This window comes from Schistocerca piceifrons, chromosome 2, assembly GCF_021461385.2.
Source record: "Schistocerca piceifrons isolate TAMUIC-IGC-003096 chromosome 2, iqSchPice1.1, whole genome shotgun sequence".
In the NCBI taxonomy this organism is placed as follows: domain Eukaryota; kingdom Metazoa; phylum Arthropoda; class Insecta; order Orthoptera; family Acrididae; genus Schistocerca; species Schistocerca piceifrons.
In genome coordinates, this window is record NC_060139.1 from 819,983,086 (window position 1) to 820,127,264 (window position 144,179).

At 43.5% G+C, this 144,179-nt stretch overlaps 1 protein-coding gene across 1 annotated transcript; it reads right to left on the minus strand.

Annotated features, from left to right (window-relative positions):
- Positions 1-27,819: 27,819 nt before the first annotated feature.
- LOC124775896 (lysine-rich arabinogalactan protein 19-like) lies at positions 27,820-118,217 on the minus strand. The gene is made up of 4 exons (XM_047250730.1): positions 118,113-118,217; positions 75,851-76,110; positions 60,657-60,882; positions 27,820-27,903 (listed from the first exon to the last, which is right to left on the minus strand). The coding sequence occupies exons 1-4, from the start codon at positions 118,215-118,217 to the stop codon at positions 27,820-27,822; spliced, it is 675 nt and encodes a 224-aa protein (XP_047106686.1).
- Positions 118,218-144,179: the final 25,962 nt, after the last annotated feature.

Consider the following 144,179-nt stretch of genomic DNA (forward strand, 5'->3'; position numbering starts at 1 on the left):
ACAAAAACGACAGCAAAATGAAATCTGAAACATAATGAGAGTATGTAATTAATGAATCTTCTTCTCTCCCCATCTTTCTCGTTTTCTCTCTCTCTCTCTGTTCCCCTTCCCCCCTCTTTCTCTCTTATCCTCCCCCCTCCTCTCTCTCTCTCTCTCTCTCTCTCTCTCTCACACACACACACACACACACACACACACACACACACACAAATGTCCACTTATTTAAAAAATCTCACAAGGAAACACTTGACAAAATACGCACACACACACAAAAAAAAGAAACATATCAAACCACACACATAACACAGATAAACGATGAAAGATACAGAGCGACCGTTGGTAAGACTACGCTCTGTAAACAAATATATGGTGATCACAAAATCAAAAGTGCAAGTGACGTGCTATAATAAATAAATAAAAAAAACGCCGGAAATCGGCCACTGGAGCATGGGAACCGAATGAACATATCTCCTGGACCACACTATTTACTAACATCATTGGAAATCGTAAGTAACACGAAACGATAGTTAAACGTCACTATATTTGTGCTAATCCGAAAACATGACAAAATGTGACACAGTAACATGCTGTAACTACTACATAATACATTTATTATATGTATAAAAAGAAGCATTTATTACAGGCCACTGTAGATGCTTCACAAATAAGAAGCGAAACGCGTATGGCAAAAAAGGAACTGCCTTTCACTTAGTTGCATAGATGGAATACGCCTCCATGAATAATTTATTAGTTACGAAATGCAGATTAAAATTAAAGGAACTGCAAAAAGGTAGAAAATAAAGATTATCGTTCCCGCATAAGCTGAAATAAGGAGAGGTGTTCAACAGTTTCAGAGGAAGCATTAGGTAGCAAACAAGTTCCAGTGGTTATAGGATGCGGTAGTTTTGTAGGGGTGAAGAGGCTCGCACAGGATAGAGTAGTGTAGAGAGCTATATCAATTCACTGAAAAGTCTGTCCTGGCCTATGCTGTTGTGCTTTGACGAGTTATTATGTAACGTGTTCAAATCCTCTGACGACGAGTTCCTAAGTAGTCTTGCAGTATCAGCCATTGTCTTTTCTCTGATAATATCAGTTGTTAATTATACACTGTACTGAAACTTATGAATACTAATATATAAATGAATATGGAAATGTTTTGTTACTATTTCAGCTCAGTTTACCAACATTTAGTTCACTACGTAAAGAGGTCGCAAATAAAATACAAAATATTCTCCTGATCCACACAACCAACTGGTACCGAACCTCTGCACTTGGTACACAGCACCTAGTCTTCTTTAAACAACTCCATATACATAACGCACTTTTTTGTCCCTTCTGTCGATCCATTACTTCCAGTAAATTCCAGTTTTCTACGCCGCTTTGTAATTGGTTTTCTATGGCCAGTGTTTGCTTGTTTATTTTATTTTGGAACACCGGACAGCTTTCTTCATCTCTCCTTCAGACTTAATCTTTTCTGGCTTTATCTCTTCTCTTCGATCGCGATCGTTTTACTTTCCAGTCATTGAAATCGCCTCAGCTGCGTCCCTCGCGATCATTTTCTTGGACATAGCCTTTCTCATAGTCATTTTAATGCACTCTTCATTTTCCTCTTACTTTTTTCTCATTTCTGCCATTTCGACCTGAAAATAAGTAATAAGAAGAAAATATAATTTGAAAATAGAAGTTACTTTTGATCGAAACTGAAAGACAATCTGGAGACCGGTACTATACGACAAATACGCAGTAGGATCTAGTTATATAGTGCGTTCTGTTGTAGAAATTGTGAAAGGTTTTTTAAATGTAGCTCCTCAGATAACACAGATAACCGAAATATAGCAATGAGATCAATCACTACCTTAAAAACGAGTATCACAGGCCTCAAAATATCTTCCTTGCGCTAAGAGCTACAGCAACACCATCAAGCAATCAGAGCAAACGAAGCTCTGAAGAAAGGAACAAGATATCCGACTTCAGCGCTTACTGTTCTTGCTGTACATTTCTGCTATTTCGATGCGAAAAGGGAAATCATTGTAGTGGCCGGTATTGTAAGCCGGCCGAAACTGCGCGTCTTTCCCCTGTACAATACAGCACTTAAATGTGTAAAACGCGAAATACTGCCGAATGCTGCGCAAAACACAACATCGTGTCTAAAAAACAAAAATTGTAGAAAATGTCAGGAACTGCTTATGGCGGTCTCTAGTGCGCATTCCTTCATGAGATTTTAATACCAGTCAGTCGACTTAACTACCGACCATAAACATCGTGTGTTCCTAAGTACACTACCCTGTCAGTAAAACACTCTCCCCTGCACAGTGTGATCTTAGACGTAAAAACGAAGTATCGTGTCTCGAAATTCATTCTCGCAGATGCATGATTCTCAGAGAAAGAAAGTGAACGCTAGTAATAAGCTTCAAACATTCATCGTGTTAGGTTTGTACCAGCTCCCTGAACACTAAACCTTTAGAAGTTGTACATTTCTGCCAGTAAAAACAGTGAACATGACAGTTCAAATTACTCAACCGAGAAGAAAGCTATGGGATCGATATCTGCCCTGCTTTCTACATTCTTCGCGTCCCGAGTCAACACAGCATTTGTCATCATTACTGCTGTGGAGTCAGGTGCATGATCGACCATTTGAAGTAATTATGTTGGTAGTGCATTTTCTTGGGCGTATTGATTTCTTTTTAACTCCTGGAAAACTCCTTTCACACCGTACTGGTCATTTTTGTTTGTAAGAGCACGCAGCTGCAGTTTCTCCCTGTCGGTCGCTGTGGTAACTTACGGCTGGAAAATTAACTTATTTGTAAACACAAGCATGACTGACATTCCCTAAGGTCTTTACACCATTCTCTCCTAAATAGTCTTGCGTGTAGTGTTATCAAGTGTACTACCAACACATACTTGAGAAAAGAAATCATCTCTGGATGATTCACGAGAATATGTAACGCATAATATAGCTTGGATGTGAAACCCTTTTGCACCCCTCGCAGCTCGCTTTAATTTCGCTTAAAAGAACCGAGCTTTACAACGCACAGGAACTCAAACAACCCGCTGTAGCCATTGGGCTAGAGAAGCAAAAATAATAATAATAATAATAATAATAATAAAAGGTAGTAGTACGGGAGTTTGCTTGTGAGGAATATTTCTGGAAAGAATTACAAGACATCGATATTACCAGAGCTTAACTGCGTTCTTTGCGACAAAAAGGCAGTGTTTTCTCTTTTCGTAACTGTTTTACCAACACACGTGCTAATAGTAATTTGTGTCCCACTCTCGTTTCCTTTCCTTTGCTGTAGTATTACTCATTCGTTTTGCGAGAACTCTGGCAGACATAGGCTAAACATCCTTCACGTACAGGGGTTGAACAAAAATACGGAACCACCGCGAGAAACGCATGCTTGAACATAAATGAAGGTGCAGCCAAGATTTTAGGATGCACTGTTACGTATGACCATGAACGGCGCGTCAGAGATCGGTCCAATCTGGGAATTACATTGGACCGCTCTCTGACGTACAAGGAGCACTTATACAAATGCGCAGCAAAAATCAAAACCAGAAATAATGTCCTACACAAACTCACTGGAAGTAGCTGGGGAGCAAGCGCCACAGTTCTCAGAACATCTGCTCTTGCACTAGTATATTCGGTGGCTGAATACTGCGCTCCGGTCTGGCTAAACAGCACTCATACAGCAACGGTGGACACCCAGCTAAACGACACCATGAGGCTCATCTCAGGCACTATTAAACCGACGCCCCACCAATGGCTCCCGGTACTGGCTCATCTAAGGCGAAGATCTGCACTGAAAAGGGAATGGCAGAAGTGCGCTAACAACCGTGACCTACCCTTACACGAAGACTGCAAGAATCCCAGCCACAGGCTCAAGTCCCGTAAGCCATCATGGAGATTAGAGCAACAGCTGATCGAGGACAATTATGATATCGACGAAGCCTGGCGTCGGGAATGGGATATGTCTAACCCTGATCACCTTAACTTAGTCTCGGACCCAACCGTACGGCCCGAGGGCTTCGATCTTCCCAGAAAATCTTGGACAACTTTAAATCGTATCCGAACAGGCTATGGTAGATGTAATTACTGGAAGCACAAATGGGGACAGAGTGACTCACCCAACTGCGACTGTGGGAATCCACAAACTCTACATCATATCGCAATGGACTGCCGTACGAGGAGATTCCCTGGCACAATGCAGGAGCTGCACCTCCTGGAGGGAGATGCTTCTGGCTGGCTGAGGGACTTGGACATACAACCATGAGTCTGGTCTACTCTTTTCCTTCTGAAAAACCTATTACTAGATACTATTACTATAATTTCTATGTATTTTTGTGTATTTTGTGTTTTACTTCCTTTTTGACATCTAATAATTGTTTGTTGCCTGTAACATTGACCATTCATTGTTTTTATGCGTTGTTTGTGTTACTACTTACTTACTGCTGTATTCTATTAGCCATACGAAATATATATGAACAGCGCCTACGCAATGTCCTCAATACGTTGCATGTGGCTGTCGTGGTTAGAACCGTGTTCTGTGTAGTTGCGATGCATTGTGTTGGAGTTCAGTGAATTCGAACGTGGGCAAATTGTTGGCGCTTGTACGCTGGGTGCTTCCATAATCCAGTGTAGCCTAAGTGTTTCGTGCTTCAAAAGGCTCCGTATCGAAGATTTACACCACACACAGAGAAAGCGGATAAAACATCATCCACGAAGTCACAACACGGACGAGAGTTTGGTCACCAGATGTCAACATTATTGAGCCTTTGTGGGTTTATTTTGGAAAGGAGGGTGCGTGATCGCTCTCCACCCCCATCATCGTTACCTGAACTTACCACTATTTTGCAAATTTGCAGAATCCCTTCAAAATCATACAGAACCTATATTTCTCCATAGCGAGACTACTGGAAGCTGTTTTGAATGACAACAGGTTTCCAACACTGTATTAGGGATCGTAATGGGGTGTGTTTAAGTGTTTCCAAATTTTTATCAACACACTGTAGCTCTCTTTGAGTAGTTTTTCAAACCTACAGCAAACGATGGTAACTATGTCTTTTACGAACGCAGAATCTTAGACATGTAGGGAAACGGCAGATACTGTTACCACGATACTTACTTCGTAAACAAACCGAAGTTTTGGTTGTAAATGTGGGTCTGACGCTGCAAACAGCGTTCTCAGACCACAGAGTTAAATCAACGTTCTTTCATATTTTGATGTGTTATAAATAGTCAAAAAATGTATGTCTGTTCATAAAATACTTGTGCATATCTACAAATTCCAGTCGATGAAAAGTAGGGACAGACATATTTGATCGAAAATATACTTACCGTACATAAATTTGTACAGTGTTCGTTCCCAGGCATGTATGATCCCTATCTTTTTTACCATACGTTATAAAAAAATGTTTAAAGCTAAGCTATTCTGTATAACAATAAATATATATGTCTATCTACATCTTCATAATTACGCAATTCACTCTTGTTTGGCAGAGGGTACATAGAACTATTTTCAAACTATTTCTGTACCATTCCACTCTCTAATAACACATTACTTTAAGTGTCTCATTTCCTAAACTAATTCTCTCAGCATCACCCGACTTAATTCGACTAATGGAATGTAGTCGAAAAAAATGGTTCAAATGGCTCTGAGCACTATGGGACTTAATATCTGAGGTCATCAATCCCCTAGAACTTAGAACGAATTAAACCAAACTAACCTAAGGACATCACACACATCCATGCCCGAGGCAGGATTCGAACCTGCGACCGTAGCAGTCGCGCGGTTCCGGACTGAAGCGTCAAGAACCGCTTGGCCACAACGGCCGGCAATGTAGTCGAATTAAGTCGGGTGATGCTGAGGGAATTAGATTAGGAAATGAGACACTTAAAGTAGTAAAGGAGTTTTGCTATTTGGGGAGCAAAATAACTGAGGATGGTCGAAGTAAAGAGGATATAAAATGTAGACTGGCAATGGCAAGGAAAGCGTTTCTGAAGAAGAGAAATTTGTTAACATCGAGTATAGATTTAAGTGTCAGGAAGTCGTTTCTGATAGTATTTGTATGGAGTGTAGCCATGTATGGAAGTGAAACGTGGACGATAAATAGTTTGGACAAGAAGAGAATAGAAGCTTTCGAAATGTGGTGCTGTAGAAGAATGCTGAAGATTAGATGGGTAGATCACATAACTAATGAGGAGGTATTGAACAGAATTGGGGAGAAGAGGAGTTTGTGGCACAACTTGACAAGAAGAAGGGACATGTTCTGAGGCATCAAGCGATCACAAATTTAGCAGTGGAGGGCAGCGTGGAGGGTAAAAATCGTAGAGGGAGACCAAGAGATGAATACACTAAGCAGATTCAGAAGGATGTAGGTTGCAGTAAGTACTGGGAGATGAAGAAGCTTGCACAGGATAGGGTAGCATGGAGAGCTGCATCAAACCAGTCGCAGGACTGAAGACCACAACAACAACAACAATAACACATGGGAAAAACAAGCAGCTAAACCTTTCTGTGCTAGCTCTCGTTTCTCCTATTTTATCACAGTGGTCGTTTCACTCTAATTAGGTAGGAATCAACAAAATAATATGTCTTTCGCTGGAGAAAGTTGGTGATTGTAATTTTTTGAAAAGATTTTGCTGTAAGGAAAAACGTGTTTGTTTCAATAATTTCCACAGCATCTCGCTTATCATATGCGTGACACTCTCTCTTCTCTTAGTCATAAAACAAAACGGGCAGCCCTTCTTTGAACTTTTTTGATGTCCTCCGACAATCCTGTGTGGTAAGGATTCCATAGCGCGCAGCGGTACTTCGAGACCGAAAAGCGTACCGGAGACACTTTTTGTTGTTGTGTATGAAAGATAGTGAATTTATTGACACTAATCCACCTACGTCCACCTCTCGTGTATCTACTGATGTGTAGCAAATGTGGGAGACAAGATTACTAAAGCCTAAGGCTATCGTCAGAGGGGGACAGGAAAAAAGTATGCCCCCCCCCCCTTATGGTCATGAGTAGGTAAATAATAAATCGGCCTAGCATTCTCGGTAGGGATGATTCCAGCGTTTGGTTGCAGTGATTTCGAGAGGTGAAAGAAAATCAAGTTACCTTCCGCTCATTCTTTCCCGATTTTGTTTCATATAAAACCCAGTTCTCCCTATTACGAATGATGTGTTTTAACCAGAGCGCTACCTGGGTCTGCTACGAAACGAGGAGACCCTTATTTGGTGGTACTCTCCAACGACTTACGTACTATGAGAAATTCATCTGAGGATGGATTGCGGGCGCACGTAAGTGAGCAATCCGCACAGACGTGTGTAACTTATTGGCTGCGTTAATACAGTATATGGTCTCACAAACGTTCAGTTCCATTACTAATTTTGTAAGTTAGTAAAGCTTGCTACTGTAACTAATGTTAAGGTGGGTATTAGTAAGAGAACACTCTGATAGCGTAAATTAGTGCATTCAGACTTGTGAGCATAATTTGAATGTTCCACTGTGCACAGACAGGAACGCTGCCGGACTAACTCAGCATTCACCTCAGAATAGTTTGTATCGTGCGCCGTCATAAACAGTGACATCAAGTTTAAATATCTTAAAAACACTCGCGCTCGTCTTGCAAAATAAGGTAAACGTTTTGTCTTATTTTTATTTTTTTTAATTCTTACTGCTGCCATATGCAGAACTTTGATTCATAGTTACTAATAAACTTGCTGTAGTCAGTCACACAGTACTTACTAAGATTATGCAGTTAGTTTCCGTTTCCTTTATTTCATCGATGATCTTATTCTTCTTACGTGAATACGCATAAGTAGTCCACATCTCTCGACAGCGCTGTAGCGTACATTGCGCATCTCGAGAACGAGAAACATCGACATCTTGATTACAGGAATCGTCTCCAACGCTCTTTCCGATAATCTTCACTAGGAATATGATATGTTCGGATCGTTATAACTACCCACGGCAGATGTGATCGATCACTTATAAATTGCCTGGTGGTTCTTAATTCAGTGTGATGTCGAAACGATTCGTCTCAGTGTCCAATAACTCAAGATCACTGTCAAAGTAAAAGACATTCGTATTCCTGTGCAATCTAGTAAGTGAAAATAAAGTTGCAGTCAACAAGTATATATAGCTTTTATCGCAATAATTAATTTTTTCAACCAGTTTCGACTGCTAGTTAGCTACTGTTGGATCCACGTTCATACTGGTTGAACCTGTAGCTTGTCAGACCGTATCTGCTAACTAACGTCGCCATACCTTCATACAGTATTACTCAAATACTACTTGAGAGTAAAGCAATACCAATTATCAGATACGAACTGACAAATTGCAGCTGAAACTAACGCAGAAGGCTGGGTCTGAAGATGGCTAATTAGCAATCGAAACCAGTCATTTAAAAAGTGTTTATCGTGATCAAGAGCGCCAACAAATTCCGTTTACAGCTGCAGAATGTGGTCACTGTCCTCGTGCTTTAGGGATTATATGTAGCGTCGACCATTATGAGAAACAAAGGTACCATAAACTATAAGTTTTGTATGAAGAACTACAATGCCTCTTTTCGATCTGTATATCGGCGTAAGCTACCTGACGTAAATCCTGAATTTTAATTCTTTTTCTTTTGTTTGTCGCAGCAGGTTGGCAACAGACATGTGCCTGCTATTTATTCATACACGTATTGAACACAAATTGAAAATAAAAATACTAAATAATGATAAAAAGTGCGAAATTTATCAGTTTAAAAGAATGCCGATTCGGCTATACAGGGTGAAAAGTATTTAAACCGATAAATTCTGGGAGGTTGTAGGGGACATCAAAACAAATATTTTTCCCTAATGTCATTTTTTCCCATGAGTATTTAAACCGGTAGAGGAAGATTTCTCTGGCGGCAAATTATTTAAACCAACAAACACTCTTCCATTTTTTTATGACCAAGAGACAACACATTAACACAAACCAGTTTCAATTACAGTAGATTTTCAGAAATGCATCCATTGACACATAAACAAAGGTTACTCCGCCGGATCATGTTCTTTCTGTCACGGGCAAAAACCCCAGGAGTATCCTGAATTATTCTTGCTGCTGGTACAATCCGGGCAACCAGGTCCTCTTCTGATGCAACAGGAGTTGCGTAAACAAGATTGCGCATCTCACCCCACACAAAAAAGTCCAGGGGGACATATCTGCGGATCGAGCAGGCCATGGTATAGGACGGTCTCTGCCAATCCATGTTCCTGGGAACCGTCGGTCCGGGAATCGACGCACACGACGACTGAAATGTGCCGGCGCCCCGTCATGTTGGAACCACATGCATTGTCTTGTAGGGAGCGGGACGTTTTCCAGCAATTCTTGCACCGCTCTGGCGAGAAAATTGTAATAGTGCCTGCCATTTAATGGCAGATACGAACCCATTACACAGTCCCCAACGACACCGACCCACACATTATCGAAGAACCGCACTTGATGAGCGCTAGTAACTGTGACATGTGGGTTATCCTCACTCCAAACATGCGAATTGTGCATGTTGAAGACTCCATCACGCCCGAACGTTACTTCATCGGTGAGTAACACAGAGGATGGAAATGTAGGATGCATTTCACACTGTTCCAGGTAACCACTGCGAAAACTGTGCTCTGGGTGGATAATCAACTGGTTCCAGGTTGTGGACACGCTGTAAGTGAAATGGACGTAACAATTGCTCTCGAAGGACTCTTCTTACATTCGTCTGATTCGTCCCTATGTTACCTGCAATTGCACGAGTGCTGATTGAAGGATCGCGATACACATACTGCAAGACAGTTTCCTCAAATTGCAGCGTTCTTACCGTGCGACGGCGTCCCTGTCCAGGTAATCTGCTAAATGACCCGGTCTCACGCAGACGTTGGTACACGGCAGTAAAGGTCGTATGATGCGGGATACGGCGATCAGGATATTGTTGATAAACCCGCTGTGCAACTCGTCCTTTGTGGTGCGCTACGTAGTACGCACCATCCATATCAGTGTACTCACTCCAGGTGTATCGCTCCATTAGTAAACAGAGACAATGTACTACTACATTGGTGTACAGCAGTTGCCTACAACGGAAGAGCGTAATACGGCCTCCACCGGTTTAAATAATCCATAGGAAAAAAAGGCATTAAGGAAAAATATTTGTTTTGATGTTCCCTACAACCTCCCAGAGTTTGTCGATTTAAATGCTTTTCACCCTGTAAACAGCTTCGTTGTGATGGAGCTGACGTTGTAGTGCTGCTCAGGCTGTTGATGCTGGAGCTGCAGTGTTTCTACTAAGCTTTGATGAACAGCTCCAGATTGGATAGACTAGGATTTTGGGGAAGAAAGTGCAGGTGTGACATGGGTGGAGAGTAGATGGTTTATGTTGGAGAATATAAATTTCAAAGGAGTGTTGCAGGGTTGGGATAATGCAATACGACCTCATTGTTCCTGTGGTGTGGAATGCAACAGATGGCACCTTGGAATCCCAGCGACGAACACCAAAAAGCGACCGAGGTGAAAGACACAAAAAGCAGCTTAAAAAGTTAATGGCGTGTTTTTACTTATCGAGCCAAATTGTTGATTCCATTTTTCTGCACGATATTTCGATGACAGACCCAGTCGCCTTCTTCAGGTGCCGCAAGCATGTATTATATCTCTCTCCCGTCTACAAAGATAAAAATTCTTCTTTGTTATGTTCAAGGGAATATAGGTCACCCAAAGGTTTACTGCATTACCCGTCTGAATAGCAGTATACGCAAAAGCGCCTGCTTCTGGGAGGGGCATGCATGCCTGGTGGATTAATGGTGAGGGCCCTTACGTTGGCGAGCTTGGATGTGGTTTTTAGGCGGTTTCCCACATCCTACTAGTTGAACACCGGTCTGGTACCACCGTCTCACCTCAGATACAGGCTACGCAAGCACTTAGGACACCTTCTCATACTTGAATATCCAATTTACTCGACGCAGGCAGAGGAGGTACACTGTTTCCGTCCTGGAGGGGTCAATAAATGACCGATGAGCTTTCATGCTTAGTTTTCTTAAACCCATAATCAGCAACAGCGTGCCGCATTTCAGGTGAATTTGACATTCCTTATGTGGGGGCAAACTACATTGCATTAGAACAATCGTAGAGAGGTGTAAGGAACATCAGTGCCACATCCGACTACGATAATAAAGCGAATCAGTTGTCAACGAGCACTGTTTCGAGCGCTGTCATGATATGTAATACGAAGAGATCAACATCGTGGTGCAAGTTCCTGGGACAGCGCAATTACGGAGACTACCAAATGAAACTTCGAGAAACCTAATCTAGGTAGTTTCAAGTTTTTAACCCAGCTAAGCAACAGGCAGTTTATCAAGATCTTGCCGGGTATCTCATCGACAACCGCTGGTAAAAGCAGAGAGAACGTGAATTTCTCGATTTAAAAGTGTGGTGTCCGAAAAACAAAAGAGCATCAAAGGATGTGGCAGGCATCCCGAGTGGAACTATGGTATAAATAGCGGCGCGAGAACAACAATGTTTCACAGTAATTTTGAAGTCCGGATATGGAATATGTGTATCAAGAAACAGTTTGCAGCACCTAGAGCAAGCAGTTGAGACCATCTTAAAATATTGTGCAGAAAAATGTAATCGTCAACTCGGCTGGACACCCGGTGCACACCATACGTCTTTCACACTCAGAAAACCTCAAATATCACAAGTGAACAAGAGACCAAGATAAACCAAGAATTAAATCACTGGTATGAAGCTGAGTATTAGAACCGTAAATCGGAAGATTTAACGTTCTCATCACGAAGCACGCAAAACGTGGTTTCCTGTTCCATTGGTGCATGCTCAGGAACATAGGGGTATATTACGCGTGATGTTTTTCTCAATGGTATTTGTGACCGCAGGGTTCTTCTCCGGCAGTTGACTATAAATGGCACAGAACCCACACAGTATAAAGAAACTGATGCGCACAAAACAAGCTGCATTAGCTCTGTTACCCAAATGTCTGTAGTGTACGCTGTAATGAATTGCCAAGGAATCAGCCAGTCACATAGTCACATAGTAAAATTCATTGGCCCATGTTTCCTGACATGAGAAAATCGAACAAAGTAATTGGTGAAGGGAGGGTCTCCTTATGTGCAGAGCGAACCAGAGCTTCAGCGACAAACTATCAGAGAGCGTACACAGATACCTTCTCGATATTTTGGTATAAGAGGCCCACATTTCCTGTAGGTCGTTAAGGGGTATTGCGTTTGGTTCCAATTAACTTTGTGGCTGTATTGCACTGAAAATAAAGCACAACAGTGCAGATGTCGACAGCACGCACTGTTTGCCTTGTTTGGGAAGAAATTAGTTCCACTCAGTCATGGTACTTGCTGTAGACAACAATAATGTTAACTTTACTCCTCGCTCTCAAGCTTGTTTTCACTGCTGCACTGTTCTACCTCAGTTTCTTTCCGACAGTGTTAGTTATATTTTAACAGCAATAACAGCAGTATGGTTCAAATAGCTCTAAGCATTATGGGACTTAACATCTGAGGCTATCAGTTCCCTAGACTTATATCTACGTAAACCTAACTAACCTTAGGACACATCCATGCCCGAGGAGGGATTCGAACCTGTCACCGTAGCACCAGCGTGGTTCAGGACTGAAGCGCCTAGAACCGCTCGACCACAGCGGCCGGGAACAGCAGTATGGATAAGATTGCTAATGACGAGTTGACCCGATATGCACTTTACGTATGGATTCACCAAACGCAGCTGAAGTGCGGCGCAATGGTGCCTTCTGCTGAGCTGTTCCCGCAGGGACTACAACCACGTCACTGTGCTTTTCTACATGTACACAGGTTTCTACAGGAAACCGGATGTGTTGTATTTTTGGTGATTACATATTACAGTTTTTCTCATTGCTGTAATGGTATTTGCACACAAGCCAAGGTAATCGGGGTAACAAGTTGAACAAATCATAAATGCATTATTACCCTGTAACGAACCAGCAGAGACCGTGGGTCCCTTAACCAAAATGCTCAGAAGGTATTCCCAAACAACCCCTGAAGGTTCATCGGTGGAGTTCCAGTTCACCGCGTATATACATATGTAACATCGAATACTTCCGAATGTATTTCCATACACACTGAAGCGCCAAGGGAACTGTTATAGGCACACGTATTCCAATACAGAGATATGTAAGCAGGCAGAATACGGTGTTGGGGTCGGCAACGCCTATAAAAGACAAAAGGTGTCTGCCGCAGTTGTTAGATCGGTTACTACTGCTAAAATGACAGATTGCTAGGACATGCAGTAAGACATCAGGAAACGGTAGAAGCTAAAAATTGTAGAGGAAGGCATAAACTGTAATACTTCAAACACAAAATTGAGGATGTAGTACGCAGGTGTTGGTCTAAGATGAACAAGTTGGCACAACAGTGGAATTCATGGCAGGCTGCAGCAAACCAATCAGAAGGCTGATGACTCAACTAATAACCGTAATCTTACCACATGCCAAAAGGATTTAACAGCAGATATGTGATTGGCTGATGTTTCATTGTAACAGATCACACAAAAAAGATGTGTTTTTGAAAAATCTTGAATGCCCCATTGCACATTTTCGTAATACATATGTTATTTGTAATACGAAGCACGCCAAATGTGAAAACCCCAATATATCGCTTCCCGTGTGTTTCCGATAGGTTCTTAACGTGTCAGTGTTTGAAATAGTATATGTTCATTGTACGTTTTAAGATAAAAACCACCAAATAAGGGCTTCAATTGCAAACGGTTTAATCCAATACGGTGTCTCTTAAATGTAGAAAGCGCCCTTCCGTCTCACTGGCGACGTTCCTTTCTACACAGCAAAAACCTGACGCTTCTGATGCTGCCTTTCACGCTAGGGAATTCTGCGACGTCACAAAAATCTTCCAGGTCCACGTGCACGTTTCGTGTGAGGACGGCTTAAAGCCCGCCGCCCGCGCCCATTCTTCGCGCGGCGCTCTGCTCGATCCGCCGGCACCGGAGCCGGTGCCTTCGACCTTTGCTTAATAGCCGCCTTCCGCTTCCGTCGCCGTCGCCGTCGCCGCCGCCGCCTGACTGCCCCGCTCTCGCACCTCACACGTTACGCCCTGCACTACCTACCAGCTCCAGACGATTGATTCTCTGCTCTCCGCATCTTGCTGTCGCAGATTCTGAGCCCGGACAATACTTTAATGCCCGGAATGTGAATTTCAGATGGGCAATGAGCTGACCGCATCTATAATATGCGTCGTGTTTCGCATAGAATCAGACTTTTCCAATTTTGTGAAGTACTGAAGACACCATACATGTCTTTGTGAGCAGCGCGATACAAATACTTCTGCCGCCACACTGATAAAATATTTTTGGCACGGCGAGCTATTGCTTCGTTTCTAACTGAAAAAAATCTGCCGTAGTCCTTCAGTGTTTAAGAAATGACCAAATTTTCCACCTAGGCTGTTAGTAACTCTATTTATATACTTTCGGAAGCGTCAGACTTTTGCTGCATGGAGAGGAATATGGCCAGTGAGACGCGACAATGCTTTCTGCGCCACCATACTGGATTACATCGTTTTCGACTGAAGTTGTTTCGAAGCACTGGCCCATTACGAATAGCTTGGAAATACATCGTCCTTGGTATGATTTGCTATGATAAAATGAGGGGAAATGACGTCTTGATGAGTAAAGCCTTTTCATATTTTGTGCTTTCGTGTTATATCGTGCATAGTTTGAAAATACGCCGCTTTAGGGCACAGTGGCATTTTTTGATACGTTTTATTGGAATAACGCATCAAGTAATGATCTATCTTGTGGGGCGGCGGGTGGAATAATTGTTAATGTTCCTATTATTTATTTAATGCTGTTGTTTGCCGTTCTCAACACTGGCTCTCTAACTACAATATTAGCAACCAGGAAGTGATAAGCAAAACATGAAGCCTGTAATTAGAATTCCTAGTGCCCACTTCATCTGAGAAATACATTTATAGCTACAGCTTATAGCTCTGAGGAATTAGGAGATTGTCTGGAATTCATAATCAAAAACCATTCTCTCTAAAATGTTCACTATATTCTGAAAGTCACAGACCAAAAAGAATCCACACAATCCAACCACCACAGCAGTTCACAGTTTAATGCGCTGATGCAATTATAACTGTTCAAATTAAATGTTTAAGTGAATGCTCGCCATAATTTAATGATAATGTTCATCAAACGCCATGCTAAATAATGCTAGAATGTCTGTCCTGCGGCGGCACGTGAAAATACGACATACGCAAACTGAAGATAGATCATTAAAGTCATCTCAGAATTAACAATTCACTCGAAAACGATTTCATGGTTATGCGTATCCCGAGTAACTTATTACGGCATCCGAGGCTGTTTATCGCAATGATACCGACGCTACGCGACTCCCGGCACAGGTGGTGCGCTAATCAGCGTCTGCAGAGAACTGGGGCCTTTTCTCTCACGCAGCCTTCTTACATTATAAAGCCGCGGTGCGGACGGCTATGGGAACGCCTGATCAAATCTGCTCCCCTGACTAGCCGCTGGGCTAGTAATGCACCACTTTAAGTTATCGAATAAATCATTGCTTCCTTTGCTGATGGCCGATGAGGCTTTCAATTTAATTGTGCAATCAGCACATAAGTAAGTAATAATAATAAAAGTCTGACGTGGCTAAGTAAAATATTTTGGGCGAGAGAATTAATTTAATTACACTACACGCAGTAGACGAGCTCTGAACTTGCTCTTTGGAGATACGCTATAGCTATAGTTTTATAGTTATTCTGTTGAAACTTCTCACATTTTTACGATTATAGCGGATCTCCCTTCTACTTAAATTTAAACATCCTAGCTTTATTTATTCGCCTACTTAATCTATCTTGCTTCCTTAATTTCTAAGACAAAAACAAGAAAATCATGAATTTCTACTAAAATTTTAATTTGTGAGATCCAGAATACTGTTTCTACTAAATTATTATGCAAAAGGAATCTAAATATAAATTTTTGAGTTTCTAGCTCTTTTCTATTGCGCCAATGGTTTTTACAGAAAAACATCCAAATTTCGCAAATTGTTAAAGTTATTGAACTGATATCCAACACATATTGATTTTGTATTACTCCTGACATGCTAGAAACGTTTCAGGTTATTTACTTAATTTTAAAGTATTGCGCAATATTTATGACGTCAGAGCTAGTTACAGCGGACTAGGCTGGCACACAATGTAAAGACTGATGTGAATTTTATAAGGCGTGAGTAGGCTGCTTCCCTACAATCTGCGGTTAATTTTTTTTTTAGTCGCTAGTCCTCTGACTAATTCGAAGCGCCTCCCTACAAATTCGTCTCTTGTGCCAACCTCTTCATCTCAGAGAAGCACTTATATCTTACATTCTCAATTATTTGTTGAATTTTCATCAATCTCTGGCTTCCCCTACAGTGTTTATCCACAGCTTCCTTTGGATGTCTGATGTTCTAGCACACGTCCTATCGTCCTGAACCTATTTCTTGTTAGCGTTTTCCATATGTTACTTTTTTTGCCGATTGTCTGGAGAACCTCTGCATTCCTTATCAGTCCACCTAATTTTCAGTACCCTTCTATATCGTATCATCTCAAACACTTCGATACTCTTCTTTTTCGGTTTTCCCACAGCCATTGTTTTAGTGCAGTGACCAACGTACATTCACAGAAATTTCTTCAAATCAAGGCCGATGTTTGATACTAGTAGACTTCTTTTGGCTAGAACTGCTCTCTTTACCTCCATTACTCAACAGTTTTTGTCGTCTTTTATGTGTTACTGTGCGTCCACTGTAGCGAAATTGCGAACATTGTATAGTTCGTGGTCACCAGTTTTGATTGATAATCTCATTTCTGCTACTCCTCATTACTTGCATCTTTCTTCGGTTTATTGTCAATCCATATTCTGTAGTCATTAGACTGTTCATTACCTTCAACAGGTCCTGCAATTCTTGTTCACCATCACTGCGGTTAGCAATGTCATAAGCGGCTGTAATAAAATGTGATAACCGTAGTGAGAAAACGAAATATGATCTGAAAACTTCGTGTCCTGCTTCCTGCAAATAACTTTTTTTGTCGCTTTAATTTTTGCCAAAAGATTTCGGGCTTTAGTTAAGTAGAAGAAAGTTCTGAAGTATTTGAAGCCATTTTGACTATTTTTCGACCGTGACTGTCTCAAGAAATATGTAAAGGTTTTTTAAAATTACCGCTACCAGTCACAAACTTTGTCAACTATTGTATTACTTATTTATTTAGCGACATGTTTCGAGGGTTATACCTCATCTTCAGGCTAAATGGCATTACAAAAAGCAACTTTACAGTAAGATCATACTGATGTTACATAGTCTTTTCGTAAATGCTGTGGTCATCCTGTGGAATCTTACTAAGTTTTCTCTTCTTCCACAGGATGACCACAGCATTTACGAAAAGACTATGTAACATCAGTATGATCTTCTTGTAAATTTGTTTTTTGTAATGCCATTTAGCCTGAAGATGAGGTATAACCCTCGAAACATGTCGCTAAATAAATAAGTAATACAATAGTTGACAAAGTTTGTGACTGGTAGAGGTGATTTAAAAAAAACCTTTCCGTAAGTTCTGAAGTAGTTGATGTTAGATACAAGCATAAGAAGTCTCTCCGTTCAGGAGCGAGTTACTTCGATCTTGTAGGCATTTCGAGGAACCTAGACCATGAATTGCACAGCTGATCTTTATATCACTCGCTGATTCCTTTACAGTACAGCACAGTGTATACTACAGACACAACAACAAGGAATCTAACGGAAAAGCAGTGGTCTCTGGTTGACAATTCTTCCCTTTTGACATGTATAGTTTAACTGTTCTACGGCTTTCGCACTTTTTGGACTTCTGGTCTCTTTTAGCCCTTGTCTGTATCCCTCTTTTAGCCCTTGTTTGTATCCTCCAACGCGCCGTCAACTTATACCGTCTCTTAGCTGGACGACCCCATTCCTTCCGGCTATTTGGAGTGATCAATTGTGACAATCACAATCATCCTCTCGAGGTGTTCATAATAAAGCAGGAGCTTTATTAGCATTGTCAGTAACATTATTCGCTCTACTTTCAGAAATTCTCGTAAGCTACCATTTAGTACATGATTCATCCAAGTTTTTTCTCCAGTAAGCCATTTCCAGTAAACTTCCGCATTGTCTCTTGTTGAAATTCCAAGTCTCTGATAATATCTTTATAACGAGGGGCGTTTAATAAGTAACTCTACACATTTTTTTCTGAAAGCAGGTTTTCTTCAGGACTCCAATAAACCATATTATTTCTGATTTCTTTGGCTTTGCGGCGGCCTTACACCATCTTAATGGGACGACCTGTACGCCCGCATGGTTCCATTCTACTAGTCGAAGTCGGGCCAACGTCTTTGCATGAATAACCTTCGCATCACGAATGTAGTGCTTCCCGCGGAGTGCATCCTGCATTGAGTCAAACACGTGGAAGTCGGAAGGTGCGAGACCGGGGCTGTAGATTGAATGAATACGAACAGTCCACTGAAGTTCTGAAGTTTGTTCGCATTTTTGTGGCGACAAACAAGCTGAAGTCGTTTCTTCAATTTGCTGAGAGTAGAGCAATCCACTTCAGGGTTGATCGTTGCACCGTGGAGTACAGCAAACAGAATAACTCCTTCAGAGTCCATGAAGACCGTCGCCATGACTTTATCGGCTGATGGTGCGGCTTTGAACATTTTCTTCGGAGGCGCCACTCCTTCGATTGACGTTTTATTTCGGGTTCGATGCGATGAACTTATGTTTCATAGCCTGTGATAATGTCCGACGAGAAATTGTCACGATCAGCTTCGTAACTCGCAAGCAATTTCGCACAGATGATCCTTCGTTGCTCTTTATGGTCTTCTGTTTGGAGCTGAGGATCGCTGCAGGCACACACTTTTGAGTACCCAACTGGTGGACGAGTGTGTCTAGTTGAGAGGCGAGGTGTTTGTGATCTTACGGTCACTTCGGATGAGAGTGTCCGCACGTTTCAACACTGCAGGAGTCATAGCTGTGTGAGGCCGGCTGACACGCGGGAGATCTGACAAGTTTGCGCTACTTTGTTTCGACATTGGCGACGCCTCGCCCAACGGCTCAACGTGCTTTTTTTAACTTCCAGGTATTCGTGGACATTCTGCAAATGCTTATAAATATCTGCGATATTCTGCTTACCGCCATAAGAAACTCAGGGACAGCACTCTGCTTGGAACGTACCTCCAGCAGGCAATTGTGGCCGAGCGGTTACGGGTGCTTCAGTCCGGAACCGCGCTGCTGCTACGGTCGCAGGTTCGAATCCTGCCTCGGGCATGGATGTGTGTGACGTCCTTAGGTTAGTTGGTTTGAGTAGTTTTAAGTCTAGAGGACTGATGACCTCAGATGTTAAGCCCCACAGTGCTCAGAGCCTTTTGAACCATTTGGAACGTACCTCCACTGCAGACGCCATTTTGAAAGCTACTTACGGCATCGCCACTAGTTGGAACTTCATAAAACTATATGGGCTGAAGCGGGAATATCCCTTGATGTGCCACAGCAAATTACACATTTTTCAGTCGTAACTGACCGAGAGAAAACATATGTTGCATTACTTACTGAACGCCCCCTGCTTCTCGTAGCATCTGTGTTACATGGTAAAGAATTCATTTAGCGTGTTGCATAATTCGTACGCTAAATGTTATTGTAAATTAAACTGTCTTTAGTTTTACCGATTTGTTTCCATATTCATGTCGATTACATCAACGTGTTCTACCCGCAGATCTGTTGTTACATGGTAGCATATTAGACTAAAGTTCTCATATTCTTCTCTCAGCTTTGAACTACGCTACGTACCTTGGGAGCAGGGGGAGGGAGGAGGGAGAGTGCTTGCAGGGGTAGTATCCCATGCCAAATCGGACGAGCATTTCTGGTTACATTACCCTGTCTCAGGTACGCAAACGAAGACGCCGCTGTAGCTAATAGCCTCCGTTACACGAGACGTCATCTGTCCCAGGGCACAGTGTCCGATTTCCAAGATCCGCTGGAGCACTTGCTCATTCTGGGATTTCGGCTAAATGCCGAATTGCGGCTGTAATAATTATCAGGTCGGTGATGAGTACCATTACGCGGCCATCATTAGCGTGGCTTGGCGGTCATTAGGAGGCCCTCGGCCGGGTCTTGGCGTCTGCAAGACGGCGGAGAGAGAGACGAGGTGAGGCGCGCCGACGAGTCGCAGCGCCTTCTGGCCGCCCACAGTCGCCCTTCGGGTCCTCTCCGGTGAGTGGGCCCTCGCAGAGCCGCCGCCGCCGCGCCCGCTGCCGAGGAACGGGCCGCGTCTTCAAGTGTCCTCCGGGACACACTTGTTTTGGCGCCTCTGGCAAGTCCAGCCCACTCAGCTCACAACGACCATGAAGACCTGTACATTACCGTAGAAGCGCAGCACTGCTGCACGAGACACCGTGGACTTTTTTTGCTGTTTTATGTATTTTGGATAGGGAAGAGGGACATAGGTACGCATCACATGCCGAAAGAGGTATCGACGCCGCACTGTATACACGTAAACAAATACCTGTTCATATCTCCTATGATTTTATATTTTTAGGGTTCTGTACCTCAGACGGTAAAAAGGAAACCCTTATACTTCTTGACCGTCTGCCTGTTCGACAGTTAAAACCCCTTTTTCTCATAAACGAGTTGATGTAGCAAATTGAAATTTATGTCACATACTAAGATCTATAGTCTCTTGCTAGCGTACAAAATTGAACCTTGTGGGTCATTGCAATCAAAAAGACACGGCCATTTATACTACTGGCCATTAAAATTGCTACACCAAGACGAAATGCACATGATAAACGGGTATTCATTGGTCAAATATATTATACTAGAACTGACATGTGATTACATTTTCACGCAATTTGGGTGCATAGATCCTGAGAAATCAGTACCCAGAACAACCACCTCTGGCCGTAATAACGGCCTTGATACACCTGGGCATTGAGTCAAACAGAGCTTGGATGGTACGTACAGGCACAGCTGCCCATGCAGCTTCAACACGATACCACACTTCATCAAGAGTAGTGACTGGCGTATTGTGACGAGCCAGTTGCTCGGCCACCATTGACTAGACGTTTTCAATTGGTGAGAGATCTGGAGAATGTGCTGGCTAGGGCAGCAGTCAAACATTTTCTGTATCCAGAAAGGCCCGTACAGGACCTGCATCATGCGGTCGTGAATTATCCTGCTGAAATGTAGGGTTTCGCAGGGATCGAAGGAAGGGTAGAGCCACGGGTCGTAACACATCTGAAATGTACCGTCCACTGTTCAAAGTGCCGTCAATGCGAACAAAAGGTGACCGAGACGCGTAACCAATGGCACCCCATACCATAACGCCGGGTGATACTCCAGCATGGCGATGACGCATACGCGCTTCCAATGTGCGTTCAGCGCGATGTCGCCAAACACGGATGCGACCATCACGATGATGTAAACAGAACCTAGATTCATCCGAAAAAATGACGTTTTGCCATTCGTGCACCCAGGTTCGTCGTTGCGTACACTATCGCAGGCGCTCCTGTCTGTGATGCAGCGTCAAGGGTAACCGCAGCCATGGTCGGCGAGCTGATAGTCCATGCTGCTGCAAACGTCGTCGAACTGTTCGTGCAGATGGTTGTTGTCTTGCGAACGTCCCCATCTGTTGACTCAGGGATCGAGACGTGGTTGCACGATCCCTTACAGCCCTGCGGATAAGATGCCTGTCATCTCGACTGCTAGTGATACGAGGCCGTTGGGATCCAGCATGGCGTTCCGTATTACCCTCCTGAACCCACAGATTCCATATTCTGCAAACAGTCATTGGATCTCGACCAACACGAGCAGCAATATCCCGATACGATAAACCGCAATCGCGATAGGCTACAATCCAACCTTTATCAAAGTCGGAAACGTGATAGTACGCATTTCTCATCCTTACACGAGGCATCACAACGCCGGTCAACTGCTGTTTGTGTATGAGAAATCGGTTGGAAACTTTCCTCATGTGAGCATGTTGTAGGTGTCACCACCGGCGCCAGCTTTGTGCGAATGCTCTGAAAACCTAATCATTTGCATATCACAGCATCTTCTTCCTGTCGGCTAAATTTCGCGTCTGTAGCGTGTCATCGTCGTGGTGTAGCAATTTTAATGGCCAGTAGTGTATGTAACATATTTTGATAATCATTTTGATACTCATCAAAACCCGTAGGGTACTTACTGCTGCTCTCGAATTACGAAATCCGGCAAGAAACAAGGTTTCACAGGACGACCAAAGAAAAAAAATCGCCAGTTATGAATTTTTGATCAAATCATGCGGCGACGATTATTTTTAAATTCGTTGTCAGACTGTCTTTCCGTTCGTGTGTTAAAACGGGTCAGGAACGGGTACACATATTAAGTTGAAATTTATGTCGTGTATAAGCTCTGTGGTCCCTTGGCGGTATAATAAACGTTAACTTCTAAGTCAATTCAGTCAAAAGATACGGCCATTTATGTCACATATTTTGATGCTCGAAAACTCACTTATCAAAACCTACAAGGTTTGTTGACCTAGAATTATTAAATTTGGCTTCACAGAACAACCAAAGAAAAAATCCAAAAATTGATAATATTTAATCATGTTACACGAAAAAAAGTTTGTCATTTGTTATCTGTCCGTAGTTAAGACCTCTCTTTCTCAGGAATGGGTAGACGTATTAAATTCAAATTTCTCACCTACTAAGGTCTGTGGCACCTTGGCAGTATAATAAGTGTAGCATCAAAAACAATGCAAACAAAAGAGACTGCCATTTACGGCACAAATTTCGATTCTTAAAATTCACTCATCAAAACCTACATGGTACTCCCCTATGGTCTAGAATCATGAAATTTGGCTGGAAGAAAGGTTTACAATAGAACCAAAGGAAAACACCGAAAATTGTAAATTTCTAATTAGATCAGACGAATTTTTTTTTAATTTATTGTCAGTCTGTCTGTCCGTTCGTCTGTTAAGATTGCTTTTTCTCAGGAATGGGTAGACGTGCTAAACTGAAATTTATCACATACTACGGTCCGTGGTCCCTTGGCACTGTAATAAACGTTAACTTCTAAGTCAATACAATCAGAAGATATGACTATTTATATTAGAAATTTTGACATTCGAAAACTCATTCGTTAAACCCTGTAGGGTACTTCTGGCTGATGTAGAATCATTAGATCTGGCAAGTACAAGTAAAGGGGAAATAAATCAGAAAATTTTTAAATTTTAATTATTGTTGTGGTCTTCAGTCCAAAGACTGGTTTGATTCTGCTCTCCATGCTTCTCCATCCTTTGGAAGCCTCTTCATCCCAGAGAAACTACTGAAGCCTCCATAGTTCTGAATCCGCTTTGTGTATTCATCTCTTGGCCCCCTTCTCCGGTTTTTACCCTCCACGCTTCCTTCCAGTACTAAATTGGTGATCCCTTGATGCTTCAGACCGCGTCCTACCAACCGATCCTTCTTCTAGACAAGTTGTGACAAATTCCTCTTCTCCCCAATTCTGTTCAGTACCTCCTCATTAGTTACGTGATCTGCCCATCTAATGTTAATCATTCTTTTATAAGACCACATTTCAAAAGCTTCTATTCCCTTCTCGTTTGAACTGTTTATCGTCCATGTTTCACATCCATACATGGCTACACATCATACAAATACTTTCAGAAAACACTTCCTGACGTTTAAATCTATACTCGTTGTTAACAAATTTCTCTTCTTCAGAAACGATTTCCTTACCACCGCCAGTCTATCCTCTCTGCTTCGATCATCCTCAGTTATTCTGCTGCCGGAATAGCAAAACTCATCTACTACTTTGTCTCATTTCCTAACCTAATTCCCTCAGCATCACCTGATTTAATTTGACTGCATTCCAGTATCCTCATTTTGCTTTTGTTGTTGTTCATCTTGTATCCTCCTTTCAAGACACTCTCCATTCCGTTCAACTGTTCTTCCATGTCCATTACTGTCTCTGACAGAATTACAATGTCATCGGCAAACTCAAGGTTTTTACTTCTTCTCCTTATGTTTTAATTCCGACTGCAAATTTTTCTTTGGTTTCCTGTACTGATTGTTCAATGTACAGACTGAATAACATCGGGGATAGCCTGGAACCCTGTCTCACTCCTTCCTGAGCCAGTGCTTCCCTTTCGTGCCCCTCAACTCTTATAACTGTCGGCTGTTTTTTGTACCAATTGTAAATAGCCTTTCACTCCCTGTATTTTACCCCTGACACCTTTGTTAGGTTAGGTTACGAATTATATCAGACGAAAAGAATAATTGTTTTGTCATTTGTTATCCATTGTCAAACTTGAAATTAAAATAACCTCGAAAGTCTGGAATCCCTGTGATCAATATCTTGCCAGTATCAATATAACTCAGAAAATAGTCGAGATTCTCGATTCTCCGAGTGGATTAACTGTCTATATTCATAATTAAGTTAGTACGGAACCCTCGATGGGCGAGTCCTACTCGCATCTGGCCAGTTTTTTGAACTGGGACATATCATGCCAGAATAAAATTAAAAGTAATTCTTATCTCTCGATTTTACACAAAGTTGTAAGCTAAATACCGGAACAGGAAGTCCCCTCCCAAATATTTTCAATTGGGGCTCTCTCTCGATCCACTTACCACGTCGCCTGGCGTTTGGCTGGTGAGTCGCAGACACAGTTACTCGAAACATCCTCTGTACTTAGAGGTTGAAAAGCATACCGAGAAAAGGGAAGAGACACTAAATGAAGATGAGATAGGATATACGATACTGTGGGGAGAATCTAAAAGAGCACTGAATAACCATTGTGGAAACAAATCACTAGTAGTAGATGACATTCCCTCACAGTTACTGAGATCTTTCGAAGAACATACCATGTCAAATCCATTCTGATAGGCAAGAAACAATCTCAGATTTCATGAACAGTATAATAACTCCAATACCAGAGAAGACAGCTTCAGTGTGAATATTACCGTTACGTTACGGAGAAATGTTGAAAATCGCAAGTAAATACTGACCCAATGACGTTCTCCGTACATGAACGTAAAAGGCACGAACCTACAGTATCGACAATATTGACTGAATTACGCTTTTTGAAATTCTGAAGGTAGACGGGATTGAGTACAGGAGGGAAAGGTCGTCTATAAGGGCAGTCAAATGAACACAAGAGAGCTGAAAAAGGTAAATAAACTGTTTATTATTTCAAAAATGATTGCCAGAAATGTTAATAGATTAAGCCTATAAGACTGTGAGACATGTCGGCCAGTGCCTTCATGAAAATGTGTTTGCGGTTGCCTACGGAACCATGATTGTACCCAGGCGTGCACCTCCTCGTACGAAGCAAACAGACAACGCTGAATTTTTTTCTTCGGGGCTCCAAATATATATACAACAGTGTGTAAGAGAAATATATACAACTGTGTTTAAGAGTGCATTTTGCCAACTGGCTGCCAAAAACAAAACGGAATGTCAGCTTCGAACTCATACTTGTAACGTGAGGAAATTCTAAGTACAAAGAAGCACTGTTGTTGTGCGCACAAACAGACTATACACAATAGCTATGCTGTCTGATGACAGCGACAGTCAAAGTTTCCATGAGATGGTCGTACAACAGAAATGAAACTGTTTTCATAATCTGTTATATGCCAACTACAAAGGCGAGAAAATTTTCGTGGCTGTTGAATCTGAAACATATGTCGCTTTTTTTAGATGAGGAATAAGCAGGTGTTCTTGAGCTATGGCAGGGCGTTCTGCGCTGTCACTTCTTCTTGTCAGGTTTTCCGTATGCCCCCTTCTTCGCGGATTCTTCGGAGAACCTCCTCATTTCTTATATCAGTCCATCCAATTTTCAACATTCTTCTGTAGCACCACATCTAAAACGTTTCGATTCTCTTCCGACCCGGTTTCCCGACTGTCCATAATTCACTACCACACGATGCTGTGCTCCAAACGTACATTCTCAGAAACTCCTTCTTTAGATTAAGACCTATGTTTGATGCCAGTAGATTTCTCCTGGCCAGAGGGGATTCTTTGCTTGTGCTAGTCTGCTTTTTTCGTCCTTCTTGCTTCGTCCGTCATGGGTCATTTCGCTTCCAAGATGGAGAATCCTTCACTTCGTCGCATTCGTGATCACTAATTTTGATTTTCTTTTAAGTTACGCGCTGTTCTCATTTCTGCTACTTCTCATTACTTTTATCTGTTTCTGATTTATTCTCAATCCATATTCTGTACTCTTTAGATGGTTCTTATACTGCACATTCAAAAGCAATGCAATTGATTAATTGTACGAGAATTACACTAGTTACTTTTCATCTCAGAACCGTAGTTGCAGTACACTGTGAGGATCAAAAAGAAAATGTATCTTTCGTAATTTATCCAAAGAAGAACTTTTTTGTTTATCTTAGGCAATAAGACCAATTACAAAACTAGCCCTTGCAGAAAAAGAAAAAAAACTGTAAGAACCATCTGAACATGGAATTATGATAAATCTGAAATCGGCATTCCGTTTAAGAAGGCGGTGATGCGTGCGGTTCTAGGCGCTGCAGTCCGGAACCGCGGGACTGCTACGGTCGCAGGTTCGAATCCTGCCTCGGGCATGGATGTGTGTGATGTCCTTAGGTTAGTTAGGTTTAAGTAATTCTCAGTTCTAGGGGACTGATGACCTAAGATGTTAAGTCCCATAGTGCTCAGAGCCATTTGAACCAAGGCGTTGATGACTCATACAGTTTTTTTTATTTTTGGCACAATCACATTTTATGAGCCATTCATAATCACAATTGGCATCTTTAGTTGCTACGGGTAGCATTTGTTAAATATGTGAACATTTGTGCGCCACATGCCACCCACAGCATCTGAAGACGGCCATTATGGACCGATACCGGTAATGATTTTATTTAAATAAACTTTTAGAACTATGCTTGTAGTCGTTTGCCGTTTTAAATGGTTCAAAATGGCTCTGAGCGCTATGGGACTTAACATCTGAGGTCATCAGTAACCTAGAACTTAGAACTACTTGAACCTAACTAACCTAAGGAAATCACACACATCCATGTCCGAGACAGGATTCGAACCCGCGACCGCAGCAGTCGCACGGTTGCGGTCTGAAGCGCCTAGAACCGATCGGCCACCGCTGCCGGCCTGTTTTAAATTATAAACTTTGCAAAAGAACCACAGCCAAGGTTTTCATAATGTCTACTTTCGAGAAGATCACGTTCGTCAAACGCGTGATCATTGGTTTACCACATGCTGCCAATAGCGTCTGAAGATGATCATTGTTGACCGAAACCGGTAATGATTGTTTTTAAATAAACTTTTTTAAATCATACTTGTGGCTGTTTGCTGTTCTAAATCACAAACTTTACAAAAACTACATCCACAGGTCTCATACATAATATCTCCTTACGAGAAGATAGCGTTGCTTAGTAGTTTGGCTGTCTCCCCCCCCCCTTCCCCTCTTTCCCCTTGCCAGCCCCCCACTCCCACCCCCCCCTCCTCCCCCACTTTTGCAATGATTCGAAGTGCGAATGTGGCTGATATATGAGACACCAATATGCAGATGTGGTGTTGTGACAGCCCTTGAAATCATTCAGCGGCGGCGCCTTGCCGCTGTTGCGCTACATCTCAGCCCGCCTCCCGCGCAGAAGCGGCCCCCGCGTGTCACACTTTGCGCGCTCGCGCCCAGCTCCATTGTGGCCAGCTAAAAGCTCCTGTTGCTCTCCACTCCACCGCGTGTAGCTTCCTTGTTTCGCTTCGCAGGATCCAGCCCGCAAAAATTTTTCGCGTAATGGCGTCTTCAAAAGTCATGCATCAGTTGTTCTGCTGCCGAATGAGCGAGGTTTTTCTTTCGTGGCGGCGGTCGTGTAAGGGTTGTCTGCCTCTCCGCGCTGGAAAAGAGTGCATAAGACACAGTGCTTGTTACAGAATGCAGCGAGGCGGCAGCGGGCGGTCGCGTCGCTGCGGAGTGTGATGTTCCGTTACCAGCTCCACTCGTTCCTACGTGCACAGAAACTCCCCGAAGTTACATATTTTATAAAACACTGTACTCTTCTCAGCTGCAGTGGTATTGGTTTGGATTACGTTAGATTGGATCACATTAGATTCGTAGTCAGATCTGTAGGGAGGAGAACCTCAAGGATATAGAGCATGTCACACATATAAGAATACATAATATGTACATATTTACAGACAATAAAGAGAAATGTTGATGTGACTTCCACAAATCCTGAATGAAACAGTCCTTTTGGTTGTGAAATAATTCAAGATATCTGAAATATATTTTCATTCAAAACGAAATAACAAACCTGTCACAAAAAACTTAGCCGGCCGAAATGGCCGTGCGGTTAAAGGCGCTGCAGTCTGGAACCGCAAGACCGCTACGGTCGCAGGTTCGAATCCTGCCTCGGGCATGGATGTTTGTGATGTCCTTAGGTTAGTTAGGTTTAACTAGTTCTAAGTTCTAGGGGACTAATGACCTCAGCAGTTGAGTCCCATAGTGCTCAGAGCCATTTTTGAACAAAAAACTTAAGTGAACAGTACAGTGAGGTGCGTGTCATAATTCTTAGTTTGTTATAGCTATGCGTCATCAAATAGCAAATTACGAGGGGCGTTCGAAATTAACGGAAGACATTTTTTTCTGAAAGCCGGTTGGTTTTGGTTCAAATGGTTCAAATGGCTCTGTGCACTATGGGACTTAACATCGAAGGTCATCAGTCCCCTAGAACTTAGAACCACTTACACCTAACTAACCTAAGGACATCACAAACGTGCATGCCCGAGGCAGGATTCGAACCTGCGACCGTAGCAGTCGCGCGGTTCCGGACTACAGCGCCTATAACCGCATGGCCACCGCGGCCGGCCTGGTTGGTTTTATTCAGGATTCCAGTATACCGTATTATTCCCCACTCTCGTCGCTACAAACTCCTATTTTTCAACATAACCTCCGTTCAATGCGGTGCCTTACGCCACCTTACTGGCAGGGCCCGTATTCCCGTTTGGTACCACTCTACTGGTCAATGTAGGAGTCAGCGTCTTGCTGCATCAATAACGTCCCCATCATCCACCTACTGCTTCTCGCGGATTGCATCCTTCATTGGGCCAAACGGATGGAAGTCGGAAGGTGTGAAATCCGGGCTGTAGGTTGAATGAGGAAGAATTGCCCAATGAAGTTTTTGTGATCTGCTTTCGGGTGCGTAGACTTGTATGAGGCCTAACGTTATATTGCAGAAGGGGAAGTTCGTTTGCATTTCTGTGGCGACGAACACGCTGAAGCCGTGTCTTCAGTTTCCTGATGGTAGCCCAATAAACTTCAGAGCTGATCGTTGCACTATGTGGGAGGATATCAAACAGAATAAGTGCAGCCTCGAACTTTTCCTTCGGAGAGAGGTAGTATGGCGCCACTGCATGGATTGCTATTTTGTTTCCAGTTCGAAGTGACGAACCCATGTTTCATCGCCTGTGACGATGTTCGACAAAAAATCGTCACGCTGAGCCTGCTAACGCTCAAGCAGTTTCGCGCAAATGATAATTCGGTGGCCTTCTGTTAGGCGGCGAGGCACACGCCTTTGAGTACCCCAAGTGTTGTCAGCACCACCATCGGGGACACTGAGTTGTGTAGAGAAGTTTCTGATTGTAACCTGTCGATCACCTCGAACGAGAGTGTCCGCACTTCCCAATGATGCAGGAGTCATAGTTGTGTGCGGCCGGCCAGCATGCGGGAGATCGGACAGGTTTGCGCGACCTTGTTGTGTTGATACACTCAGTGTGCTTTTGTTCACTGCCAGGTCTCCGTAGACATTTTGCAAGTGTCTATGGACATCTGCGATGCTCTGATTTTCCGCCGAAATAAACTCAATGACAGCCGGCCGGTGTGGCCGAGCGGTTGTAGACGCTTCAGTCTGGAACAGCGCGACCGCTACGGTCGCAGGTTTGAATCCAGCCTCGGGCATGCATGTATGTGATGTAGTTAGGTAGAAGTAGTTTAAGTTCTAGGGGACTGATGACCTCAGATGTTAAGTTCCATAGTGCTCAGAGCCAAACTCAATGACAGCTCTCTGTTTGGAACACACCACCTAGTCTGCGAATGTGTGGTTTCACACATAACTTCAAACGCCATATCCACGAGAACGTGCAGCAGTCGCTCCTGGATATCTGATGATGGATAAATTCCGAAACCTTTCGTATAAGCAATAAAGCCATTTTTTACCTGATGTTTGTCTTTTGCCACTGCGACCCAATCAGCATGAATGCAGAAGTACTGATTATTATAATAATAGTCGCCAGCCTGCTGCATCACTTTGTGTCAAATTTTGTATTGTTCATTAGTAGTTAAACTTTTTATAGCTACCAGAATGTCTTTCTAGTATGTTCTGGTGAATAATGGACACTTTTCTGGACTTTAAATATTTATAATAATTATTCTTAATTCATTAACTGATACCGAAAAATCGGTATGTTATTTATGAGTTATTTCATTAAGGAATAAATATGTTGAGAACCATTAGTTAGTGTCTCTCGTTGTTTGATCACTCCTCTGCAGAACGATCTTGAGTTCGTACTACACCAAATATGACTGGTGAACTATTTGGACTTTATTTTAAATTTGGTATCCCAATGTATAAACGCCCAGAAGTTAAATATTGAAAGAATATCATGGACTTTGACACAGCGGGACAAATTCACAAGTTTAGCAAGTTAGCGTGGTTTATTAACCATCCTAAGGATAAGAATTACTTTAAAAAAGTGGGCTTTAAGTCAGCTTTTCTTTCTTTTTCTCTCCTCCCATGTGCCGTGCTCATACTCTACTTGTTCTCAGACTTTTCTTGTAGAACAAGTAGTAACGCAAGATCTGGTAGAGACTCTCGCAAAATCATTCACTCCCGGTGACGATTGTACTAAATACAGTTCCTACTAATTATAGCCGATTTCTGACGTAATTTGTATAAGCGGAATGAATACTTACGACTCCTCAGCTAAAAGCAGTAAATTAGCATACACTTCATACCTGCATATTAGAACTTTGTCACAACTTTGATACCCTATTACAAGCACGTAAAATGGAGTTAATATGTACGTTACATAACGCGATCGTGACTGTGAATATTTTTTTATGACGTTTCAAGTTACTCTTATAATGTGGTCAATACATGAAAGCCGTACGTGTCCCCTGCGTCAAGTTACAGCATGTGAAGAGTGCTCTCTAATAATTCAAATGTCCATATTGCTTCATGTGACTGATATTACAGCTCGCAAGTTGGCTTAAATTATATGTTCGTAAGGCGCTTCCACCTGAAAACGCTATCGAATATTAAGCTACTTCCGTGTTCCACTTATTATTCCTGTGGAGATATTTTGGAAAGCGCAATATCTCCTCACCGCAACATATGAATTAGTAACAGCGTATGCAACACATACGTGTTCCTGTTCCATTTGCTCGTTACCTGCAGTACAGGCTGAGTCACATGTGAGGAGGTGTCACGCAAAGGCGAACATAGTCACAGTACGTAAAAAAAGGAGAGAGAGAGAGAGAGAGAGAGAGAGAGAGAGAGAGAGAGAGAGAGAGAGAGAGGGAGGGAGGGAGGGAGAGAGAGATGGAATGGAACGGTACGTTTAAGCGAAAATATATGCTTCAGTGCTAACGTGAACCTGTCCACAGATAAAGCTCGTGCTAAGAAGAAATAGTCCATTACGGCCAATAGCAGACGCCGATTCCAGTCACGTGATTTCCACTCCAGTCGCGGCCAGACGTTCCCGCGCAGAGCAGTTGTCAGCACCAGTTTTGTGCTTCTATGCTGCCTCGTCATAACATTGGGTAGTACTACTAATAATGGTTGCTGTTAAAGGGACACAGCTACATACGCCTGACCGCATTTTCGGTACAGGGACTTCTACGAAAAGGGCTGACAATTGTAACAAACTAAACCAAACTAAACTCCGTCCGAACGGGCCATGAAGGCCCAACGGCACCGACCGGCCGCCGTGTCATTCTCAACCCACGGGCATCACTGGATGCGGATATGGAGAGGCATGTGGTCAGCACACCGCTCTTCCGGCCGTTGTCAGTTTTCTTGACCGAAGCCGCTACTTCTCTATCAAGTAGCTCCCCAGTTTTCCTGACAAAGGCTGAGGTGCACCCTGCTTCCAAACAGCGCTGGACAGACAGGATGATCACCCATCCAAGTGCTAGCCCAGCCCGACAGCGCTGAACTTCGGTGATCTGACGGGAACCGGTGTTACCACTGTGGCAAGGCCGTTGACAATTGTAACCAAAGAGGAATATAATGAGGTCTACCAGTCAGTGGGTGAACTAAGAAACCTTGATGAATATTGGAGAGTGAAAGGGGTGAAATTCGTATCTAAAGGCCTACGAAATTTACATCACATAAGTGAAATGAAACGAATTTTCATATACAAGTGTGAAGCTATGAGAAACACTCATACTGTTGTGGAGGCAACAGCGTTATAGGGCTCCCAGCAAGATGTACAACAGCGGAAGTTTCCTTAGAAACGCGGTTGCATCATTACGAAACTCTTTTATTATCCACGAGGTGAAACATTCTCAGTCATCCAATCTCAGGCGAGAAGAAGAAAGATTTTGATGATTTGCTGTAAATGTTTTCGTTGAAGACTGGCAAAATCAAGAGGACGTAAGTTGCTACACATCCATCACTGATGATATACCTATGTTGTTCAACACAGAGGTAGATGATTGTTTAGAAAATGTTTCTGCTTTGTATGTTTAATAGTAACAGATACATAAGATAACCATTCTATTAATAGGTAATGGCACTGTTACATCATTGTATTCTGTTACGCTGATTTGAAGTGTTTTAAACAATGGTGAAGCAACGATGGAATCAGAATTTCCGGTAAAGCACTAAATATCAGCGTTACAGTTGCCAATTCGTATTTTTTTCCCTTGATACCACATACTAAAATGTCACAAATACGTTATATGATATAGCACAGCAAGCATTATACAGCAAGATGTAAGTTTTGAAAATGATTCAAGGCCAAACACGTCCAGACTGTTAATGCAAATGAGAACACGTCCAAACTTCAGTGTAATTCTTAATAAAATATTTTAGTTGTACGTTTGATTTACTGCACTGAACTGCCCTGTGTCACAAAAGTAAAGGTATTTGCATTGTAATGTGTTAGTGTATTTTCATTCACTGTACGTCTGAAGTAAGTTTTGTGTTGATTCTAAAAATGAAGGAGCCGGAGCGTAAGTTCGGTAAAGCCATCGTCAAGTTGTGGATTTGTGTGAAGACAGCAAATAAAGTCGTACTGAGAGAGTATAACTGCAAATACACACACACTCTACCAGCAGCTGAATAGTGCATGGCGAACTGAATGCATATTTGTATCAATATTATACTTAGAAGGATTTGATTAATGGTTCAATAAAGTTTGTTGTTTTTGCAGAAAATTAATTCACATTTGTATGATAGACTCTTTTCCTAACTTTTAAGGTGAGACTGTCAGAGATTCAAGCGGGTTAACTGAACTCAACAGGAGGTTGAGCAGAGATAGCAAGCACCGTACATACAAGATACATCCGATATCACAAGACCACATCTTCTGGGTAAAATGATATAAAATTTTACGCATATGGCTAAAAACTTTTTTCAAACGAACCACGCTATTTTACAAAGGTATACTCTACACACGCATGCATCTTATGCTAACGTAACGTAGCTCCGTGGTTAGACCACAAAGATACCGCGACACCGACCGACTGCCGTGTCATCCTCTGCCATACGGAGTCATATAGATGCGGTATTGGATGGCCATGGAGTCAGCAAACCACCCTTCTGGCCGGTGGTGGTGTTCCAGACCTTTTGAGCCACTGCTTCTCATCAAGCACCTCTTCAAATGTCATCACCGTTGCAGTCCAACTGATTATAAATGCGTGTGTTTCCCAGTCGGCGGTACTCCGTCCTGGTGAATAATAGAATTCTTGGCATATTCTAGTATCTGTGGAAAAGGCTAGATCAGCAAAATAATTACGAGCGAGCGCCGGGCGTATATCTATTTGTAAAAACAAAAATCAGCAACATACATCTGGTGTCAAGATCACTTTTAATTTCATGCTTAAGTTAAAATCCACTCCAGGTTTGTATTTGCATTCGTTGAGAAGATACAGGCCAGTTCAAAAAGATTTCGGGCTTGTAGCCGGTCGTCGTAAACTTCATTGCACGATATTTAGGCTGGACAACTGCCAGCCATCTTCAGGACTGACGTCAGTCCCCGTTCGGCTCACCTGAAGATGGCTGGCAGTTGTCCAGCCGAAATATCGTGCAACGAAGTTTGCGACGACCGGCTACAAGCCCGAAATCTATTTGAACAGTTGATTCGCCGGGAAAATTTCGAATTTTACAGATACAGGCCTGTGTAGTCAAATGACTGTATCAGTGGTTTTCCGATCGCTGTACCATGGAAGCAGGGTTCAAATCAGGAAGGCAGGTGTTTTATAGCCGGTTAAAACAAGGCCGGCGAACTATCGTAAGAATGAAGGAGATTTTATTCGCATTCACTGATAAGAGTGCAACTTGGGTGCTAAATCTATAGATACTTGGCAGGATGTCAATGAGAGATTGTCCCTGTCATCGTTTCCCTGCCAGCAGATACAGGACGATCTCGCCCCCTGACCTGGCCCCTGGACCTTGGAGACATTATCCACAGCAGGGAATTCTTTTGCTGAGTTGAATGACTTGATAGGTGATGGGAACAGGAGGAAACTACAGACCAGTCACAGAGGGAGATCAGTAATTAAATCGGTTATGTTCTTGATAAAAATACGGAAATGCGAGGCTTTTACAAGAATGGGATTTAGCCAGCCCACAGTTCTGGAGTAAATGGTACATGGATAATTTGTTCAGTCCCTAGAGAAAATAGTAATCCGAGATGAATCTTGGGAATTGAGAATCACGAACGAAAACAGTTAGCCATGCGACCAACTGTCTGCCACGTACTTAATTGTGAACTGGAGAGTAGTGATATAGATGTAGAAATCATTCCCAGTTGTAAAGAATCCTAGAACCGCCATCGAAAAATTTTGAACGAAAAATGATGCGAAACGACAGAGCTGCGAATAAAATAGATGTTTATGTACTAGGTGACCGGTTTTGGGTTAATACTCATTTTCGAACCAACCAAGGCTTGCAAGTTAAACGTACGTCCAAAATAACACTAAATAACGAACTTTAATGATATTCACTTGGGACCGGTTGTATATTTACCACCATTATATTCTGTTATTTTGGACGTACATTTAAGTTTGCAAGCCTTGTTGGTTGTAAAATGGATACTAATGAAATGGGTACTAACAAAATGGGTATTAACCTGAAACCGGTCATCTGCTAAATAAACACCTAGTTTATAGAATTGGAAGGATAATCAGCATTGGCCGTATTCTGTTGTTTTATTGTCAGCAAAATCGATTTTCGGTCACTTAGTGACCATCCTCAGTGCTGTAATATACAATTAAAATTGGTAGGCACTGGTATCAAGCTACAACCACAAGCTTAGAGCGATCACATTTTATGTATGAATTGGAGAGTAGTGGTATAGATGGTGATGACAATAAAACAACATAATACGGCCAATGCTGATTTTCCTTCCAATTCTATGCACTATTTGGTCGTGGTGCACACAACACGCCATGGAGTCGCCAATCAATAAAACACCTAGTTTGTTCACGTCTCTTGCTGTCTTTTTGCGTCATAATTGAGTAAGATTAGTTGTCTCAAACGTTCAGCATGCTGGAAGTCTATATCAAAAGAGGGAATCCACCGTTTACTTTTTGATAGCGAAGCCAGCGACTACATAGGCTCACGTTCCGTAAACCAAACTCTATGCCGATTGTAAATTACAGACGTAACTAATTAGAGCCCCATGATGACTATTACTTTATTCTTTGGCCACATTGTAGCGGAGTTTCCGTCCGTGTGGACAAATAACTGACACAATACAACGGTCACCTTCAGCAGGTTTTAGAAGAGATTCCGTTTCGTTAAAAGGGCGTACTGGTTCTCTTTGAGCAACGTCTTGCCACGCGGGGTAGCCGTGCGGCCTAGGGCGCCTTCCCGCGCTTCGTGCGGCTCACCCCGTCGGAGGTTCGAGTCCTCTCTTGGGCATGGGTGTGTTTGTGTTGTCCTTAAAGTAAGTTAGTTTAATTTAGGTTAGGTAGTGTGTAAGACTAGGGACTGATGACCTCAGAAGTTTGTTCCCATAGAACTTACCACAAAATCGCATCGAACAACGTCTTCATATCATTGTCACTACCTACATGTTCTTTAAAATCAGACCATAATAAAATAAAAGGGAGTGTTATAGAAAAAGCATCACTGTAATGCTGAACCACATTGATACATGATGTCCTTGCCAGTCGCATTTTCTATTCAAGTTATTACTTGCGTGGGATATGTGAGGACATGAATGAGAGCAGAGACAAATTTTCCTGTTTGACTAATGTTAGCTTGTTTTTCAGCTTGTGGCCATTGCTAGGTTTCCCCGTCGTTGTCTTCGTAGACTCGAACTCTGTTAAGCCCATCGCTTCGTGCTGAAACGCAAGATCCCGAGTCCCCCAAAGTTGGTTTACGCTGGTGAAACGGCGCAGCTCACTTGCTGATGAGCAGAAACGTGATAGCCGCAGCTACTGCACATTTAGCTGACCACAGATATTGCCAAGAGGTAAACACGATTGTTTATTTGTTCGGCAAAGTTCAACACAACTGCCCACTGGCTACCTGACATTTCTGCTTAACTCAGATATGCAAGCAATACCACCAACCACTGTGTGCTTACACCTGACCAGACTGCTAATGGCCTTCTCGAGTTACCGCTGTTAACATTGAGAAAGTGTAGTGTTACTTCCCGCCTTAACGACAAAGTGCTAGGAGCACTTAAGCGTTCATCCACAGGAAGAATGCGAAATGACAAACCAACAAAGTTCTCAGAACATTACTGGAACTACTTTCCGTTTTCAGTTCTCTTGTTTTCACTTCGATGTCTCCGTGCAACAGAAGCCGAAAAAGTTATTTCTCAAGGAAAAAATATAGCCATGACACTAGCATTTTGAGATATTAAAGTACGTAAAGGTGACAACACTTTCAGGTGTGACGAATATTACTGTGAAATTCTTTAAGGAACCGGTTAAGCGCGGTAGCCGTGTAGTCTGAGGCTTCTTCCCCCCCCCCCCCCCCTCTCCGCCCCCTCCCCGTCGGAGGTTCGAGTCCTCTCTCGGGATTGTGTGTGTGTGTGTGTGTTGTCCTTAACGTAAGTTAGATTAAGTAGTGCGTAAGCCTAGGGACCGATGACCTCAGCAGTTCGGTACCATAGTCCTCATCACAAATTTCCAGTTTTTTCCAACCGGTTACGAGCCAATAGGGAGCGCTGCATTGCTGACTGCAGGACGCACTGTCATCAACCCACCCTGTTTTATGTGCCATAGCAAAATATTACACATTCACAAAATTTCGAAAGTGACGGAGAAACCATTGTATTTTACATCGAACAGATGAACATCTATGTGTTTCTTCCAGTATTGTATTTTACATCGAACAGATGTGTTTCTTCCAGTATTGTTAAGAAGAGAAATATTTAGATTTAATAAATGACGCCCCATTCGCTCATACTGTTAGTAACCAAATCAGTGGGATTTAGTACTACCAATCGCAGTTACATTTCATCACTGTGGCTTTCAACATCACCTCGACCCTTACGTAGTATGGAGCAACTGAAAGTGTCACCCCAACTGCGTAAAGATACAGTAACAGCTGTTGTCCCACGATCCATCGGAAGACAGATGTAAGGAGATTAAGTTCGCCTAAGATAACACATCTCAATCTTTGAATGCGAGTATTGAGAAACCACGTCCAAAAAGCTAAAATTTTCAGGACATATAAAAACCATTCCAGGTCTTAAAATTATGCTGGAAGTCTGGTTTTCTTCTCATTGTTCTTGGAAATGAATGTAGCGAGAAGAATGCTAATGCGCTGTAGACAATCATGATATGTTTTCTTGAGGTTAAGTTAAAATTTATTTAGTGAACATGTGAGCTTTCTCAATATTTTGTGACAAATAAGCATAAATCAGTAGTCATACTTTATTGGTAATATAGACATAAATGAAACAGATTATGTCTATTTTCCATTTTCTTTGGAATTAATACTCCACACATGGTTCATTCTTTGGCCAGTTGTAAATGTCAGTGTACGAGTTCTGGATGATTTCTTCTTTTGCTGGAAAGGTGGAAATCGCCTTAGTTCATGCACTTTCTTGTCATTTATAAGCACTATCTTTTATTATCTTTGTTTACAGCAGTGCTGAAACACACAATATTTTCAGAAAGCCCATATCTTTTGTACATGTGGGGGTTTCTCATCGGTTTAGGTGATGCAATGGCTGTATAACAAACATTTCTGATATATAACTTCCAGAACATAGGGGTTTATCTGTATCTTGATTGGCCTATATGTATAAGGTACAAAATCATAGGAAACTCAATTTTGTCAAAAAATGGACACGTGAGGTTTCTAAATATTCCCGTTCGGTTTTTCTTGAAGTTTCGGTTCCTTTATTGGGTGTCCCTTTCTGGCTCAAAAGCTGAGGGGTGTAATAAAGTGAATCTTCCTTACAGTGACAAATTTTAAGACATCGAAATCAAATGTTAATTATCTTTACGTGAGCAGACTGATATTTATTCTACATTTTATGCTACTCGCTTCCTCGTTTGTACATGTCATGAGATACTCCACGTTTCTTCTTGTGTGCCATGTTCACCCGAGCCACATATTCGAAAGAGGTACGAAGTCAAGGAGCGTTTGAATGCTACGGTGTGTCAGTAGTCTCCGACATTTTCTATGGAATTGCGATGGGGTGATTTAACGGGCCAGTAGAGGTGCAGTACCGCGCCTGGGCATTCGTCAAACCAGAAAACTATGTATATAGCTCTGTGAATACGTCTGTTGCCATCCTGGAAGGCTGGGTGGACTGCTGTGGCCTGTTGTGGGGTTGTGAACCACTGAGGGCTACGGCGGGACGAAGCCTCTCCGTCGTTTCTAGGTCCCCGGTTCAATACACGATACACACACACAATCTTGGAAGGCAGGGGTGTCAGCACCATGCTCTTCATTAAAACAAGGAAGAGCAGCAACTGCTTCCTGAGAATGTTGCAATAAAAATCCTGTTTCGTGGTCACGACAACAAGAACGAGTGGGCGCAAGTCTGAAAACTAAAAACACCCCCAAAACATCATAGAACCAACTCCAGTCTATACTTACAGCCTCACTAGGTTAACAGTGCACTCGACGCATTGCGTCATTCGAAAAAGAAAAGTTGCGGTCTGTCTGGTCGTATAACGCGTCCTCGGTAAAGCAGACAGATGCGCGACGCGGGAGCGGCAGCTTCAAATGTCGCGCCCGCCCCTGGTGCCACCTGACGTCGCCGGTGCTGCCACGGGCAATAGCTCCGCTAGCTGCCCGGGTCGACTTATGCCCGCGCGCCACATTGGTCTATCTGATTGACTGTTGATGATGTCATCATTCCTATATATCATCATTCCTATATAGGCGAGAAAGCGTAGCAGCCCCGAAAGTCAATGAACTCTTGACGACGATGGCGGAGATGGTCATCGAAAGCTCGAGGACTTTATTGGAACTGATGCGGCTTGAAAACCGAGAACGTTTTATGGAACTATCCTTTCTCACTGCTCGTCAGGTCACTGATGACAAGATTGAAGTTACTCCATAATGTCTTAACATGTATATTACCATCTTGTCCCTTCTTCTTGTCAATGTTTTCCATATATTTCTTTCCTCGCGGATTCTGTAGAGAACGTCCTAATTCCTTACCTTATCAGTCAACCTTATTTTTGATATTCTTTTGTAACACCGCATCTCAAATGTTTCGATTCTCTTCTGTTCCGCTTTTGCTAGAGCCCAATGTTTCACTGCCATACAATGCTGTATTCCAAACGTACATTCTCAGAAATTTCTCCTTCAAATGAAGGCCTGTAATTGATAGGAGTTTTCTCTTGGCCAGGAATGCCCTTTTTTGTCAGTGCTAGTGTGCTTTTGATGTCCTCCTTGCTCCACCCATCATAGGTTTATTTTGCTGCCTAGATAGCAGAATTAACGTAATCTATTTCATGATCACCAGTCAATGGTGTTAAGTTTCTCGCTGCTCTCATTTCTGCTACTCCTTATTACTTTCGTCTTTCTTCGAATTACTCTCAATCCGTATTTAGTAATCGTTAGACTGTTCATTCCATTTACCAGATCCTTCATTCTTCTTCACTTTCACTGAGGATAACAATGTCATAAGCGAATTTTATCAGTGACATTCTTTCGGTTTGAAGTTTAATTCCACTCTTGAACTCTTCTTTTATTTCCGTCATTACTTCTTTTATAAGTATAAACTAAACAGTAGGGGAGAAAGACTACATCTCAAGCAGCTTTATGTGCCCGTTATTGACCCCGTGAAATATATTGAAATATAGTCTTGGAGTAGTGTCTTTGAGTTGTAACCATAACGGTCAGTGCTACCTGATTCGAAACCACCCATCACCTAAATCTACAATAAAAATCATCAGCAATGGTGGCTGAAGACTTTCGTTATAACGAGCCATCCTCGTTCTGCCAAACGCCTTGTCAAAGAGGGGGGGAGGGGGGGGGGGGGAGAAACCGACAGAGTTTCAGGGTAGGAAATTGGGTAGGAAATTGCCCCCAAAAGAAGAAAGAATCAGAAATGATTAAAGGCATGTGGTTGGAAAAGACAATGGAAACCAGAGCATTAAAAACAAACACTGTGTATCCCAGTACATGCAGTACATGTGCCCTGTAACTGAAAAGTGTCATGATGATTTCTCCATGGCAATAATAAGAGAAGAAAGCGTAACATTCTACGAGTAGGAGCGAGAAATGTCAGAAGTCTGTGTTAATGTAACTAGAAAATCTGAAAAGGAAAAAGCCAGAATTCAGTCTACATGGAGAGGGATCGGTAAGTTGAAATGGAAATGTTTCTGCTCAGACGAATATAGAATAATATCTTCAGCATCAGAAAATAAAATAACAGGAGTAAGATTCGTCATGAGGGGGAAGTTAGGGGAGAAAAAGAGTTACATTTCAGTGATAGTATTGTTCTCATCAGAATCGACACAAAACCTATACCAACAACAATAGCTCACGTATGCATGCCGACGACGCAATCAGAATATAAAGAGGTAGAGAAAGTATATAACGATACTGAAATCCTAATTCAGAATGTAAAGGGAGACGAAAATCTAATAATCGTGTAGGATTGGAAAATTGTAATACCAGAGAGAATAAAAAAGGAGAAAGAATTAGTTCTGCAAAAATTGGAGGTATTTATAGCAAGAACACCGTTCAAGAATCACAATAGGAGGTGGCTTACTGGGGAAAGGCCTCGAGAGATGGACGCTTGCAGCTGGATTACATTATAGTCAGATAGAGATTCCGCAATCAAATATTTTACTGTAAGGCGTACCCAGGAGAAATACAGCCTCAGATCACAATTTGCCAATGATGAGTAGACTGTAATTAAAGAGAACTGTCCGAAAGAATCAATGTAGATAGGAGGAAGTACAAAAATGATCAAGAAAAGCCGCGAATACATCAGTATAACACTTGGGAATGAATAATATAGGAATTGCAGGGAATCCAAAGTTAAACTGCGTGAAAATCGCTGAAGGAATTGAAAAGGAAATGGTCGTCTGAAGAACTGATACAGCAAAAACAAATGTCTAAACAACCTAGTGATATTAAAGGCAAAGATACCAGTATTATGAGTTCAGAGAGGAATTCCACTGTTAAACTCATTGGAGCCAGCGCACATGTGCAGAGAATACTCTGAAGGTCTTCACGAGATGGAGGGGGGGGGGGGGGGTCGGGGTGGAGCAAATTGCCTGATTACTTCATAAAAGAGGAAATGAGCGTCGATATGGAAGATATAGGGGATTCTGTATTAGAGTTTAACAGAGCTTTGGAAGACTTGCGATCAAATGAGGCGGAAGGCAGAGATAACATTCCTTCGGAGTTAGTAAAACCATTGAAGGAAGTGGCAACCAAAAGATTACTGAAGATCGTGTGTGGAATCTGGTGGGTCCAGTGAAATAAGTCCGACTTGCAGGAACATACTCGTATCACACAACAATGGCGAAGATCGCAGGAGCATGTCAGCGCGAGAACTATGATATGATCAGCTTAACAGCTCACGCATCCAAGTTGCAGTCAAGAATAATATATAGAAGAATAGAAAATAAAGTAGAGGATCTGTCAGCTGGCAATCAGCTTAATTTTAGGAAAGGTAAGGAGATCAGTGATGCAGTTCTGACGTTACTGCGTATAAGAATTAAAAGAAATATAGATTCGTTCAGATTTGTCAATCTCGAAAACTCGTTCGACAATGTAAAATGGCGCAAAATTTTCAAAATTATCACGAACCAGATGAAAGCTATAGGGAAAGACGAGTAATATGCAATATGTACAAGAGCCACGAGAAAAAGTAGGAAGACCGGTGCTCGGACTAGAAAGGATATAAGACAAGAAGGTAGTCTTTCGCCCCACTTGTTCAAACAGTACATCGTATAACCAAAGACTGAAATAAAAGAACGGTTGAGGAGCGGAATTAAAATTCAATGTGAAAGGATATCAATGAGGATGACCTTGCTTTCCTGAGTGAAACTGTGGAATAATTGCACGACATGTAAATATAAGAGAGGTGAAAGTAATGAGGAGTAGCAGAAATGAGATTAATGATAAATTTAACACGAAAATTGGGGTTGACAAACGTCTACATCTACATCTACACGATTACCTTGCAATTCACAATTAAGTGCTGGCAGAGGGTTCATCGAACCATCTTTTTAAGCTACTTCTACACCATTCCATTCTCGAATAGCGAGCAGGAAAAACGAACATTTAAATCATTCCGTCCGAGCTCTGGTTCTCTTATTTTATTACGATTATCAATCTTTCCTATGTAGGTGGGCGCCAACAAAATATTTTTACACTTTGAGTATAGTGTTTGTGATTGAAGTTTCGTGAGAAGGTCCCGCCGCAGCGAAAAACTCTTTTGTTTTAATGACCGCCACCCTAACTCGTGTATCGTATCCGTGGCACTCTCTCCCCTATTTCGAGATAACACAAAACGAGCTACCCTTCTTTGAACTTTTTCGATATCTTTCGGCAATACTATCTCATGCGGATCCCACACTGCGCAGCAATGCTCCGTAAGAGAGAGGACAAGCGTAGTGTAAGCAGTCTCTCTAGTAAACCTGTTACATTTTCTGTTATGCCAATAAATCGCAGTCTTTGGTTTGCTTTCCCTATATTATCTAAATGGCCGTTCCATATTAAGTTATTCGTAATTGTAGTTTCTACGTAGGGTGAAGGGTCACATGACTATCTAATAACAGTTGTACCCCGTGTACAGCACTTCAGAGCAACCAGTGTGTGTCTGAGGACGATGTACTGAACAACATTACATTAGCAGTTACGTCATTTTTAAGTGTGGTAGTACTTGTATTAAGGGCAAGCCATTAATGTATATTTATCCCTGGGAAGCGAAAACGTGGACGCAAAACAGTTAGTCTACACAGACAGGTGTAGTCCATTCAGGGGTGCCACCTTGTGGTGCAGTTACAGCCGTGCTGAAAACATCAGGTCGTAAAGTTTGTGATGGGTTTGTGGGAAGACTGTTCGACGCAGAGAAAAAACAACCTCCTTAAAAGAGCACAAGTCTGTAAAACTATCTCTGTTGCAGCCTGTATAAGATTACATAACAGTTTTTCCACAGGTCTTCAAATTGATGATCGTCCTGGGGTAAAAGTCGAACGAATTACTTCATAACTAGCCTCTGGAGATTGCGTGCTCATAATATCAAAACACACGCCAAATAGCCCTGAAAAATGTTGAAAAAATGTCATATAGAACTCAAACTCTCCCCTTGTAAGCCCCATCATATCGATAAAGTTTTCTTAACATTAGCAAATATAATTTGAACATGCAGCATAGCTACTGTACGAAGTTTACGTTGAGTACCATACATAAATGCAACATCACCAAACAATTAACAGACAGCCGTCATTAAAGCGAAGATTTCAATGAATTTCAGTTTCTCTTTACTCATTCATGGTGCACCAGTATGTGTCTGTTGTGTCGTTGCTAACTAAACTTGAGTAACCGGTCAACAGGAAGAACCCATTACTAAAAGCTTCAGAGTAAAATTAATGAGGAAACGCTAGTATTACTAACGCCTTCCTTCTTTTAATGTTTGAGAAGAACAGAGTATCTTCTTAATTAGGGTTTTCCAGTTTGCTGTAGAGTTACGTAAACTATCGTGCTTACGATTTGTTTTAAAACACTGCTCGCTAATTTGTTTCCAGTGGCTGGTCTCAAAAGGCAAGCAAATACCCACAATGTCTTCATTTCAGCGGCGTATGATGTAAAAATTTCACGTTCTCGTTGGGTGGACGTACATCTCACTGGAAAGATTCAAAAGATCTTACGACTGCGCCAAAGTAAGTAACAATCAGTGCATGGTTTTACAATAAAATAATTGCGTGTGAAAGATTGGAACTGCGCAGGCAGCCAATCACTGTTGTCACTGGACAGTGCTTAAGCTTTCACTGATGCACCGTTAACATATGAAAACCAATAATTCCCGTAATACGAGGGGTGTTTTTTTAAGTAAGTACCGTTTGAAAAATTAAAAAAAGACGTGTTAAGATACCTCAATAAATTTATTTTTACATGAAAGCCTGTACCTTAATCTACTTTTTTAGATAATTTCCGTCAATACTGAAGCACTTGTCATTACGTTGTACCAGTTTTTGAATACCCTCCTCATATAAGTATGCCGCCTGACTTGTTAACCACTGCATCACCACTGTTTTGACTTCGTCATCGTCTTGGAGACGCTGACCTCCCACGTGTTTCTTCAAGTGCAGGAACAGATGGTAGTCACTGGGCGCAAGATCGGGGCTGTACGGAGGATGATCTAGAGTTTCCCATCGAAAAGATGTGATGAGATCTTTGGTCTGATTCACCACATGCGGACGGACATTGTCTTGCAGCAAAACGATGCCCTTGCTCAACTTCCATGGACTGTTGCTTTGATTCTGGTGTGACGTAGGCCACCCATGTTTCATCGCCCGTAACAATTTGGCTTAAGAAATCATCACCATCGTTGTGATACCGCACAAGGAAAGTCAGTGCACTGTCTAATCGTTTGGTTTTGTGCACATCCGTCAACATTTTCGGTACCCAACGTACGCACAATTTTCGGTAATTCAAGTGCTCGGTCACAGTGCCATACAAAACACTACGAGAAACATTAGGGAAGTCATCCCGCAAGGAGGAAATCGTAAAGCGTCTGTTTCTCTCACCTTATTGTCCACTTCCTGCACCAAACTATCATTAACGATCGAAGGACGCCCACTCCGTTGTTCATCATGCACATTTGTGCGGCCATCCTTAAATGTTCTCACCCACTTTCTTCCCATTCCATCACTCATAATGTTTTCTCCCTAAACTGCACAGATCTCACGATGAATAGCGACCGCTTTTAGGCTTTTAGCACTAAGAAATCTTATAACAGCCCGTACTTCACAGTCGGCGGGACTCACGATTATCGGAGGCATCTGAAACACTCAGTACACAACGTAAACAAGGAAGAATCAGACTGTAATGGTGTCAGTGCGTAGAGTAAGGTACAGGCTTACATGTAAAAATAAAATTATTCAGATATCTTAGCACGTCTTTTTTTAATTTCAGAACGGTACGTCTCGTAATGTAGGTAGAGAGGTAAAAATTGACACACTTGCTTGAAGTAACATATGGATTTATTGGAGCCAGAAATGTGCACAAAGTGACTATGAATGGCTCTTCATGTGATACAAAGGCAATAAGTAGTATTAAAGGTGATTTTTAGTAAAGACGATGTTCTTTATAAGAGTTGCTCAACGGACAGGTACAATGTTGTGAACAGTACTGTACAGCATGTTAGTAGGCATGGTGAGAAACTGCCGTCGGATGTTTTTTTTTTTTTTTGCGTCCCTTATGAGGTCGGACAATCGCGACAGACTTGCGACTGCAGGTAAATCCACATCCAATAAAGACACGGAGTGACGTCTGCGTCCTGGGGCGCCAAGCAGGACGGACTTGACGGCTCAGCACGCGATGTGTGAAGGAGGTTTTTCACACGTATAGCCATATGTGATGGAGCACCATTCTGGATAAAAGTCGTAGCTTCCAGCAGGTGTTTATCGGCCAGGCTACGGATGATGTAACTCCCTTCTCACTACAGTTCTTTTTATACACGATTCTCACACGGCATAACTGACGCGCTGCTGCCCACGAGCTATTGGTTGGCCAGTTTATGCATTCGTTTTTGCTTTGAATAAAACTTCATCTAATTTCAGGGATGTGAGGCAGTTTTTACTTCTCTTCCTACATTATTCCGCGAATTAGTGCATTTTCAAATGTTAACGGACTTTTTGGTCACACTGTAGTTTCCTCTATAGTCTGGATCGTGCAGTTCGCCGCATTCAAATATGCCACTTGCCTTTTTTATTTAATTTTTTCAACACTCTTAGTCATTGCACCGTTTTCCCTTTCACTTTCAGCGGAAGCTTGGCGGATATGTATTCATCACCACAAGAGCCTGCTTACGTTATACTCACACCATGAGTAATGGATACTCAGGTACAGCAGGCACCGCATACAAAGCTCTAGAAAAACTCAGAAGAACCTGCTTATAGTTTTCTTCGTAGATCTTCCATTTGATAACAAATATGTCTGCAACCTGAACCGACCAAAATACGGTTATGATCCAATTAGTTTCAGTTCGGTATCGTACTACACCTCTGCTTTAAAGATGCCCAAATTTTTTGTGCAAGCGTTGTCTCTGAGCATGGAATAGGGGGAGGATCGTGTTTTTCCATTTTATAAATTCACATATAATCAAATCTAGCCAAGCATTTGTTAATATTGACAGGTCTTTTATCTGCAAATTGAACAAACGGCGGCAGGGAATGAGACAATGCACTCATATTTGGGAAGAGCGATTTTTAAAAACTAGTCCCACCACCAAGATTTGAGTTTTCCCCGATTTTCTTAAATTAGATCAATGCGAATCTAAGTGGGCTCCTTTCAGTAGAGTACAATCGATTTCATTTACTATCTTTATGCAACAAGACTGCATGTTCCGTAATGACCTCGTTGGCGGGACATAACACCCTAATAACCGATGACGGACGGAGCAAGGAGGACATAAAAAGCAAACAGAAATTTCTGAGAATGTATGTTTGATGTACAGCGTTGTATGGTAGTGAGACATGGACTGAGGGAAAACCACATAACAAGAGAATCGAAGCATTTGAGATGTGGCGTCACAGAAGACTGTTGAAAATTAGGCGGGCTGATAGGGTAAGGAATGACGAGGTCCTCTGCAGAATCGGCGGGGATAGGAACATATGGAAAACACTGACAACGAGAAGGTGCAGGATGATAGGATATCTGTTAACACATCAGGAAATAACTTCCATGGTACTAGATGGAGCTATAGAAGGTAAAAACTGTAGAGGAAGACACAGATTGGAATGCATCCAGCAAATAATTGAGTACGTAGGTTGCAATTGCTACCTGAGATGAAAAGGTTGGCTACACGAGAGGAATTCGTAGAGGGAAGCATCAAACAGAGCACTGACGATTCGTTCTTCTTCTTCGGAAGGTCATTAGAGACGGCTCACATATTCGGATACGGGTAAGGATGGGGAAGAAAGTCGATCGTGCCCTATTCATCTACCGTACCGGCATTGGCCTCAATCGTCTAAGGAAAACCACGGAAAACCTGGATGCCCGCTTGACTATTAGAACCGCCGTCACCCCGAATGCGAGTCCAGTGTGACCTTCTTCGGGTTATTCTTCGGAAGGAGCGCTACTTGCACTCAGCCTAGCCTTCACCTCTCAGTGATGTGAGGAGTCGCCAGGTACGACACGTGGTTCGGACTCCACGTTAAACTGTAGCTCCCCTTTCCACCATTGCGTAACTGGGGTGGATTAAGGACACGCAAGTCGCCGAAGTGCCGTCCAATTGGAAGACTTGTACCCGGCTATTGAGCAACGCTCTTTTATTATTAATAAGGTACTGCAGGTAAGCCATATCCGTATGAAGTCAGAGCTTGACATTGACGGTTAGATCACGCAGAACTATCACATTCTGGGTACGTTGATTTCGCCTGCTGTTCCTAACAGTGCAAGACATTTTCTATGGACTCAAGATCGGGTGGTTTAGTGGGCCAGTCGAGATACATAGCGTACTCGAATGTCGTTCAAAATTGGAATGTATTCGTGCAGCCCACTGAACACCGCAACTTGAATACGAGTGTGTCCACAGCATCGAGATGTAGAAGACTGTAAGTGCGCATCGAGAATGTGGAAATAAAAACCAGGTTCATGTTCACATTCTTATGGTACAGGAAAGACTCTTCAAAGACTGCCTGTTAAAACCTTCACGACCATCGGGATGTGTTCAATGATAGGTTGTCAGAAGCCAGTGGGAATATGCTACATGTTGTTCCTCCGTGTCATTGTCCCACGCTAAGGGAAAGCCCGTTAATTGTTTGCAGAATTTTTATAGTTACAGACTGCAGCTGTAGGTTGTGCTGCATTCAAGTTTCACTGTTAACCCTTGGCTTAAAAAAATGCCATCGATTTCTTATCCCACTTGCAGATCAAATGATTGCATTGGAAAGAAAGACGTGACTGTCAAAATGAAGAGAGCTGCTGGACACGCAATGACTGTCTACAGATCTATGATGCCCTTCTATGGACACCTATTTGGACCATCTACTAAAAAGAAGGTGAAACAAGAAAAGGTGCGCAGGATGTCTTAGAGCAAGAAGGAAAAAAGTTCTTTGTGCAAAATCTGTTTTACACCATATCACAGGTCGGAGCACTGATTTCAGTGTCACATGAGAGCCGCGAATTTGAATGTAATGATGAAGAGTTTGACATTTGGAATAATCTACCGAAATGTCAAATATTTGCAATCATAACTACCATCCAGGTGTTTCTTCTGAAAATACGCACCAAACATAAAAATACAGGATAACCATTCACGTCATTACCACAAGGACATGTGGGTTCCACGATAAAATACCAGTGGGACACAAACGGGCCTACTCATAATTACAAATGATGCACAAAAACATGGAAACACCTCGCGGAAAGCGCGCTCGAGCATAAAAAGGTGATGCTAAGCAATCCTGCAGGTTGCGTTGTTGTATTTCGTCACGAACGGCAAGAGTACAATCTCCTCAGCATGTTGTGACTGTCAGTCGTGGTCAGAACAGTTTTCTGTATAGCTGTCAGTGCATTGTTAACTGAATTAGAACGTTGGCAAACCGTCGGAGCTCGTATGGTCCGTCTTCCGTAATCAGTCGAGTGCAAGCGTTTGGTAATTTAAGAAGCAACATATCGAAGACTTATACCGCATACAGGGAAAGCGGAAAAACATAATCCGCTAAGTCACAACGCTGACGAAAGTGTGTTGAGTGATCGGTCACTGAATAGGACTGTACGAAAAATAAGAGGACGACAACTGCAAGAGCCAATGCAGAACTGAATGTCGCACTTGAACGGTCAGCAAAAAAATAACACAAAGAAAGTTTAACAATCACGGAACTGCAGTGCGAGCTGGAATTCCAAAGCCATTCATCAGTGATATAAAAAACATGGAAAACATGGTGCTTAAGCCATAAAATCTGGATTATGAAGCAATGGTAGAAATTCATTTGTCCGGATGAGTCTTGTTTCACATTGTTGCCAACTTCTGGACAAGTATACGTCCGAACAGTAAGATATGGCGAGGATTTGCTCATGATTTCGGCAGCCAAATCGTGGTATTCAGTGGACTTAAGGATTTTGTTACCACTTTGGCTGAACATGTCGATCATACGATACAATGTTCGTTTCCCAGTGGTGATGATATGTTCCATGCCGACAAAGTCCCTGTTCACACAGCACGCATCGTGCAGAACTGGTACCGTGGCACAAGGATGAACTGTCGCATCTCCTCTGGCCACAACAGTCGCCAGATCTCAGCATTATCGAGTCTTTATGGCGTACTTTGAAGAGGAGTGTGTGTGGTCGCTATCCACTTCTATCATCGTTACGTGAACTTGCCACTATTTCGCAAGAAGAATGGTATAAGATCGTTCTGAAAACCAAAAAAACACCTTTATTTATCCATTCCGAGACAACTTGGACAGTGTTGTAAATGACTGTGGTTTTCCTACACCATATTAGCTATGGTAATGTGTTGTGTTTTTGGTGTTTCCACATTTTTGTCCACTCCCTGTGCCTCTATGGTTTCATAACGCGGCTGCATGACACACAGAAAAATGACACCTATATGTGGATGCAGCTTTCTCGAAGTTTCGATGTGCTGCTTTTGCAAGATACTCGACTCCAAATGTCCAGCCGGCCGGAGTGGCCGAGCGGTTAAAAAAAATGTTCAAATGTGTGTGAAATCTTATGGGACTTAACTGCTAAGTTTATCAGTCCCTAAACTTACACATTACTTAACCGAAATTATCCTAAGGACAAACACACACACCCATGCCCGAGGGAGGACTCGAACCTCCGCCGATGACTGCAGCGCCCCAGACCGCTCGGCTGATCCCGCGCGGCCGAGCGGTTCTAGGCGCTTTAGTTTGGAACCGCGCTGCTGCTACGGTCGCAGGTTCGAATCCTGCCTCGGGCATGGATGGGTGTGATGTCCTTAGGTTAGTTAGGTTTAAGTACTTCTAAGTTATAGGGGACTGATGCCCTCCGATGTTAAGTCCCATAGTGCTCAGAGCCATTTGAACCATTTTTTGAACCAAATGTCCATTGTTGCAGTTCCCATCTCAGTGATTCCTCAGAAACCGGTTGAGATGCATTCTGTGACCGCAGCAATTGCTATCTGGCTTGAAACCGATTTTCATTGACAATACGTGGCGCCCGTTTCCGGTTCCTGTCACTTAACATCCATTTGCGACCATTATTGTTACTCTTTAACAGTGGTTCTCCTCTCCTCATATACATGCAGGACAGTCTGCGTCGAAACACCAACAAATCGGGAAACTTCAATGTGATAGGTTCTTACTGACATTCTGTCACGTTCTCCATGCCGCTAAATCTTACTGGACTGATTCCACATAACTGAAAAGGACGTACACACATCACGGTCAATGGTGGAGGGTCGCATGACCTGCTGGTACCAGGTGTACACCATCTAAAGCGCTCCGAGGCGATTGATTTTCTATTATAAGACGGTGATTAATACTCGTCTCGTGAGCTTACATTTACGTTTTGTACTATCGCGAAATATGGGAGAGAGTGTCACGGAAATGATACAGGATTTGGGCTGGAAATCATTAAAAGAAAGACGTTTTTCGTTGCGACGGAATCTCACGAAATTCCAGTCACCAACCTTCTCCTTCGAATCCGAAAATATTTCGTTGACACCGACCTACATAGGGAGGAACGATCACCACGATAAAATAAGGGAAATCAGAGCTCGTACAGAAAGATATAGATGTTCATTCTTTCCACGCGCTATACGAGATTGGAATAATAGAGAGTTGTGAAGGTTGTTCGATGAACCCTCTGCCAGGCACTTGAATGTGATGTGCAGAGTATCCATGTAGACTATGTAGACGCAGACTTAGTCCAGAGATGCAATAATTATTTGTGGAGCTAATTTTCGTCATTTCGAAACCCACCCGGATAACCGAGCCAATTAAAGCGCGCCTTGGAGCCCCGGAACCAATCCTGCAGGAGAATTAACGTCGGGAGCCGGTGAGCTGGCCAGCCTGGAAGAGGTTTTTAGGCGGTTTCCCGCATATAACTAGGTAAATACCGGGTCGGTAGGCACGTCCCGCTTCAGATGAGATTCTCACATTTCAACATGTGATTTACAAACCTACCACTAACATTGTCAGAACCCACATAGCCGGCCGGAGTGGCCGAGCGGTTCTAGACGCTACAGTCTGGAACCGCGCGACCGCTACGGTCCCAGGTCCGAATCCTGCCTCGGGCATGGATGTGTGTGATGTCCTTAGGTTAGTTAGGTTTAAGTAGTTCTGAGTTCTAGGGGACTGATGACCTCAGAAGTTTAGTCCCATAGTGCTCAGAGCCATTTGAACCATTTAGAACCCATATAACTGCTAATCCCCTACAGAAAGGGAAGAAAGCCGAAACAATTAATTTAAACCTGTTGTTTATTATTCTTATGTAAGACGTGTACAGTAATTTGGGAAGACTTTGGCGTCTGCTGTATCTGGTATCTTTTCCGCCGTTACCCTAATTGAACAGAGGCAATGTTTACCCTATCATCGATGCAACAGGTTTATTGCTTGTTTGCTGCCATTGGAGTTGGAGTTCCGTATCTAAATCGGTAAAAATGGAACCCTTTTAGGATCACTTTTTGTCCGTCCGTCCGGCTGTCAGTCTCTTCCTTCGTTTGTTATGACCCCCTTTTCTCAGGAACGGACATGGGTATTACTTAAGTCTATGGTCCCTTGGTGATGTAAAAAGAATTAAGCTTCTAAGTAATTGCAGTCATAAGATACGGTCATTTATGTCTGGTAAACTTGTTATGAAAACCGGTAGATTAACCTACATACATGTTGGGCCTGGTGGTCTAGCGGTGCCGGCGCGGTAGGAAAAAAATGAAAAAGGAGTGAGGTATTCAACGGTGAACTTGAAGAGGTTTCATGTGACGCCTGCCCGAACGAAATGTAGAGGACAATGAGAAGAAAAAAAGAAAAAAAAGAGATAACGTAAAGTGCCTGCAAGTTGGAAGTCGCAGGACCTAATCTCGGTCGTTTCACGAAATTTTTTTGCCTTCGTTTTAATCTAGCCATCAGCTCTTAACGCTGTGAAGAGTCATCAGAAACGACACGTGCTTCCGATTCCACGTTAAACCGTCGGTCTACTTTGCTCGATTGGATAACTGGGGTATGTTAGAAAGACTTGCGCCGGGCTATTGAGCGACATGTAGTTATCATGCTTACCTATACACGTAATTAAGTTCGTACGGTATCCCTAGAGTACGACTCCCACTCATACTTGCCCAGTCTCTCTCTTTCTTTCTTGTTTAAAAGGCGTAACGGGACGGAAAACTAGTTTGACCCCAGAGGTGGGTGTTCTTGTTCTTGTTCTTCTTTTTCTTCCTTGCATTTTCCCGTGTCTCTATGGGATCAGCATGCTTACGTGGGTTAAGGCAACATTAGTGGCAGTAGGTGGTCGGACGCCTTCCTGGGCCACCACTCCCGGAGGGACGAAATTTGTATGCCCCATCCGTTTGCGTCTAGAGGAAATCTCATGTTCAAGTGTGAGAAAGTTTTCTAAATATGTGCGTATCGTGTATCTGATCCAAGACGTGGGTACCAGCCCGGCATTTACTTAATTGGATGCGTGAAACCGCTTAGAAACCACGTCCAGGCCGGCCTGCATACCAGCCCTCTTTGTAATTCGGTAGGCGGATTCGATCCGTGGAATGCTCCACTCCCCGAATGCCGGAAGCAGTGCGTTAACGCGCTCGGTTGTCCGGGAGAGAATGACCCCAGAGGTTACCGTTGTCTAAATACCTAACTAACGATGGAACAGTTTGAGAAGAATTCGTAATTACGAAAAATGGCGGATTCGATCCGTGGAATGCTCCACTCCCCGAATGCCGGAAGCTGTGCGTTAACGCGCTCGGCTGTCCAGGAGAGAATGACCCCAGAGGTTACCGTTGTCTAAATACCTAACTAACGATGGAACATTTTGAGAAGAATTCGTAATTACGAAAAATGGCACAAATATGTTCATCGGATATCGTTTCTGAGTTGTACTGTTTGTAAGTTTCCGTTGTATTTTCCAGCAACAAACTACAACACTTAATCAACAGGAACAGTCCCTGTCTGCAAGTAAAACTACATGCGTCAAGTGCAAGCCAAGCGGTGTCAAGTTCGATAGTCGTCGGCGCCGACGTGTTTAAGTCTCGGCGCGGCAACTGTCGTTAGCTGCGGATCACGGCGAGCGGCAGCCGGAACGGGCAGTAAGAGGGCGCCTTGCTGTTCTCTCGTCGTCGTCTCGTTTCGAGTCCCAGAGGGGAGCGCGTCGCGGCTCCGGAGATAAGGTTAGCGGCCGACCCTGCCGAGGTTCAGCGCACACGGACGCGCGCTTCTCACGTACACACACTCGCAGCGGGCTGTGCGAGGAGCGCCGCGCGGGGGTGGCAGTGCAGCGCGGGAGGGAAGAGATTTTAAAACGCGTCGCGAGCAGCCATCCGAGACGGCGCGGGCGCCTCATAACGCGGCTGCTATCTGCAGCATCGCACTTGTCTTGCCCGATGCGACTTCATTCCATTTATCTGTCTTTGCTGAGGGCCACCTTCTTCACCCTCCGTCCGAGCCCGCCACCCCCGACGCTGGCGCCGCCGTACACCCTTTCTTGCCCGACCCTCACTTGCCACGTTCTGTCACTGTCAATTTCTACCGCCCCCGCCCGCCCCCGCAGCTACCGCCGCCTCTGCCACCGCCGCCTCCCGGCTTCCTCCGCGTTTCCACCCTCCTTTTCTTTCTAATTAGTGACTCCTCTGTCCCTCCGCGCGCTGTAAAATGCCTCTCCCCCGGTGCAGCGCCGTCCACCCCTTTCTCCCTCGAACATTTCCTCCCGCCTCACGGCCACCCTTCGGCCTCCCCCCCCCCCCCTCCTCCTCCACCTCCGACGCTTCTACTCCTCCGACGCTGGCTGCTTCCTTCCCCATGTCTCAAGTGAAATTAAAGTTCTGTTTCCCCCCTTTCTGCCTCCTCCCGCTTCACCCCTCAACAAAACGATTCCTCCCTCTTCATTGCACATTAGAGTTTCCAAGGAAAAGCTCACACGCACACACATACGCATGCTTCCATTAACTTTTTTTTTTCGACCGCCCCCCGCCCTCTGTTCTTTACTCTCCCCGAGACTTCTCCCTTTCTCCGGGCGTTCTCCGGGCAGCCGCGTACTTGTACAAAACCCGGGGCTCGGCTCGCGGGCCGTTCTCTTTCTGTTTTCATCGGCGCGCCGAGTTTAATGCGGAAGAACGGCGGGCGGGGTCCGAATGGCCGCGGCCGCCCGAGTTAACTGCAAAGCCGCGTCTCCAGCCAGAGACCGCCAGACTCGCCGGGGATTTGCACGTCGATTACTGTGCTCGTGCTCAACATTATCTCTGAATTATTTTCAGAAAGGAGAAGCCCGGTGTTTCCGTGCAAAATCTTGGCAAAAAATCTTGCACACATATCACTGAGGAACCACCCGTACCCTTCACTCCCTACCTTCGTACATGCACCCCCGCCCCACCTGGTGTCAGTGGTTCGTTGCCCGCAGGGCTGAGGTGTGGACTGCTCCGGTGATCGATAGCACGCCAGTTACACCTCGGTCAAAATAATGTTCACGTTTTGTCTGCGTGTACTGTGTGGCTTTGTAGCTACAGCGAGGCATTTCCATTCAGTACGCCTGAGATGAACACGTTGGTACGATAAAGGTATTTGTGGTTTATCGCATGAAACAAGCCAGAAGACTGATAACCGGAAAAAAATTACGTTTACACTGTGCCCTTTAATACGCAGCATTGGGTTTGCTTACAAGTGTATTCTAGTTTAACGCATTCTTTCGTGATAAATATTAAAAGATAGTCCTAGGTTGCAGAAAGGGCTTTCTTGGCGCAAAAAATAGGCGTTTCATCCTGTTGGGGCATCATCTAGTTGTCTAGCACAATGAAAAACGGACGTAATAAATAACCAGGCGTGGTCCTATCCTGAGCTACTATACCAAAGGTGAAAACCAAAATCGTAAATATGTAAGACGAAAAGGATATGAAAGCACGTAAAAATGTTATAATTACTGCCAAAAATCATTCTTGTAATACGCCTAAAACAGATCGTAAACGAACGTAAAAAACACCATACGATATGGAATAAAAACCACGAAAAATAAACATACAGAAAAATACAAAAACTTGTAACCGTTGTTGCAATATGGGTCATCAGTCACCGCAGCGCAGAGTAAGACCTTGCTCACACAAACATCAAACACGGCCCCGGAACAAATTTCTGGTGGCCGATCCGCAGGTACACAGTGTATATACTGTATTGACAGAATCAACAGCGACTGGCGGCGCTAATAAAGATTACCGTCACTAGGTGGCGCCAAATGCTGGTACAAAGCCATCAATGAAGAATCATTATAGTAGATGTAGTAATCATTATAGTAGGTAATGCGATGCTTTCGTTTTCCGCCAAAAGAAACTCAGTGACAACTGTCTTCTTGAAACGCACCTACGTTACTGAAGCCACTTTGAATGCTACGTATGCGCAGTCAACCATCGGAACTTCATGAAACTGTAGGGACGGAAGCAGGAATACTCCAAGATGGTCCACAACAATTTCCACATTTTTTCAACAGAAATTGGCAGAGAAATAATGTATTTGCATTAATTGTTGAACGCTCCTCGTATCATTCATGACGTACTCGGCTGTTTTGGATTAACAAAAAAATGGTTCAAATGGCTCTGAGCACTACGGGACTCAACTGCTGAGGTCATAAGTCCCCTAGAACTTAGAACTACTTAAACCTAACTAACCTAAGGACAACACACACATCCATGCCAGAGGCAGGATTCGAACCTGCGACCGTAGCGGTCGCGCGGTTCCAGACTGTAGCGCCAGAACCGCTCGGCCACCAGCGGCCGGCTTCGATTAAAGCTTGAAGTCATACGACAGAGCTACGCTATTGTTTTATAACAGAAATTGTCAGCTGGCAGGGCTGTGGTGTCTCAGTATGCTATCAGTTCATCTACAAACCCACTCACTACACGAGACACTGTGTTTATGTGCCTAGTAGCCCGATCTGCCGGAGAACAATAAATGATTTAATAGTAAGATTAAGAAGTGCGTGTCGTTGGTATTTGACACCCGTCAAAAAGAATATACCTTTCCGTATTTATTTTCTTCCTTGTCATGTTCGCAGTTCTAAGTCGCCGATCCTCTGACAAGATAGGCACTAATTCTGTGCACTATTACAGATGACGGCAGCGAGTCAGTTGAACTTTGTCCTACCCGGTGACTTTTTTACGTAGAGAACGCGCCCGGTGCACTGGGCTCAATCGACAATTTCCCTATCTGTCGTGACGACTTCACTCAAGTTGCACGTGTATAATTTACGCAAAGAGCAACAGAGATTCATGTCATTACGAAAGCCTGAAGTCGGAAGCCACTTGTTTCGATGGCACAATGTATAATGTCAGACAATTTATATTGATTTTATAGATCGATAGAATGACCCACTCCGAAGACATGTGACAGCTAACAGCTGTCACGCAACCCAACAGTACCTAAATATCAAAGGATATTCATTTTATAACGTTGTGTTTTTATACTGTTGCTTTTATTAACCAAAGAAAACTGATAAAAAATATCAGTGTAATCTTTTCTTCAAGTTTCTGTGCAAAATATTTCTTAAATACACGCAGAAGGTACAGTGAGATGCAGGGTTCAACCATCCAGAATTAAGGTTTTCTGTGGATTTCCTAAATCACTTCAGGTGAATATTACAGGGAGAAGGCAGATTTCCTTATCCACATACAGGTATGTCCAGTAACAGTTAGTGTTCTCCCACTAATGACCTCGATATCGAAAGGAATGAAACTCAAACTTCCTTTCGTTCCTTGCAAAGAATTACTCTTTTTCACCATACCTTCGTTTGCTGGTTATCCTTCGCAGTTTGTAGCTCCCACGAAACTTCACGTCTTAAATGTTACGCACTCTTGCATCGCCTATCAACAAATTATAATATTTTTCTGATGAACAGCATTTTACGCCTCATTTTTGCTTAAAATATGTTAACAATAAGTTTTATGAGTAACTTCTCTCTCCATCCCCTTCCACGAAGAAGAAAGGAAGATTGGAGGTTAACATTTTGTGTCAAAAATAACAAACTTATATCTTTGATCTGTTTCTTTGTAGACTGCTTGTAAATGTCCTGTAAAACGGAAATTGGCCAAGCGTGCACGATATAAAGAATATTTATGGAAAAACAGCCAAATGGAAAACTTCAAAATGTTATTACACAAACGAAGGAGAGTTGCAAAATGCCCAGCAACTAAAATTGTAGTAAATAACAGGTGTTTTCAGCATATCAGAGGGGTCAGTACGGCACATTTTATATGAAGTTTTGTGCATTTTGGGTACGGAATGCCGTCAAAAACCCAGTGCGGGAATACCACCTTTGTTGGGAGGACTGTGGGTGAGATAAGATCACGACCTCGTGCTGGAAAGAAAATAGTAACCAGAACAGTGGTTGGCTACACCATCAAAGACAAAGACTATTCCATCAACATCCATCAGACGTCGTTTTACATCAAAAGCAAAATGTGCCAATACACCATCACGTACGCATCACTTTACCCAGCCATGAGTCAAGCGTGAAATTTGTGCCCACTTAGATGGGAGTTTAATAGAAAAGTTTACATTTAAAATACATTTGTACTTTAAAATACATTTGTACTAACTGGAACAATATTTCATACTGAAGTCAGTAGCGTCTAATAACCACACATTCGCAATCATGCCCCAAACGTGATCACTGGACCCAAGTTTGGTTCTATTATCGTATACTTTGCGCCGTGTCAGTTTCCAGTAATAAATTGATAGAACCTATACATTAAAAACCCGGGTTAAGCATTCATAAACGATGGAACAAGAAGGGCTGGTGGAAAGATAACTGTATACGGTCCGTCCAGATAGTTCCGAGGCTAATTTTATTGCTAGCTTCAGCACAGTAAGTACGGTGACAGCTTGAGCCGACAACTGTTAACAACAGATAGCATTCCACCACCCAGCTGTGAGCAGACAGTGTTAAATGGTCGGCGTGCGGCTTTAGTGTGTAAACGTTCTTGCGTCACAAATCCCAATGGAGCAACGAAGTGAATAACTCTAGACGCGTGGACACCTGCAGCGACTTGATTGAGATGAAAAGCGCAACAGTTCTTTCCTGGAAGAAACCATCGCGGGTGATAAGACTTGGCCTTATCAGTGCGAAACCTCAAGAATGACAAAGTGTAGAGCTGGTCTCTGATGATTTGCCAAGACTGTGATGCGCGGGTTGTACAATATCCCAAAGAGGGACTTTTCTCATAGTTTCACTTGGTTGTAGGAACTTTCTGTGCGGTGTACTCAAGTGGGGGAAGGGGGGGGGGGGGCAACTATGTAGAATAGCTGAAGCATTGCAGCCAACGTGTTACCTTTTCTGTATTTTTTATTAATACAGTCTCCAAAACCTTTTAGAGGGGTTACATCTACGGGGTGAAAATTATTTAAACCGACAAACTCTGGGAGGTTGTAGGGGACATCAAAACAAATATTTTTTCCCTAATGTCATTTTTTCCTATGAGGAGTATTTAAACCGGTAGAGGAAGATTTCTTTGGCGGCAAATTAATTAAACCAACAAACACTCTGCCTCTGTCAATCCACGTTTCTGGGAACCGTCGGTCCAGCAATCGACGCACACGATGACAGAAATGTGCCGGCGCCCCGTCATGTTGGAACCACATGCATTGTCTTGTAGGGAGCGGGACGTTTTCCAGCAATTTTGGCAATGCTCTGGCGAGAAAATTCCAATAGTGCCTGCCATTTAATGGCCTATGTAGCAGATACGGCCCAATTTAACAGTCCCCAACAACACCGGCCCACACATTAACGAAGAACCACACTTGATGAGCGCTAGTAACTGTGACATGTGCGTTACCCTCACTCCAGACATGCGATTTGTGCATGTTGAAGACTCCATCACGCCCGAACGTTACTTCATCGGTGAGTAACACAGAGGATGGAAATGTAGGATGCATTTCACACTGTTCCAGGTACCACTGCGAAAACTGTGCTCTGGGTGGATAATCAACTGGTTCCAGGTAGTGGACACGCTGTAAGTGAAATGGACGTAACAATCGCTCTCGAAGGACTGTTCGTACATTCGTCTGATTCGTCCCCATGTTGCGTGCAATTGTACGAGTGCTGATTGAAGGATGCCCCTTCACATGCTCCAAGACAGCTTCCTCAAATTGCAGCGTTCTTACCGTGCGACGGCGTCCCTGTCCAGGTAATCTGCTAAATGACCCGGTCTCAGGCAGACGTTGGTACACAACAGCAAAGGTCGTATGATGCGGGATACGGCGATTAGGATATTATTGTTGATAAACCCTCTGTGTAGCTCGTCCGTTGTGGTGCGCTACGTAGTACGCACCATCCATATCAGTGTACTCACTCCAGGTGTATCGCTCCATTAGTAAACAGAGACAATGCACTACTGCACTGGTGGACAGCAGTTTCTTACAACTGAAGATCCTAATACGGCCTCTAACAACTGAAGAGCGTAAATACGGCCTCCACCGCTTTAAATAATCCTAATAGGAAAAAATGACATTAGGGAAAAATATTTGTTTTGATGTCCCCTACAACCTCCCAGAGTTTGTCGGTTTAAATACTTTTCACCCTGCATAAGAAGAGCAGAATGATGTAGCTGTGTACAGCGTACAGTGTCTGCACACGTGAAACGGCGGCTTTCTTAGGTGTTTCTCGGCCGAGGAACTGCGCGTCGGGCGCTGGCGCTGGGCGATCTGATTTGTGCGGCCTGAGGAGAGGGCGGCGTTGGGCGGGGGCGGGGCGGGGGCGGGGGCGGGGGTGGCCAGTAGCTCGTGTGTGGCCGTGTGTGATCGATGAAGTTTCCGGCCGCGGCCCAAGGGCAGGGCGGCAACCGGCAACCCGTCTGTTGCCCTGCTGTTCCAAGCAGGCTGCACGTGCCCTGACAAACCTCCGAAGGGATCACTGTTCACTACTTTCATGAACTACTTCTGATCATCTACATCGGTACTCTGCAAACTACCGTTCAGTACGTAGAGGACAAATAAATGCGCTTAGGCTTCCACCTTCGTACGAATCTTTTGATGAGAAGCTGGTCCATCGTGTCAGTCTATCTGCTTGTTTTACTGAAGCAACTTCTCGCACGCCGTTGCATTTGTTCACAGCAGGCACACTTTCTTCGTTCCTAAGGAAGTGAATAAGCACAATGCTGGCCCTTAAAATTGCAATACCATGAAGGCGGCATGCAACCAAAAATCCAACTACATGTTCGGATACGCAAATGATTATAATTTCAGCGCAGGCGCACCAAGTAGGTAGGAGTAACTACCTACATATCAGAAAAGATTACGCGGATGATTCCTCTTTCAGACATGCCATTTTAATGTTGTTTGTTTGTATGAATACTGTGTTAGGCCTCCTGTAATAGGAGAAACATCGGCACGTGACGGAACACAACAACGGCAAGGATCGTTGCCCCTCGAAACTGCGGTTTACGGTTCTATGACATTGCAACTCGCGTTGATCGGTATCGCCATCATGGGAAAATGGAATGGATGGGCGCAGAAAAGCCACACTCGATCCCATGCGGGACCTTAGCGACCCGTAGTCAACTGGCACCAGAGGAACATGTCGCACACTGAGACACGGAGTATCGTACTGTCGCGTCACGTCACGAAGCGGGCTTGTTTTGAGCGGCATAATGCGATAAGGTCGGTAGCACGATAGGCACTCAACACGGCGACTGTTGTTGCGTCTTTCCATGGTGCGCCAGCAAACGAACGTATGCCGTCAGCGGTCCGTCCAAATACAACGCTGGATGCAGGAGGTGCACACGTTATCGTTTCAAACAAGTCTCATTCCTTGGTACAGGATCACGATGGATGATTCCGTTTGTGAAGGTTCCGATGACGACATAAGTCGCCAGATTGCAACGTCAACGCCACAAGGCGTTGACGAACACCTGAACAGCAGATGTTACATTGTGACGTGTTAAGGCCGTACACACTGTCCTATTTTTCACATTCTCGATGACGTTATCTTTCAACAAGATACTGCAAGACCACATGCTGCCCATTACTTTCCTGACCTACCTCAATACAGAGGGTGTCAGTCTATCTCTGCGGGCAGCACGTTCTCCAAATCTTTCACCCAATGAAAACATCTGGTCGTGAGTTGCGAAGACAGCGGCCCGCCACCATTCATCAACCACTAAAATGCATAGAGCTGCATGGAATGATGCATCTGTCATCAAATCTCAGCTCAATTCAAGACTCAGCCAGGTCGGGGCCATTTTTGCTACCATAGGTGGCAGCTCAGTGCTGTGTGCTTGATGTCGCAACGTGTATACCCCCTAGTCACAAAAAAACGTAGTCACTCTTTTACCTGATATGCTGTTTGCACGCAATAACATTTCTTTGCTGGTCCGAGCACAGGGCTCACAACCCGAACTACAGGCCACTGTTAAGCACTAATGAAGGACTGGGTCCCTTTCTTCGATTGCACATTGCACATAATTCATTAAGGTCAATCCAACACATTTATTTCAAATAACATAAATGTAGTTACATGTGAATCTGTCTGACATTAAACAGTAATAAAAAAAAATTTCAATATCAGCTGATTTAGTGCGTGAAGCGCGAGTTAAGCAAATAATCAGATAAACTGAACAATTCTCCGTAATTCAAAACAAAGAGAAAAACAAAATGAATCAATACACCCCACTGACAAACATCCAAAAAACCTTACAATACTACTCAAAAGAATACACTGAAGTGGGGAGCAGTCATTCACCCGACAGAACACTTCAAAATGAGTTCAATAACACAGCTGCGTGCCCCAGAAAACTGCAAGACATTAAATACACTACATTTGACGAATAACAAGTACTCATTAACATTACGCCACTCCTGTTTGAACTGCAGTGTCCCAAAGAAACAGGCGCTTATTCTAAAAGAACAATTTTTTTATATGTTTAAATTACAGCATTAAGGAATTCCAAAAGATGACCAATCGAACCCCTCCGCCCCCTTTCAGGCGGAGGCGGAAGCGGAGACTGAGCCAGAAACACAGAATGGCACAAAAACACAGTTTTGCTGTGAAATCTTACAGGACACCCGGAAGCAGACGAGGGGTGGGCACCCACAAATAACACAGGCTCAGAGTCAGGCTGGGAGCACATCCTACGAGAACTTGTTCACACTATGCTCACCACAAAATGTAGACATTCCGGCCGATCATCCGCTTGCGGTGGCTGCCAGAAGGACGAAGCAACCAACAGGCCTATGCCGTGCTTCTCACACAGGCACCTCAATTTGTACAAACATCTAGGCCAACACCAACACCGGACTCCCCTCTCACTGCGAGGCTTGGCACAGTTTATATGAAATGCCTTCCAGGCAACCAGTCACCGCCGCTGGAGTTTCACGATTAGCAAACAGCCCCAGCGTAACAGACATCACACATGTGCTTACGCCCGAGCCACAACTCCGCCAGTCTCACCGGCCGCCCCAAACCGACTGCCTCTCGCCGTCCTTCGCGCCCCAGCCGAAAACGCAAAGATGCTCATGCCCGGGCACGCGCCAAAGATAACAAGCCGATCGCTGATGATCGACCAGCGATCTGGCTCATTTGCTACCATTCATGTTGCATATTTAATGGTTAGCAGTGTTATTCCACTATTTCGTAGGCGTAATCGGTACAATAGGGCAAAAGATAAATCAAAAATTAAATGTGACTATCGGGGTCCGAACCAACACCTTTTGACGGCAGCGATTTAACCGTACTATACTTTCTGATTCGCCTACGCAGGCCGGGAATAATAAATCCATATAACCTCAAATTTCAGTAATTTTACCGTCATAAACATAACGGGAGCTATGTGTGGGAGAATGTCATGAGTTTATAGACTCAGCTTGGAACTTCTTCTTTTCCTTGTGACGTCGCATATTTCTGTGATGGGCAAGACCTTTCTTATCGCTTTCCCGACTGTTATTTATTGAGAAATTCCGTGACGCTTTAGTTGATTAATCAAACTGCGAAACCGCTCACTTAACCAGTAATTTGTTAGCGTCCGAAGTCAATAATTCTTCGGAAACGGTCAGTCGAGACATTTATAAGCAATGTCATTGGTGAATAAATTTCACTTCCTCAGCATTATTTCCTTATGGTAAATACCCTTCACACAACTTCATTTGATGGTTCGATTTCAAATCACTCCAGATGTATATTCGTCTCTGAGACAGTAGTTGATTCCATTGAATGGCGTAGTATAATCAAACAAGATGGGATCACTTCGATCTTCAGGCGTTCTGTATTATTTCTTGAACAAAATGAGTTAGTCGCATTGGGTGTTTTTGCTAGGACTGAACTAACGTGCTATTTAAATTTATTGTATTGTTATTTTATATTGCTAACAACAACAGCCATGGCGGTGAACTGACATCATTCAAGAAAGTTATCATGTCTGTGGATCTCATCGCAATTATGTCCAGAAAGGCTCAGAAGAGGGTGAAAATCATATCGGTAGTAAACCAACAGCAATAAATTCACTGTGACAGTGGACAGACTGTTACATCCCATGTAGAACAAGAAGTATCCGGGCATATTCCTCCGTCCAGCTCCCTCTCTCAAATTATAGTAAACTTTTGTCGTCAGTACCGCAGGACCTATGTTTATCGCTTTGAAGGATAACTCTAGGATAAGTATTTGTCCACATAATCCATTTTTTGTCCTCTCCTCACGAGAAGTTATGTTGTAAGAAAGATACATGATTCCAGCATGGAGTTTTCTAATGGCACGTGACCTGTCTCATCTTCTCTTCTTCTAGTCGCAGGAACTCTCACTGCTGACTCCGTAGGTTACGTTTGATTTGAACATTTAATGACCGCGCGCTCGAAAACCCACAACTCTTCCTTACTGTTATTATTCAATTTCTTCTAAATGAAAGAATTTTTCGGATGATTTCAAATGGTTCAAATGGCTCAAAGCACTATAGGACTTAACTTCTGAGGTCATCAGTCCCCTAGAACTTAGAACTACTTAAACCCAAGTAATCTAAGGACATCACACACATCCATGCTCGAGGCAGGATTCGAACCGGCGACCGTAGCGGCCGGCTTTCGGATGATTTAATCACGTAATAATTCGAATGGGATTTTAATTATATTAACTGATTCTTCCGTCGCTTCTTGGTTGAACAACGTAATTATACATGAAAAGCGCAATGTTGTATGGCTCCTGCAGGATTAATTTATTTTGTTAACCGGTTTTCGGCTTACAGCGCCACAATCAGACTTAAACTGACTATCGTCGTCAAAGAAGTTACATTATTGTGAACAACATTTGAAAAGATGTTACTCATCTGGACTGATGCACTAACACAAATGATACAGTAATTAGATGGACTGCTGCAGTAACGAAAGCTACGAAAGCTACCACTTGGCTGAAGGACCTATCTACTGCAAGTGCCTCTTCCAAAACAAGACAAATTTGTAGTGTGATGCCAACAATGGTACTACGCACTACACAGTTAATAAAACATGGAATGACAGTACAATTAGAAAAGTAAAAAATGGAACAAGAATTTAAATTAAATTTACATTCCCAATAAAATGAAACTCGTACTTGCAAGAATACTGAAGAAAAGCTTGAAGAGGTATTAAACATGGGAAGTGATACAGAAACAGAGTAAAAGATAAAACTGACAGCTTTAACAACAGCATTTATGTAGTAAACAGGCAATCACAGTAAAATAAATAAGTACAAGAAAATTGGAGAATAGAAACAATGTGAGAAACATGGGAAAACTGTGAGCATTGAGAAAAGCTTAGAAGAGGGGAAGTATTGAGCAGATTTTGGTCGTTTAGTGTTAAATCAGGACTGTGGACAAGAGGTAGGTTTTTAATGCAATTTCTGGTCACGCATTGTTCATTTAATCAAAGTTCTGCACACACAATACGAAAAGCTATAAATCTGCTTGACTCTAATTGTTTAACAAATGTCGTTTCTTAGTTCACAGGTCATCGAAAATTACGTTATTTATCCATGTTGCAGTAGTGCACAGTCTCGCGGTCATGCACGCCTCAATTTAATTAGGCTCACTTTATTAAAAATTATTTTCCTCAGCTGACTCTAACTTCCCCATAACATTCAGTTTACTATAAATTTGTCATGATCGCAACCTAAAGTAGCAGTTGGATAAACCATACACGTATCATAGCTGCTAGTTCCGCTGGTATCATAAAGCTCATTGTGAGACGTAAACAATAACTGAGCAGTGGAAACATTCAATTCTCAAGGCGCTCAAAATATGGACAATGCAGTATTATCATGATACACAGCACCACAAGAAGAGTATATGTGCTTTGTTCAATAATGGATGAACACGACATGTAGAAAGATGCAGAAAAATACAGTAACGATGGATACACGATTTTTAACGCAATAAATAAGAATATGTTACAGAAATACTTAAAGCGCCAACGCTAAAGCAAAATATCCCCAGGATCCTACTCATGTTTCACAAACGAACCAATCTCGTACACTGGCATATCCCTCTCTCACGGGCTTCGCAGTAACCAACGAACTCATTGTGTAGATCACTAATGTATAATTATTTTAGGCGTATTAACAATCTACGACAAACCGTCTCTTAGGTCGGTGCTTCTCTTGTTATCATAAATGTCAAGACACACAAAATATGAGCACCTTTGCAGGAATTAAAATTCCATAACCTTTTATAGCACCATTTCAGCGCAACTGTAAAAAATTCGCCACACATGAAAATCAGAGGGAAGTCTGTCGCCGTTGCGCTGGACGGAACAGCACCTGCTAGTTTGTGGAACACAGGTGTAGGACGTTGGCGCGTGTGGATCGTGTCACGAGATAGTCCAGATGTGTCGTCACGCTCACACATGTGCGTGTGTGTAATCTACGAACACCAGCGCGTGTGAGTCCGTTAATATCGGACACGGTACAAAACGCTTCCGACGACAGGCGTATATGACACCCTCGTACACACGCTCACGACTTCCACTGCACCGTCCGCCACACATATGAAAACACGCATGTACGGCTGTTAAGAGCGAAAGCGTGTCGCTGCGCGTTAGAGTTTCCGGCGAAACTGGTAGTAGCTGGGCGCTTAAAGAGGACTGTCCAAAAGTCATTCCCGTTGTCCCAATTTAGATACGAATCGGCGGCGGTTATTAGCACGATGTGATTACAATCGGGGCTTCCCGAAAGAAGCTTCTCGCTCAACGAACGACGCACATGTTACGCGCGTGCGTGTGTGTATGTGTGCTCGCACTCACGCACACGGGCTGGTCGCCCTAATGGTCGCTCCTTGCCCGCCCCGTAAACAATATAATGAGGGGCGAGCCTAATTATAAAAGCATAAAAGTCGCCAATTAAGGAGGCGCCTCTCATACTCGTATAAAGGAACTGCGCCCATCTGCATATGACTGCTGACATGTGCTGGCCAGGGACGGAGCTCGTGTATGCTATATCTACATCTCACGAGACTCAGCCCTCCGTTGCACCCTTCTCGGTGGAGGATCACGGTCGGGATAACAAGTCGCCGCGCCGTGCGCGGCTAAAAACAGGAGATAGCACACAGAGGGGGTCGGTGTGGAGGGGGAGGGGTTTGGACTCCCTAGACCACCCCTCCTTCACTTGCTTCCCCCTTTTCCTTTTCGGCACACGTCGTCTTCCCGCCCAACAGCTAGCGCAGCGCCCCTTCTATCGACAACGACTGGGTAATTAAAATCGATCATGCATTCCTCGATTTTCCCCGTTTTAATTAAAAGCACCAAAGTGCAAACATCCGCAGGGAAATCGCTAGGTCGCTTGCTTGTTAATGAAGATATAATTTTGTTGTGGCTGTGGCGAAGATTTTTTGGTGCATTACTGCACCCATGCGTCGATAACTGGCGAAAATAAAAACCTCAGTTTTATGATAAACTTGCTCTCAGTTTAACACAGCTGTAAGCTGAGAAAAATGGCTAGCAAGAAAGATGTCGAAGTCCTTCGATTCCTCTCTCAAATTCTTCGTTAATCGTCTTTGTCAGACTAATATTCTGTTGTCCAAAGGGACTCGAACCAGGAATTTTTATTTCTAAGCAACTAACTTACGTTGTATAAAACTTTTATGGGTACATGTCCGTGTTGTCATGTCGTTACATAGACAAAAGTTCCAATATTGTTGCAGACAGCTTTCTTCGGGATATAGTATTTACGACATTGTCACATAACAGGAAAACATAGGAAAAGTATTCGCAGTTGCGAATACTGGCAACTTCCACCAGTAGAACGGAATGAAGATACCGAAAATTTGTGCCGGTTCGGGACTCGAATCCAGATTTCCGTTTATCGCTAGCGGTCGTCTTACCAGCTGTCTGTGCGCTCTTCATGACCAGATCCAAATTTCCTTATGTCGTCGTCCAAGTCTCATGAATCTGCACTCGTACACTTCCTGCAATTCCCTTACGGAGGAGACATTTAATCGAAATTCGCTAGCCAGGTATCGATGGATAAATACAGTACTGCAGTGCCCCTGTTTGTGGAAACCTATGATTGCACACAACTAACTAATGTGTTAAAGGTACACTTATTTGGTGCATTACTCTTCTGTCAAGCTAAATACACTGTTATCCTTTTTCCACTGATGGCCTGCATCTTGTTCCACTAATAAATAGGTAGTTAGCACTGACGCTGCAAGCGTGTTAGTTGTTTAGTTACAATATTATATTAGTAGCTAGCCGTACAGTAAATGACTATCGCTCTCTCAAGCAGCGAGCAGAGGAAAAAAAAAAATACTTCAGGTGTTTGCTGGTTTCCGTACATGAGTTCCTATACAAAACATTTTCTTCTTGGCACCATCTGCGTACCGTAGGAGTTTGTAAAACATTGCACACAAAGTCAACGGAACGGATATATTTCTCAGTTAAAATCGACTGTCTTTATGTCGGCATTGTGCTTCCTACAAGTACACTATCTGATCAGAAGTATCCGACCATCCTTATCTAATGCGTAATTGATCAGTTATACACTGCGGAGACAAAAGACGCAAGATACCTGCTAATATCGTGTCAGACCTCGCTTCGCCTGACGTACTGCAGTAGTTCGAGATGGCATGGACTTAACAGGTCGCTGGAAGTCCCCTGCACAAAGACTGAGCAATGCTGCTGCTATAGCCGTCCATACTTGCGAAAGTGTTGCCGACGCAGGATTTTGTGCAAGAACTGACCTCTTGATTATGTCCCATAAATGTTCGAGGGAGTCAGGTCGGGAGATCTGGGTCGCCAGATTGTCCACAATGTTTCTCAAACCAATCGCGAACAACTGTGGCCCGGTGACAATTCCATCGTTGTTTGGTAACATAACGTTCATGAATGGATGCAAGTGATCCCCAAGTAGCCGAACACAACTCTTTCCATTCGATGATCTGTTCAGTAGGACTAGAGGACCCAGTCCATTTCATGTTATCTTAGCCCACACCATTATGGAGCCACCACCAGTTTGCACGTGCCTTGTCGACAACTTATGTCCTTGGTTTCGTGGGGTCTGCACCTCTCTCGAACGCTACCATCTGCTCTTACCAACTGAAATCGGGGCTCATCTGACCAGGCCACGGTTTTTCAGTCGCCTAGGGTCCAACCGACATGGTCACGAGCCCAGGAGAGGAGCTACAGTTGATGTGCTGTTAGCGTCGGTCGTTCGCTGCCGTAGCCTTTAACACCATATTTCGCCACAATGTCCTAACGGGCACTTTCCTCATACGTCCCACATTGATCTCTGCTGTTATGTCATACAGTGTTGCTTGTCTGTTAGTGCTGACAAGTCTACGAAAAGCACGCTGCTCTCGGTCGTTACGTGAAGGCCGTCGGTCACGCCGTTGTCCATCGTGAGACCTGAACATTGATGTTCTCGACCCACTCTTGACACTGCGGATCTCAGAATTTTGAATTCCCTAACGATTTCTGAAATTAAATTCCATGCATCTAGCTCCAACTACCATTCCAAGTTCAAACTCTGTTAATTCCCGTCTTGCTACCACAATCACGTAGGAATCTGTTTAACACGAGTCACCTGAATAGAAATGACAGCTCCGCCAACGCTGTATCCTTTTACATCTTGTGTACGCGATACTACCGTCACCTGTATATGCGGATAATGGCTTTTCTCACCACAGTTTATGTTACGAATGGCAGACCAGCCAGTATGAAAGGAGTTGTAATAAAAGCAGCATTGGTTGGTCAAGACCGCTCAGTGACTTAAAAATCAACTAGTCATTGGATGTGTCTGAGTAGCATATACATCAGGCATATTTCATCCCTTCTATAGCTGTCCAAGTCGATTGTTTGTGATGTGACTGTGAAGTGAAAACGTGAAGTAACGACCGCAGGTAAATCAAAATCGGCAGACTGACGAGCAGGTACCATCGGACATTGCGAAGGGTGGTTGCAATAAAATCGGATGAAATCATCGGAAGTAAACAATCTTGAGTTGCAAATTGCTGACAGTGATCCAGTTCACACAATGACCGTGTCTAGGGAGTTGAAAATAATGAGGGTACAACAATCAAACAGCTCTTCATAAGCCATACATTTCTGTGGTCAGTGCTTCCCAACGCTGCTGGATATTGGATGGCTGGAAACGACTGATTTGGAGTGACGAATCACACTACACCCTTCTGCAATCCGATGGAAGGGTTTAGGTTTCGAGAATGTCTAGGGAAAGCTACGATTCTTTATGTATAATGCCAGCAGTGAGGTACAGTGAGGATGGTGTTACGGCAGGAGAATGTTCTTAGTGGTTAGGGTGTAGCGCCCTTATGGCGCTTAAGAAAACGCTAAATGCAGAAGGATATCAAAACATTTTACTGAATTGTGCACTGCATACAGAAGAAGAACGGAGACGATGATTGATTGTATCAGCATGATAATGCGCCTGTCATAAAGCAGCATCAGTGACGGAATGGTTTGTAGACAATAATATTCCTCAAATGGAGTTGGCCTCCCAACGCGTAAGTTAAAACGACAGCTTCGCTATAGAGCCCAGCGTCCAACCTTCTCTGGTTTCGGTTTCGGTTCTGCCATTCCTGCAAAGACTTTCAGACCTCATTGAAAGTGTCCTCTGCAGACTGCAAGCCGTCATAAAGGCGAATGGTGGACACTAAAAGGTGTCCAGATACTTTTGATCAAGGGAAACTTCCAATATCAGGATTTCAAGTGTCAACCGAGGCTTTAAATCATGGCGACTGCTACAACAGACCACGATGAAAAGTTTCTATTGAAGTTTGGAAAAGCTGGTGATGGGTCTTTCGCTCTGAAACTCTTCTTATTATACGCAGAGCGTGGATTAAAAAAAAAATTATGTTATGATGTAGGGACTGCACCACGGTTGCTGCTTGTCCAATAGACTTTTTAAGGTTGCATTAATGAATTTCTAAAAGAATGGCAGTGAAAAAGTGGTGGAATAAGACTGAAGACAGATGATTTTGTTGCATAAAATTCTTCTGGATGTAGGCCACGTCATAAAATGATGAACCGTGTCATACACTTTGATGAAGGCCACAATCAGTAGTGATCTTGTTTCATCTTTTTGCAGTAGGGCGTCGTCTACTAACCAGAAGGATTTTATTGAAACTGATTGTAGCCACGGAAGCATAATATTAGTGTAATCAGGCGATCACAAGCACAGAGCACTTTGACACTGTACACATGATGAGAAAGTAACTCGAGATATGCGAAAAAGGCAGGACTGAAAGTAAGTTCAGAAGAATTAAAATATCCGAGCAGAACAAGGATATTGAGGTAATTATGCAGGTGTGACAACATTTAAAGGAAGATTTAGTAAGAAAGAAGATTCAGCAAAGATATCTCAGGCCAAAATAGATATAAATAAAATGGAGGAAAATTATGCAGACGATGCTGTAAATGTTGTGTAAGACAGTTACTCAAGGATATTATTCTACGGAACAGCATACTGCAGTATATCGCTGTACTCCTCATTGTTATGTTTAATGTTTATTGCATAATTATTTTTAAAGGGGTTGGTTGTGTAGTTTGATTGAAGAATATGTAGTAAACGTGTGGTAGATTCTGCACAATAATGCGGAAACATCGATAAAAATCAGTAGCCGTGAAAAATTATTGTACGAGGAGAAGTTTTCAAACGTCGAAAGTAAAGAAGAAGTAAAAAGGATGATCTGAGGAGACCGAAATAGCGTGGCTACATGAGGAGAGAGAGGCAAGATTGTTAGCCGAGGTGAGTGTGGGAATGGCAACCACAAGAGAGAAAAAGACTGGCTAAGATGTTAACAATGGAAGGAGGAAAACTGTAAGGAGACTGGCAAGACTGAGATGATAGAAGTAAAGGACGTGAGAAGCATCCTACAACTCTGCACCAAATTCGAAAAAATATCCTGCATGTATGGAAAAAAGTTGTGTACAAATACAGCAATCTGAGTTACGAAAACAAAAATCACGGCCGCGTATTCTTACCGAAACAGCTCAGGTGTTCGCCAGCGTTGTACAGAAATCACGCCCAGTGTTCCATTCATCTGAAGGACGTGAAAATGAAATCTTTGCAGAGTCCTGAGAAAAATCCGTCGAGAAATCAGCAGCTGAATGTCGACCATGGCCACTGATGTAATGGACACGAGAGAAACCGTAGAAAATTGCTCTGTCACGAGTTACCATTCGGGACGCAGCTGCGTATACAATACCCGAGTTGTGTCCTTCCCTGGTCAAGCGAGACAAACTAATTCATGAGGTATGGTTTTCTTATTTCCCCACAGTAAAACTAACGTTTCCTTCCTGGCAGAATAGAGCGTACTATTAGCTAATTGTGAGTAGCGGCTATTGCCTAGCTCTTGCGAATTAGATTTTTCCGTTGTTTGCCTTATTTTGAGAAATACTTCACAGTTATTTACTACATCCGATTGCGTATTCGAGTTTAGTAATACGCTCTGCTGCGGTGACAATCGACTACCATGTTGCCGATTTCAATACTGGGGGCGGATGAAATTTTAATCGTTAGTATTTGATTGAGATGGGAAAGAGAGAAGTGGCGTGTGTTTCGTCTTCATAACACTGTGCGCATATATTCTACGCTAAATTTCAAATTCTACTTCTTGCGGTACACATCGGTGGGCCCCTGACGAGAGTAATAGGTGATGTACCTGCCTTGCTATCTCTCTCTGTCTTCCGTCTAACGCGTAATAAAACAAACACTTCAATACACTGCCCAACCATCACCGTCAACAAAAAGGCAGTCCGCCCCCGGTAGCTGAGTGGTCAGCGCGACAGAATTTCACTCGTAAGGGCTCGGGTTCGATTCCTGGCTGGGTCGGAAATTTTCTTCGGACAGGTACTGGGCGTTGTGTTGTCCTAATAATAATCATTTCATCCCCATCGACGGGCAAGTCGCCGAAGTGGCGTCAACTCTAAAGACTTGGTTCCGGCGAACGGTCTACCCGACGGGAGGCCCTAGTCACACGACATTTACGTTTAACAACAAGGCACACTTGCACTCCCGGCAGATCGTCCATAAGTCGGAAGAGTCATATGACAAAAACCTTTGCTTCCAACTCGTATTAAATTCTGCATTGTTAGTAGGCTCGCAACTGAATACGATACACTTATTCACTTACTCGGTAAAGTGTGCATTAAAACGAGCTCACCACCTTTGTGAAAATCCAACCATAAAGAAGTAAGCAGTATATTATACTCGTATATGAGCGAGAAATAGACAATAGTCTAAGACTTCCTTCTTTCAGCGTATTAGCCATCGTTCGTATTATACACGGCATCCCTTTCGGTCGGCATGAGTGTTCTAGAAAGATCAACTTTCTGACGACAGCCTCCGTGTCAGATTATTGTGCATGTGGTCCAACTTTCTGTTAGTGCTTAGTTGGGAAAGCATAGTAACTTCGATGAAAAGAGGATTTTACGAAAATTACGATGAGATTCCAGCTAAGTGGTAGTTGGTATGAGGTCTTCTGTGTAGACCTGTGGCTGATTTTGGTTGGCACCCACAGGGAACACGCAATGAAAATAGAAAACAATAGAAAACCCACTGAGAATGCCACAACTGTCGTGAAAGATCTTTGGATGACAAAATAAAACAATAATTTGTGTACTTGCAAAAACGCGGACCTATCCCTAATTCATTATGAATCTTCTGCAAGCACAGGAACTGAGCTCAAAACTCCATTATGATACTGGTATATATTTTCTCTAGCTAATAAATGTAAATGGTCTGAGATGTAGCGGATGATAATTTTCCTGTTCTTTCAGTCCTAATGAGTGTAAAGAATTTACCACTTGACTTTCGGCGAGAACTTCCGCTATGAATTCTACTCTGATTATTTACATACAGTACTTTCATTGCTTGCTCATACATTTTACTATATTTCGATTTTTCGAGAAAGGATAATCCCCTTCCAACCCAACTTTCACCTTTCAGATGCCAAAATGTACAACGGCCAGCTCTCACAGAACAAGCAGTTTTGGTGGTGACGTGTAAATGAAAATGACTACAAGAAATAGGGGAGATTCAGTTGTTGTTGTTGTTGTGGTCTTCAGTCCTGAGACTTGTTTGATGCAGCTCTCCATGCTACTCTATCCTGTGCAAGCTTCTTCATCTCCCAGTACCTACTGCAGCCTATATCCTTCTGAATCTGCTTAGTGTATTCGTCTCTTGGTCTCCCTCTACGATTTTTACCCTCCACGCTGCACTCCAGTTCTAAATTGGTGATCCCTTGATGCCTCAGAAAATGTCCTACCAACCGGTCGCTTCTTCTAGTCAAGTTGTGCCACAAACTCCTCTTCTCCCCAATTCTATTCAATACCTCCTCATTAGTTATGTGATCTACCCATTCTAATCTTCAGCATTCTTCTTTAGCACCACATTTCGAAAACTTCTATTCTCTTCTTGTCCAAACTATTTATCGTCCGTGTTTCACTTCCATACATGGCTACACTCCATACAAATACTTTCAGAAATGACTTCCTGACACTTAAATCAATACTCGATGTTAACAAATTTCTCTTCTTCAGAAAGGCTTTCCTTGCCACTGCCAGTCTACATTTGATATCCTCTCTTCTTCGACCTTCATCAGTTATTTTGTTCCCCAAATAGCAAAACTCCTTTACTACTTTAAGTGTCATTTCCTAATCTAATTCCTTCAACATCACCCGACTTAATTCGACTACATTCCATTATCCTCGTTTTCCTTTTCTTGATGTTCATCTTATACCCTCCTTTCAAGACACTGTCCATTCCGTTCAACTGCTCTTGCAGGTCTTTTACTGTCTCTGACAGAGTTACAATGTCATCGGCGAACCTCAAAGTTTTTATTTCTTCTCCATGTATTTTAATGCCTACTCCGAACTTTTCTTTTGTTTCCTTTACTGCTTTCTCAATATACAGATTGAATAGTATCGGGGAGAGGCTACAACCCTGTCTCACTCCCTTCCAAGCCACTGCTTCCCTTTCATGTCCGTCGACTCTTATAACTGCCATCTGCTTTCTGTACAAATTGTAAAAAAAAGCAGATGGCAGTTATAAGAGTCGAGGGACATGAAAGGGACGCTCTCACAGAATAAGCAGTTTTGGTGGTGACGTGTAAATGTAAATGACTACAAGAAATAGAGGAGACTCAGTACGGGAATAAAACGCCAGGGGTGCTGCAGTAGACTCACTTGTCTCGAGTAGTCGGTTGAGACAAGAAATTCGGTCATGCAAAATAGGCCTAAGGCTCTTCGCGTATGTGTGTGTGTGTGCGTGTGTGTGTGTGAATATGTGTGTGTGTGTGTGTGTGTATGTGTGGGTTGGTGGGTGGGGTTCCAGCAATACAGCGAGGAGTGAATTTCAGTACCTTGTAGGCGTTCTGTGAGAGGGTGTTCTGTGTGCGGACAGCGCGCCGGGCGCTCGTGTGGGGGACAGCAGCGGGGGAGGTGGCGTCTTGGCGTGGACTGGCGGCCCGAGTTGCGGCCAAGTTGCGAGTAATTGTGGCTGACACGTTGCGGCCGTCGGCGCCGGAGGCAGCGGCAGCGGCGTAGGCCAGCCGCGCTGACGGCTCGCCCTGCAGGGGCCCAGCTGCGGACCGCGCCGCGCTGCGCTCAGCGTCAGGTGCGTCTGCGCACGGACACACGCGCGCACGCACTCCTCTGGCCGTTAGCTGCTGGCGGAAGTAGCCACGGGGCCCGGCCGCTGCCGTGCTTCACCGTGCTATAAAACCTGCGTCACCCCCTCACTCACTTCTCCTGTGCATTTCATTTTTTCCCACGCACTTAAACCGCGTGAGTCTGAGGCAGGCACCTACATGCACTTGAGGGGAACAAGGTTTCCCCACAACACACTGTCTCTTTCTGCGGGCAATACGCGAACAATAGACATACACTACACTTACACTACACAGATACAGACATACATATACAGAGTGTTACAAAAAGGTACGGCCAAACTTTCAGGAAACATTCCTCACACACAACGAAAGAAAACATGTTATGGGGACATGTGTCCGGAAACGCTTACTTTCCATGTTAGAGCTCATTTTATTACTTCTCTTCAAATCACATTAATCATGGAATGGAAACACACAGCAACAGAAAGTACCAGCGTGACTTCAAACACTTTGTTACAGGAAATGTTCAAAATGTCCTCCGTTAGCGAGGATACATGCATCCAACCTCCGTCGCATGGAATCCCTGATGCGCTGATGCAGCCCTGGAGAATGGCGTATTGTATCACAGCCGTCTACAATACGAGCACGAAGAGTCTCTACATTTGGTACCGGGGTTGTGTAGGCAAGAGCTTTCAAATACCGCCATAAATGAAAGTAAAGAGGGTTGAGGTCAGGAGAGCGTGGAGGCCGTGGAATTGGTCCGCCTCTGCCAATCCATCGGTCACCGAATCTGTTGTTGAGAAGCTTACGAACACTTCGACTGAAATGTGCAGGAGCTCCATCGTGCATGAACCACATGTTGTGTCGTACTTGTAAAGGCACATGTTCTAGCAGCACAGAGTATCCCGCATGAAATCATGATAACGTCCTCCATTGAGCGTAGGTGGAAGCGTAGGTGATGAAACTAAAATGAGCTCTAACATGGAAATTAAGCGTTTCCGGACACATGTCCACATAACATCTTTTCTTTATTTGTGTGTGAGGAATGTATCCTGAAAGTTTGGCCGTAACTTTTTGTAACACCCTGTATACACAGCAATAAGAGACGAAGAACAATGGGCACAATTAAATGCACTGGCAAACAGTAATTCAAAAACAACACATGAAGAGTACATGCGGACACGACATTACAGACATGCCTATGTGCAGTGTAACAACAATCTCCAGAGGATGGACAGAGATACCCACAGTGACAGCGAAAATAGTGACCAATGAGGAGGATCAGGGGGAGGAAGCTGAGATGTGACAGTAAATAAGCAAATGTGCTGGCGATCTAGCCAAGAAAACACCAAATGCCGTACATGGATGGGCACCTAAAGTAGCTAATTTACAGGATTAGTAATAAATAGGATATGCAACATTATTGCCGGCCGGGGTGGCCGAGCGGTTCTAGGCACTACAGTCTGGAACCGAGCGTCCGCTACGGTCGCAGGTTCGAATCCTGCCTCGGGCATGGATGTGTGTGACGTCCTTAGGTTAGTTAGGTTTAAGTAGATCAAAGTTCTAGGGGACTGGTGACCTTAGAAGTTAAGTCCCATAGTGCTCAGAGCCATTTTTTTGCAACATTATTTCTCTACTAATAACCATTTGTGTGTGTGTGTGTGTGTGTGTGTGTGTGTGTCTATGTGTGTGACTGGCGGTCAACGGCTCGAAGAAACCATTCCGAGGTATTCACCGTCAATCACATTCGGTGATGGTACTAACAAATCTCTCCTCTATCCTATCTTCTTTTTATATTGTTCTTAAAAAAACAACACTATTTTATTTATATTTCAACCTTACATTACTGTTATTTTGAAAAGTATCATTCTTTGTAAATGTTGCAGATAAAACAAAAGAAAAGAAAACTGTAAAAAGATGAAAAACGAAAATTGTAAGATGTACGAACTGTTTTAAACATCAGGTAACAGGTATATAATTTGGCAATAAATAAATACATAATAAATTTCATTTTTTCTAGTTTTTCGTATTTATCAGTTTGTCTGCTACGCTGATAAAGAAAATTACAACACCAAAATATAATTAATGTTGAGTAATTTATTTATTTATTTATTTATCGTATGATGATACAGAGCTAGGATCAAATACATAATTTTAAGAGTATACAGTGTAAGAAATGACAAGCAAAATACACGTACAGAATCACATGGTCAAAGTATTATGCTAAATTATCTACACATTACACAAGTTCTTAGACTTCTAAGTCCAATCTGTTAATCCAGTTCAGCCCTTCAGGTGATGCATGGTGGATGTCATTTATTGATCCCACAAAGGCTCTTTTCGGGCATTCACCAACAATGTGATTAATTTTTTGCAGGGCTGCTCCACAGTCACAATCTGGAGATGTTGCCCAGCCCCATTTGTACTTTAGATATCCGCAGTTCCCTTGTACTGTTTGGATGCGGTTGATGGTTCTCCACTGCCGTCTGGGGAGTGTGAAACCTGGAACTCGCATGACCGTTGAACACTGACGTTTCTTCCCCCTGATTTCTCCATACTTCGTTGACGTTAAGGTTGGAGGCTTCAAGATGTCGTGCAGTTCACCAAGATGGTTTTCTTGGCTTCAGACGCTGATGTTCTGCTATTAATGTATCGCTGTGTACGGGTAGCTGGGGGTTCTTCTGAATGTTTCTCCAGATCTTCAGGAGAGCACCTGATCTTCGTAGAGCTGGAGGATGGATGTTACTTAAGACTGGTAGCCATGCAGTTTGAGTGGTACGTATGCATCCTGTGATAAGTTGCATTGTCTGGTTGACACGACTTTTCGTGAAAAGATAGTCCCCTTTCACCGTTCAGATGCCAAAATGTACAGTGGACAGCTCTCACAGAGCGAGCAGTTTCGGTGGTGACGTGTAAATGAAAATGACCACAAGGAATACTACGCACAAGTTCGTAGAATTGGACCATCTATTCGCATATGCCAACTTAACATGGAAGGAATAAGCAGGTCGAAATGTGACAATCTATCCAAACTATCGAAATGTACAGTAATGAAATTTCAGGAATACATTTGTCTAGGTAACATATTGAAGTGACCAACATTCCAAGATCAGAGGTCAATGTAAGCGCGAGATAAGCCATTAGAAATGTGAAATGCGGGTACATTAATAACCGGTGTCACTGCCAGAATGCTGAACGCAAGCATGCAAACGTGCATGCACTATTTAATACAGGTGCCAGAGGTCAGTTTGTTAGATGGAGTTTCATGCCTGTTGCACGTGGTCGGTTAACACAGGGACGGTTAATACTGGTTGTGGACGACGCTAGAGCTGTCGTCCGTTGATGTCCCGTATGTGCTCGATTGGAGACAGAAGTGGTGATTGAGCCGGCTAAGGCAACATGTCGATTCTCTGTAGAGCACGTTCGGTTACAACAGCGGTATATGGGCGAGTGGTATGCTGTTGGAAAACACGCTCTACTCATGAATGGCAGCCCGTCAGATTGACGTATAAATTTGCTGTCAGGGTGCGTGGGATAGCCACGAGAGTGCTCCTGCTATCATACGAAATCGCACTCTAGCTCATAACTCCAGGTGTAGGTCTGGTGTGTCTGACACGCAGACAAGTTGGTCGCAGGCCCTCAACTGTCGTCCTTCTACCATCACACAGCCGTCACTGGCACCGAGGCAGAACCGGCTTTCATCAGAAAACACGACAGACCTCCACCCTGCCCTTCGATCAGCTCTCACTTAACACCACTCACGTCGCGAATGGGGGTGGTTTGGGGTCGGTGGAATGCACGCTGCAGGGAGTCTGTGCTTGACGTAACCTATTTGTCACTGTGGTGCCACCTGCTGCTCAAATTGCTGCTACATGTACGATGTGCCAGAGCCATACAATCAAAACAGTGTTACAGTTTTGAACGTGGCTCTTACTCAGCAACGGTATACTAGTTTCAACGTAGGATTAAACAGCCAGCCGGTTCCACATAAACGCTTGGTACACTGACCTAGGTTTCTACACCTACTAGGGGTGTTGTCATCAGAATGAAATGTCGCTAAATCGTAAGATGACATTGCTAAAAACCAATAGTCAGAATCTGGAGCAGATATGCTCAAATCAAAAGTAAAATAAAACGTTCTATCCATTTACATGTGTGCCCAACACATGTGGCACATTTGGCACACACTAAAAGAGATGCGTTGTTCACCACGGAGAGGTTTAATGTTGAAATGCCAAGAGAGTAAGTTCCAGGAAGAGTGTGGCAACATGTTGCTTCCTTCCACAAATGTCTCGCGAAATAACGAGAAACAGGAAGTGGCGGAAATTCGAGCCGACAATCATTCTTTCCACGCTCCATTTACCAATGGAACATGGAGGAGGGACACAGTGGTGCCGAAAGTGCCCTCCGCCACACACCGTAAGTTGATTTACGGGGTCTAGATGTAAATGTAAATGTAGACGACGGTGAAACTGTATGGTTTTTAGTTTGCTTGGCGCCACAGTAAGAACGCAGCCATAGAGGTTGATATATATATATACTGTTGTGGTCTTCAGTCCTGAGACTGGTTTGATGCAGCTCTCCATCCTGTGCAAGCTTCTTCATCTCCCAGTACCTACTGCAACCTACATCCTTCTGAATCTGCTTAGTGTATTCATCTCTCTCTCTCTCTCTCTCTCTCTCTCTCTCTCTCTCTATATATATATATATATATATATATATATATATCTGATGATTACCAGTTGATAGAAACCGGTGGTTAATAAAAATTTATTTTATCAGCGGATCTTGGCGATTCTGATACATGACTTTTCTCCAAATATCTGCTAGATGTGGGACACCGGCTAAGCAGTTTATTCCCGAATAAAGCCGACGTACTATGATCCGAGCAGAGGTGGTTGTATCGCGGCAGTGGTGCTCTTCATAGACCTGCAAGTGCGCCGTATACAGAGCTGCAGGCACAGTTTTCTGTATTGCTCCCCAAATGAGACGTTCTTCAGAAGCCATGAAAGTGGGGGAATAATCCTCGTAAGATAATCTCGCTCTAACGTGTCTCCCTTTGCACAGGGAGGGGACGACAAGACGGTCGTCCCTCCGGCCTATACTAGCGAGATCGGAAATCTGGAGAGCACGAGCAGTACCAGTAGCAGCGGCGGGAGGCGGACGCAGAGTCTCGGCGGCAGCGGAGATTTCACTTTAGAATTTCAGATGTCGAGTGCTTCGCTTCGAGCGTGTGTTTTGAATAACAATCCAGGGGGCGCGGAGCGCGGGCGCTGCCCGCGCCGAGCCATTATTTCATTTTTGTCTGAAGAGTTTAATTCTGATCCAGTAAGCCTGGCGCGGGCTGCGCTGGGCGGCGCCCCTCATTTGCAAGCCGGCAGCGGCGAGGGTGGAGGGGGGGGGGGGGTGAGCGGCGGAGGGGGTGCGCGCCTCGGCCGTGGCCGTGCGTGGCTCGAGTGGCCACTGCTCGGTGGTCACCACCCCCTCTCCGTCCCCTCCCCCCCCCCCCAACTCCCTCACCGTGCGCTCCTTACAGCCCGTCCACTGCTGACCGGCGCAGCTCTTCCGGCGTCGGGTCTGCGCCGTCGTCGGGACGCCAAGCGGAAGCTGATAAATTCCCGTTGTCTCCGTCCGCTAAGGTAGACCAGCATTTTCATATTTGCTCTAGAGAGTTGGCCAAGTTGCAGTCTGGGTTCCAGGAGCCATCACCGTACCGCTGTGACTGTCGAGCACATGCTTACCACCCTCGTCGGCGATTGAATTCGAGATTCTTATGTGTAGTCCCGATGTGGGTTGTTGACGCAACTACATAGATCTTAAGGTGATGCAGGAGATCGAAACTAGTCATACTGTAAAAATATGCAACATCTTGACGCCCTATCACCCTGGCCGTTCAGTTTATCGGTGTTTTCCTCCTCATTCCTTACTTTATCAGTGCACCTAGTTCTCAACATTCTTCAGCCGGCACCACATCTCAGCTGCTACGATTCGGTGTTAAGGTTTTCCCACAGTCCGTGTTTCACTACCACTCAACGCCGTGCTTGTGTTCAAATGTGTGTGAAATCTTATGGGACTTAACTGCTAAGGTCATCAGTCCCTAAGCTTACACACTGCTTAACCTAAATCATCCTAAGGACAAACACATACGCCCGTGCCCGAGGGAGGACTCGAACCTCCGCCGGGACCAGCCGCACAGTCCATGACTGCAGCGCATCAGACCGCTCGGCTAATTCCGCTCACGCCGTGCTTCAAATGTCCAATTAATTCAAGTGAAGTCTGTTCAACCACAACTACGAGTATATTCAATACTCAGCCACAGAAACACCAAACTTAGCGCAGATTTTAGGAGCATATTTGATGATACTTCCGAGTTAGTACTACAGAGTTTCTGGATAAGTTTGTTTCGTGCGACTATACAAGGTTACTCGTATATTACGAGGTCTAACTTCAGCAGACGAAAATTTAGGCCAAGGGCAAACCAACCGTCACAGCTCTATCTTACTGAACAGGTTAAAATAATTTACAAGAGGATAATAGGCTTTCATACGTAGGCACATGCAGATACGGTGCGGAGGCGGACCTATTTTCTCTTCTCCGTGTAAACCCTCTGCCGACGGCAAGGTACGAGCACGACAGAACACACACGAGGCAATGATCTGATTTGTCAACAGTGCATCTATTAGGCAGGTGGTGGAGGTATTTTCATGAGGGGCATTTTGCATGTGAAATTTACTTAGGCTGTGACACATCAGCCACAGTCTCTCATCGGTGAACTGTACAGAAACCTCCTGTATATACATATCTGTTGTCTCATGTACAGTATAACCATAGAGGCAACGTGTGCCTTGAACGCTCTTGAAGTGTTTTACATGGCTTGAGGAACAATGAAATCACATAAGGTGGTACCCAGTTTAGCTAACTTTGATCTTGTTGAGTATGGGGGTACATAGGCTGTACATTGAAAAAGAACAGAATCGAAGAGTTTCGCATGTGGATCTATAGAAGGATGGAAAATTAGATAGACAAAGGGTTCTCCGCAGAAAGGTGAAGAAAAGTAAGAAGACGACTGGACACGATTGTAGTACATGTGTTAAGTCATACTAGAAGATGCTGTAATAAGTACTGCACGGGAAGACAGAGATTGGAATGTATCCAACAAGTAATTGATGATACAGGGTAAAGAAGATTGGCACAAGAGAGTAATTCGTGGCCGGTGGTATCAAACCAGTCAGAAAACTGATCATTCAAACCAAGTTGCGATGTTGTCATCACAAATACTGTCTGTAAGCTGTTCTCCGCAGTGACTGAAAATCGCTTTAAAGTATCTGCTACAGAAAATAATATAAAAACTAAAATTCTTGTGTGGTAGAGACCTCTAGAGTGTCTCCAAGCATGTCAAAAATACGTCCTTACTTTTAATTGGGGCCGGACAGTTGTTAACTTTTAAAGTGAGTGAAATTTTCTCGTCCTGAAATAGCTTAAAAGTTTTCGTGTCCTATCTTGAAATCTCTAGAACTGATTGAAATACTTTTTTTTCCCCTTTGAGTACCAAAATACATCGCTCGGCAACGGATCATTCCAGAGTTACACGTGGCATTGCGTCCTATGCGTACATACTTAAGAAACTCTTTTTTGATCATCATTTAACTCACAATATTTCTGAGGTTTAAGTCACTATCATCACATCGACTTAGGCCAGACGATGCTGAAGGAATTGCACTAGGAAATGAGACACTGAAAGTAGTAAATGAGTTTTGCTATTTGTGTAGTAAAATGTCTGATGATGGCCAAAGTAGAGAGAATATAAAATGTAGATTGGCAGTGGCAAGAAAAACTTTTCCAAAGAAGTGAAATTTGTTTACACCGAATATTGATTTAAGTGTTATGAAATCTTTTCTTAAGGTCTTGTCTGGAGTGTAGCCTTGTTTGGAAGTGTTAACGTGGGCAATAAGCCGTTCAGCAGGAAGATAATAGAAACTGTTGAAATGTGGTGCTACAGAAGAATGCTGAAGAGCAGATGAATGGACCATGCAACTAACGAGGAGGCAGTGAATCGAACTGGGAAGAAAAGAAATTTGTAGCACAACTTAACAAGAAGAAGGCATCATTTGTTAGGACACGTTCTGGGGCATTAAGGGATAACTAATTATAATGCATTATGTTAGATTAAGCATAAAATAAGAAGTGACTGGTAGCAGAAACTTGAAACAAATAATTATTCCACACAGTCACGGTTCACAAACATAGCCATTATGGCTGAAAATAATAAAGGGATCACTAGTTTAGTACTGGAGGTATACCATGAGGTGAATGCAGTAAGCAGGTGCAAAGGATGTAGCTTGCAGTAGTTGTTCGGAGATGAAGAGGCTTGCACATGATAGTGTAGCGTGGAGAACTGCAACAAACCAGTTTACGGGCTGAAGACCACAACAACTAAAACAACACAAGAACACGAAAATAATATAAAAGTTCTGGAATCCACATACCGTATAAATATCTAGTGTCTCTAAGCGTGTAGGAAAACTGTTCTTAATTTCTTTTAGAGACGGAATAACGTTTATGCACGAAGTAGGCGCTACTTCCGCGTCCAGAAAAGTTTTGCGTGGTCGAAGTAGCAGCATAGTGGGATCCGACTTCGCTAGGCTAGCTCTGGCGTGTTGGTGGCAGGAGCAGTCCAGCATACTATCTATAGAACGATAATTACTTTAAATCGTACTACAGAACGCCACTGAGCGAGAAGTGCGAACCTCGAATCAATTTCCGTGATTTATGATCGAACGGCAGTTGACGGAACGCAGTGGCTTCGACAGGCTTTCCGTATCCAATGGACACAGTAATGTCGACAAGCATTTTACTGATCACAACGTGACGCTTGACTTCCCGTTCTGACGAGTCGTCTGACTGGTCTGATGCGGCCACTAGCGAAATCCTGTGCACACAGTATTATTAATAACTTCTGACTTCTCACAGATGACATAGTTATATGAAAGGAAGTACTGTCTGAAAAAAAGCTCTACAGATGTTCTGTCTGATCTTGATAAGACTTCAAAAAGATGCAAGATTGGAAACTTGCCTCAAATGTTCAGAAATGTAAAACTTTGCAGTTCAGAAAAAAGACATACGCCTAGTATCTTATAACTACAATATCAACGAGTGACATTGGGAAACCCTTTGTTTTTAAACAGTTGGACCTTGTCAACTCATATAAATAGCTGGGTGTAATTGTTTTGAAGGATATGAAATGCAACGATCACATAGGCTCAGCCGTAGTTAAACCAGCTGACAGACTTTAGTTCATCGGTAGATTACTGGGAAATCCAATAAGTCTACGAAAGAGATTGCTCGCATGCCACACGTGCGACCCATCTTAGAATATTGTTCCGGTATCTGGGACCCGCACTAAACAGAAGTCCCAACTGCCTTGTTTCAATGAATACACCGGTTCTCCTCAGATCACCGAGATTAAGCTACGTCATTCGTGGCCAGTACTGGAATGGGTAACCGCTTGGGAGGGGCACGTGCTGTTGGGTGCTTTCACTTTTCCTATACCGTAAAGGGAAAGGGCTAATAGCGTGAAGTCTCTGACCATCAGTATTTGCGTCAATGGTTTGGATTAAATTCCAAACCTTTCCGCAGTGCCTCACCAAGTGAGGACATGTGACACTGTTGAGCCGGCCGGAGTGGCCGAGCGGTTCTAGGCGCTACAGTCTGGAACCGCGCGACCTCTACGGTCGCAGGTTCGAATCCTGCCTCGGGCATGGATGTGTGTGATGCCCTTAGGTTAGTTAGGTTTAAGTAGTTCTAAGTTCTAGGGGACTGATGACCGCAGCAGTTAAGTCCCATGGTGCTCAGACCCATTTGAACCATTTTTTTGTGACACTGTTGACGGTGATCCGTGCGTCTAATGGGGACTTAGAGCTCGGTATCCTCCATGGTGCTATTCGATGGGAATGGGCTGTGTGCCAGCACCAAGGTTCACCTTCTTTCTTCTCTCATTATTATCCAAAATACGCATTACAGTGACCTGCACTTATCAGATACACTTACTAACACAACCCTGAAACTTTACGAAGGAAATGTGTCACCGTGCGCGAATGACAAAAAAACATTTCCCACTAGGCGGCTAAACTTTCTTTTCGTAGTAACCCAGCCTACAAAGCGGTACGACATTTTTTAACGAAGCGCGTGTGACAGAGGGAATTAAACTATACAAGGAAGAGCAGCACGGATGGTGACACGTTAGTTTGACCCAAGGGAGACCGAAGGAGATGTTGGGAGAACCGAAGTGGCAAACGCTTGAAGATAGACGCAGCCTACTTGGTAATTTACAACAACCAAAAATAAGTGTTTCAACTAGAAATGTAGTACAACCCCTAACGAATGGCACCCTCAAGAATTAAATACGAGCATGCGTAGATGCAGTTAAGGAATCATTCCTCCCTTACTCCATACGCGAATGGGACGAGAAAAAGCTCTGATACGAGCATGCGTAGATGCAGTTAAGGAATCATTCCTCCCTTACTCCATACACAAATGGGACGAGAAAAAGCTCTGATCACTAGTACCCTCTGCATGTACTTCACAGTGATTTGCAGATAATGGAGTAGATGCATATAAAGAAATAATTATTACACTATAAAAACTTAAAAAAGATTAGAGGAAATAGCTGAAATCAGAGAGAAGGGGGAGGGGAGGGAGAGGTGCCACAAGTTGGCTAACGGCGCGGACAAGAGAAAGCGGTTGTCGGGCGATTCTCACGCAGCCTCCTCGCGGGACGTTCCCGCGTTCCTGCCCACTGCATTCGCGCCGTGTCCAGGCGCTGTCGGGCCCAAGCGGCGCAGCACAGCGGGGCCATGTTTTTGACGTTCCGCTAAATAGCAGCGCCCTGACCGCCGCACCTCGGGCCCCCCGCTCGCTCACTCACTCCTGTCTGCCAGCCGGCAACTTGCGGGGAATTACCAACCTATTTGAATGTGACGTGCGCAAACTTGGCCAAGTTGGCCCGCCAAGTTGGCAGCAGCGGCACCCCTAGCAGCAGACGGCCCCGACCGAGCCGCCACTGCCGCAACCGCGCTGCCCGCTTGCCTTGTTATGACGACGTCGGAGCCGGTTCAAAGTTATAGCCACAAGAGGCGATTGCCTTAATCCATCAGCAGACAAGGAGATTGTCCTTACGGCTTCAAATTGATTTGAGGTACACTTAATTCCACCAAGATACACAAGTTTTGCATAACTGAAATTAGTTTGTCTCCGGCGGGCTCCCGCGTAATTCCGCGGGCCGGCGGGGCCAACTTGTAATGCCGTTTTGCGTGTCTGAGACGCCGGTCGGCGCTGCCACCCGTATTACTGCCGCCGCATATCACTAATTATCGTCGGCGTTCCGACAGGGAGCGCGCGCAGCGCGACGGGTCGTCTTACCTCGTCTCCTGAGCCTCCAACTTACCCCTGCCCCTTTTCCCTTCGCCCCCGGCCTCACCCTACAGTCCTCCACTGCGAGCCTGAGCTCCCCATTTGTCTCCCTCCCTTCTCGCTCTGGAAACTGACTTCCGAATCGCCACTGGGGTTAACCGCAGACATCCGACGTCTCTTGATGAGAAGAGCTGCTACACTAGCCCGCTGAACTATTCGGACACAGACGAGCTTAGGAGCAAACAAGATAGAGCAGTATTTATGATGTTTGTTCTTCCTGACTTGTCCAAAAGAACGGACTTCATTTGCATCCTGCAGCCACTATGAATCAAGGCACAAAGCAATTAATGATATTACCTTCCAGTGGGCATTGATTTAAATCAATTGGGAAAGTTGAAAATTTGTGGCGAACTGGTTTCGAACCCTCTTCTAAGGCTTACCAGGCCTGATGAAGCTCACTACTGCGCCATCCGGACACAGCGGTCATCCCCAACTACCCCCACTACAGAAGAGAATAGAAGCTTTCGAAATGTGGTGCTACAGAAGAATGCTGAAGATTAGATGGGTTGATCACATAACTAATGAGGAGGTATTGAATAGAACTGGGGAGAAGAGGAGTTTGTGGCACAACTTGACTAGAAGAAGGGATCGGTTGGTAGGACATGTTCTGAGGCATCAAGGGATCACCAGTTCGCCTTCCACCAAACCCAGTTTCTCAACCTATCCACACCCTACACATGTAGTGCCTCTTGCCCATTATCCCCATCACTTAGGTCATTAAGGCGAGGGCGTCCAATGATCACTTCTTCACTTCTTTGCAGTTGCACACCATGCTCGAACTCTTATGGGAACCGGTGAAATACCGCGATTTTACTTTTTCTTTTCCGAAATATTAAGTTCCTACTTTCAATATCAGGAAATTTCAGGAATTTTCAAGTCTTACAGCACTACATGGCAGATAAGATAATTACATTTTCTAAACTTGGTAGAAAACGACGGAGCTCTTGGTTTAAAAATGGTTCAAATGGCTCTGAGCACTGGGACTTAACATCTGAGGTCATCAGTCCCCTAGAACTTGTTGTTGTTGTTGTCTTCAGTCCTGAAACTGGTTTGATGCAGCTCTCCATGCTACCCTATCCTGTGCAAGCTTCTTCATCTCCCAGTACTTACTACAACCTACATCCTTCTGAATCTGCTTGGTGTATTCATCTCTTGGTCTCCCTCTACGATTTTTGCCCTCCACGCTGACCTCCAATGCTAAACTTGTGATCCCTTGATGCCTCAGAACATGTCCTACTAACCGGTCCCTTCTTTTTGTCAAGCTGTGCCACAAACTTCTCTTCTCCCCAATTCTGTTCAATACTTCATCATTAGTTATGTGATCTACGCATCTAATCTTCAGCATTCTTCTGTAGCACCACATTTCGAAAGCTTCTATTCTCTTCTTGTCCAAACTATTTATCATCCATGTTTCACTTCCATACATGGCTACACTCCATGCAAATACTTTCAGGAACGACTTCCTCACACTTAAATCAGTACGCGATGTTAACAAATTTCTCTTCTTCAGAAACGCTTTCCTTGCCATTGCTAGTCTACATTTTATATCCTCTCTACTTCGACCATCATCAGTTATTTTGCTCCCCAAATAGAAAAACTCCTTTACTACTTTAAGTGTCTCATTTCCTAATCTAATACCCTCAGCATCACCCGACTTAATTCGACTACATTCCATTATCCTCGTTTTGCTTTTGTTGATGTTCATCTTATATCCTCCTTTCAAGACACTATCCATTCCGTTCAACTGCTCTTTCAAGTCCTTTGCTGTCTCTGACAGAATTACAATATCATCGGCGAACCTCAAAGTTTGTATTTCTTCTCCATGGATTTTAATTCCTTACCGAATTTTTCTTTTGTTTCCTTTACTGCTTGCTCAATATACAGATTAAATAACATCGGGGAGAGGCTACAACCCTGTCTCACTCCCTTCCCAACCACTGCTTCCCTTTCATGGCCCCCTACCCTTATAACTGCCATCTGGTTTCTGTACAAATTGTAAATAGCCTTTCGCTCCCTGTATTTTACCCCTGCCACCTTTAGAATTTGAAAGAGAGTATTCCAGTCAACATTGTCAAAAGCTTTCTCTAAGTCTACAAATGCTAGAAACGTAGGTTTGCCTTTCCTTAATCTTTCTACTAAGATAGGTCGTAAAATCAGTATTGCCTCACGTGTTACAACATTTCTACGGAATCCAAATTGATCTTCCCCGAGTTCAGCTTCTACCAGTTTTTCCATTCGTCTGTAAAGAATTCGCGTTAGTATTTTGCAGCTGTGACTTATTAAACTGATGGTTCGGTAATTTTCACATCTGTCAGCACCTGCTTTCTTTGGGGTTGGAATTATTGTATTCTTCTTGAAGTCTGAGGTTATTTCGCTTGTCTCATACATCTTGCTCACCAGATGGTAGAGTTTTGTCAGGACTGGCTCTCCCAAGGACGTCAGTAGTTCTAAACTACTTAAACCTAAATAACCTAAGGGCATCACACACATCCATGCCCGAGGCAGGATTCGAACCTGCGACCGTATCAATCGAACAGTTTCAGACTGAAGCGCCTAGAACCGCTCGGCCATAGCGGCCGGCTCTCGGTTTAAATATGCTGTTAGGAACAAGTGCATCTTGCTTCCTTAGCTTCTTTCTTTATATAATTCCTTTCTCTTCTTTTCATTCTTTGAATCTGGTTATTGAACGCGATGCTAAAGACAAATAGCTCAGATAATGTTCACATCTTCCATATTGTTTAAACCAGCAGTGAGCACGTTAAATTAGCCTGCAGAAGTTAACAATCAATGCTCATGCATGTCGCTGTTGGCTAAACCGATTTGGACATTTATGTCATTCTCAATAGCCCTTAGCCGATAGCTTCGTCAGTATGTAGGAGGATCGTTCATCTCCGTAGGTTTATCGCCCAGTTTCTCCCAAGTTACAACAAAGAGGGAATGGCTCACAGAAGTGAACCATAACAGCTACTGCGCCGTCTGCTTTAGCATTTATTTCTACTCAGGGGGCCTAGTCGGTACCTGTTTGTGTGTGCCTTGTTCTTCTAGTAGTCTGCTCTGCTAATGCTCTCTCGAATGAATCGCCATTTCTTTCTACTAACTCCCTTTCCACTGCATTTTGTTTCCCAGACTGCAAAAAATGCGTTGCTTCTTAAAACAGAGTAAAGGAGTCAAAATTTTTCGGATTGGTATTTTAGCCTGTGTCTCCTTAATACGAAGCTAGCTCTAACCTCCAGTGTTTGGTCTTCTGCTCCAGATATTTCACCAATATGTCTAGATGACATGGGCCTTTCGGCGTCACGTTAACAAATAATCAGTTGTAATAGAAGTGGAAAACCGGAAAAGAAAATCTGTGTGAGTCACAGTCGGATCTAATGGTCACTGAAATTAACAAAAAAAAAAAAATCAGACGAGACGCCAAAGTATAACAGTAATACTGAACATCCGCAACTGCGATTGATCCTCAGAAAATTTGCTGAAAGAAATGCACTGACTGCTATGCACAGAATTAGAAATGACGATATACAAAACTAAAATGAGGATGTCGAAGAGTTTTGGAACCGAAAATAGTAACTTGCTAACCATCAAAATTCGGAAAGATACACTAACACAGGTTAGCAGTGCTCATAAAGTAGATGCGCTCCTTATCACTGCTTCAAGATGATCTTGGTTTTAATTTTTTACTTACGTTATTCAGTCAAATTTTTTACAGATGCAATAAATATTCGTCTGTCTCTTCTGAAGATTCCAAGCTTGGTACGCAAATTTGCGTTCCCAGAGACTTCTTGTAGTTCCACAAGTGCCACTGAGATAAACAGGTCTACTTCCAGTAAAAATTGGTTCTCTAATGCATCTATTCCATTATCTAATTGTAGAATGAATATGTCTCCGATCTTTTTAAATATAGTTTTCGTTTACTATTTTCCATCAATTACAGTCGTCGTCATATAGTTCTATGATAGTAGAATGGTGTAAAAAGCCCAAATTTTACCCATGTGACCATGTTGTAAAAAGCGTCCTTCCTCTGCTCCAGACATGCTCTGGTTCCGAATTTGGTGCCGTATTTTTTCGATCCGGAGTCTTGTAACAAACTTAGACATTTCCTGCTCCGCGACGGCCACGTACTTTATCAGATTACTTCGCAAAGTTTTCACCATTCGTCCCTATGACGATTCCTAACACGTTCATGGTCTCCGGAATAGATAAGTAACCTTGACTGAGAATAACTGCAACTACGAATGATGCTGTTTCAACTGTTTTTGCCCAAAGATGAAGGTGTTTCGGTACCAGTTTCCAAATACAAGCGTTGAAGCTCTCGCTGGCATTTTACATTTTGGCACCGGTGCAGCTTTTAAGCAAATCTTCACTGTACAGAAATTCGTATACACGTCGATCTTGAAATAATTCATCGAGCGCCTACAGCTGGCTATATTTCGATCGGCACGTTCAACACACTGTAATTTTTAAGATACTTTCACAATCGGAAAATTATTTTCCAGTAATAATCTGTACGCTTCAGGGATGTAAACTGTGTAAAAAAAAGTCCACTTTTTCATCACTCTCGACCAGAACCTCCTCTTAATAACAGAGATTTTCTGGATTTTATCCAAAATTGCACTGTCTTAGTCATACTCACTCCCAATCATATTTCACTGCATTAATATTTTATCGTTTTGTTATGAATCGTGAAAATGGAGCGTGGAGAATGATAAATATCGGCGATTCGTTTAAATCAATAGCAAATAAAGATACTGTTAGCGTTGTCGGGAGACTGGGCTGCAGACGAGTATGTACCACCAAATCCAGTACCTATTAATATGGAGTGAGAAAAGATTAGCGTTTAAAGTACCGCTCATATGTATGTCATTGTGCGCGGACCAAAAGCTTTGCAGGAGACATAAAAGAGGTAGAAAACGGTCGTGATCCTTAGGAGTAATCGTCCCAGAATTCCTTTCAAATGATTTAGGGAAGCCACGAAAATATGAATTGAACAGTACTGGAAAGGATTCGACAGCCATTCTTTCAATGCCCAATGTCTTAGAGATATCTCGCTGAGCAGCGGGTAAGAGCACACCATGCTGAGGCCAGAGTTGGACAACCTCGGTATGTAAATAAATTAGTACAAAGTCTGCGTCTGCCAAATACACAGGAACGTGAAGTGTCAGAGCTAAAAAAATATAACGGATATACAAAACCAATGAACTTAATGAAAAGAAATGACAGAGAATCGTGCGTGCATACGCCGTGCGAGTCCCTCACGCCGACTCTACCCATTTCCAGTTTCTGGTGTAACGAACAACTAGCAGCCTCACCGCAGCGCAGGCACGTCACATAGCAAACCTGTTCCGCAGCTGGGAGTTTTACCTAAGCATTTCGGAAACGATTTAAATGGTGATTTTGTGGAAAGAGAAGCCGTCCATTAATAGTAATGCAGACCCCGTACGGGAATATCGGACCCGTTGACTGTGCTGAGTTGCATCCATTTTAGTTCATACGATATGTGAACACACCCACCAGAAGGTTGACTGACCCGAAGATCACTTCCTGAAAGGAAAAAAAGAACACGTATGTGCTGCTTCTCATTACTATTAACCTGTGAGCAGGGTTCTGGTTTAGAAATATTGCCCGCTCTTCCGCGACAACGCCCGAGTCTTGTAGCTACTGGGCCGTTGCGCGTCCGTTTCTCATTCGCCTTGCCACCGAACACCTGTCTCGGATGGGAGCGTGCGTGGCCTGCGCTGACAGATTCTCTCTGCACTCCATCTAGCCTCACATCTTCAGCTGCCACACCTCTTCACATCTGGACGACATCCGCTGACAACGAGTTCGTGAGCGGCCGAATTAACGAGAAGGGATTTCAGTGTCAGCTCTGGGAACAACCGCGTCCTCATAATGACATGTCAACGGAATGCTGTCTCTGTTCTTTGTGTGCATATTTTCTGGTCTGGCAGCCTGGGAAACATCGTTAGTCGCTGCCAAACATAAACGTATTGAGAATTTTCTGCGATTGTACTAAACAGTAGGTTCAACATTGGCAAAGTTTCCCACATTCATATAGTCACATTCTGAACCTAGATTACTCTTTGCCCAAACAAACCAAAAACGGTAGTTTGCGGGAGACATTTTGCTGATCCTTAACTGTGTCACTCGTCATTAAAAACAGAAAGCATTAAATTAACTCAATACATTCATTAACATGATTAGATGTGAGCTTTGCCAAAAAGTGTGCTGTAAATGGCATCAAAATTGTATATACGTTTTTTTAAAAAGTTTCTCCACTCTGAAGAGTTTTAATCAAAGACTTTTTCGTTGCATGTTCTTGTTGATATCTAGCAGCATTTTCTCTGGAATTCTTTTTCTTCTACCTTAGGATTTTACTTTTCAGTGCAACTCGACATTATTGATGTACGAACAGAAAAATCTCTTGTGACTATTCTTCAACTTTATTTCCTAACTCGATCGTTATGGCTGATTGAATTGTATGAGTATCTTGCTTCAGGTCATTAACTCAAAACCTTTGTCACCCATAGTTTCGTTAACAGCATGAAAAAGTTTACTTTGCATATATTAAGGAAGTGTGCTTACCTTCAGAGGCCAGAGTAATCTATTTTAAATGGAGATTAAGTGGAATACATGTGCTAGACAGAGTCAACAACTCCCAAATTGGCTGCAGATAATGTGTTTTTACGTACAATATCTTCTGAAGAAGACAGTTTTAAAACCGTCGAAACCATGGTCAAGATTAAAAAAAAACCTTTATTTTACAACTGGTTGACTGTTACTTCTAATCCATTGAAGCTTCTGTATGCACAATTGCTAAAGCGCAGCCGTGTTCAAAACCTTGTTTTTGAATGCTATTAAATAAGTATCAAACACAAAGTTATTTTACATAGAACTTTTGTTTATATTAAACTTCTGTTCTCTTTTTCAGCACGTCAACGAATGCGTGAGGTGAGTCCCTGCTGCATCCTATAACTACACCTGAGTGTCGGCTGTAGCGCTGAAACTGAAGTGATTCATATTTCTTATGTAAGTAACTCTTTGTTTTATAACATTCAGAAGCCACACTCGTAAGAGCAAGCCACTACATTGACATCAATCTATGTGTCAATATTCACCCACTCTCAAACAATATTCAGTGGACGCCTTCAACAAATAGGATTCTTAGTACAAAGTAGGGTAAAAGGAATCAAACACGTCCGCAGATGTGTTTCTGGTTACTCTTGTTATAATGGACGAGGAAAAGCGTTTATTTTGTAACGAAACTACTAAGTTCTGCAGTATCGTGTGGGATACGGCTGTGAACTCTCTGACGGATCTGGTCAGCGCGTTGGATTCAACAATGATTCCTAGACTGATAGTAACTGAAACGTTCCTCCATGCTCGTCGTCACGGAGCTTCCGCGGCGTCTGGTGATGTTCTGTAGCGGCTACAGCCAGAGTCCACGAACTCCTAGCACTAGACAAATCACGCGACATATTGCTCCGTAGACTTCCTCCCCGGACCTGGATAATTTCTGAGCCATGCTACATCTGTTCTATAAATCCAAATAAGAGTCGTTAGCCTCGTTTATACCCGCGAGACACGGTTAAAACACTCATTTCCCGTATAGCACTATTCAGTGCTGTGAAGCCATCTGAGTATCTTCAAAGGCTCTCAAGTCCGATCACTGGATTGGACAACAAACGCCACAATCACTATACCGACACCGGCCGGTTTCTCCCATCTCTTTTGTAAACAACACTGGAAAACCGTCTAAAGTGGCTGCGGAAGGTTAGGTACTCCGAAAGAAATAGCCGTAGACCTAGACGCTTCAACAGACACCTACATAAGATCGAAAATACTAATAGCTCATAATTTTGATAACTCTTTTTTTTTAATGCACCGATTTACCTCAAAATAAAATATATAGCGCGCTCCATAAGCGAAAAATATCTTGATGGTAACACAGTCCCAATTACTTCGTATATTTCATTGTGTATGAGAAAATTCCAAGTAAGTTTTCAATCTGTTTTTGGTTCCATAAACATGAAGTGTTCGGATTCTCTGATTATTTGATCACTCAGTGCGTAATAAAACTGTATTTACAAATTTTATGCACTGTGTTTTGTTGTAGCTAAACGACAACTGTTTTCCATAAGCCTCGTAATGCTTTCACCCAATATTTTACTCGTATTTGTATTTATTTCATGCTACTTAATTACTGTTGTCACACAAAAATTTTCTGAGTCATTTCTTAGATCATTGGGGACACATTAATTGGAATTTGAGCTACATGGGATCAGTTACACCTGAGCTTGAATGAGAGGCTCCTGCCGCATTACGCTCACTGTTAAAGCACCTGTATACGGAATTCTGTGTTCATTCATGGGTTCAATGTCAATTTGAAAATCGCACTAAAGAAAAGTCTTATATATTAGGGAAACAGCGGTAGATATTGATTTGTAGATCTTTTCTAAAAGTTACCAGTAGACTAAGTGTTATAGATCATACAAGATGTGCCCTCACTCTTAGCGTAACGTGATCTTACTGTGATATTTTTGTCCCGTACCTGCTTCCCGCTCCCCTTCCCCCCACGCTATTACAATACAACATATTTACAAATCATGAAGTGTTCATCTATTTGTGCTTGAACAGAAGTCATATCCGTTACGTTTAGAACAGCTATTGAGTTCTTCAGTCCGTGTCAGATGCACATTCTGTACAAACATACAGGAATATCTCAGTTACTTTTAAAATATCATAAAGCAGCGTCTTAAGGATTATTAATGTTATTCTTAGAGAGTGGCCTTGTATTCGCGAAGCGTATATATTTTCGTGGAACATTCGACTGAAAACGTCTTGTGTTCTTTGAAACGCTGCTTAGCTTCGCGTCATTTCTAAAGCATTCGAAAATCACACAGGAAGATCTCTTCACAGGAACTCTTTGTATTTAATTTTTGGAGCGCTTTCAGATTTAACTCTCACCAGGACTGCCTATTATTTATTTAGTAACCCAGAATGAATCTCACTCAACAGAGAAGTGTGAGCTGTTTTGAAACTTCCCGGCAGTTTAAAAGCGCGTGCTGGACCTGAACACGAAACTGTTACCTTGCCATTCGTGGTCAGCGCTCTTACCGACTCTGTCCAGGTACGAAAGTCAAGGTTCTGGATTACAGTCTCGGTGCAGAACACATTTTTAATGTGCCAGGCAATTTCATAGCTGTAATAGACTCTACATAAGTTACTCCTTGTTTGGGTCTTCTGGCTACATAGGTACCTATATATTCGCAGATACCCAACGATGAAATCTGATATGGTGCCTTTTTTTACGCTTCCTAACTAGACATACGGAGTCCATCTTCTATTAATTAGCTAACACTGATACTCTCTGGAAAATACTATAACTTCTATTTACTGGATCGACTCGTATCTAACACTATCGTTAACAACGAAATTCTGGTCAGTTAAACGCCACTGAATTCCTTACCGTAACTATTTCACTGGTTGCGAAGCCATTTACCTCATGCATTTTGTCGACTTCTTCTTCATTGACTGCAGTAAAACAAGGGCACATACTTTTTCCTGGCTATCAAATAGTTGTCACAGAGGTATGCAAGACAGAATGAAAAGAATTAAAACAATGTGCACAAAAATTCATCTTGGAGTGTAGGTCTTCAATGAAGAGTTTTGTACATCATACCATCTTGTCCATTTCAGAGTTATTTTAGGTTTTTTAATTTTTTTCGATGTGATGTCATTGAGAATCCTGAACTCCTCTAAGCAAGAATGAGACTCCCCTTCCCTCTCAGAAAGCGAGAAAGAAAATTTTGTGACTCAACTGTACCGAACAACCAATCAGGCTGTGCAGAATTCTGATTAACTTCCTCCAGTCATTAGGAGGCAAGAGGAGAACATATGATAAAATAAGATTCCTGATCATTAGAACGTGCGCCAATATTTTTGATCAAATCCAAAAAGTGGAGAGGTCCTGTTGACAATGTTCACAAAATACTAATAACGAATCGTAAATAGCGCTTAATTCTTGGCTGATAGGCACTGACAACATGAGCAAGTTCGACGTTAATATCAAAACCATCCTTACTGCCACAAGAAACAACCTGAAGTATCCAACATCAAGTTACTATCATGGATAAGTAACTTCTGAATGCCTCATCTGAAGATCAACTTGAACGGGCTGGAAAATTAGTTTACGGAAATAAAGAAGTAATTCGCAAGAGATTGGTCGCAGTTATCTGTGTTTACATGCAACGAAAACAAAACTCTCTCTCTAATGTACATCTTCATTGCTGCGTATTCCATGATTTGTGCTCAGACCGGACTTAAGTTATTATTCCGAAGTGAGCTGCCTGGAAGGACAGATCCACAGATGAAAATATGAAGTTTTACTTACCTGATTATCTTTATTTTGGTTTCTTTGTCTTCGTTGGTGGCACGATAATGTCCGCAGGTTTTCTTCCAGCGTGGAGGAAATTCAGTTCAAAAATGGTTCAAATGGCTATGAGCACTATGGGACTTAACTTCTGAGGTCATCAGTCCCCTAGAACTTAGAACTACTTAAACCTAACTAACCTAAGGACATCACACACATCCAAGCCCGAGGCAGGACTCGAACCTGCGACCTTAGCGGTCGCTCGGTTCCAGACTGAAGTGCCTAGAATCGCTCGGCCACTCCGGCCGGCGGAAATTCAGTGATAAATGGATTATAAAATCAGGTAATTCTCGAAATACTGAACGAAATTATCTGAACTTTAACACATTGGTATTTCTGCAACATTTCACATATAACGACGGCACAGTTTCAACAAACAAAAGAAAAAATCATCTGATCTCAGCGGCCTCAGAAAACGATTCGATTTCCATTTGCCACCACCTCCAGCCAAGTCTCCACACAATCAACAAGAACAGAGATGACAAAAAATGCGAAGAGTTTATATCTTTGGCACGGGCAACCGATGGTACGTATTTAGCAGAATTAATAGAACTGAATTTACGAAGTTTTATTGTTAAATGGTTCAAATGGCTCTGAGCACCATGGGACTTAGCTTCTGAGGTCTTAGAACTACTTAAACCTAACTAACCTAAGCCGGCCAGTGTGGCCACGCGGTTAAAGGCGCCTCAGTCTGGAACCGCGCGACCGCTACGGTCGCAGGTTCGAATCCTGCCTCGGGCATGGATGTGTGTGATGTCCTTAGGTTAGTTAGGTTTAAGTAGTTCTAAGTTCTAGGGGACTGATGACCTTACATGTTAAGTCCCATAGTGCTCAGAGCCTTAACTAACCTAAGGACATCACACACATCCATGCCCGAGGCAGGATTCGAACCTGCGACCATAGCGGTCGCGCGGTTCCAGACTGTAGCGCCTAGAACTGCTCGGCCACCCCGGCCGGCAGTATGTTAAATCTTCGACATTGTTTTCAATACAGGGAATATGAATATTTAGGCGTGAAATAATTGTTTTTTATCTACATATATTAATTTTGTTTACGTAAACGAAGATATCGATACCCACAGGTATCGTAGGATTCCTAACGCATAATTAGCTCGATTAAATTACACCGGACAGAGACCTGGATCACTACGCGACTTCAGTCTCGTAATCGTTAGAACACTCAGTCGCTCCACACATACAGGTCAGTACTCAGTATTCTTTGAAGCATGTTTTCGCGGTTATGGCTCTCGTCATTGTTGCCGTTGCGGATTTCGGAGCTTTGGAGCGCGACTTCCATTGCAGGTGCAGGTGCGGATACAAAAGACGGTCCAGGGGCGATATACACAAAGCTTTCTTTCTTCCGGTGACGCCGTGCAGAACGGCTGACCACCTCTACGGCGCTTCCATCACAGAGCGTCAGGCAGACGATTACACGCTTGCCAGCTGGGCTCGTCGGCAATAACGGATGCACCGACGGGGCAATGCGCCGACTAGTCACACAGTTGCAGACGGCGCGAGACAAAACATGACAGCGAGCGGCCAACACGCGCGGTTTCATCCGACTCCCATGGGCCGGGAGGGGCCCCTCCTCGTGGAAGAAAGCGTCGTGGGTCGTTTTTCCCTTCGGAGCGTCGTAATTAACAGCTAGGCGACTCCCAGCGGCCCCGGCCGGCCGGCACAAGGCGTTATTGCAAGAATGTTAATGGCGTGGCTCGCAGCTGGGAGAATTTCCAATCTGAGGAGGCGCTCAAGCTGAAAGCGAGCGCGGCTCTGCGTTCGGCTCCCCCGCGTGTGCCTTTTTCTGCGGCCACCCGAGCCTCGGGGCGGCAGCGGCGGCGGCCACCGGATGCGCTTCTTGCAGAGGCGCTGGGCAGCTCTGCCGTTCCTCCGACACACGGCTCACCGCGCAAGCCCGTCTAGCGTGGCTCCGGTGCCACTCTCACCCTGTTCTCCCTTCTGCGTTGCTATCACAAAAGAATAACCCTAGACTCCGCTGTTCTTTACCCGTATTTACAGTAAAGCGCCAAAGAAACTGGTATAGGCATGTGTATTCAATTACAGAGATATGTAAACAGGCAGAATACGGCGATGCGATCGTCAACGCCTACATAAGACAACAAGTGTCCGTCGCAGTTGTTAGATTGGTTACTGCTGCTACAGTGGCAGGTTATCAAGATTTAAATGAATTCAACGTGGTGTTATAGTCGACGGAGCATCTCCGGGGTAGCGACGAAGTGGGTATTTTTCCGTACGATCATTTCACGAAGGTACCGTGAATGTCACGAATCCGGTAAAACATCAAATCTCCGACATCGTTGCCGCCGAAAAAAGATCCTGCAAGAACGGGACAGGAGTGCAACCCTTCGGCAAAGTGCTGCGGATTTCAATGCTGGGCCATCAACAAGTGTCAGCGTGAGAACCAACGAAACATCATCGATATGGGCTTTCGGAGCTGAAGGCCCGCTCGTGTACCCGTGATGACTGCACGATACAAAGCTTTACGCCTCGCCTGGGCCCGTCAACACCGACATTGGCTTGTTGATGACTGGAAACATGTTGCCTGGTCGAAAGAGTTTCGTTTCATATTGTATCGAGCGGATGGACGTAAACGGAAATGGAGACAACCTCATGAATCCATGGACCCAGCATGTCAGCAGGAGATTGTTCAAGCTACAGGAGGCTGTGTAACGGTGTGGGGTGTACGCAGTAGGAGTGATATGGGACCCTGACACGTGTAGATACGACACGTGTAGATACGACACGTGTAGATACGACACGTGTAGATACGACAGGTGACACGTACGTAGGCATCTTGTCTGATCACCTGCATCCATTGTGCATTCCAACGGACTCGGGCAATTCTAGCAGGACAATGTGACACCCCACACGACCAGAATTGCTACAGAGTGGTTCCAGAAACATGGTACGCTGGCCACTAGACTCCCCAGACATGAACATTAATTAGCATATCTGAGATGCCTTTCAACGTACTGATCAGAAGAGATCTCGAACACCTCGTACTCTTATGGACAGCTCTGCAGAATTCAAGTTGTCAATTTCCTCCAGCATTACTTAAGATATTAGTCGAGTCCGTGCCACGTCGTGTTGTGGCACTTCTGCGTGCTCGCGGGGGCCTTATACGGTATTATGCAGGGGGTACCAGTTTCTTTGGCTCTTCATTGTATTCAGTTTCACACTATTGACCGACAACTACATCCAGGCGAAAATTGGCTCCAGTTAATCTGGATGTATTTTTGGAGTAATATCTGAATCGCGATTCAGTTAATAGATGTTTTAAACCTGCCCTGCAATATGGGAATTCCTTCCATCTCAATAAAACAAATGAAATTTACTCCACCACCTACTTATAGACGAAAATTGGCTCCTGGTTAATTAGCTCCATTGTAGTTAATAGTGGTATTAGACAAGATTATTCTCTGAGCCCGCTACTTTTTAATATAGTTATGGACAAGGTGATAAAGAAGATATTGGCTGGTAGTAGTCATGGACGAGGTGATAAAGGAGGTTTTGGTTGGTAGTGGTTGTAGATTGCGAGATGAAGAAATAAAATCATAGTTACGCCGACGATGTAATTCTGCTGGCAAACAGTGATGGCAGCTTGCATAACGTTTACACATATTTAACGTGGCAGCAAAAACCTAAATATGGCCATATTCATTCAAAAAACCAAATGTATGACCACATCTGTAGTAACAATTAGATGCAATTTGGTAGTGGATTGAAATATTATTCAACAGGAATGACATTTAAATATCTCTGTATCGAACTGTACAGCTGTGGAAATGTCGTGAAGGAAGTTAGAATACAACTAGCAAAAGCAAACAAATTGGCAGGGTGTTCAAATGATACTATTTGGAAAAACAAGCATACAGGAAAAGAACGAAAGGCAGGACTATATAAAATACTAGTGAGACCAGTTATGACATACACAACTGAGGCAACGAAAAGACTTTTGGAAACGACCGGAATGAAAATGCTGCGAAGGATTACAGGGAAGACACTTAGACCTCTGCTTAAGACAGTGTTACTACTCAGGGAACATATACGTTGAAAGGTAAACTGGTATGTGCATTTTAAATGGTTTAATGCGTCTATATACATTTAATTGGTTTTACGTTGCTTTATGTACATTTATTCATTTGGTCACTGTCACATAGCTTTTAAAAATTCAGAAGATTCATCCACCAGGACGCAGTCTGGCGACTTGCGTAGCTGATAACACGGACAGTCGGTACACTGTCATATGCGCTTTACTCACCTGTTAAGGTCCAAACAGCAGAACTGATGACATGGACAATCGGTATATTGCCTTATGGATTACACTGAACTTTCACGAGCCAAGCAGCATGGTCGTAGATGATGAGAATCACCGAGGGTACACTGTTGTATAGGCTGTACTTGACTTGATATGATCCCCGAAGCAATGTCGGGGCTGACACACAGATAATCAGTACACTGTTAGATGAGCAATATGAACCTGCTACCACCCAAGCAGCATTGTCGGAACTGATGACACGGACAAACGGTACACTGTCATATGAACTATATCGACCTGCTGCAATCCAAGCAACACGTCTCTGATGTGATGTCTGTTGTGAGGTCTACTTGTTTGGGACTCCAAACACTGGAACAGTACCACACCAGCATCCTCCTAATACTCATATTACGCGATCATCGTAGTTCATATAGATATTTAGTACTATACACAACTATATGATGTGACTTGGTCGTCATGTTCACCAGTAACCTTTTAATGTGATAGTATCTTCTTATTTCTCCTTGTTATACGCGATATCTTACATTTATCCACATTTACAGAGCGCTCCCATTCATAACAAGTAAAATTTTATCCGTGAATTCCTGCAGTTCCTTACGATCGTCCAACAACGACACTTCGCTGTACACAACTGCATCGGCAGGCGATCGACCTTAAAGAGCTGTTGATCCTGTGCAATAAATCCTTTATGCGTACTGAAAACATTAGAGAGCTGTTACAATTCCTTAGGGCCCACCCGATGTTAATTACGTTTATGGCTTCCACTAGTCAAACATTCGTCGAGTCAGTCACATATTTACGAAAAAGCATCGTGTAATGGTATCTTGGTTGGTAGTCGACAATATAGTGTGTATTGTGTTATGGTCTTCAGTCCAAAGACTGGTTTGATGCAGCTCTCCATGCTACTCTATCCTGTACAAGCCTCTTCATCTCCGAGTAACTACTGTAGCCCAAGTACTTCTAAATCTGCTTACTGTATTCATCTCTTGGTCTCCCTCTACGATTTTTAGCGCCCACACTTCCCTCCAGTTCGAAATTGGTGATCCCTTGGCGTCTCAGAATCCTACCAACCAATCCTTTATTCTAGTCAGGTTGTGTCACCAATTTCTCTTCTCCCCAATTATATTCAGTACCTCCTCATTAATTACGTGATATACCCACCTAATCTTCAGCATACTTCTTTAGTACCACATTTTAAAAGCTTTTACTCTCTTTTGTCTAAAGTGCTTATTGTCCATGTTTCACTTACGTATATGGCTACACCTCATACAAATACTTTCACAAAAGACCTCCTGACGCTCAAATCTATACTCGATGTTAACAAATTTATCTTCTTCAGAAACACGTTTCTTGCTATTACCTGTCTACATTTTATATCCTCTCCGATCATCATCAGTTACTTTGCTGCCCAAATAGCAAAACTCATCTACTACTTCAAGTGTCTCATTTCCCAACCTAATTCGCCCAGAATCATCTAATTTGATTCGACTACATTCCATTATCCTCATTTTGCTTTTTTGATGTTCATCTTATATCCTTCTTTCAGTTTCATCAGCTGTTGTGAACTGCAGAAATTGGCCAACTTTCATTTTTATCATAGTTAACAAATCAAAGAGAAGCGCGAAATTTGCTCATTATCACTTCCAACTGTCAACTCGTTTACTTACGCACCAAGGTTGCTCAAGTCAGTTTGTTACAAATTCCGTTTTCCATCAGCTTTGGAAGTATGTGCTGTCACAACGGAGACACTGTACTAATCGTGTGAGCAGCAGAGTTTTGTGAATCGCAAGAAGCGTGGTCTTTGGACGCGACGTTTATCAATAACCAGTCGACTGGTATCCTGGAGAGAAAACCCTGCAGTGGGTCGTGTTTATTTCTGGCAGTGGCCGTGTGTCGTGTCGTGTCGCCAGCGATGGCGATGGCAATGACGGCATGGCGGCACATGCTTGTGTCTTAAATACGGCGCGGCCATCAAACTTTGGCCATGATTCATTTCTGCCGTCGGCAGATAATATTTTAGCGGAAACTTGTGCTGGGGCCCGAGGGCTGATCGATGCATCGCGGCACCGCAAGGCACTATACGCGCAACACGTGAGCCACTGCCATCCAATAACCTCCTCCGTCCCCAGTGTGGCACAAGCTGTATTAAGATCAGGAGGCGGTGCAAGTGATGTAGCGGTTGAAATGCTATTGCTTTATTCCTTCCTGGATGTTATGACTATAGCTGAGATGTAGTCATGCTATAAAATCTTCTCTTTCTTCCCACATAAATCTGCAGTGTTTCCGCTACGTTTCGAAAGGCGTAAAAGACCGATGACGCCAGAAGATAGACAGAAAATTCCTAATACGCTGCGTACTGCGTTTGCGTACACATGAATACCGTAAGACCGTTGCTATTTACAATATACATAAATGACCTTGTGGATAACATCGGAAGTTCACTGAGGCTTTTTGCAGATGATGCTGTAGTATATCGAGAGGCTGTAACAATGGAAAATTGTACTGAAATGCAGGAGGATCTGCAACGAATTGACGCATGGTGCAGGGAATGGCAATTGAATCTCAATGTAGACAAGTGTAATGTGCTGCGAATACATAGAAAGAAAGATCGTTTATCATTTAGCTACAATATAGCAGGTCAGCAACTGGAAGCAGTTAATTCCATAAATTATGTGGGAGTAGGCATTAGGAGTGATTTAAAATGGAATGATCATATAAAGTTGATCGTCGGTAAAGCAGATTCCAGACTGAGATTCATGGGAAGAATCCTAAGGAAATGCAATCCGAAAACAAAGGAAGTAGGTTACAGTGCACCTGTTCGCCCACTGCTTGAATATTGCTCAGCAGTGTGGGATCCGTACGAGATAGGGTTGATAGAAGAGATGGAAAAGATCCAACGGAGAGCAGCGCGCTTCGTTACAGGATCATTTAGTAATCGCGAAAGCGTTACGGAGACGATAGATAAACTCCAGTGGAAGACTTTGCACGAGAGCGCTCAGTAGCTCGGTACGGGCTTTTGTTGAAGTTTCGAGAACATACCTTCACCGAGGAGTCAAGCAGTATATTGCTCCCCCCTACGTATATCTCGCGAAGAGACCATGAGGATATGCCCACACAGAGGCATACCGACAATCTTTCTTTCCACGAACGATACGAGACTGGAATAGAAGGGAGAACCGATAGAGGTACTCAGAGTACCCTCTGCCACACACCGTCAGGTGGCTTGCGGAGTATGGATGTAGATGTAGATGTCGAAGACACTAACAGGCTCAAAGCATATCGCTTTAATGGAAGACGTGGCTAATTACTTTACAGGCTACTTAACTATTTCTGAAAAAGAACAGGTAATTTTTTAAAGAAACAAGCACTTGCAGTAGGATACAGAGCAGATAAAACAACACAGAAAAACTCAAAACACAGAAAACATCTACAGGTATATACACTGACGGGAAAAAAATTGCATCACCAAAAAATAATTAGTCTAGAACAGTGAAATTTCGGGAATACATATGTCTAGGTAACATATTTAAGCAATTAACATTGCAAGATCACAGGTTAAGGTACGCGCGAGATAAGCCATTGCAAATGTGAAATGATGGTACATTAACAATCGGTGTAGCCCCGAAACGGCGAATGCAAACTTGCATGTATTGTGTTGTACAGGTGCCAGATGTCAGTTCGTGGAATGGAGTTTCACGTCTCTTGCATTTGGTCGGTCAATACAGGCACGGTTAATGATGTCTGTTGATGACGCTGGACTTGTCGTCCAGTGATTCAAAAAATGGTTCAAATGGCTCTGAGGGCTGTGGGACTTAACTTCTGAGGTCATGAGTCCCATAGAACTTAGAACTACTTAAACCTAACCAACCGAAGGACATCACGCACATCCATGCCCGACGCAGGATTCGAACCTGCGACCGTAGCGTTCACGCTGTTCCAGACTGTAGCGCCTAGAACCGCTTGGCCACCCCGGTCGGCTCCAATGATTCCCATGTGTGCTTGACTGGAGACAGATCTGGTGAGCGGCCAAGACAACATGTCGACTCTCTGTGGAGCATGTTGGGTCAACAGCGATATGTGGGTGAGAGTTATCCAACTGCAAAACACCTCCTGGAATGCTGTTCATGAATGGCAACACAACAGATCGAATCACCAGAATGATGCACAGCCCTGTAGTCAGGATGCTGGGATAAATACGAGAGTGCTCCTACTGACGTAAGAAATCGCGTCGCAGACCGTAACTGCAAGTGTAGGTCCGGTGCAACTAGCACGCAAGCGAGATGGTTGCAGACCCTCAAGCAGCCTCCTCCTAACCAACATGAGGCCACCACTGGCACCGAGGCAGGACCAGTTTTCATCAGAAAACACACCCTCCACCTGCCTTCTAATGAGCTCTCGATTGACACCACTGAAGTCGCAAAAGGCAGTGGTTTGCGGTCAGAGCGGAATGCACGCAATATGGCGTCTGGCGCGGAGCTGTCAATGAACTAAGCGATTTGTAACCATTATATCACTGTCATGCCTACTGCTGCTCAAACTGCTGCTGCAGATGCAGTACCGTGCTACAAGGGCGTACGCCGAACACGGTCTTTCCTCTCGGCAGTGCCGCGTGGCCGTTCAGAGCCCAGTGTTCTTGCTACCGTACATTCTCGTGACCACCGGTGCCAGCAATCATGTACAGTGTCTACATTCCTGTGAAGTCTTTCTGCGCTATCGTAGAAGTAGCATCCAGCTGTTGTAGCCCTATACATGTCCTCGTTCAAACTCAGTGAGGTGTTCATAATCTCAAAGGATCCTAATGGTGACTGAAACGTCCCCTTAGAAAAATTATTGAATTGCTGTGCTGGTAAACCCCTTATGTTATTTGATTTTCAAACAGCTGAGCAGAACTGAACGTACTCAGACATTTAGTTCTTTACTTATTCTCACCAACACTAAACTGACACACAATATTTTTAGCGCAACGCAACCTGACTTTCAAAAATCCCTACAAAAGAATGGCCCCGACTAACAATAACCTATACCTTACATGAATCACTCACCTCACAAAAATCTTCGTTACTCGAACTACTGCAATACAGCGAGCGCCACTGCTGCCAGCTAAATAAAAGATTCTAACTACTGAAGGAACTAACTACTGATAGGCATAGTTAGCAAATGAAATATTTTGATAAAGAACAAACAATGTATTTACCTTAATAGTGTTCAAAAGTCATAATATATATATCAGTTCATGACATCCAGTCTTACAAATTTACTGTCTCTGATGGACACAGGTCCAGATCATCCGCTCTGAAAACTCCGCCATCTCTCTCCCCACATACACCATTGCTGGCGGCTCATCTCCAACTGCGCAACACTACGTGCTGCCCAACACTACAATAGCAAATTCCAACAATGCAAACCAGTCACAGACTGCACACAGAACAGTCAGTGATTTTCATATAGAGCGCTACATGGCGTTACCAACATAAAAACCTAAACAGCCTACTTAGATGACGACTGTTACAGCGTATACTTAAAGAAAACCTGATTTGCATTTTTATAGTTGCGCTATTAGCGCCACTCTTATCTGACTGGCGTGAAATTTGGATAAACATCATGTTTCAGATGTAGAAACACGCTCAGCAAATTTCGTTTAATTCGTACAATCCTTGTAGGTGTTATAATTTTTCCGTCAGTGTACATAGAACAGCTATTCAGAAATTTTAAAACAAGATACGCGTATCACACCAAAGCTCTTTCCAAAGTAGTGGTTCCCACAGTACATTTGCTGACAGCTCTCTCAGACTCAGAATAAGGAGCAAGTGAACGTCAACAGGGAATAGTCACTCAACAGTAATATAAACACTGTGTTTTGCGGAAGTTCAAAAGTATAACATACGAGTGACGTTCCCATGTACCATAGTTACGTGTGTGTTTTCATAACAGATGAGAATGCAGGTGAAAACATATAATACGAAAATAGCTGTGAGTAATCGCGAAACATAGTTGCGAAATATTTTCACGGAACAAAATTGGATTTATAAATAAAGCACTTTGTTAACTCGCAAACCAAAGTCACAATAACATCATTTAGTTGTACATGACAAGGTACTGATATACAGTAATGGAAAGAAACAGAAAGTAAGGTAATAAAACAGGCATAAAATGCGTTTAGATAAAATTTCATTACAATAATTATTATTTAAAACATGTTTGCTTTTTTGGAAGACTGACTGTGACCCATTGATGATGGGACAAAGGTGGTGAAACATATTCGAGCACTTAAGGGGGGATAGGACGTCAAACGGGCCAACTTGGAGTAGGAGAGGCACAGCAGGACATTTTAATTTCCACTGTCTACACTTTTACAAATAAATTCATAGAACTTCGTCACTTTGAACAGGAAGGAATCGGGATTCACACTCATAGCAATCGAAGAGCTAAAACATAAGAAATTAATTTTTTTTACATGTAAAATTTCATCATCTTTTCACTTACTATTGGCTGCATTTGTTGCTGTCGGTTCACTTTTCTCCATAAGTAAGAGTGATTTTTCGATGAATTTCGCACAGCATACAAACCATGCTTGCAGGTGTATGAAACTCTAGAATTTATTCAATTTATGAAAAAAATGATTGAGCTGTAACATTTTAAACCTCATGTCTCGAAAAAACTCGAATTTTATAGCTAATTATCTCAATTTTTACCACAGTTTTTAATAGATTTGGAAAATTCTAGTGTTTCATACACCTGTAAGTATGGTTTGTACTCTGTGCAAAATTCATGGAATTATCTCTATTACTTCTGAAGAAAAGTGCACCTATAGTAAAAAATGCAGTCAATAGTAAGTAAAAAAATGATGCAATTTCACATCTAAAACAAATTATTTTGTTATGTTTTTGCACTTCCACTGCTATGAGTGTGAATCCTGAATCCTTCCTCGTCATGCTGACAAAGTTTTATGAATTTATTTGTAAAAGTATAGACAGTGGAAATTAAAATGTCCTGTGGTGCCTCTTCTGCTCCAAGTCGGCCTGTTTGACACACTACCCCGCTTAAGAAGAGCAGTTGTTTGCACAATACCCGACCCGATTTCCCATAATGAAAACAAGTAGCTATGACAGGTGTTCGTAGAACAAGCTTGTATGCCTCCTTGCCCCAATAATGAGACGGGCTAGAAGTATTTATTGATGTTGAAATTATTTTGAGCTATCCAATGTTTTCACTGTACACTCGTAAATTACGTCCACAATTAATCAAATGTTTGTGGTTAAATAAAACGGACTGTCAATTCCTATTTCGTGTAAAGCTTGTTGTACTTATACGTTAAAGAAAACTTTATTTTACGTTCTATTACTACACTAGTCCTTCATAGCAATGGTTGCACAAAAGGTACATTGAAGATTGTGATTTCGTGTTCCGCCGACGAGGGTCGAGCACAAGCCCAGATTGGGCATGGAGGTGAAAAGATATCGGTCGTGCTCTTTTGAAGGGAACTATCACAACATTGCCGGCCGCTGTGATCGAGCGGTTATAAGCGCTGCTGCTACGGTAGCAGGTTTGAATCCTACATCGGGCGTGGATACGTATGATGTCCTTAGGTTAGTTAGATTTAAGTAGTTCTACGTCTAGGGGACTGATGACCTCAGATGTTAAGTCCCATAGTGCTCAGAGCCATTTGAACCATTTTTTATCACAACATTTTCCTCAAAAAATTGTTCAAATGGTTCTGAGCACTATGGGACTTAACATCTGAGGTCATCAGTCCGCTATAACTTAGAACTACTTAAACCTAACGACTCTAAGGACGTCACACACATCCATGCCCGAGGCAGGATTCGAACCTGCGACCGTAGCGGTCGCACGGTTCCAGACTGAAACGCCTAGAACCGCTCGGCCACACCGGCGGGCCATTTTCCTCATTCATTACCCTATCAGTCCACCTAATTTTCAACATTCATTTGTAGCACCACATCTCAAATACTTCGATCCTCTTCTTTTCCCACAGTGCATGCTTCGCTATCATAAAATGCTGTGCTTCAAACGCACATTTTCAGAAATATCTTCCTCGCATTAAGGCCTATATTTGATACTAGCAGACTTCTTTTGGCCAGGAAGGCCGTTTTTGCTAGTGCTAGTCTGCTTTGGATGTCCTCCTTGCTCCGTCCGTCATGGGTTATTTTGCTGCAGAGGTAGCACAATTCCTTAACTTCATCTATTTCTTGATCACCAAACCTGACGTTAAGTTTCTTGCTGTTCTCATTTCTGTTACTTCTCATTACTGTCATCTTTCTTCGATTTACTCTCAATCCATACACTGTACTCATTAGACTGTTCATACCATCCAACAGATCCTCTAATTCTACTTCATTTTCACTGAGGTTAATACTGTCAAAAGCGAATCTTATCATTGGCTACAGCAAACGATGATGTTGTAGTCTTCAGTGCAGAGACTGGTTTGATGCAGCTCTCCATGCAGCTCTATCCTGTTTCTTCATCTCCCAGTACCTACTGCAACCTACATCCTACTGAATCTGTTTGGTGTATTCATCTCTTGGTCTCCCTCTACAATTTTTACCCTCCACGCTGCCCTCCAATACTAAGCTGGTGCTCCTTTAATGTCTCAGAGTATGCCCTACCAACCGATCCCTTCTTCTAGTCAAATTGTGCCACAAATTTCACTTCTCTCCAATTCTATTCAATACCTCCTCATTAGTTATGTGATCTACCCATCTAATCTTCAGCATTCTTCTGTAGTATCACATTTCGAATGCTTCATTCTCTTCTTGTCCAAACTATTTATCGTCCACGTTTCACTTCCATACATGGCTACACTCCATACAAATACTTTCAGAAACGACTTCCTGACACGTAAATCTATACTCGATGTTAACAAATTTCTCTTGTTCAGAAACGCTTTCCTTGCTATTGCCAGTCTACATTTTATATCCTCTCTACTTCGACCAGCAAACGATATTACTCTGAAAAGAGCCACCGGATCCTGAACAACCTCTGTAGATTTGTACGTGGAGCTCGGCTTCACCTTGAGCCTTTACGTCATGTGTTTATAAGGCTTGTTGAGTTGTATAGCGTAACGGAAGTCCAAGGAACCGAAAGCATGACAAAGTATTTCTGTTACTGCGGAACAACGGTTGTTTTTCAAGGTTGTGTCCCCTCGGGTGCTGCGCCACTGTCACACCTACCAATCCGATACGGTGAAACTCAGCAACTGCGACTTCTGGGAGAAGCACTTGCTCCTTTTCTTTGTTTCTCAGCTTTCCTTTCCTTTTTTTCCCCATCTCGCCCCCCCCCCCTTCCAACCACCCTCTCCCCTTCTTCACTCCTTACCTCGCAAGTGCTGCCACTGGTACCACCGAGCTCGCATCTCCCACACCCGAGGAAGCAGCCGCCAAGTTTATTGCATATTAAATGCTCGAAACAATGCCGCCGGCGCGTCTCATTATGCATGTGTTCATTTTCATCATATTTCAAAGCGGCCGTAATAAACATGTAATTAGTGGGCGTAGATTATTACTGGCCACGAAGAATGAGCGAGCGGGCGACTGAATGCATAGCAGCAGTAGGGGGCGCGCGCTCGACTCTTTTCTCTCTCACGTACACGCACGCCGTTTCCACTTGTTACGCAGCACTGAACAGACGTGCGTCCTATTGTTCGGGTGGCGCGGGGCGTCCATCGTTTCCAGGGACGGACTCGCTCACTCTCCCTGTCCCCCCCCCCCCCCCACCCGGTTTTTTCCCTCCTCCTGGTATCGGAAGATCGAGCAGCGAACGCCGCCGCGACAAGCGAAGCGGCGAATGCGCCTTTTCCGCCGGCCGCCGTACGAGTCCCCGCGTATCACCAGTGGCTATTTATAGTGGCTGCTAATATATCTCTGTACAGTACAGCGAGTGAGCATCGGCCGCAGGCACACACACACACACACACACACACACACACAAACACGCTGATGTACGGCCGGCACGCTGCCGAACTAGAGAAATAAAACTTTGGGTAATAACTGTCCCACTAACTTCCCTTAATGCGTGGATAATGGATAAAATTGCAGTTTCCGAGCATTCGACTCATACGGCAATTCTGAACAGTGACAGCACGCCTGACCTGGCGCCAAACCACGGCTCTTCTTCCCCCCTCCTCCCACCTCCAACTAACCCAACTACAACCGAGTCATCCCTCACCTCCCACCGCAACCCCCGCACTTCATTCGGTCCTCACAGTGGAGTGGAGGAGCGGGAGGAGTGATAGGGGGTGGGGCGGGGGAGAGGGGGTGGGGGGAGAAGAAGAAGAACTGGCGAACAATTCGAAGGTTGCATGCCTCGCTCGGAGCGCGCGCGCGCCGGATTCCCGAAACAAACTGCGTCTTCGTGTTGTCCGATATGCACGTAATCGCTATCTCCTCCCTTTATAGCCCCCTACATTGTTTGATGTCTGCGGCCAACTTTTATGTAAATGTGCTGCGCTTGGCGAAGGGCATTAGTTACCGTTCTGGGCAGTTTTAATTCCACCTGTATAAACTTCTGCTGTACCGAGGGAATAAAAAAAAAGGGGTTTCCGAAATGAGTCCCTATAAATAATGAGTTGCAGACATGCTCGCTGCAGCGGGGACGGAAGGTTTTCTGATGACTTCCTGAACATGTGAAATTTTCCACAGTAACAATATTCACTTTTGATTAACCTATTACTGCCGCTTTTTGTGCCGTAATGGTAGTATAATAGAAGAATGGTGGAAACAAAAATGAACACGAAAAGTAATATGCACATTCCGTATTTGTGAACAGATGAGCCAGTGTCTCCAAAAAAGCCGGCCGGAGTGGCCGTGGGGTTCTAGGCGCTACAGTCTAGAACCGCGAGACCGCTACGGTCGCAGGTTCGAATCCTACCTCGCGCATCGATGTGTGTGATGTCCTTAGGTTAATTCGGTTTAAGTAGTTCTAAGTTCTAGGGGACTGAGGACCTCAGAAGTTGAGTCCTATAGTGCTGAGAGCCATTTCCAAAAAATGGCTCTGAGCACTCTAGAACCTAGAACTACTTAAACCTAACTAACCTAAGGACACCACACATCCATGCCCGAGGCAGGATACGAACCTGCGGCCGTAGCGGTCGCGTGGCTCCAGACTGTAGCGCCTAGAACCGCTCGGCCACTATGGCCAGCTCTCTTTTCAAACCATCGAGCGTGATATATATATATATATATATATATATATATATATTCGTACAAATGAATGTATATAGCATCATTTCCTTTGTACAAAGCTATAAGGTTCAAATGATAGATCGAATAGAGTAAATTCTTCAACAATACTCCCATTCACCCAAATACGAGTAAAAACGCTGTTTCATTTCAGACATCGCAATTATGCTACATTATAAATACTCATTTCTTTCATTTTCACGGAAAGAAATAGGTTTGCGATTGTTTTGTTTTTTTACTAATTCATGTTCTGAATTGCCAGAATTTCAGTAACTCCAGATATAGCTCAGAAAATAATTTTCATTGCTCCATTTTAAATGAAGCTAAATAATAAACACAAAATACGTAGAACAATACGCTGAAGACATTGGAAAATCGAATTTACCCCATAATATTTGTAGAGTTCCCGTCCCAAACATCTCTTGATAATGATTGATCTAATTCTAAAATACCTCACTGGCCCTTTCCAGGGTAGGAAACTGCCACATTTGTCCCCGATATCGATACAGCAACTGTCTCATTTGCATTCAATAGATGGCTTGAATCCAAACTGTTGTCTTGCTAATCATTTCAAGAACCTGGTTCCATTTCTGTCCTGAGGATGATAATTTACTGTAGGCTTCCCTTTTCAGTTTACTGGTTCATAATTACAACTGCTTAACAGCCGTTACGGAATGAATTCGCCAACTGAAAAAAAAATCCTAGAGTAGTGACAGTCATTTAACGTCTACCTCTGATCTGCCTTAATATAATATTGTATCCCAGTGGTTGCACTGTAAAAGACAAAACTAGTGCCACGTGCCATATTCCGGTCAACACGTGAGGGAACTTAACTTACCCTTTTAAAGCACCAAGTCTCTCATACAGTTTCTAGCAAAATAATGTGTTAAGTATGTTCGTATATAATTGGCAATACAATGGGGAACTGTAAGGCCAAAATTTGCCCTTCAGATACAAGTATAGTGTCCATGGAGCTCGTTGCAGTACTAGAAGCACTATGTTTCCTCTTGCGGATGCTAGCAGCTCTAAATTTCCTACTCAGACTTATTGTCTGCTCTAACAGGATTTAAAAATTTTGAATCTGTTTGGCTCAAAACTCCATTGAATACAGTATTATCAGAGTCTTGGAATAGACGAGTGGAGGAGAACAATCGTTAGTTGTGCTTGGTTGAAATCGTGAGATCACTGGCAACAAAGCTGCCGGCCGATTGGCCAAAGAAGCAGCTGCTACAGGGTACGCTACCTGTACTGCAATCCCAAGAACGGACTACCGATATGTTCTACGTACAGATATGATAGTAGACTTGCAGCGCGCATGGGAGAAAACAAAAAGACACGAAAGCAAGAAGTACGTAACAGAGCATCCGTCGGTCCCCTCTTCCACAAAATACCTTACGCTTTCAGTGTATGGGCAACTCGCTTCTCTATCTGCGAGGCTCAATTTTAACCACGGATATTTGCGTAAACATCCACATAAGCTGCATAACGTAGAGGCACCTTTCTGCTCATACGAAGAATAAGAGAGCGATGATCAAATTTTCTTTGGATGCCCCACACTACAAGTAACTACTGGAATACTTCTCCAAGAACTTGCGAAGGTTGGTCATCCATTGCCAACCTGTCTGACGGCTTTGTTGGCAAGATAGAATAAAAGACTTTTCAACGCAAAGTACAGAGTCACTGTCTGCCGCAGGTATCCACATCAAACACCAAAATGTCACACACAATGAATTGTACAAAAAGGGCTCTATAACATTTAAATTCAGAATGGTTATACTGCATTCATCGACCTGTAACTAAGTGTGTTCTGTGTTGAGTCCCAAGATTCACATTCTCGAGATGGGAGGTGCGTTAACCAGCTTTTGGTTTTCCATAGTTTCCCTCAACCATTCTCCACAGAATCGGCGAGGAAGGGAATATATGAAAACAGTGACAAGAAGAAGGGACGTCCGTTAGGACATCGCGAAATATTTTCCACGGTATTATAGGGAGCTGTAGAGGGTAAGAACTGTAGAGAGAGATTGGAATTCATCCAGCAAGTAACTGAGGACGTAGGCTGCAGTTGCTATTGTGAGATGAAGAAGCTGGCACAGAAGAGAAATTCGTGGTGGACTGCATCAAACCAGTCGCATAAATGATACAATAAAAAAAATCCATTAATTCTTATTTCCCCCTGGATAGCAGGTCGGGTGTTGAAGTGTGGACGTGTGGATTCAAAATGGTTAGACTATACTGACGGCGTAGCCCACTTAGCGGTGCAGCTACAACAGTGTAAAGAACATCAGATAGTAAATGATGTGCTGTGTTTGTGGGAAGACTGTTCGAAGCAGAGAAAAAACAACGTACAAACTGACGAGTGTACATATTAAGGTACCCCATGTAAAAATATGTGCTCTTATACCTGTTACTCCCTGTATAATTCGCACGATAAAATTGGCTTTCACCTTAGTTTTACTCAGGGCCCACATTAATACATACTTAGATCACCTACCACTTAAGATTATACCTCTTAATGAGTAGATTACGACAGCATTTTAAATTGTTAAATTTGGATGGTAATTATATGAAATACTGAAAATCAAATTTTTGTTGCTTCTGGCAACCTGCACCTGGGACTGAATGACGACTGGCAGAGGATTTAAGCTTTTAGTTATACGGGTGATCTTGCAACTGTTTATGAGCAATTCGTCATATATATTCATCTTGAGGACTAACTGCCAGTCACGTTGAGCCACTGCCAGTCCCGCATCATTTAGCTGGAATTTACTGACGTTGAGACTCACCTACAAACTAAAAAAAATAAAAAAGGCACCAAGAAAGAATTATCGGAATGGGACAGAAGTCGATGTATGTGATTTACTTGTACAGACAAGAAAAATATTACAGTTTCTGAAAAGTTGGGTGATTTATACATGAGAAAATAGCTTCACATACTGAGCACGTCTATAAAGCATTGGTACATTTATCGCTCTTATGCAAGCAGTTATTCGGTTTGGCATTTATAGAGTTGTTGGATGTCCTGAGGAACATTGTGCCAAATTCTAATTGTTTTAGATCGCAAAAATCCCGATCTATTTGGACCCTCCTGCCCATAATGCTCCAAACTTCCTCAATTGGGGAGCCATCCGGTGACCTTGCTGGTCAAGTTAAGGTTTGACAAGCAGTAGAAATTGTCGCCGTGTGCGGTCGGCCATTATCTTGCTGAAATGTAAAGCCAGGATGGGTTGCCATGAAGGGCAATAAAACTTGGTGTAGAGCGTCGTTGACGAACCGATGTGTTTCAAGGCAGCCGCAGATACAACCCAAGTGTCCTGCTATGAAAAGCAGTGGCACCCCATACCACAACTCCTGTTCTTCGGGCCGTACGGCGGGCAAGAGTCAGATTGGTATCCCTTGCTTGTGTGAGGCGTCTCCAGAAGCGTCTTTGCTGGTCATCGGGCCTTTATCGGGGCTCAGTTCGCAGCAGTTCAGTCAGTGAGATTCCAATCCGAATGGACGCAACACCACTGCAGACTGGCTTGTTAGTGTTGAGAGGTCAATGGTACACGCCATACTGGACGCCGTGAAGCAGCGGTTGCACATCAGATTGATGGTAATGATGAATCCGGGGCTGTGAGTCCTCTCTTCCCGTTCTGTCAGCTCTCTAGGTGGGCCGCTTCCTTGATGACGCTGTGTTCGGCCATGTGGTTTACCCGTTCCTGTCGGCATCGCTCCTGTTCAAATGTCGAGCGATTCGCCGATTTCTCCAACAGGCTACTTTGAGCCGTACTGCACTTCTTCTCTCAAATGCTCACATCTGCCTATATTGTTGACGCACCTGTCTGTTTCATCTGAGTGGATGAAATCATATGCTGATATAGATATGTTACTGAATTGACGCATTTGAGATGTTGAAAATTGGGTGGACTGATGAGTTAAGGAATACGGAGGTTCTGCGCAGAATCGGAGAGGAAATGAATATGTGGAAAACACTGAGAAAGAGAAGGGACAGGATGATAGGACATCTATCAAGACATCAGGGAATGACTTCCATGGTACTTGTGCGAGCTGTAGAGGACAAAAACTGTAGAGGAAGACAGAGACTGGAATACATCCAGCAAATAACTGAGGACATAAGTTGCAGTTGCTGCTTTGAGATGAAGAGGAGGTTACCACAGGAGAGGAATTCGTGGCGGGTCGCGTCAAACCAGTCAGGAGATTGATGACTAAAAAAAACAAAATAAAAAAAAAAAACAAAAAAGAAATCGTTTTGTCCCCTGTTTACGGTCCCTGCAATCTGCGCGGTGAAATTGCGGTGCAGCGTCACACACTCATACATCGGCCGCCAGAGTTTAAAGTTTTGAATTTTTCCGTCGATACCTGTATGAATATCGTTTTGTGACCAATTTTTGGTTTTGTTTTGTTTTGGAGTGTATATTAAACAACGGACATCCGCGAACAGTCTCAGGAGCTACCGACGTAGTGCGCCGCCATTGCTCATGGAACAGTCGAGTCGTACAGAGTTCGCTGCAACCGTCGTCGGCATATTGTGCACGTTGTAGAAGCATTTTCTAATTGTCATCGTGAGATGGCGTCGACCGGACGATCGGATAAGGCGTCGCTTGGACATGCAGAAGAAAAAAACCGTCTGGACGACGAAAGAGAACCGCGTCGACAGCTGTGAAGGCGGGGGAGTCAGAGGGGCAGCGACGGCCGCGCCCGCCGCCGGGAACCCGCCGCCTGCTCGCATCCTGGTGTTCACCTCGGCTCGCCCCACACGTGTCTGGTGGGCGCCGCTCGTGACCGGGCGATTAGGCGCGCCACGGCGGGGCGGGCCGTGTCTCTGACACGGGGGCAGGACCGCCGCATCTCTCAAAGCCGCCGACTGACGGCGCCGAGCCGCAGCTGCCCACCACCACCAGCGAGCACGGCCGCACGCCCTCCTGCTCTGCTTTACAAGCCGCGCTCCGCTGCTGGCTAAGGAAGCCGGGGAGGGGGGGGGGGGAGGGAGGGGAATCTAACAAAAGGAGCCAATGGTCAGCGCCCCGCACACGACAAGTACCCGAAAGACATCACGATCGACGATGGAAAGATTACGTCAATATGGAATTCGCGAGCTCCTCCTGTGGTTTGCACAGTGTATTTAGCTGTGATTACGTAGGCTTTTCCGGCGTAATAAGTCTTGAAAGTCTCTTCGGGTTTGCTGCCGGATCCTAAAATCAACTTGACTCGATATTTCGGCGATCCAACTGGTCGCCATCTTCAGGAAAATGCTGCTTCTGCTGATGAGTCCCGCTGAGAACTGACGCCAGGTTGCAAATCGACGTCCTATATACGCCACCGTTCAGTGCACGGCGCATGCACCGCCCATCACGGTTTCTGCCTTCCAAAACAGGGAGGTGGCGCCGCCCTTAGTGAAACACTGCTGGCGACGATATATCACAATCAAGGCCGCACCGAAGAACGTCCAGTTTTGATGCGAGATAATAATGGATTCCACGTCTTGCTAAGAGGAAACCCATTGTCTCTGTTGATTAAATTATCAGCCAACCTAATTTCAATCGCCTCTTTACAGAAACTGTTCCAAAAACCGGAAATGTTAGCAACCACAACAGTTTCCTCAAATTTCATATTGTGTCCCTGTTTTGGAAGGCAGAAACCGTGATGGGCGGTGCATGCGCCGTGTACTGAACGGTGGCCTATATAGGACGTCGATTTGCAACATGGCGTCAGTTCTCAGAGGGACTCATCAGCAGAGGCAGCATTTTCCTGAAGATGGCGACCAGTTGGATCGCCGAAATATCGAGTCAAGTTGATTTTAGGATCCGGCAGCAAACCCGAAGAGACTTTCAAGTGTATCCCCAACGTGAGAGACAGGTTAAAAATGACATATAGGATGTTAGGGGTATAAGTGCAGATATTTTTATTGTTAACTGGGGTCGGTGTACTGAACAACATTACATCAGTATTTACTTCATTTGCAGACTAATAATTTCAGCTATTATGAGTAGTATTTTTTTTTAACGTTTGGTTAGTACCTCCGTGTACCCACACCTCAAGTAAGCCATTAACGTTTCTTTTCCCCTGGACAGCAGGTCAGATACTGAACTGTGGACGTATGGACGCAGAATGGAAAATCTATACTGACAGGTAGCCCACTTCGCGGACTTACGGCCATGCAGAAAATATCAAGTAGTAAATTATGTTACGTGTTTGCGGGATGACAGAGGAGAAACACTGAACACACTGAAGTGGGTATATTTTAAGGTGTGAATATTGAACCGGGGACCCAGAAACTACGGAATGACTTCGTCCCGCCATAGCCCTCAGCGGTTTACAAACCCACAACAGGCCACAGCAGTCCACCTACCTCACGGCTCCCAGTGGACCCCGCCCCCTCCCGGGAACGTCTCATACCAGACGAGTGTAACACCAATTTTTTGCGTTGGAACCGCGGGACCGCTACGGTCGCAGGTTCGAATCCTGCCTCGGGCATGGATGTGTGTGATGTTCTTAGGTTAGTTAGGTTTAAGTAGTTCTAAGTTCTAGGGGACGGATGGCCTCAGATGTTAAGTCCCATAGTGCTCAGAGCCATTTGCGTGGTAGAGTAATTGTGGTGTACGCCTACGTGGAGGCAATGTTTGCAGTTTGCACAGCAATCACCGACATAGTGTAACTGACGTGGAATGAGGAGAACCAGGCTGCATTCGCCGAGGCAGATGGAAAACCGCCTTAGAAATCATCCACGGGCTGGCCGACACACCGGACGTCGACACTATTCCGCCGGGTGGATTCGTGCCTGGGACCGACACGCCTTCCCGCTCGGGAAGCAGCGCGTTAGACCGCGCGGCTAGCTCGGTGGGCAGATATTAAGGTAGAAATGATCACAATATTTGTATCTACAGCCCTAACACCCTGTACATCGAGCCTACTAAAGGGACTAAGTAATGGCTCTACGCACTATGGCACTTAACATCTGAGGTCATCAGTCCCCTAGACTTTGAACTACTTAAACGTAACCAACCTAAGGACATCACACACACCCATGCCCGAGGCAGGATTCGAACCTGCGACCGTAGCAGCAGCGCGGTTACGGACTGAAGCGCCTAGAACCGCTCGGCCACAGTGGCCAGGTATGATTATGGAGCCGAGGATACAGCAGTCGAGTACATTGTGTTCTTGTGCCCGAAAAGTGCGCAAGCCGCCGGAGTGGAGAGGAAGCTTTTGGGCACAACAGAAGTTCAGGAAATACATTACTGGTCAAAAGTATCTGGACGCCCCTAGGTAATGCGAAATTGACCACCAGACGTTACAAAAGGCGAACTCGTCAGTACAAAAAGTGGGCAGTATTGTATTGTCAGTAGTTGGTAATTGACGGTTGGAGACACGATATCGTTACAAGTTGCCTGCAAAAACCAGTTCATGGATAGTAGCCACTGGTGAATCGTGAATACGATTGCAGTCAACCTTCTCAGCGTCAGTTGAGACCTGAATATGGTGTACTGAAGCACCGAAACTGGTAGCCATGTAATAAATAACATCGTAAGGACGGCTGTAGGTGTTCTGTTTTATTACATAAGTGAACGGCCGAAGTTCCTCAAACCTCCAGTCAGAAGGATGGGCAGGCAGAATCTCTTTTATTTAGTCTACCAATTACAAATCCGTTCTTATGAGTTCTTATTACATCCTACTGCTTATTCTAATCACTGTCTTTTGTGTGTACTCATTATACAACTTTCGGTAGCTTATTGTGTCTCTCATGACATATCTATCCCCCTGATATTCTTCTCATCCCCTTCATGTTCATATCGTATATTATTATCTATCTATTTATTTCAACATTCCTATTTCACGCTGTATTAATCGTGTACAGTGATCTCCGCGAAGCGATATCTCTGGGATATGGAAAGAAGTCTGAATGTACATGTTATGTAAGTGCAATTCAATGTAAGGATTTATGGTTATGGACTATCATTGCGTTACTGCGCTAATACTCGTATTAATTCTGTTACAACTTAATACATCCATTCTGAGAGTTTGTTTGAACATCACAATGGAGTAAAGGCCATTTCCCCGAAGATTGTTTAATTTCCAGTCTCAATCACATTACTGAGATGATCTTTAATACGCTGTAGCAGGCTGTCGAATACATGCGTATCCATATATCTTCTCCTTTCTATAGAGCTGTTAAGCACGCGAAATCTAAGCGTTTCTTCTTGATTTTAATAATATATTCAAGCTTATTCAGTGCACTATTTCTTCGAGAAAACAGAAATATTGGTAACGAAGAACAATCATGAATGTATCTATAGTGAAACAGTTGCCGTCTGTCGTGTCCCGAAATGGAATGGAAGGACACCTTACAGAAGACGGGTGATCTTAACGCAGACCGCACAATCGACGAGAGAAATTAGCGTGGGCTGCTTGTAGTACTCTGAAAGCGGCTCGACTACAAGCTGAAAGTATTTCAAAATACGGAACTCAGTGTAAATCACAAGGAAGGAGGATACAAATCACAGTAAGAATGGATTCATGATGAAACTTCCTGGCAGATTAAAACTGTGTGCCCGACCGAGACTCGAACTCGGGACCTTTGCCTTTCGCGGGCAAGTGCTCTACCATCTGAGCTACCGAAGCACGACTCACGCCCGGTACTCATCTGGATTCATTCTGGATTCATGATAATCGAACTATACTTCAGGCAGTACTCCAAAGCTAAGATCTCCTTAGCTAATTTTATAACTTTGAACTCGTGCCAATATAAGTCGGCTAATTATTTCTCAGAATCCTTCTCGCTATTAGCGGCAGCATGCTGGAGATAACAACTGTTCTAAGCTCAAGACCGGTGACGAATGACACAGGGAAGTTTTTCATTTTAGTTTATTTTGAGTCATCAGTCTCTTGACTGGTTTGATGCGGCCCGCCACGAATTTCTCTCCTGCGCCAACCTCTTTATCCTAGAGTAGCACTTGCCACCTACGTTCTCAATTATCTGCTGACTGTACTCCAATCTCTGTCTTCGTCTACAGTTTTTGCCAGCTACAGCTCCTTTTAGTACCATAGAAGTCATTTTCTCATGTATTAACATATGTCCTATCAACCTGTCCCTTCTCCTTGTCAGTGTTCTCCAGATATTCCTTTCCGATTCTGTGCTTAACCTGCTCATTTCTTATCTTGTCTGTTAAGGTAAGGACCCAGGGTAGTGTCTCTTACTACTACAGACGTCTGGGTCGCAGGCGGATCCGTAATATATAGTACACAAAGGTTGCTTTCTTGGGCCATACCATATCAAAAAGCATTGTGGAACATCTCCTCTAAAGTCTATTTGTGTCTGGCGTGGCTGTAGTCATGTACACAGCTTAAGCCTCCCTTCATTTATGTGTACAAGACCTGTTTGTCACTCGTCGTCTGGACGTCAGGAGACTGAACAAGTTTGTTCAATTTATGTTGCAACACATCGGCTGGTTCTGGCTGCCAGCTCCTTGTTGCGGCTTCGGAATAATTTCTGAACTTGATACTTCTTTACCTCACACGGGATTCGAGTTTGCGACTCGTTATTTTTTATCTTTTTAAAAATATTGACGAAATAGCTACTTTTTTCCAACAGGGGAAGAGCCATTTTAATTAGAAATTTATGTATCAAGCCATGCAAAATATCATTATTGTGTATATTTGCATACAACATTAAGTGAAAAATGCACCTGATCTGTTTGTAATACTTAGACTGTGTTATATTAGATTGCCATCAACCAGTAAATTCGTTTAAATAACGAATAGGCTAATGTTGGAGCTACTGAATCCGGGTCTTAGAAGCAGTAAGCTATTTCTTCCCAAGGTTGAATGTTCGACGCGGCATTCATTTTTCAATCAGCTGCTTTCTCCTTTTTTTTCCGGTGCATTTCTGTGAAACTGTATCGCACTATGGAAAATACGTTTCAAGGTATTGACTTTTTACTGTCTCTGTTACTTTCGAATATCCGTTACATGGAGTCACAGGACTGAAAGTGTGTTGTTATACATGCAAATTTTTCTCATTACCTGATGGTGAGTCAGAAATCAGCCAAAAGTGACTTTGGTTAGGCTACACGAGGTGACAGTAGTATGTAACTCGCTCACTATTTTTGCTGCTGGAGTGACTTGTGGATGCACGCACCAGCGAGTGTACTTTTCCACATCCAGGTGATGGTGGTAGTGGTGGTGGTGGTGTTGGTGGTGGTGGCGGCCGTCTTGGGCAGGAGGCGTGCCGCGCGGCCTCTTGCGCTGGCCTTTTGCGAGGGCCGAGTTTAATTCCGAGAGAACCCCCGACGATCGTCCAGGAGAGGGCCGCGCCGCTTCTTGGGGGACTATAATATATGGGCGACAAGAGACCTGTATCCGTCCATGTCTGCAGGGGCAGGGAAGGGAAGGGAAGAGAGCAGCACGACCCACGGCCCACGGCCCGCGGTGGACTTAGCTGGATTAAATACCGCTCGAGTAGCTAGCAAGTGGGGGGCTACCTTTGCACACAGTGATACCAGCCTAAAATAAAGAAGACCTCTCCAAATTATACATGCACGTGCATGCAAGGAATGTACAAGTGTTTGGTTGCATCATCTTCTATGCCTGTGTGATACGTAGCCCTGTCCTCTGTAGTTTGCGAACTAAAGAATGTATCCATTATTCACTCGCTGTTGTCATAGTACCGTTTAGTTTGGAACTTGAGTACTCTCTCCCTACAGTGGTCCAGAATCTTGAACAAGTGGCCTTAAATAAAGAAAATTCCGATTGAAGAAGTTCTGTGTTGTAGGCTGGCTAGGGTAATGTTGGTACTATTGAATTCCGGTCTTAGAAGCGGCCAGCTGTTTCTTCGAAGGTTGAATATCCAACGCGTCACTCATTTGTAAGCCGCCCACCGAGCTAGCCTGGGTGGGAAAGTACTTCTTGGTTCGGATGAAATATTTTTCTTCAGCGACATCAGACCGAAATTTTTTTACGTGTAGGCTACACCGGAAGATACGTACTTAAACACCAACAATTATTTCACTATTTAATCATTAAGTAACTTCTTACCGGGATGCAAGCAAGAAAACTATAATACGCGAGCGAAAAAATGAGGTAAGTTTTAGATTCCACGACATTCCGCCTTCTTTTTCATTTCGTCCTTAAGTATGTACTATTATCTTCGCGAATTAGCCGCACCTCCAGGTATGTGCCATTTTTAAACGACTGTTGCAAAATTTCGTTTGATTGGGAGTGGACGTGAAACTGAGGTCGAAAAGTTTCGAAACTACGTGATTGCAACCGTCAGTTATTACGTTGAAGAGAACTCATGGTACAATATGCCAACAGCAGTTCATAGGCTGTTGATCCACGGGCCGGACATAATTACTTCTACAGTTTTACCAATCGATCAGCTGTCGGAAAAAGTCCAGGAATCTACAAACAAGTTAAAATGACAATATCACCTAAACGTTGCCCGAAAGTATTTTCGCGTGAGAGATATAGAGGATGTCTTCCAGAGAGTTCTGGCAACAACTGTGCCCATATTTCTTCATTGCGGAAACCATCTCTGAGAAAACTGAAAACTTTGTCGTCGGAAGCTGTTGCCTTCTTGTTGCCTGCAGCAAAGGGTTACGAGGAATCAGATGGTGAGCATGATGATGAGGATTCAACTATCGGTGATAGAGAAGATGATGAGGGAAATGAAGTTGAAGAACAAGAAGCACATTAGGAAGAAAAGAAGACTTATAAAACGTTCCATTTTCTGTAATAAAGACAGTAATAGAGGCAGTTTTGTAATAACGTTTACCATTACAGAAGGTAAAGAACAAGAAGAAAAATGGGAAGAAAATTAAGAAGACTTATAAAACTTTCAATTTTATGTAATAAAGACAGTAATAGAGGCAGTTTTGTAATAAAGTTTACCATTACGGTTATAAGTGTACACTGAAAGCATTTTTCGTCGACTTCACAAATTTTTTCCAGATTCTTTTCGCCATATTGCATCCGCCATCTTGAAGTTTTCAATTTTGATATAAAAATCGTTATCAGAAGGGGCAGAACCCCACTACACCCGTTTTCGCCACACTAGAGGAAAGTTTGATATTTTGGCCAGGTTTTCAGGATTCTGGCCCACTCTGAGGCGTATAAAATGTTCCTACAACTTACGTGAATGCAGCCGGGTGACGTCTTCAACACCTGCCGATATTTCGACGGGTCAACACGCCGTCGTTTTCAAGGCACAAATGCAACGAGAGAACCATTTTCAAGGAAGTTTATACCCTCAGTAGGCGGGCTACGCCGACGAAGAACGCTAGTTGTTTAGACTTTTTTTTTTGTCATCAGTCTACTGACTGGTTTGATGCGGCCCGCCACGAATTCCTTTCCTGTGCTAACCTCTTCATCTCAGAGTAGCACTTGCAACCTACGTCCTCAATTATTTGCTTGACGTATTCCAATCTCTGTCTTCCTCTAAAGTTTTTGCCCTCTACAGCTCCCTCTAGTACCATGGAAGTCATTCCCTCATGTCTTAGCAGATGTCCTATCATCCTGTCCCTTCTCCTTATCAGTGTTTTCCACATATTCCTTTCCACTCCGAATCTGCGTAGAACCTCCTCATTCCTTACCTTATCAGTCCACCTAATTTTCAACATTCGTCTACAGCACCACATCTCAAATGCTTCGATTCTCTTCTGTTCCGGTTTTCCCACAGTCCATGTTTCACTACCATACAATGCTGTACTCCAGACGTACATCCTCAGAAATTTCTTCCTCAAATTAAGGCCGGTATTTGATATTAGTAGACTTCTCTTGGCCAGAAATGCCTTTTTTGCCATAGCGAGTCTGCTTTTGATGTCCTCCTTGCTCCGTCCGTCATTGGTTATTTTACTGCCTAGGTAGCAGAATTCCTTAACTTCATTGACTTCGTGACCATCAATCCCGATGTTAAGTTTCTCGCTGTTCTCATTTCTACTACTTCTCATTACCTTCGTCTTTCTCCGATTTACTCTCAAACCATACTGTGTACTCATTAGACTGTTCATTCCGTTCAGCAGATCATTTAATTCTTCTTCACTTTCACTCAGGATAGCAATGTCATCAGCGAATCGTATCATTGATATCATTTCACCTTGTATTTTAATTCCACCCATGAACCTTTCTTTTATTTCCATCATTGCTTCCTCGATGTACAGATTGAAGAGTAGGGGCGAAAGGCTACAGCCTTGTCTTACACCCTTCTTAATACGAGCACTTCGTTCTTGATCGTCCACTCTTATTATTCCCTCTTGGTTGTTGTACATATTGTGTATGACCCGTCTCTCCCTATAGCTTACCCCTACTTTTTTCAGAATCTCGAACAGCTTGCACCATTTTATATTGTCGAACGCTTTTTCCAGGTCGACAAATCCTATGAAAGTGTCTTGATTTTTCTTTAGCCTTGCTTCCATTATTAGCCGTAACGTCAGAATTGCCTCTCTCGTCCCTTTACTTTTCCTAAAGCCAAACTGATCGTCACCTAGCGCATTCTCAATTTTCTTTTCCATTCTTCTGTATATTGTTCTTGTAAGCAGCTTCGATGCATGAGCTGTTAAGCTGATTGTGCGATAATTCTCGCACTTGTCAGCTCTTGTCGTCTTCGGAATTGTGTGGATGATGCTTTTCCGAAAGTCAGATGGTATATCGGCAGACTCATATATTCTACACACCAACGTGAATAGTCGTTTTGTTGCCACTTCCCCCAATGACTTTAGAAATTCTGATGGAATGTTATCTATCCCTTCTGCCTTATTTGACCGTAAGTCCTCCAACGCTCTTTTAAATTCCGATTCTAATACTGGATCCCCTATCTCTTCTAAATCGACTCCTGTTTCTTCTTCAATCACATCAGACAAATCTTCACCCTCATAGAGGCTTTCAATGTATTCTTTCCACCTATCTGCTCTCTCCTCTGCATTTAACAGTGGAATTCCCGTTGCACTCTTAATGTTACCACCGTTGCTTTTAATGTCACCAAAGGTTGTTTTGACTTTCCTGTATGCTGAGTCTGTCCTTCCGACAATCATATCTTTTTCGATGTCTTCACATTTTTCCTGCAGCCATTTCGTCTTAGCTTCCCTGCACTTCCTACTTATTTCATTCCTCAGCAACTTGTATTTCTGTATTCCTGATTTTCCCGGAACATGTTTGTACTTCCTCCTTTCATCAATCAACTGAAGTATTTCTTCTGTTACGCATGGTTTCTTCGCAGCTACCTTATTTGTACCTATGTTTTCCTTCCCAACTTCTGTGATGGCCCTTTTTAGAGATGTCCATTCCTCTTCAACGGTACTGCCTACTGCGCTATTCCTTATTGCTGTATCTATAGCGTTAGAGAACTTCAAACGTATCTCGTCATTCCTTAGTACTTCCGTATCCCACTTCTTTGCGTATTGATTCTTCCTGACTAATGTCTTGAACTTCAGCCTACTCTTCATCACTACTATATTGTGATCTGAGTCTATATCTGCTCCTGGCTACGCCTTACAATCCAGTATCTGATTTCGGAATCTCTGTCTGCCCATGATGTAATCTAATTGAAATCTTCCCGTATCTCCCGGCCTTTTCCAAGTATACCTTCTCCTCTTGTGATTCTTGAACAGGGTATTCGCTATTACTAGCTGAAACTTGTTACAGAACTCAATTAGTCTTTCTCCTCTTTCATTCCTTGTCCCAAGCCCATATTCTCCTGTAACCTTTTCTTCTACTCCTTCCGCTACAACTGCATTCCAGTCGCCCATGACTATTAGATTTTCGTCCCCTTTTACATACTTCATTACCCTTTCAATATCCTCATACACTTTCTCTATCTGTTCATCTTCAGCTTGCAACGTCGGCATGTATACCTGAACTATCGTTGTCGGTGTTGGCCTGCTGTCGATTCTGATTAGAACAACCCGGTCACTGAACTGTTCACAGTAACACACCCTCTGCCCTACCTTCCTATTCGTAACGAATCCTACACCTGTTATACCATTTTCTGCTGCTGTTGATTTTACCCGATACTCATCTGACCAGAAATCCTTGTCTACCCTCCACTTCACTTCACTGACCCCTACTATATCTAGATTGAGCCTTTGCATTTCCATTTTCAGATTTTCTAGTTTCCCTACCACGTTCAAGCTTCTGATATTCCACGCCCCGACTCGTAGAACGTTATCCTTTCGTTGATTATTCAATCTTTTTCTCATGGTAACCTCCCCCTTGGCAGCCCCCTCCCGGAGGAACTTGTATTCACGATCATCAGGATTATTCCGAAATTCTCTGAAAGAAAGTAATTGGCCTTGTGAAAATATGGAAGAAAGAAGGAAAAAATTTGACGAAATGAAAGTGAAACAAACAGTAGGTTAGACGAAGTTCCGTGTTCTAATTCCGATGCAGCCCACAGTTTTACTTTCTCGGGAAGCTCTTTCTAGTTATACAGTACAGTAAAACCTTGCAGTGAGAAGGTGAGCAACAAACACAGAGACCACTTTTCAAAGTGACATGGGTCAACACGATCTGCTGGGAAAATTGTTTTACGGGTCGCACGAAAGCACGAGCAACTCACCTACACTTGGAAATCTTGTCTAGGAAGTGGGTAGACGTCCCGCAGCGCTCAGATAAAGAAGCTGGCTGGATAGTAGTTATTGTGTACGTGTACAGGCACGTACGGCTTTCATATTTCCACAACATCCGAAAAAAAGGAAATAACACCAAGACATTTACACTGTGCCGTAGTGTGTCGGCATTGAGAATGGCGGAGGAGGAGCTGTAGCGGCTGGTCGTGCGTTGATGATGTCAGGCCTAACCCAGTGCTGACTTTTTGCTTGCGAAAATTTTGTCGGTGAAGCGTGCTCTTCGTGGATTTCGTGACCCAACACACGGAGATAAATTTGCAGCTGGGATCGCCAGGTGAAAGGAAAGGTAGTACTTGTTAGACGCGAAATATTTCGACTGCTCCCATTTTTCCTTGCAGGTACAACTACGATGTAAGATAAATATCTTGTTAGATATTTACCACAAATCATAGACTATACCATTTTTGCAGCGCGGCACTAGTGTATTAGTTATGAAATAACACATTCAGTTTTTTAGCTTCTGAGGTTAGACGAAGCAATGAAGCCATGACACTACTTCGTGGAATGAGGTGTAGCAGCAATACGGGTTGTGTTGGACAGCAAATGAATGAAATATGCAATTTCATTTCAGTTATAACGAAGTTGTGTGACTCAAAATGTCATAACTTGAAGTCAGTGGACAGACCATTTCTCTTTCTTTTTAAACTATCTTTAAGCAACACCTTTCTCTATATTTTTTACAGCATTTTCGTTCTCCAGCACAAAATTATCTTTTTCACGGCGCGTTGTCTATTTCTCCTGCTACGTAGTTCCTGATCTTTTTTCATTGCCTGTTACAGCTAGTGGCTTTCCATCCACTACTTGTATAATTTACATGTAGACCTACCCAAGGCATATACTCCGACTTGACAGGCTTTGAATGTGTTGTAGAGCAAAATAAGAGACATATTTTTTATATATGTCCTTACGACCGTTCAGGGGGGTGGAACATCCCCTTGAAAAAAACTAAGTTTAATCTTTCTGAGTGAATACCGCTGAAACGGTTTCATCATACTTAGCTTCATCCGGTAAGATTCTATATTAGCGACATACTACCGCAACACTGTAGAGAGAGCTCAATATAACCCGACATCGCCTAAACCATTTGCTACAGGAAGTGCGTGAGTAATGTCAGCGACTTTCAAGTTGTCGTCGGATCGTGTTGACTTAGGAATCATGGAATTGTAGCGCTTTCTTCGTTACTCGTTTTCGAAGTTCACGTTTAAAGTTTTAACAGACGCGTAATGAATAGCGCTACAAAGTTATGACATCACTTTTGTAACAAAATCTTTCATTTTTAATTTTTAAAATAATGGCTGCTCAGAAATTATTTTGTTTTCAGTGAGCGGTTAAAAAACATGAAAATATGGGAATTGAACGTGAAGATTTTCGTTGGATGATTTTTTCACGACTCTCTTAAACAAGCAACTCAGCAACAAAGTCACAGATCTTTTCGTTCAATTTCTAGTTACCAGTTAACTTTACAAATGATTCAAATGGCTCTGAGCACTATGGAATTTTACTTCTAAGGTCATCAGTCCCCCAGAACTTAGAACTACTTAAACCTAACTAACCTAAGGACATCACACACATCCATGCCCGAGGCAGGATTCAAACCTGCGACCGTAGCGGTCACGCGGTTCCAGACTGAAGCGCCTAGAACCGCTCGGTCAATTAACTTTACAAATGGCTGTTTTACAATCGGTTTAGAATTTCGTCTTGGCTGTGGTCGTGACGGCAGCTAATTTCGTGTAGATAGACAAAGATCGATTATTGTCCCAGAAAAACATAAAATAGTTTGCGTAACACGACTGAACAGAATTGGCGTGTTACTTACCGTGAAATCGAAGACCGCAGTATGTTCGATTTCGCATTAGTATTTACCTATGAAAAAGATTAGTTCTTGATGTATTCTGAGAAATTTGACTAAAACTGAAGAACAACCTGAGCGGGAGACTTTTTATTCAACCGGCTCCTATCAACCGAAGAGAGGAAACGTCAAACGTTCTAAGTGGAAAACCTCATATTTGTCAAGATAATGAGAAAACTAAGTATCGTTTTCTGTTCAGTACTTATTTGTATCCAAAAAGTTAAGAAGTTGTTCTGATACCATACACTTACGCTGCTCACCATGTCTCTGCAAAAAAAAAGAGATGAATTAGAACTTAAACAATTAATTAAGAACATTCCAGGTGCCCTAACAGAAAGATGAGTGCCAGTAAGAAAGTTTTGTTGAACTGTCATTAATACTGAAGCACTACGATCCATTTGTAATTACACGAGTACACAAATACAGCAGTTATGTTTTAACTAGTAGAACAGTAGTCAACAAAAAGTATTTCTCATACCTTTTAAATTTTCTAGAAGAGAATAAAGATATTAAATTCAAGTACTTTCTTGGAATCAGATGTTGCAAAGTATACTGTAAAACTCCCTGTGCTGTTGAAGTAGAAATATCAACAACGTCAACAGGTGTTTCTGTTTTGCAACTGATACACATGGCTGGTCTTTCAGATAAATACGGTATGGTCTTTCCTCTTTTGAAGACACTGCCATTTTACCGTTCTAGTCTTTATAGAGTTACAATTTGTAATAGCTATTTGAAACAAGCATGAGACGATTCGATCATACGTCTAGATTGTCGACACTGTTTCAACAACGTCAGTAGTGTGCACTGAAATTACGTGGGATGGGTTTATAGCTTTCGCTGACTCAGCAGTGTTGTGTAAATCTTGGGGAACAAAGACCTTGACGCATGGCACTTGGAAATCTAGAAGGAAGCACTGGTTCACACGCAGACCAAGCGCCATCTAATAATGAAACATAGTAGTCTGAAACATTTTATCCACGATTTGCACTTGGGAGAAGAGTAATGACATACAACGGAATCCGAGAATACAGTAGCACTGAAAATGTGATTGGTGGAAAAATGGCACTTAGAATGTTTGTCATTTCCACTCTTCAATTTGTGTAAAAAATTATCAGTGAAATGAACAGAGGGAATGTAAAATACAGGTAAAACATCATAACAGGAGAGGAAACTTCGATGTATTCCCACGAACCAGAAATCAAGAAATAAACGAAGGGATGTTCCAAGACGAAACGAAACCAACAAATGTGATTCGTTCGCGAAGTAATCGCCTTTGTTTAGTTACACAGGACACTTTGCGAGCATTGCTTTAGAGGATCGAATAACGGTTGCATTCCAGAGGACAACGGTTCAGTTCTTCGTCCGTCCATCCAGATTTACGCTTTCCGTGATCTCCCTAAATGGCTAAGGCAAATGTCGGGACGGTTTCTTCGAAAGGGTCCGGCCGATTTCCTTCCCCATTTTTCCCTAACACTACACCGTCTCTAACATCGTTATCTTTCTTTCCTTCCTTCTTTCGAATAAGCGTTAATGATCAGTGGTATGAGACAATATTTCTGTCACAAGCCATCGGTGAAATCGGGAAAGACAACCGAAAACTGTGCGTCCAGCACAGCACTAACTGTCATGCAGCACCTGAAACAATTGGTTTTCTGATGGAGGAAAAAGCCGAATTCATGACTGTTACAGAATGCAGCTCATGTTCCCGCCCGCCCCCCTTCCTTTTTTTTCCTTTTTTTTGAGAATGTTTTAGTCCTCACATACATGGAAACGTTGAAACTTATTCGTCCATACATGCTGTTCCTCAGCGCCATTTGGCCTCTGTGCCTCCAGTCGCACTCACAAAATACCAGTGCGGCTCCTTCTGTCGGATGACTCGAGCAAGTGGACACCCGCAGTCGGCGCGGCTCCGCGCCTCGGGGGCAGCTACGCGCGGAAACGGCGCCTGTAATTGGAGCCGTGAACTTTAGCCGCGCAGCTTACCTCACGATTTAGGTGTTGCATGACGCAACCGCATCCTTGCGGCCCGCGGCAGCTCGGCGCGCGCGCCCTGTGCGGGCTCCCACACCGGGGCCGCCAGAGCCCCGGAACAATGCAGCACCTCACACGTGCTCTGTCTGCCCATGGACTCAGCCGTCCTCATGTTCTCCGCACACCAGCACAGATCCCGCCGAACTGCTTACAGGCGCTGCGCAGCCAATTAACTCGTCATGAGGTCCAGCACCAACGCGAAGACACACTTTCCTAAGGTGCACTTAATACCGGTAGCATGGACTTGCTACGATATCCACAAATATCTATACAAATAAAAATCAGTTGCCGCATGTGTGATAGATCACCACTAGAGAACGGCTCGACTGATTGGATTAATTTTTTTGTAGTTGTGTTCGTAATTGTCTGGACAAGATTTGTATGAAAGAAAATTTTTGGAAAATCCACCAGAAAAGTCGTAAATCTGGATGGTATTTTCGCATGAAAATCTCAACAGATGAAATATGACGCGGTTTGACAGTTCTGCTGACACATGTTTAAATTTTTAAAAAAATTGACATCGAGTTTTGCAGTTCTGATGTCGCACGTTTTCATAGAAATAACAAATTCAGCATTGACTATTGATATTTTCCGAAAAAGAATAAAATTGAAAGCAATACTTCAGAGTGCTATCGTTAGTGATCGTATCTGTAGTACGTTAAATTTCTCGTAATTTAGTATGTTGCCAACATTAAGTTGATTTCAGTTCGTGCTTTATTTCTCTCGAGAAACGCCACCAATGTGGTTTCAAAGTACCGGCGGGGGTACGCCAAACGCAGGCAACTACGTGATCGTCAAATCAGTGACACTGACGAAGAGCGTAGGGAGCGTCTGGAGGCAAATCGTATAAGAATTTATCAAGCGCGACCCATTATGACTCTGGAGGAACGGATACATCGAATTGTACTAGCTCTCAGTTAGAGCTTACGCACAACGTAATTTGGAACGTCGAGCAAGCAGACGGTTAAACGTGTGTTGTCGGTGGTGATGATACCTTTGGCGTGTTGCAATGATTACATTGATGTCAATTCGTGATAATTAGGTGGTTGCAAACATTCGGTTGACTTCAGTTTACGTTGATTTATTTACAAAAATGCCACCAATGAGGCGCCGAAATATCGATCTGCGTGCTAACAACTCAAGTTGATTATATCGCGTCAATCGTATTCACGAAGAACGTAGACAGCGTTTAGGGCCTAATCGGATAAGAATTATAAAAAAAAGACTTTCTGTTAAACCGACTGCTAGAAATAACACACTAAGCAGTGCCGAGAAAACGGGCGGTTTCGTTTTACTTTTCGCAGTTTTTTAAAGAGAAAACAAGAAAGTTGTGTTGATGGCAAACTGTTCGTAGATTAAATCCAAGTGAAATACTGTCATTAAATCTCCTACGCTCACAGAACCAGCATACCCAGTGTCCTAATGATCTCAACCAACTTACCCATTCCTTCCGACTTCTATTCAAAATCAATGTTCCGTTTGCAATAATAATAAATACGGACAGAGAGACGGGGGAGGAGGAGATAGATAAAGAAGGGGAGAGGTAATGAATATGAGAGGGGGAAGGAAGTAGGTACAAAGAACGGGAAGGAGGATGCAGACAGAGAGATGAGCGAGGAGAAGATGTGTAGAAAGAGTGTGGCATGAGAGACATGTAGGGAGCGCGGGGAAGGTGATGGACATAGATAGGAGGGAGGAGAAGAAGATGGACAAAGGAAGGGGGAGCCGAAGATGGATAGAGAGAGGGTGGGAGAAGGAGATGAGGACGTTTATTCAATTCCCTTGCAAATTTTCCAATGCGAAGCATTGCCTGGTTCGCTAGTTACATGTGTAATAAAAATCGATGTGTGTATGTATGTTCCCCATCTCCTCGTAAACCATTAGATCGACATGAACCAACACGTCCTTACCGTCAGCAACAATCGCTGTGGAGGTACCAACCACCTGCCTATCTTAGTTCAAGAGATGTGACGTTACAAAGAACGACTACTACTACTACTACTACTACTACTACGTGATCAGGCCCAGTGGACCGCACGCATCTACAAGTTTCCTCCTCCACTGTATTCTGTCCATTGCTGCTATCCACCATTCGTCCACATCTATTGGCATTTGTTTTAAATCTTCATGGAGTCCATCCCTCCAACGCTTCTTGGGTCTCCCTGGCGGTCTCTTTCCTGTAGGTGTGAAATCCAGGAGCTTCCGAGGCCATCTGTGATCCTTCATCCGGGCCACATGGCCGGCCCACTGCATTCGTTTGGCTTTGACAGCTCCTGCTATGTTGGGCTGCTGGTATAGTTTCTCAAGCTCTTGGTTGTATCTGATCCCCCATTCCCCTGTATCTGCATCCAGCACCGGTCCGAAGATCTTCCGAAGCACTTTTCTCTCAAACACAAGGAGCTTATGGAAGTCCTGTTTCCGGATACTCCATGTCTCACAGCCATATAGAACAACAAGCTGGATCAGGGTTTTGTACAGTCGAATCTTGAACTGTCTGGAGAGAGATTTGGACCGAAGCAGTTGTGCTAGGCTGTGGTAAGGTCGGTTTCCTGCTTGTATTCTGGCATTGATTTCTGCTTCACATGACGAGTTCTCAGTGAAAAGTGCCCCTAGGTATTTGAATTCTTGCACTCTCTTGTAGGAATGGTCCCCAACCTGCAGTGATTGGAGATGATCAGCAATCTGACCATGACCACGCGTCATAACGAGGTACTCTGTCTTAGCTTCGTTTATGTTTAGCCCAAATTTGCTGGCAGCCTCGTTTAGTGCTTTGGTCATTTGCTCCAACTCCTCTTCCGACCTAGAGAGTAAACAGATGTCGTCTGCATAGGCTAAGTATGCCAGTCGCTTTCCTTCAATTTCAATCCCTTCGTTCTCTTGGAAGGTCTCGCGTACGATCTTCTCGACGGCAAAGTTGAACAGGATAGGGGACAACCCATCTCCTTGCCTGAGTCCTGTCACAATTTCAAATTCCTCAGTTACGCGATTTCCCATCTTCACCTTTGCATGTGTTTCGTTCAGACAGATCTTTATCAGATTGATGAGTTTCTCTGCTATGCCAGACTCCCTTAAACAGTTTAGCAGGCTCTTACAAAGAACGAGCTGCGTGAAAACTGCCGCACTATGCATGACGTCTACATTTATTATTTCTGTGCTACTAACTCTGCTCGCAACACATTTTGCAGACAGTATTCACATACGCCTCTGAATGTACCTACAAAATTATACTATTTTTTTTACACATACAACAGGTGATATGACGTCATAAACACAGGGATGCGTGAAAAAATTCCGCATCGTGAATGAAGTTTAAATACATTTATTCTTTATCACTGAGACACTCCTACCTACGATCGACTTAAGGAAATCTCTGACACCTGGCAACAGTTTTGACAGCTTTCAACTGCGAAGTGCAAACGGCTGTAGGCGATAACGATAATCGCCTATAGAGCTATGAGGAGGCGTTGCCACAGAGACGTTAATAAATCGCGTTGTAGACATGCGAAGCAGCTACACCGAGTGTACAGATCATCTCACACCGAGTATACTGCATGATTTCTAGGATGTCGTAACGATTACATGGAAATGAATTTTTTTCAATATTGCACTACAAACAGTGTTCATTGTTTGTTTTCATTTCTATTAGAAAATTGGCAGCATTAATACCCTACAATGCTGAGTTTGTCTGCTAGTGACGGAATAAAATCTTCTCGGGCTTCCAATCGCAACAAGCGGTTGTACATCTCAGAGCGTTCGGCCGAGTTCTCCTCGAACATTTTCCGATGATAACTGACTGCCGTTTATACTATTTATACACTTTTATTTCCTTTGGTAGATCAGACACGTAGAGTCAGTGACTTTTCAGCCAGATACCAGACGACTGATAGTGGGGCAGTATAAAAGGAATCAGGGAGTATTGTGTTATCAGTAGAGAAGTAGTAACAGCATACTGGACAGCTCAGAAGAGCTCTGTGACATCGATCGTGGACTAGTCTTTGGATGTCACGTGAGTAACAAACCCATCATGGATATTTGAAATCCTCCTAAAGCTGCCCATGTCGGCTGCTGATGATGTGAATTAAAGTGGAAACGCGAATGAACAACGACAGCACAACTAAACCAATATCAGCCAGTCCTCATGTATTGACCGACAGACACTGTCGAGCGCAGAGTGGCTGTAAAAATCGCATGAAATCAGCGGAAGGCACCATTTGTGATTTCTAAACTGCTACCAGCAATCCAGCTAGCACGATGTGCGTAGGAAGTTAAGAAGAACTTCTGCAGTCAATACTAAGCAATGCTTGAGGTGATGAAAGAGCGACGCCACAGGATGGTGGATCGCAGCGTGAGACATGCCTCCCTGGCGCCTTTACGTTTCCTAAGGCCAAACTAATCGTCATCTAACTGGTCCTCAATTTTGTTTTACTTGGTACATATATTATTTTGGAATGAGATACCTTCGGGATAGAAATCACCAAACCCCAATTGCGTGGTGGCTTGGCGAGAGTGGGGGTGACGACTTTACAGAAAAAGGGGGAGGACGTTGTGCATGGGGAGGGGGGACATGAGGAAATGGACGAAGAGGCGGGAGGAAGGAGATGAACAGAGAGAGGGGGAGGAGGAGAGGTGGACATATCGAGGGGAAACAGTAGGTGGACAGAGACAGTGGGGAGGAGGAGATGAACATGAATAGAGATAGGGGTGAGGGAGGGATGAAAGGAGCAGATGGGCTAATAGAACACTAAAATAAATAAATACCATGACGACGTAGGGTTTCTCAGCTAGCAGGGAAATAAAAGAGGTGAAACCAAAAGCTATGCAGGCACTAAGTGGTATAACTTCAGACGAATTTTGGAAACTGTTTCGATAAATGTGTGAAACATTTTTATTGAAAGTATTAGGCCTACGGTCACTATTTTGAAAGCGATCTAATTTGTTGAACGTCTCTGTAATGATCTCGCGCAGACTTAACGAACCCGTGACGATATGCGCCGCTCTACGTTGGATCTTCTCAGTCTCTTCTATCCTATCTGCTAAGGACCCCAGAGTGATGAACAATACTCAAGAATCAGTTGAAATTGAGCCTTGTAAGCCAATTCCTTCTTGGGTGAGTTACATTTCCTTAAGATTGTTCCTACGAATCTCTGTCTGGCATCCGCTTTTTTTAATGTTTATTTTATGTGGTTCAAATGGCTCAAATGGCTCTGAGCACTATGGGACTTCACATCTGAGGTCATAAGTCCCCTAGAACTTAAAATTACTTAAACCTAACTAACCTAAGGACATCACACACATACTTGTCCGAGGCAGGATTCGAACCTGCGACCGTAGCTGTCGCGCGGTTCCAGACTGAAGCTCTTAGAACCGCTCGGCCCCACCGGCCGGCAGTTAGTAAGTATGTTTCTACATCTGAGTGATAATTTCTATTCAAATTTCACTCCAGTCGCTTAAGAGCTTGCTAGTAGCGTCACTATGAAGATACAAATCAGGTTTGCTTTGACGCTGTAACGATCGTGAGCCTTAGTTACGATTGAGATTGGACATGAAGAGTTCATGTGAGTCAAGAATTCATTTAAGACGACAAAGATGCCATTATCTACTCACTGAATTTGAACGAGGTAGTGTTATTGGGCTGCGAGAAGCTGGATGCTCCTTCTGCGACACTGCTGGAAGATATGGCAGGAATGTAGCCAATGTACACGATCGCAGGCAGCCCCGATCACGAGAATGTACGGTCGCATGAATATCTGGCTCTGGACGACATGTAGTACTACCGAGAGGGAAGGCTATCGTGTTCGGCATATTGGTCTGGCGCACCGTTCTCCACCTATAGCAGCAATATGAGCAGCAGCTGGCACGACACTGACACAACGAAATGCGAGTCAGTTACTTCAAGGACAGCTCCGAGCCAGACGCCCTGCAGCGTGCATTCCACTGACCCCTAACCACTTCAGTGGTGTCAAGCGAGAGCTCATTAGAGGACAGGATGGAGGTTAGTTGTGTTTTTTGATGAAAGCTGGTATGCATCGTTGCCAGTGATGGCCGTGTGTTTGTTAGGAAGAGGGCATGCAATCAATCTGTTTGCTACATACACTGGACCTACACCTGGAGTTATGGTCTGAGGTGCGATTTCGTATATCAGTAGGAGCACTCACGTGATTATCCCGCGCAGCCTGACAGCAGAACTGTACTTCAATATGATGATTCGACTGCCATTCATGAACAGCATTACGGGAGGTGTTTTTCCAAAAGGATAACGCTCACCCATATATCGCTTTGTAAACCAACATGCTCTACAAAGTGTCGACATGTTGCCTGTGCCCACTCAATCACCAGACCTGTCTGCAATCGAGAGCATATGAAACATCATTGGACGACTATTCCAGCGTCATCCACAATTAGCCTTAACTGTCTCTATATTGACCGAACAAGTGCTACAGGTATGGCATTCCATACCACATACCGACAGCCAGCACCTGTAAAACACAAAACATGCACGTTTGCATGCTGTCACTCAACATTCTGCCGGTTATATCGGTTATTAGTGTGGCAACATTTCGCATATGCAATGGGTTATCTCGTGCTTACATGAACCTGTGATCTTGCAGTGTTAATCAATTAAATATGTTACTTACACAAATGTATTCCCGAAATTTCATTACTCTACATTTATAATTTTTTGGTGTTGCGATTTTTTTCCGTCAGTGTTCTATCTTCAGTGTGGCAAGGTGAGTACATCTACATCTACATTTATACTCCTCAAGCCACACAACGGTGTGTGGCGGAGGGCACTTTACGTGCCACTGTCATTACTTCCCTTTCCTGTTCCAGTCGCGTATGGTTCGCGGGAAGAACGACTGCCGGAAAGCCTCCGTGCGCGCTCGAATCTCCCTAATGTTACATTCGTGATCTCCTCGGGAGGTATAAGTAGGGGGAAGTAATGTATTCGATACCTCATCCAGAAACGCACCCTCTCGAAACCTGGCGAGCAAGCTACACCGCGATGCAGAGCGCCTCTGTTGCAGAGTCTGCCACTTGAGTTTGCTAAACATCTCCGTAACGCTATCACGCTTACCAAATAACCGTGTGACGAAACGCGCCGCTCTTCTTTGGATCTTCTCTATCTCCTCCGTCAACCCGACCTGGTACGGATCCCACACTGAAGAGCAGTATCGAAGTATAGGTCAAGTGTTTTTAAGCCACCTCCTTTGTTGATGGGCTACATTTTCTAAGGACACTCCCAATGAATCTCAACCTGGCACCCGCCTTAGCAACAATTAATTTTATATAATCATTCCACTTCAAATCGTTCCGTACGCACACTCCCAGATATTTTACAGAAGTAACTGCTACCAGTGTTTGTTCCGCTATCATATAATCATACAATAAAGGATCCTTCTTTCTATGTATTCGCAATACATTACATTTATCTATGTTAAGGGTCAGTTGCCACTCCCTGCACCAAGTGCCTATCCGCTGCAAATCTTCCAGCATTTCGCTGCAATTTTCTAATGCTGCAACTTCTCTTTATACTACAGCATCATCCTCGAAAAGCCACATGGAACTTCCGACAGTGTCTACTACGTCATTTATATATATTGTGAAAAGCAATGGTCCCATAACACTCCTCTGTAGCGTACGTCAGAGTATAAGTGCGGTGCACAAGTTTGCTGAGCCTGTACTGAGATATAACAGAAGGTTGTACTTCCAGTGGGTGAGAAAAATTGGTATAATAACGAAAGTAATGGACCCACAACTGACCCTTGTGGCACGACTAATATTACATCTTTCCATTATGGCCTTTTTGCTCCCATCATTACATGCCGTTGTACGTATAGTCTGACTCGTACGTAGTTTGCATGGTGGGTACCCAAGCAGCGACAGACTTCTGCGTTCTTATCAGGAAGTGTACTGGTTATCGCGGTGCCTTAGGCGCTGATAGGCGAATTTCCACAAAGCTGCCAATCCTGCGGACAGCGAGGTAACCTTGTTCTTCGCCCGGGACGGACGCCACGGGAGTCGGACGGTGATGAACGAGCCACTCACCGGCTGCTTAGAGGCAGGTGCCCGCGCCTAATTTGAGAGTGGCTCCCGCGGGGTCGCGCGCCGATAGGAATTCGTAGCGCGCAGTGGTCACCGGCTGATGGATGTCGCCGATCGGCCTTTAGGAGCAGCGGCTAGGCAACCCGCCGGCCAGGCAGCTGCTGCCGCGCGACGAGACGCATTAATCAGCGATCGTGCGCATTCATTAGGCTAACGCTGCCACTAGGCTGAATTCCCCTCTTTTGTACTCAACCGGAGCTCGGCCATTGCGTGCTATATCTCATTTTTCCTCGCGGTTTGCTGCCGACTGATACTAATTCTCCGCGGATATCTCAAGTACTGGCTTCCACAGAAACGTTAAATGTCATACTACACTTTAATGCATTAACATTCAGGACCGCCCACTCTCACCACAATAAATTATGGTTCTCTGACTTAAATATTTGTTTCACAGTTCTTATCAGCTTCATCGGTCATCTCGCTACGTCGTCCGGTAGTAATATTTAGTGATGTTTTCTGAAATAACCTCCTGCAGTGGCCGGAAGTCTGGCATAGTCTTGATAATCTATTGAAATTGTTTCATTTCTGCTTCGAAGTAAGTAAGCCATGATGCCCTTCAGAAACAGAATGAGGTGGCACAGTGTTTAGTACACCTGTTTATAATTCCACAGCAAAATGGCTCTGAGCACTATGGGACTTAACTTCTGACGTCATCAGTCCCCTAGAACTTAGAACTACTTAAACCTAACTAACCTAAGGACATCACACACATCCATGCCCGAGCCAGGATTCGAACCTGCGACCGTAGCGGTCGTCTGGTTCCAGACTGTAGCGCCTAGAACCACTCGGCCACCCCGGCCGGCAATTCCACAACAAAGCTGTTCAAAATCCTGTCCGTTCAATACAATCAGTTTATCCGTAACTTTCCTAAATCTGTATTCTCACGAAGTAATGAATGCAGTCGACAGGAAATTGTCAAATTGATTTGCAGAAGGCTTTTGACACCGTTCCTCATACACTGCTTCTAACCAAATTGCGTGCCTATGTAGTATCGGCCCGTTGTGCTACTGTATTCGTGATCAGGAAGGTCACAGTTCGTAGTAACAGACGGAAAGTCATCGAGTAAAAAAGAATTAACATCTGGCGTTTCCCAAGGAAGTTACAGGCCCTTTGTTTTCCTGATCAACATAAACGAGTTACTAGACAATATGAGCAACGCTCTTAGATATTTTGGGAATGATGCTGTCACTTACCTTCTTGTAAACTCATCAGATGATCAAAACCAACTGCAGAATGATTTACACGAGGTATCTGTACGGTGCGAAAAGTGTCAGTTGACTCTAAATGATGAAAACAGTGAAGTCATCCGCATGAGTACTAGAAGGAATCCGTCAATTTACCGTTACTCACAAATCTAAAGGTTGTAAATTCAACTAAATACTTAGGGATTACAGTTACAAATAACTTAAATTGGAACGATCACATAGATATTGTTGTGTGGGGTCCGCATCAGATAGCATTGACAGAGGATATCGAGAAACTTCGAGTTAGGGCAGTTCGTTTTGTATTATCGCGAAATAGGGAAGAAAGCGCCAAGGACATTATACGTGAGTCGGGTATTGCGGGAAACGAAAAGGCGGATATACCAGCCAAGGAGGCGTATAGTTGTACTCAGTTATTTCAATGTACTATCCCCCTGCATGCTATCACCTCCTTGTTGATGTATTGAGTTACGCGTCGGTAGGAAGCAATTGGCTGGAGGTGACTAACGACGAGGTGTGGCCCGTAGAACCAACTACGCGGCCGTGGCGTACCTGCTTTCGGCCACGAAGACGGGATGCGGGCCTGCTTATTTATCTTCGCATAGGTCACAGTGCTCTGACACATGGCTCTTGCTCGGCGAGAGGTTCCTCCGACGTGCGGTGCTTGTGGCGTAATGCCAATGGGTGCCACATTTTACTGAGCTGTGTTTTATTTTCTGACCAAGGGCAGCGGCAGATTTGCCTGCAGATCTGCCCTGTATTTTAAGTGACATTGAAACGAATGTCATTCGAGTTTTACAGTTTCGTGATCTTTCCAACTTGGTCCTGCAAATTTTGTGGACATGTTCTTAATCTGTTAACAGGGTGACTAGCTCACCAATATTTTCTGTAAGTGGTCAGACAGTCACATTTCCCTGTGCTTTTCTTTGAGTTCTTCTCTGGTTTTACTTCTGTTTTAATCCCATCTATAGCATATTTCGACCATCTCTGTTGTGTTAAGACCTGTGTGATAGAGTGATTGTGTGGATCAATGACAGTTCGGTGAGAGTGAGTGTTATTTTATAGGTTTACTCCTCAATATGTGACAACAATGTCCGAAATTTTGTCCATATTCTTTTCTTTTAGTACATTTAAGGGCGCTAATAACCTCGACGTTGAGTTCCGTAAGCTCTAAACACAAACACGTGAGTTGGGGAGGCAATCATTAAAATAAAGGCTTTTTTTGTGGCAGGATCATCTCACGAAATTCCAGTTACCAACTTTCTCCTCAGAATGAGAAAGTATTTTGTAGGCGCCCACCTACATATGGAGAAATGGTCGTTGTAATAAGAGATCAGAGCTCGCACTGGAAGATTTGAATGTGCTGGACATTCATCATGTTGGAAGTACATCGCCATTCTGTCATGCAGTGAAACATCTTGTAGTAACTTCGGTAGAACATTATGTAGGAAATCAGCTTACACTGTATCATTTAAGCAGCCATCAATGGTTCAAATGGCTCTGAGCACTATGGGACTTAACTTCTGAGGTCACCTAACTAACCTGAGGACGTCAGACACATCCATGCCCGAGGCAGGATTCGAACCTGCGACGTAGCGGTCGCGCGGTTCCAGACTGTAGCGCCTAAAACCGCTCGGCCACCCCGGCCGGCTATCCATCAATAAAATGGGGACCAATTATCCTTCCTCCCATAATGCTGCACCATATATTACCCCTCCAAGGTCGCTGACGTTCCACTTGTCGCAGTCATCGTGGATTTTCCGTTGCCCAGTAGTGCATATTATGCCGGTTTACGTTGCCGCTGTTGGTGAATGACGCTTCGTCGCTAAATAGAACGCGTGCAAGAAATCTGTAATCGACCTGTAAGTTCTTGTGCCCAGTGGGAGAACTGT

Excerpts from the sequence above, each read along its gene's own strand:
- LOC124775896 (XM_047250730.1), bottom strand. The coding sequence starts at position 118,217 with ATGCGAGCAGGCGGCGGGTTCCCGGCGGCGGGCGCGGCCGTCGCTGCC. Across the intron at positions 76,111-118,112 it reads TCTCTTTCGTCGTCCAGACG|ACGCACCTGACGCTGAGCGC; the intron begins GTTTTTTTCTTC and ends GTCCGTGCGCAG. Across the intron at positions 60,883-75,850 it reads TCTCACAGAACGCCTACAAG|GGCAACAGACGGGTTGCCGG; the intron begins GTACTGAAATTC and ends TTGGAACAGCAG.